Source organism: Phodopus roborovskii, unplaced genomic scaffold (genome assembly GCF_943737965.1).
Source record: "Phodopus roborovskii unplaced genomic scaffold, PHOROB, whole genome shotgun sequence".
NCBI lineage: Eukaryota > Metazoa > Chordata > Mammalia > Rodentia > Cricetidae > Phodopus > Phodopus roborovskii.
In genome coordinates, this window is record NW_026125489.1 from 9,578,000 (window position 1) to 9,704,890 (window position 126,891).

General features: G+C 44.9%; 3 protein-coding genes and 1 pseudogene across 3 annotated transcripts; 3 read left to right on the forward strand and 1 right to left on the reverse strand.

The window, feature by feature from the left end:
• Positions 1–18,036: 18,036 nt before the first annotated feature.
• Positions 18,037–78,963, forward strand: Frs2 (fibroblast growth factor receptor substrate 2). The gene is made up of 7 exons (XM_051176204.1): positions 18,037–18,097; positions 67,618–67,707; positions 70,504–70,595; positions 72,619–72,805; positions 74,838–74,993; positions 75,394–75,557; positions 76,943–78,963. The coding sequence occupies exons 3-7, from the start codon at positions 70,530–70,532 to the stop codon at positions 77,894–77,896; spliced, it is 1,527 nt and encodes a 508-aa protein (XP_051032161.1). The 5' UTR covers positions 18,037–18,097; positions 67,618–67,707; positions 70,504–70,529; the 3' UTR covers positions 77,897–78,963.
• A 10,730-nt stretch (positions 78,964–89,693) lies between these two features.
• Positions 89,694–91,128, forward strand: LOC127215733 (Y-box-binding protein 1-like; annotated as a pseudogene).
• Positions 91,129–100,840: 9,712 nt separating this feature from the next.
• On the forward strand, positions 100,841–102,768 carry Lrrc10 (leucine rich repeat containing 10). Its single transcript, XM_051176276.1, is given in 3 exon segments — positions 100,841–101,627; positions 101,629–101,789; positions 102,749–102,768. Coding segments are annotated over 3 exon segments (963 nt in total). The 5' UTR covers positions 100,841–100,845.
• Positions 102,769–104,936: 2,168 nt separating this feature from the next.
• On the reverse strand, positions 104,937–126,306 carry Cct2 (chaperonin containing TCP1 subunit 2). The gene is made up of 19 exons (XM_051176277.1): positions 126,175–126,306; positions 120,045–120,176; positions 119,570–119,875; positions 119,329–119,492; positions 119,132–119,261; positions 118,955–119,020; positions 117,148–117,259; positions 116,632–116,708; positions 116,412–116,524; positions 115,508–115,710; positions 112,905–113,005; positions 112,584–112,711; positions 111,627–111,730; positions 110,460–110,579; positions 109,810–109,938; positions 109,550–109,653; positions 109,207–109,306; positions 106,698–106,839; positions 104,937–105,212 (listed from the first exon to the last, which is right to left on the reverse strand). Exons 1-19 carry the CDS (start codon positions 126,304–126,306, stop codon positions 105,182–105,184), a joined length of 2,394 nt encoding a protein of 797 aa, XP_051032234.1. The 3' UTR covers positions 104,937–105,181.
• Between the last annotated feature and the right edge of the window lie 585 nt (positions 126,307–126,891).

Sequence of the window (126,891 nt, forward strand, 5' to 3'; positions counted from 1 at the left end):
CATCGCTCAGCAGATTCAGCAATGTCAGAGGCTTTGGTGGTTTTGACAGGAAAATAAATGAGGCGCTCTGGGGATTAGGAGAAGAGACGGGGTTTCAGTGCCCTTTCCCAAACTCATGTTGAAATATAATCTCCATTTTAGTGCTATCAGACCAGGAGGACTGTGCCCCTCAGTGGACTAATGAAGGCCTTGCAAAAGTGGGTCCCTTACAAAGGGCAAGGCCGATTCCCTCTTGTCTGCTCTTCCCTCTGCTTTGCTCATTTGCCATGCTTGAAGCTGTCCCTCAACTGTGAGCCAATATGTGGCTACGTGTTATGAATAAAGTCTGTGGCATTTTGTTACAATAGCCCAGATGGTCCGAGGTAGGGGACAAGGACCCGTCTGATATGGACGGAAGACGGCAGGGAGAGAAAAGTAAGGCACAGAGGCTATAGTCAGGCTGTCCTTCCGAGACGTTTTTCTAAAAGGAGAAAAGTAGAAAATGGATGAAGGAAGGGATGGAAACGTGAGGGCAATGGCATGGGTTTTGTTAAGGCAAGGGGTGTGGAAGTAGCCATAAAAAGGCCAGCAGAGATAGGAAAACGGATGACACCAGGAGAAAGAATTGTTTCCCTTCTAGAATGGAGCCCAGGGCCCTAACACATGCTAAGCAACTGCTTAGCTACTGAGCTGTCTGCACCTATCCCCAAGGCGAGAATTCTTAGGTCCCCGAGTAGACTAGAAGAATGAGATCCAGTACATGGTAGATGACTGGTTTTCATTAAGCATGTAATCTTGTATGGTGGGTTTTATTAATGTTAACTCGTTAGAAATGAAGTCGGAGGATTTGGTTGTGGGACCAGGAAGAAATTGTCAGAGCTGGGAGAAAGTATGACTGGTCTAGCAGAGTGAGAACATGAACGGATTAGGGAATGGCCATGACTGGAGATAGCACTAAGAGCCACTCGTGATGAGGGATCGTTGTCTGTGTGCGTGGGTATGTGTGTGGCTTCTTCCAGCAGCATTCAGCTGAAGAGGCGTAGGTGTGGAGCTGAAGGGAGGACTGGATTTAAGCTGGTAGCAAGTGTCCAGAAAGTAAGAGCGTTTACATTTGAGCATTTGTATATTTGACTTATTTACTGTGTATGTGTGGATGCACATGACACACACATGTATGGAGATGTGACGACAATTTGTAGGCGTTGATTCCATGCCTTTCCCTGTGTTGAATCCGGGGGATGAAACTCAGGTTGGTGGGCTGGGCAGTGAGTAAGTGCTTTAACATGCTGAACCATCTCTCCATCTTCCTGCCGGACTTCAGGAGCTAAGGGCTGGGCATGTAGCTCAGTTAGTAGAGCACATCCTTAACACTCAGGAAGCCCTAGAGTCCATCCCAGCTCCGCATTAAACTGGGTGTGCTGGTGCATGCCTGTAATCTCATCAGTTAGGAGAAGGGCAGACGGTCAGAAATTTAAGGTCATCCTTGGCTGCGCAGTGAGTCTGGGGCCTGCCTTGGCTACAGGAGACCAAAAACAAAATGAAAAAAAAGACCCAGAGTACTTGAGTTAAACACACGTGACTGAGTGCTGTGCATTCTTTGTGGAGTCTGGATTTTCCAACCCGTGGTCTACCCATCAACAGGATGTCTGAACGGCCTTTAGACTCACGTGTGTCTGCGTGTCGTTTGTTTTGGCTTAGTTTCTTCCCTTATTTCCTGCGTGCTGCCCGCCTTATCTAGCTGTTTTATGGCTGTACCCACATTCTGACTCCAGCTACTACTAATCCCAAAGCAGTTCTTAGGGTGGCACTTAAAAATTCCTAGTCCAGAAGAATGTCGGTGATGTTGCAGATCCAGTCGCCACTCCAAATTTGTTCAGTCATTACCTGCCGTGTGCTTGTCCTTCTAACTCAGGACTGCAGCCACATATGTCACAGCCTCCGAAGGAGACCAGTTTGTTTGTTTGTTTAAGTTTGCTTTCTTCAAGACAGGGTTTCTCTGTGTAACAGCCCTGACTGTCCTGGAACTCGGTCTGTAGACCAGGCTGGTGTCGAACTCACAGAGCTCCGCTTGTCTCTGCCTCCCAAGTGCTGGGAGAAAAGGCGTGCGCCACCACTGCCAGCTTGTGCTTTCATTTTTAAGCATTCAAATCTTTCACTGAGCTGGGTGTCAATTTCGATGTCATTTGAAATAAGGATCTTTTCCTCTCCAAACTTTTAATTACTTGTCCTCATACAGTGTATCAAACTGTTTGAATGCTAAATTTCACCACTACCACAACCTCTCAAATAGCCTTCAGATCTACCTTAGTCTTTATAACCCTTGTTAATGGCCTAGCTTAGGTCACTTCCTGCCAGCTCCCACCAGTCACCGCCACAGGCTTCTGACTCCGGGCGTTCAATCCCTTACACACAGCTCAGACAGAATGACCTTCACATAACATAAAACTGATCGTATTGCTTCTTCATACCACCTTTCAGTACTCATCCAATTTCCTACGGACGAAGGGCTGAATGACAAAGCTTATGTACATTCCATGCTGCGCCTCGCTTTCAGACACCTGCTCTACTTTGCCTCTGACCTACCTCCTTATATTTTGGATGACCAAGCCATCCGTCCTTCAGGTTTCACTAGGACAGCATGTCCTTTTAAGAGTATATTATGGAGACTGGAGAGACGACTCGGCACTTGAGAGTGCTGGCTGCTCTTCCAGAGGACCCAGGTTCAATTCCCAGCTCCCACATGGCAGCTGTCTGTAATTACAGTTCCAGGAGCTCTGAAACCTCACACCAATGTATATATATAAAAAAAAAAAACAAACAAACAAAAAAAACCAAAAACAAAAACACGAAGTATCTTGTGATGCTTTTCCTTGAGCCCAGAGAGTAGGAGCTAGGAGCTTCTCCTGTGCCTACTATACTGCCCCACCCACCACGGCTCTAATTATGCAGAACTGGGAGATCTAATTTACCTCTCTTCTAGATTGTAAACCACGTAAGAACCCAGCACAAACTGTTTTATCTGTTAGTGACACAGCCTAGCTTCGCCCAGGAGGGGAGCCTAACTTAATGAGTCGCCTACATTAAACTGACCTGTGGGCATGCCTGTAGGGGACAGCCTTCTCTGTTGGTTGATGTCTCGGGAGAGCGAAGCCAACTGTGGGTGGTCTCTAGGCAGCCAGTTCTGGGTTGTGTAATGGGCACAGCACGCATGAGTCATCAAACAGCACTCCTCCATGGTTTCTGCTGCATTTCTTGCTAGGAGTGAGCTGCCTGCCTGGTTAGAAGTAACGTTTCTCGGGATAGAAAGCAACCCTGCCTTCTGTTTCCTGCTTGAGTTTCCCATCCCACTCCCCTCAGCAGTAGACTGTCACCTAGGGTGGCTCAAGCCTGGTGACCTGAGTTTGGTCCCTGGGACCCGCATGGTGGAGAAGGGAGCTGACTTTGGCAAGTTGCACGCAATGACACCCACATAACTCCGCTGTACCTCATCGCTGCCACCCCACCACAGAGTAGAAATGTTGTAAAGTCAGCAACAATGAAAACCCTGTGAAACCGAATTTTATGCTCTACTCCTTAATCCCTAACACACAGTGCGTTTGTTTGTTGGTTTGTTTATCCTCCAGTGCTGGAGACTGATCAGGGTTGATCTCTCAAGTGCTAGACGAATGTTCTTCCCGGATCCACGCATAGTAAATTTGTGTAAATATTTTCATATTCTTTTCCACTGGCATATAATCTGTAGGTGTGTTTTGAATTCACCAAAAAAAAAAAAAAAAATGTATTAACCACAAGGAATACAGCAGACACTATGCAAGGCAGTAAGAACATAGGATGGATGGCAAGATCACCTAGATTTCTGTGACAGAGACAGATAGTAAATGCGACAGTAATATAAACACAGTTGTCGTGCGTGAGAGGGAGAATTGTGTTGGTTGTGATGACTGAGCTTGATCCAGATTCCCACACTAAAGGGGGAAATCAGTTCCCAAAGGTGGTCTCATGACCCTGCACACGTGCTGTGTGTACTCACACTAGCCCGCACGGGCACATCATGCACAACAATTTATACCTGAATAAAAATGTAAAAATAAAGAAATCTTACACGCACTCGAACCGGATCAGTTTCAGGTTCAGTTTTAGCCGATGCCACAGGGCTCATCTCTGGGCTCAACTTTTCCCCAGACACTCTTGTATCTTTAACACACTTACATTATCTTCACTGTATCTATTTGCTTTAAGTCCACCCATCTGGCCAGTCTTCTGACATCTTTCTGCTATCACATTTCCAGATCAGACAAGTCTGTGCATGCCTGGTCCTGTGAGTTTGCCTTTTTACTAGGAAAGGACGGAAAGCTCATTTTCTGGGCATGCTGTGTGTGTGTGTGTGTGTGTGTGTGTGTGTGTGTGTGTGTGTGTGTGTGTGTAGGCCAGATGTTAACACTGGGAATCTTCCTTAATCCCTTCTCTACAGACATATGTATGTATGTGTTTTAGACAAGGTCTTACACATCACAGACAGTCCTAGCTGAGGATGGCCTTGAACTTCTGACCACTTCTGCCGCCACCTCCTGACTGCTGATGTTGGAGATGTGGGTAATCGGTTGACGTGGCCCTGTGGATGAAATCCAGGGCATTCTACCAACTAAGCTATATCCTTTGCCACCCTAGTTTTTGAGACAGGGTCTCTCACTGAATCTGGAGCTCCTCAGCTGGCTAAAGGAACTGCCCTAGTCATCCGCTTGTCTTTGCTTCTCCAGCCTGGGATTTCAGGGTTACACGAGTTTATTTGCCTGAGTGCGGGTACTGGTGATTTACACTCCAGTCTTCCATGTTCATTGCATGCGCTTTCCTAGCCAAGCCACCTCCTCAGCTTTGTTTTGAAGTCATTTTTGACTTGCTTGTATTGGAGAGAGCTACAGTGTACAGGCTCATCTCTCCTACCAACTAATATGAAGTAAGAAAAAAAAAAAAAAACCAAACCAGTGTTCTATTGATTTTGATGGTTATAAGTAACTGAATATTTTTCAAATGTTTGTTAGGCATCACCGCCCCTCAAAGTTTTTTCTATGGGAATTTTAGTGCTTTTAAGCTTTTTTCCTTTATCATTTTTCCTCCTGCATAGGTTCTTACCAGTTAGTTTAAACTGACCTTCACTGGCAATCCACTGGCCTCCATCTCGTGAGTGCTAAGATGTATATACTACCATGAATGGTTTCAGTAGTTTTCCAAAAATAAAGAAGGGGCTGCAAATACGTCTCAGCAGCTAGCGGCACTGACCATGGTTCAATTCCCAGAACCCATATGGCAGCTCACAACCCTCTGACTCCAGTTTCATGGAATCCAATGCTCTCTTCTGGCCTATGTGGGCATCAGGCATGCACGGTGATCCCAGACACACATGCAGGCAAAACACCAATGCACATCAAGTAAGAAAAAGGCTACATCAACATTCGTGTTATAAAAAAAGACAATTTTATTGAGTTTTTTTGTAAATTTAAAGGAATTGTTTATTGCAAATATTTTCTAAGTTGATTTAAAATATTTTCATCTTTTTTTTCCTTATTGATATATGAGTACTCAAATCCAGAACTTAAAATTTAAGCATATGTTGTATGACTGGGCTGTACCTAAGGCTCTAGCTGTATGTTTTTATTTTTGAAATTAAATTTTATATGGTTAAATAAGTTGATATGTTTCTTTATAATTTGTATATGATTGTAGACTTTCTGCAGGTGGTTTCCTGTAAGTCCCAGTTCCTATCCACGGTCTAGATAGTCACTTTATACTTTATTTTTGTTAAACAGTTTTACTTTTACCTCCATCCATCTGGAACTTATTTTGCTTTACTTTTAGCCAATGTGCACATTAGGAATATGCCTTCCAAAATTGCCATATTATTCTTATGCCTTTCAAAATTGCTACAACTTTTTATTTCCCATTTAGATCTGTATTAGTTTTGATTTTTGTATATGTAGAAATATTAAAATTTTGGTAGTTGAATCTATTAATCATTAGTGATTTCTCCTTGCTTTTCAGCTTAGAAAGGCTTCACTATCTAGAGATTTAATATACACTTCTGCTTTTATTTTTTTTTCTTCCTCCTCTTCCTCCTCTTTGCATGCTCTTAGGATTTGCATCAAGATAGCCTTCAGTATACAGACTTACAAAGCTGGTCTAAAGCACTTCAGCTTCTTGGGGGTTTATAGATCGGGAAAACCATGGGCTTGGGTTTGGGATGGGTTTCTTTATACTACAACCCTCTTCCCCTCTTTCATAAAAAACAAAAAGGAACACACACACAAAAACAGTTCAATGTCCAGTTTCCTGACACATATGCACATATATGACAATTCATAAACTGTTGTCTTTAATGGACATTTGGTTTATAAATTTAGTCGTTGCTACCGAGAGAATGAAAACACAAACAAGCAAACTCCCAACCCTGCCCGGTTCTGAGGAGACCCTACTTGCTTCTCCTTACGCCTTGGGGTTCTGGTCCATGTCACTTTCTTTGAAGTCGGAGGGGCGCTCTGTGCAGGACGCTGCACGCCAGCCTCTCTCTATACTGAAGGTGTGAACTGCCACGACGATAAACTATTCGCAGCGTGGCAGAGGGAACGTTGGTTTTAATGCACTTGGCGGTTGCCCTGCAGATCCCTCTGTCTGTGAGAGCTTTGTTCGCCTGGAGAAAACAAGAGCGTTCTGAATCTTGACACACAAGGACCCTTTCACCAGAGCATCCTGTTCTGAGAGGAGACACAGTGCTCGCTCGCTCGGCAGACACTGCCGTTTGGAGCCAGCACACTGAGGCCTTTTCCCATGTCCTCTCCGTCTGTAAAGGGTCTGTTTGCCAGCCCCCAAAGTGACTTTTCTATAGATCGGGGGAGGTATAAATATTTTATGTGTTTATGGTCACACAGAATGGAGAGCAAACTGGGACTGTGAGAAAAAAAAAAAAAAAAAAAAAAGTGGCCGAGCCTTTCCAATATGGAAAGAGGATTTTTTTTTTTTTTTTTTTTTTTTGCAAATTTTACTTGGAAAAGAGGTTGCTTTAGTGAAGAGCAGAGCGTGTCATAGAAACAATGGGTGAAGCATTTATATGGAGAATGTGCTGGAAGCAATAGTGTTGCATGCAGTTGTTCTGAACCTCGGGGGCACTGTCTGTCATCCGTTTATAGAGCGGGCCTCCATCCCCGATCCCTGTATCTGTATCAGTTCGGTGCAGAAACCTGAATCAGCTGGGTGGTGGTGGCACACGCCTTTAACCCCAGCAAAGGAGGCAGAGGCAGGAGGATCTCGGTGAGTTCGAGTCTGGCCTGGTCTACAGAGTGAGTTCCAGGACAGCCAGGGCTGTTACACAGAGAAACCCTGTCTCGGGTGGTGAGGGAGAGACAACTAAATCAAACGATGATGTTTTAATCCTAGGAACACTGGGCTGCAGGAGAGGTCAAAGGGTGACTGATGAGGGGTCCTCACAGCTATCACAGCCCCTCACTTCATTACGGTGTATCCATCCTGACCGCCATCGCCATCGCTCCATTCTGCTGTCTCCAGGGTTTCGCTTTGGCTGTAGCACACACTCAGCTTTAAGAGCCTTCCTTCTCTTATAGTGCCGAGAACAGGCTCGCACCAGCACGTGGTAAGTTCTCCTTTTGGATACCATAGGAGTAAAGGAGACATTTTCCACTTAACATTTTGAATTCTCCCCCTCTCCCCGAAAAACCTGAGCCCACAGTTACATTGTAGGCAATATTTACATCTTTGAAACTAGATGAGATCGCCAACCGAGGAACTATCATGAAGAAGACAAAGGACGGGATTCTGGGTGTTTCTCATTTAAGAGATTGAGGGGAAATAGGAGGCCTTGGCACAGTCGTCCATAAGGACTCACATGGCTCTGAAATAATCACATGGAAGGTCAGATATGGTGAAACGCGCCTGTAATCCCAGGTCTTGGGAGGCTGAGGCAGGGGGATTCCTAGTTGTGCTTTGAAGTTTCCTACAGCCATGGTTTTTTGTTTTGTTTTTGTGTTTTTAATTGCTGGGAACCTTTGATGCCCCTGAGTTTCCTACACGTTTTACAAATGTTAAGTTCCATCCGAGAGTTGGTCTTAAGATCATGAATGATGGAGACCATCTCCCCAAATTAACGATTCCGTTACTCATTCCGAGTTTATCACGAGATGCGCTGCAGCCTTACGGCGCGTTTCTAAGCCTACAACTCATCCCCACAACTGGCATTTTTATTCGCTTGAGGAACTCAGAGTTCTGGGTCTTCTCTGTAACATCCTGTGCCTCGTGCACAAAAAGCATGCAATAAACATTTGCAGTGGTTTAGATTCACGGGTATCTCAAATTAGACATCTTTCAAGTTGGAGTAACTTTGGATTTCTACATACATAACATACATACCTATATATCTTTTTAAGTGCTTTGTGCTGACTGTAGGGGTAGTAACAATTCAGCCATTAATTTACTATAAGAGAAACATTTTAAATATGCGTAGCTAGGGCTTCTTGCTTAATTCTCTTTCTTCTCCAAGGGTCGTTGGCTTTTTCTTCAGAGAACATTTTCTTGCTGTCTCCAGAAAGGAAATGCTCGACTCCCTGCTCCCTAATATTATCTCCACATGCGCTCTATCTTTTAGGGGAGATGCTCGGCCTCTGTGAATTGCAGTTTGCACATGAGTTTCTCCTGTTTCAGGGGGCAACTCGAAGATTCTACACTTGGCGGCATTCTGCATCCTTGGTTGACATCTGTCCAGTCACCATTTAGAAAGCCCCTGCACGGCTGGGTACCTCACCCTCACACCCTCTGTGCAGATTAGAAAAGGATCCATTTGGATCACCATTTGGTAAATATCACAGTGTTTAAAATCACTCACAAATTAATGTTATAGTACAGTGGGCTAACCGTGGTTAGCATGTGTGCTTCAAACCTAGGGCTCCGAATGCAGTAGGTAAGCACCCTCCCTCTGAGCCATGCCCTTAGCATAACAGTTAACTTAATACTTCAAGATTCATAGCAGGGGAGAATTTCTAAATACAAAGAAGTGATAAATGTTTGAAATAACTATACCAATTACCTCAATCCTATTGTTAGATACAGTATACATACATTGAAATATCACACTATATTCCATAAACATGTATAAATATGTCAATGAAAACTTTAATAATAAATAGATATTATATTATTTATATTACAGATATATGTATAGCATATACATTAATTACGTGACAGGTTTGGTGCTTGTAATCCTGGCGTGCAGGACGTTGAGACAGGAGGATGGCCTATAAAACAAAACACTGACTCCTAAAACGAAGCAAAAGCATTTCACCAGAAGATAAGCATTTGTAAATAGTTGCATTCACAGTTGAAAACATGGATGTGCATGCTACATCACATAAAGCTAACATCAGTGCATCTGTGACTTATATGTGGTTCTTCCTTCAGCACTGAAGGAATTTGGGCCTTGCACAAGCTAGGTAAGTGCTCCATCTCTAGCGCTCAGAGCAAGCTTGCACTGAGACGCTCATGGCGCCCATTAAATAATTCCTTTTTGTTTCAAAAGGTGTGGTAGCACACACCTTTAATCCCAGCTCTCAGGAGGCAGAGGCAGGCTCTACCTGTGAGTTTGAGGCCAGCCTGGGCTACAGAGTGAGTTCCAGGACAGCCAGGACTACAGAAAGAAACCCTGCCTAAAATAATAATAATAATAATAACAACAACAACAATAGAAACAACAATAATGATGTATCCTTTTGGCTGGCTGGTGGTGGCCACACCTTTAATCCCAGCAATCGGGAGAGGCAGAGGCAGGTGGATCTGTGTGAGTTCCAGGACAGCCAGGACTGTTTCACAGAGAAACCCTGTATTGAGAATAAAAAAAAGTATCCCTCTGTTTATTAAAGTTTTATCAAAATTATATACAAGGAAGTCCAAACAGGCTCTACTTTTTATTTCTCTGTATTTGTGAAAATACCAAATTCTTTTAAAAAGTTACACATACTTATTTGTATGTGTAACGTGTGCATGCATATGTGTGTTTATGTGTGTGTTTAGATCACCATCTACCACTATGAGTCTTAGGGATCAAATTCAGGTTGTCAGGCTGGAGAGCAAGCGCCATCTCACCCATAAAAATAGCTAAACTCTTAAAACAACTTTTGGGAGGCCCAGTTCTTCCTGGGCTTTAAGCGCCTGTGTTGTAAGCGAGCACACACGTTGCCTGAATAGTGGGTTTTGCTCATAGGAATGAAAGCGATCAGATAGGGACCCAGAAAGCAGTGTAAGGAGCCAGAAGCCACGGTCACATCTGTGGAGAGGAAGGAGCTGGGGTACAGGCACCCTTTCACGTTCTACCTCACCCCTCATGTACAACCCCAACATAGTCACCTACTCCAAAAACGGCAATTGTAAAGGAAACACGACGGCTCACTGTTTCTTGTGCACTCTAAACTTAACACGAAAGGACGTGGATTATGCTTGGTAAATGCTAACACGGGAAGTCTTGAGGATGGCTCAAACCACTCTTCAAGTTGAGTGTGTCGACCTTACTTTCTCTTCCTCGCAACAGCGTGGGCTAGATGACGGCGCCTTGTAAACTTTTTCATGTGTGGGGTCTAGCAGCCGTCACCACTGAGCTTTCCTAGTTTACCTCTGGATGGATTCTTTCATAGTTGATGTGTTAAACTCTCACAGAAGCACAAGTAGCGCATCACCGGTTATCATTTCATAGGTAAAGAAACAGGCCATAGGCTAGCGAGCTGCCTCAGTGGTAAGGGTGCTTGCTGCCAGCCAAGCCTGAGGGGTCCGAGTTCAATCCCTGAGGTCGGTGTGGTAGGCAGAGGGACACTAACTCTCTCGAGTTGTCCTTTGGACTCCTCGTGTGCACTGTGGCACCAATGCATGCCTCCAACAAAGTCATAAGTAAGTAAATGCGATGTAAAGAGGTTTGTCTGGCAAAGCTGGTCTCACGGCTAGGACGCACTGGAGCTAAGCTGTCTCTCTCTCCGGCAGTCTCTGTGGCAGTCTACCTTCACGTTCTGCCTAGGAAGAGGGAGGGAATGGAACATGTGTGGCTGAAGATTTTGATTGGATTTTGTAGTTGGCATATACACGTCTGTCTAATTGGGAGGTGACTGAAGGCATCTGGGGCTGGCTGGTGTGTTGGTTGAAAATTACTATTATTATAAGGGTGATTATTATAGTATTTAGTAATTATGCAATGCTTTATACTTCAAAGACCTGTGCTTTATAATCCTTTACTAGCTATGTCTCCAAACATCTCTATGACACAGACATACATTCAGAGCAGAAGCTGAGGCTGAGTAAGATGGGCAGCCATTTCTAAAATAAAGTGAAAAGTGTTTGTTTATTGTGTGTGTGGGGGGGCGGGTGTCAGAGGATAACCTCCACACCATGTGGGTTCCAGTAATCAACCAGAGGTCGTCGGGCCAGCACGCTTTCCCACTCAGCTACCTTGCTGGCGCCTGGGCCACCACTTTGATTTAAAACAATAAAATAAAAAGAGATCGGAGGTGGAATGTGACCAGTTCCTTCTTCACATTCATTTAGATAACTCAGTCCTGGTGTCAAGACGGTCAACTAACCCCTTTCAAGTACAGTGTAAGTTCTGATACTTCTTCTTAGCATCCAGAAGTAAAGTACAAATTAGTGACAAAAAATAGAACGGTGTCAATCATGTATCGTGCTGGTTTGCACCCACTGTGAGAAGAAAGAAAAAAGAATTTTGTTCACTAGGCAGGGACTCAGTGATAACTTTCGATAAAAAAAATCTTCACACAAATATCATATGTGAATTTCAGAAAACTTGATGTCTGGCAGGATAAAGATGACGAATATGTCAGTATGTCATGGGGGGAGAGATAAGGCTCTTTTGAGTTTATTGCAGATTCCTGTAAAAGGCCTGGAGGTGACAGGCACATTCTTCCATAGATCTAGTGTCTTTCAGGCAGTCATGGCTAGGTCACATGGGAAAGGCTCATAAATGTTAGTTTAGTGGTTAGGACCCGTGTCTCTGGAGACAGATTGTCTGTGTTCCAATCCTGGCTGTCCCTTGCTATCTACCTTACCCAGCTGTGCCGCTGTTTCTCTGTTCGGGAACAAAGGGGACAGAAAAGATCAGATCTCTATCTCCTAAAGTTGCTTCTAAGTACCTGATACTGTCTTTTCTCCTTTAACTCGGTGGCGGTAGGTGACCTGGGCATGTAGCTGGGTTGTTCCAGTGTTTACCTAACGTGTAAAAAAAAATCCTTGGTTTCCATCTCCATTACCCCATAGTGTGGTGGCACAGGTCATCCCCGGCTACATAGTGAGTTCAAGGCCAGCCTGGGCTACTCATTTTGTTAACCACCACCACAACAAAACAAAACCCATTGGTGTTGACTATATAATTTGCTTTCCGTACTTGCCTTTTGGAGCTCTCATGATCTATTCTCCAAGATAATACTTTTAAACTCTTTCAAAGTACATTCGAATAAATAGTTATGAGTCTATACTTATTCACTTATTTATTTATTTAAATGTACTTTATGTACAATTGTGTGAAGGTGTCAGATCCCTGCAACCAGGATTACAGACAGTTGTGAGCTGCCTTGTGGATGCCGTGGGAATCGAACCTGGGTCCTCTGCAAGAAGAGCCAGTGCTCCTAACCACTGAACCATCTCTCCAGCCCTAAAGCTTTGAGTTTAGAAAGCTGGAGCCATGGTTCACCATCGCTGTGTGGCTCTTTGCTGAGCATGGTTGTGGATTTCTTTCTTATTCCAGCACTTGGGAGGCAGAGATGGGACAGCTTTATGAATTTGGGGCCAGCCTGGTCTACGCAGTCAGTTGCACTTCAGCCAGTCCAGCTACCTCAAAAACAAAACGAGGGGAAAGAGCTCCCTGGCTAGAAGCGCTGGCTGCTCTTCCAGAGGGCTGGGTTTGATGCCAGCACCCACACGGCGGCTCACAATCGTCTGCATCTCCAGTTTCAGGGGACCCTGATGCCTTCTGGCCTTTGTACTGCACACACAGGGGGTACAGACACGCATACACACAAAAACGAACAAAACAAAATTCACAAACAACAAAAGCGACCACTACTCCCACCAATAACAACAACCACAACCACATAGTGCTTCCCCGGGGCCCCCAAGTGTTCCTAGTACCAATGGTGGGTGGCTCCCAATCAAGAGACATTCAAGTCCCAGGGCATCTGAAACCTCCGACCTCCGCGGGAAGTTGCTCTCACGAGTATATACTCACATGCAGACACATGCCTGCACACATCATTAAAAATAAAGCAAATCTTGGGGCTGGAGAAATGGCTCAATGGTTAGGAGCAAAGGATGCACTTAGAGGGGATTTGGGTTCAATTCCCTGTAAGTACACGGTGGCTCACAACCATCTCTAAGTTCAGTCCTCTCTTCTGACTCCCGTGGGCACAGGCAAAACATTCACACACATAAAATAAATTTCAAAACAAATTCAAAAGGAGAAAAATCTTTAAAAAAAAAAACCTTTTGGGTTTGTTATTATCGTTATCATTATTATTGCACAAAACTTTGGGACAAACACGTTCTAGAGCCGATTTTCAAATCTTTCTACACACACTTAAATACGTGTATTGTGCACAGCACTCCTACCCAAAGCAGTGCCTTGTCTAATACCATGCCGGAGAAGGGAGGAGAGTCGAGGTAGACCAAGCGTGATCATCTTCACATTGGAAACACTGCAGTCCGGCAGAGTGACGCTGGCCTGTGATCCCAACACTTGGGAGGTGGAGGCAGGAGGGTCAGGAGGTAGACCCTAGCTGGGATGACTTAGTAGTTCCCGTCTGGAAATGAAACTAAAACATCTCAAAAGCTCTTGAGTTCGGGAAGATTTGACAGTATCGGGGAAGGCTGTGAAGAAAACAGCCACGGGGAAGTGTTGAGCATCAGACTTAAGCTGGGTGGTAAAGGGTCAGGCCTATGATAAAACAAACAGAGCATAAACAAAGAACCCCATTATCTCAAGGCCTGGCAAAGGGTGGACTCGAAGTGCACAGCTCCTTTGTTTAACAAACGGCTTTAATGGATCTGGGGGTAGTTGCTGTGCAGGGGCAGGGGCGTCTGTCGCCTTGCACAGCTCTATGAGGCATTGGGTCCAGACTGTGTGCTTGGCACCCCCTTGAGCAGCATCCACGCTGTACCCTTTGTGAGCAGCACCCCCTGGGATTGTGCAGCCCGGCTATGAAGTCAGTAAATCAGTAAAGACGGCCTGGAGTCTGGCCTGAGATAAAGATTAAGAACTAAATCCTCCTACATAATAAAATAACAGGAATTTTAAGTCTTCCTGGGGGTGGGGGGGTGGGGTGTGGGGGTGAAGGCAGGGGGGTGGAGGGATGCTTGGAATGGAAAGGAAAAAAAAATTTGGATTAAAAGTGCTTTTAGGATCAGGGTAGGCTAGCTTGGTAACACAGTGGAATCTGTGACCCCTGAAAGAAATTCTGTCATTTAGATTACACATTTGGCAAAACCCAGGGTCTTGGGCATGTTAAATATACTGTCACCGAGCTATACCCCAGCTCCTTGAGTTTAGTCAGGGGCTCACTATCAAGTTTGGCTGGCTTCAGACTTGTAACAGCTTCTACTTGTTACCCACTGGGATGACAAGCACATGAGTGAACCTCTGTGCCCAGTTCTCTGTGCACTTAAAAAAGAACACACACACACACACACACACACACACACACACGATCCTCTGTGGTGTTGGTGGTGCATCCCTTTAATCCCAGCACTTGGGAGGCAGAGGCAGGTGGATTTCTGTGAGTTGGAGGCCAGCCTGGACTATACTGATCACGTTCCAGGACAGCCAGGGGTACACAATAGAAAAACCATACCAAAAAAAAAAAAACCCTCAAAAACAATGATCCTCTGTCACCTTCTTTATCCTTTAGGAGAGGAGACACTGGCAAATGAATTTAAACAACCTTTTGTTTTTGGAGGGTGGGGCACTCTTATTTCTATATGAATCTTGGGAAGACCCAGCAAAAAGCTCAACTCCTAGGCTCATAGACTCGATGTGTGTCTAAATGCACGTGACCATAACTTGTTACAGCTTTTCTTTTATTACTGCTTTTTCTTCAAAGAGCTGAAGGCACTTTTATTTCCTCGTTTATTTTGACATTCTAGTGCAGGAAGGGCAGATTTACGATAACATTATTTATAGACGGAGAAATTGAAAATGGAGATGAAATTGCTTACTCCATGCTGCATAGCTGGGGTGGTAAAGCCACTGGAATCTGGTTCTCCAGGCCCCGGCCACAAGCTGGAAAGGGCAGGAGCTTTGGAATTAGCGGGATCTTTGAGCAGACCCGTTTCCAGCCTGGAAGGACACAGTGTGGCCTTAATTACCTCACCTCGCTCTCAGCTACTCCCATTTGTAAGAGTTAGACCATAAAGCCTCACGGCTCGGTGAAGATTAATTTAGAAAATGCAGGTAAAGCCTCAACACCAAGCGCTCCTCAAGTAAATGCCACCCCACCCCCACCCAACCCAGAATTATCTGGTTCAATTTCAGTACAAATCAAAAAGAATCGCCCATTAAAACTCATTTTCCTCTTTCTCCTCTCCTGTGGAGAGAAAAATGATGAATACAAATGTTCCAAAATGTCATTTAATTAACTGGAAGACTTTTTCCCCCCCCTGACTTGGAATGTAGCTCAGTGGCATTTGCTTCCAATGGACTGAGAGACAGACTTCAATCCTCAACGCTACAAAACAAAATCTAATACTCTTCCTCTCCCAACAAAATAACAATAACAACAACGGTCCTATGCAGTAGCGGAAGATTTATGACGAACACACACACACACACACACACACACACACACAGAGAGAGAGAGAGAGAGAGAGAGAGAGAGAGAGAGAGAGAGAGAGAGAGAGAGAATGAGAATGTGAAAGATGGGCTTCCAGAATGCTGCAGGTCTTTAACTCCAGAGCTTACCGGAATGCCCTGGTTAGGTGGGGGGGGGGGGGCACTGAAAACAAGGTCTTATCCTAGAATTACAGCCTTACAAGGTCTGGGGCGGGCCTTGCTCATTTGCATCTTTAACAAGTTCCCAGGTGGCGAGGAGCCTGCTGGACCGGGACACACCTTGAGAAGCACTATCCTGGGTGAGTGAGAGCTTGGGGCTAGGGACCAGCAGTTCGCTCACCAAGCCCTCCAGGCACTATCAATTTAAGACCTGCTGTCTTAAGAAGCCGTGAAAAGCTCCCGAGAATACAGATTCACTTTTAAATCCAGGTTATACCACTGTGATTGAGTCCTCTCACTAGGTCTGCAGGCACTGTGTGTGTGTCTGTCTTCTGTGTGTGTGTGTGTGTGTGTGTGTGTGTGTCCGTCTTTCTGTGTGTGTGTGTCTCTGTGTGTATCTGTCTTTTCTCTGTGTGTGTGGTGTGTGGGTGTCCGGGATTGGGGATGGGGGATGATGGTAATGGCTGGTGAGAACCTAAGTTTTGTCTGTGTGGGCTCTGGTTTTTTGCTTCATTGTACTAGGAGGCATGGAAGGCTGCTTGAACTTGGGAATTATGGAAGTATTTACAAACATTGCTCCAATTACATAAAACACGAGGCAGTTCTTTTAAATACAGCGTGAATGATGGGATTGTTTGTATCTTAAATTTGTAATAAGGGGTTTTCTTTTACCCTGTCTTTCTGAAGTATTTGTTTTAACAGATACTATGAATTCTAAGAGACCTCTCTCTCTCTGGCTCTTGCTACATTTACATTGTCCTTGCTGGCTTTGACTGGAACTCACTGTAAAGCCTAGGCTGTCGAGAATCTCTCCGGACTCTCCTGCCTCAGCCTTTAGGCTGCTGGTAATACAGGCACAAGGTACCTGGCCAGGCTTGAGCTCTTTCTTTTTCCTGTCTGTGGGATCAGCGTCAGATGGAAAACCTACCTCCACTATTTGATGTGTTTCTGATTTTGTGGCAGAGGAAGTCGTCGGCTCTCTTGTCTGACTCGGTTCTAATACCGCCTTTGGTCAGAGCTTCAAAGTCCCAGGACTTCTGTAGTGCGTGCTACTGGTTAGGTGTAAGAATTCTCTAGTGCCTGCTACTGGTTAGGTATAAGAATTGTGGACTTAGTCCTGGGTACTCGGGAATGTTTGCCATGTATTACATTTTTAACTTCCACAACCCAGAGATCACCACCACCACCACCACACACACACACACACACACACACACACACATACACACACGTTAAAAAAAGGTCAGCTAACTGGTCAAGGAGAAAAATAAAAACAGGATCCAGGAGCTGAAATTCCAGAGCCCCTCACCTCGGCCTTCATTGAAAATGCAAAGGATGACGATATCGGGGAGCAGAGTTTGGCTCCTGTCTTTGAACGCTCTGAGAAGCCTGGCTTGGGGCAGGCGAGGGAGTCGTACACACAGCACACGTTAGGCTAAAACCAGGTTTGGTACCTGGCCGGTTTCCTTCTCTGTAAGAGGTAGGGGCCAGCACCGATCGCCAGGAGTTGGAAGGCTACGAAAACTGTTACCGCAGCCGAAGCTGTGGTCCGCTTCGCCTTCCACGGGAGTCGGCTGCACTTCCCAGCGAGCCAGCCGGGGGTGATCGCAGCGGGCTGGGCTAGACTGGATGCTCCGAGCCGCCGTGGAAGTGGGCGGCTGGCTGGAGGGGGAGCAATGCTAACCGCAGCTGGGGCCAGGGTGCGAGCCACGTCCCGGGGCCGCGGGGCTGCGGGGAGCGCGGGGCTGCGGGGCCGCGGGGCTGCGGGGCCGCGGGGCTGCGGGGCTGCGGGTTAGCGGGGAGCGCGGGGCTGCGGGGAGCGCGGGGCTGCGGGCGCCGGGCGGGCTCACAGGCCCCGCCCCTCGGGGGAGCCTGGCCGCTCCCGGCCGGGAGCAGTTCCGGTGGCAAAGCGCTGCCCTCCCCCGCTCCCCCGGAAGTGCTTGGGTAGGGTCCGGGCCGCCCAGAGGCCTGGTAGACGCCGCCGGCGGGGCTCGGTGGGCTGCGAGCGGCGGGGTCGGCCCCGGAGAGAGTGCGCAGCCCGCGCCCGCCGCCGCCGCCGCCCCGCGCCCTCGCAGCGGCCTGGCGCCGACGGTGAGTAGGCGGGGCGGCCGGGCGGGCGGCGGGCGGCTGCGGCTTCAGCTGTCGGGGTCCGGGACGGGGTCGCCGGCCGCCGGGGAGCGCGCGGGCCGCGGGCCGGGAGCGGGCGGGGTGGGCGGGGCGCGCCGGGCCGATCGCTCGCTCGCTCGCTCTCGGCGCTCGGGGGCCGCGCGCGCGCGGGCGCTGCGAGGCTGCACGGCCCGGCCGCCCGCGCTGCACGTCGGTGCCCGGCTGGGGTCGCCGCCTGGGTCTGTGCCCCCCGGCCCCCTCCTGGGCTCGGCGGTCCCCCCGTGTCCCCCCCCGGGTGTAGCCTCAGCCCCAGGGTGGGGCGCTCCCTGCGTGGATGCTGGCGGGCGGTCTGGTGCAGGGGCTTTCACGCATCCAGAGCTGCGTCAGGGCCGCCGATTGTCCGCCCAGGGCCACCGAGAGCTGAAACTGTTTGAAGTCGCTCCTTAGAGCAAAACAAAACAAAACAAAACCAAAACAAGCGGAGGAGAGTCGTAAATTCAGATGAGTTTCTCCCGTGTTCTTGCTGACGTTAAAAAGCAAAAAAGATGCTATTCTCTAAATCAGCCTTCCCGAATTCCCGAGCCCAGCCGAAGTCACAGTTGTAAGAGTTCATCCGGGACGTAGCACAAGTTGACTGCAAAGGGCTGGAGGACGGTACCCTTTCCTACCCCAGATTTGTTTACTTTCATACCTGGAACTGTCATTTCTTGAGCTTTTAAAAAAAATGTCCTCAGTTTCTCCTCAGAGCTGCTTTGTATAGTTCAGCTGTTGGCTGCTGCAACGCCCCGGAGGTTCCCACAGCTGGACAGTGGTGTGTGTTTGTTGATTTAAACGTTTAGAGTGTGTAGCTCGAATGAACTGAGAATTTTCTAGACGAGAAAATCTTGTAGGTAGTGTTAGTAAATGGAGTTTAGATGATAGACCACCGGTGAAAGGTTTGCAGGAAATAACGGAGATATTTTCCACTTTCATTGAGTTTTAAGTTATAATTAGAAAGTTGGTTTGTTGCAAATGACATGTGTTACCACAGTGTCAAGTATACATAAGTCATTTTCGTCAAACCAGTGACTTTATCTGCTGTTCTCATATTACGCTTATATTAGGGTCTATACTTTTTCTTTTCTGTGTCTATTTCTTCCTTTTTTGTATTTGTGTCATTCTCTACCACCAGAAGGGAAGATGATATTGTGGATAAGTTTGAAGTGACAAGTTCCACAAACTGTCTTATGCAAAGGAAAAATCATTTCATTAAAGAAGATTTCACAGTAATGTTAGAGGTTAACATTGGATGTCTTAGATTTCTCTTCATTTTTATTGTACTATTATCATTACTAATTTTTTGAGACCGGGTGTCTCTGAGCCTGGAGCTTGGAGTTTTGGCTGGGCAGTCTGGCCATCAAGTCCCAGGGTTCCTTCTGTGTTTGCTCTGTGTCCCCCAATTTTGGCCCAAGGGTTACAGACACATGCTGCAGACCTGGTTTTTAATGTGGGCCCTGTGGATCCTAGTTTAGGTCCTCCTGCTTGCTCAGCAAGCACTTCACTTGTGATCCATGTCCCCAGATCCCCAAATCTATGTCAAGTTCAGTTATTGATACTGAACTTTAAGTTTGTGAGAAAAAGATGAGTAAAGCTTAGTTGCACAGTTTTTAGATTTGGATAGAAATGGTGGCCTCTTATGTACCTGTGTAGAAGTACTCAACAGAGCCTAAGATTGGATGTTGAAACAGTCTGGAAAATTATTCGAGTTAGATTTGGTTATGAATTTGTACTCTGGATATAATGTACTTTGAAGGGGAAATTATGGGAGTTATAAAAAGCAAAAAAAGGAAATTTGTAAAAATCAGATACTTTCAGGCATTGTAAATTTTAACTATTGCTTGAGTCAATTCAAGTGATATTGCACATTTTCTGTGTGTCAGATACTTGTAGGGAACCGTGTAGAGGCAAATAAAGGCGAAGCCATTCTAACTTGAGAGTCATGTTTTGACAGTTTTCCAAGGTGTGTTGGAATTATGAAGAATTGAATTGCACTGTCTAGGAATACCAAACCTCCTTGGAATTGGGACTTAATTTGGAGGGAGATGTTGAGTGCTTCATGAAAAATACTATGCCAGCACTCTAAGTCACAAAGATTAAGGCTGGTCTTTAGATATTTGAACCTAGTGTGGGGTGTATATTTGTACAAAAGTTTATAGTATGAGTAACTGTCTGGCTGGATGTGTGGCATGCTTTGGGAGGCGAAGGAACAGAGGGTAGGTGATGGTAAGCTGTTAGCCAGAGTGATCCTGTTCACAACAAATGAAGACCCTCTGAAAACAAAAGAGGTGTGTGTAAACACTTAACCACATGGGTGTGTTTATATCAAGTTAGGGGTAGTAAAAAGGAAAATGTTCATCATGGAAAAGTGTAGAGACTGGTAACATTCAAGGGTGGGACAGTGCTGTTATTTATTGGGCACTTAGTTCTTTTATGTTATCTCAACAAGGAGAAGCTTCTTTCTGTTGAGACCCTCAGGGTCTCACATCTGAGTCTCAGATATGTTCAGTAACTCCCCCTAGAGTTATGCGACTAGCATAAGTCTCTATTTGAAGCCAGATCTGCCTTGTGGGAAAGTTGGTACTTCCCAATAAACTTGGACTCTATTTATTTGGTTTAAATTTTGAGACAGGGTCTCCTGTGTCTGCCGTAGGTCACTTTGCAGTTAAGTGTGACGTTGAACTTGTGATCCGAAGTCTCCGCCTCCTCTGTGCTTGGGGTCACAGGTGTATTCCATTGCATCCTGCTCTTACTAGCAATCTGAAATTAGTTGGTGATTGGTAGTTAAACTCTTTTAAACAAAGACTCCGGAGGTAGGATTTGGTGGATGAAGAAGGCCTTCCAAATTAAGAGGACAACAGTTTTGGAGATGAGAAGGCCCATGAGCTAGGGAAAAGTTAGGGTACCAGACGACCTGGGTGCTTTATTTTTGAAAGAGAGATGAAGTCTGAATGTAGTTGGGAGTGGATTGTGGAGCATGTTTGCATGCAGTATTGAGAAGTCCAGTGTTTGGGAGAAAACAAGATGTGTACGTTGTGATAGCTCAGTGTGCAGACGGGTTTATTATGGCGAGCTATTAATATCGACTGTGCACCCTGAGAGAGTTGTCAGTGGGAAGAGGACAAGGGCTCAGCAGGGTCTAGCGACCATCAGTAGGGAGTGGGGGCTTGATAGAAGAGGGTTACAAGAGGCAGGCATAGAAGTTACGCTTTCCGTCTGCGTGGTGTTGATGGTGGTACCGTTTCTAGGCTGTGAGCAACGAGTTGTATAATTAGGTTCTATTGTTTTAAGATGGGGTAAAGCCTCACATTCATAGCCCTGCCTTGATCTCTAGAGAAGCTGTGATTACTTGTGTGATTCCCAGGCCTGGTATGCCAGGATTTGAACACACTTACCTGTGGGCACTGCTTAGAGGTGGGAATGGAGGTCTGCAGAGAGAGTCAGAGCTAGACATGTACTAGAGGGGGAACACAAGTAGATGGTTCAGGTAGATATGCTAGTTGGCTCTCTGTCAGGAGATGCAAGTGCCAAGGGAGTGTGTAGCCGCCCAAGCCTGTGTTTAAATGGCATCTGCTTAAAACAGAAAGAGAAAACGCTAACTAGACTATTTTACGCAGTGGGTAATCTGTGTAGTTTCTTTGAACTATAAATTCAGATGGAGTAGGAAAAAGTTCTGTTCATTGAAATTCCAGTTGAGTGTTGAGATGACTAAGCAGGGAAAGGGGCTTGCCTACAAGTCTGATGACACAAGTTCTATTCCTGGCACCTGCATGGTAGAAGGAAAGAACCAGCTTTGCAAGTTCTCTGATCTCCACCTGCAGGCCATGATGCCCTCTCCCCCCACGGCAGACACAGACACTAAATCTGATTCCACTGGACTGTGTTGTTGCTCACCTTTAATGTCAGTACTCAGGAGGCAGAGGCAGGCAGATCTTTGTGAATTCCAGGCCAGCCAGGGCTACATAGTAAGTTCCTGTCTCAAAAACAAAGTAATGGAAACCCTAAAACACAAAGATAAAAAAATCCACTTGAGGCAGGCTGGGGATGTAGTTTAATTGGTAGATTTTACTTAGTATGCCTGAGGCTCTGGACTGTGGGTTAGACCAGGTCTGTACCTTTTCAAAGGCATTACTTGTGCTTTTCATTACAATGACTTAACATTGTACTTTGTAAAAAGTGGTATGTGTATATATATATATATCCCCCCCCTGGTTCTTTTATAATACGCTTTTTATTTTTGTGGTATCGGATCAAACCTGCAACCGCAGGCATGTATCTCAGATAGATGTACCAACAAACTCCATTCCCAACTCAATAGAAGTACTTTTTATTAGTGTGAATAATTTCATCTAAATTCACTGATTACCATAGAGGGATGAAAGAATAAAATACTCATATCATAGATTATATGTGAAGATTGTTTTGAGTTATAAATCTGTGGAATTCATGTCCTTTGCTTTTTAGATAGTTAAAAAGGAAGATGTTGTATTTTAACCTGTAAAACATTGTAATGGCTTGCAGAACCGAGGCTTAGGGTTGTACTTCTTAAAGCCAAGTTTGTTTTTAGTCAGAGTTGCTGTGGAAGCATTACTGTTTTCTTAAGAATTAGTATCTTCTGTTTTCGATGCATCCCAGGCACTAGGGATGTCCAAAGGGTCCTGCAGCAGTGTGTTTGGAGGCAGGAGGCTGTGTGCATGCTTTTTCCAGGCTGCTTGGTTTAGTTTCAGTGAGCTTGGTATTAATGGGGCAAAGGTCAGGAGTTCCATTTAGCTTTAGTGTGAGTAATGGCCAAGGATACACCTCTCACTCCCATCAGCCATCTCGGAAATGCCTTGGTTGTCATTGGTCACAGTGCCTGGATGAAAGTGTGGCTCTGGCTCTCTGCTCCTGGGAAAGCTTAGCTTGATGGTTGGGGATTGTCTGGGATGTACAAATGTGACTTTAAATTCTTGACCTGTGACTCTGGGAGAGTTGATAATTGTTTTCAGCAAGTTCTATAACTGTTTCCCTGGGGGTGGGGGATGTGCTCACCAATGAGACGGGTGGTTCTCACATGGTCAAGTGTGTAATAATGTCATCCTAGGACACCGTTGTCACTGGCTGTGTGGAGTGAGACTGTAGTCTGCTTTTTATAAGGCTGAATATTTAAGAGATAATCTTTATCCCCTAAAATTATCATTTACCAATTTTGAAGGGAACACCTTAGTTCTTTGATGAAATAGTAGTGATTGTATAGCTTGTTTGTATAGCTTCTTTTTCTTTTCAAGTAGCCTCTCGTGTACGTAGTACAGGTTGGTCTTGAACCCTCTGTTAGCCAAGATTGCCTCGAAACTGGTGACACTTCTGCTTCACCTCTGAATGCGCCACCATCCCGGACACGAGTGTGTGTGTTTTGGGCAGAATGAGGGCTGGCAGTGCTATGCTGGTCTCGCTTAGGTGGTATTTGGGGTGTTGGAGAGAGAGGAGTGTTCATCTTACATGTTTATGCTCGTTCAAGTTAGGTTGAGGGTCCACCCTGCCCTGACTCTGAAGCCCGAAGAGCCACCGTGCGTACACACACAGGCAGTACTTACAGCACACTCCGAGGAGCAGTGCAGACTGTTGGCAGCTGCTCTTAGCTAACTGGGACGAACTTGGTGAACTGGTGGGTTGCGGTGCTGCTGTAAGTCTGTCAGCCAACATGATTGGTTAACTTGCCTTTGCCATAATGAAACGAAATAGCAGAAACCGACTTTCCTTCTCCCTGTGCAGGAAAGACGGAAGCTAGAGTGAGGAAAACCTTTCTGTTTACTATAGCAAGGAAGTCTTGTACAAATAAAATACTAGTATTCAAAACGGCCTCTCGGGAAAGGGAAGACTGAAGCGCTGTGCATGATGGGTGATGCACATGGAGCCACAGAAGTCTTCCTGAGGGTGCAGACAGTCCTTGACAGGGGTGCTTCTGGAAATGGCGTCAGTGTCTAGATGAGACACTTTCTGAGTCCTTGTTCACCTGGGGTGAGGGAGGGACGCAGGCTTTTAAGGGGGAAAACCTGTCCTAGGCTGCTGAATCAAGATGGAATATTAGGGCCAAGTGGTGGCGCACACCTTTAATCCCAGCACTCGGGAGGCAGAGGCAGGTGGACCTCTGTGAGTTCGAGGCCAGCCTGGTCTACAAGAGCTAGTTCCAGGACAGGCTCCAAAGCAATAGAGAAACCCTGTCTCAACCCCCCCCAAAACAAAACAAAATAAAAAACAAACAAACAAACAAAAAAAAAAACCCTTAACATTAGTTTCCTTAGAGTATTTCAGCTTGGATAATTTAAAAACTTTGGGCGATCTGTAGAAATCCTTGAATTTGTGTTGGGATACCTAAGACAAAATGTTGAGGTTAAGTTAGAGCAGCCCAAATGCCTTGGAGTTTTGCTGCCTTACATATTAAAGATGGTGTTGGTGTAGAATTTTCCTTTATGTAATTGTTTCTGGCAACCTGAAAAAAAATCATATGTAATTCATTTATTTTAATACTGCTGAGTTTTTTTTTGTTTTGTTTTGTTTTGTTTTTTTTCTACCAAGCATTCCCAATGGCAAATGAGTTGGATGAGAATCCTCAAACATCTAGGGAAACAGCCCAAATATTCCTTTTATAAGCTGAAAGTCTTTGATGTTTATAAAGTCTTATTTTGCTTTTAAAATTTGCACTGATTCTGTATTTTGTCTTCTATGTATATGAATAGGACCAGTGGTTCATCTTGAACACAGCCTGCCTTGTATTAGAGTTTAGTAAGAACTGCTCTCTTTCTCTCTCTCCCTTTCCCTCTCTCTCTCTTTCTTTCTCTCTCTCTCTCTCTCTCTCTCTCTCTCTCTCTCTCTCTCTCTCTCGCTCATTCGCTCTCCCCCTCCCCCTCTCTCTCCCCTCCCCCCTCTCTCCCTTTCTCTTTCTTTCTCTCGTGTGTGTGTGTGTGTGTGTGTGTGTGTGTGTGTGTGTGTGTGAGAGAGAGAGAGAGAGAGAGAGAGAGAGAGAGAGAGAGAGAGAATAGAAGTTGATTCTCCCTACTCCTCTGTAATCCTGTCCCTGCTGGCCAGAAACTTAGGGCAACCCTTCTGCCTCAGCCTCTCGGTGCTGAGTTTATGGGCATGAGCCGTCATGCCTGACTTTGATGATTTTATTATACTCTTGTGGCAGTTATGCCTATCTTCTGGTTTTGTAAATTAAGGCTCAGAGACAGAGCTGGTAAAAGGTAGCAGTGGAATGCAAACCCCAGCATGTGAGACTTTTTATTGGCTACGGTTGCTTTTGAAATTGCTGTTAATGTTTATATTACTTGTACTATTAAATGCACACATATCTATGATTGCTAGCTGAAGTAGATTACTGAAAAGGTAGTAATTCCAGTATAAGTATATATTATAATATCTATTTATTGTGAATGTAGATATAATGCATATATATATATATACTAGACATAATTGTATGTAATTGTTGAGAGCTTAAGGCTCATATGGAGAGAGTTCCTGCTATTTTGTATAGCTTCAGCTCTTCATAGAGCCTTTTATGTAGTAAAGAAAGTCTAAAAGCATCACGTGATGGAGGTTAGCAAGGTAGATATTTCAGGTGTCAGTACAGTTCTTTTCCTAGTTGTTAAACGGTAGTCAGGGATGGAGAGTTGGTTCAACTGCTAAGAGCACTTGTGGGGTTGGAGAGACGGCTCAGGGGTTAAGCTCACTCACTGACTGCTCTTCCAGAGGTCCTGAGTTCAATTCCCAGCAACCACATAGTGGCTCACAACCATCTGTAATGAGATCTGGTGTCCTCTTCTGGCCTGCAGGGATACATGTGGACAGAACACTGTATATGTTATAAATAAATCTTAGAAAACAAAACAAACAAACAAAAAGCCAGAGCTAAATTTATGGGCGGGCGGAAGGGGGGAGCACTTGTTTCTTCCAAAGGACTCAGGTTTGTTTTGTTCATTTTATTTATTTATTTTTTCTGAGACAAGGTTTCTCTGTGGGTAGTTCTGTCCTGGGAACTAGCTCTTGTAGACCAGGCTGGCCTGGAACTCACAAGCTCTGCCTGCGTCTGCCTCCCAAGTGCTGGGATTAACGTGCATGTGTGCATGCGCCCCCCCCCCCCAGTCGGGCAGGACTCAAGTTTGATCCTGGCACCTACATGGTGGCTGTCAAATGTCTTTTATCCAGGGCACTCTGTGCCCTCTCTGAACTCCATGGGCAGCAGGCATTGGTGTTACGTTGCTATTGGGGTGTAATGCTGGTTAGTATTTCCCTTTGGGTTAGTGAATTTTAGTTGAAGCTGGGCCATTATCCAGATTCATCCTTTTTCTTTTGAGATTTGTGTCTCTACTGCAGCCCTTTTGAGGAGCTGGGGTTATGGGCCTGTGCCACTTCTAGCTCTTAGGCTGACTCAGTGCTGGAAGGACCATGAGTCAATCTACTGACTGGTCCAGTAAGTGGTTCTTGGGAAGGGATCTTGATTTTAGGTATCGAGAGCCATGCTGTCCTTAAATGTAACATAATGAATTAAAACTGCTTTCTTTTTTACCTTTTCTTCGTTTCCTTGTCCTCCCTCCTCCTTCCCTTCCCTCTCCTTCCCCATTCTATCTTTATTTACTCAATTCATCATTCATTCATTCATTCATTCACTCATTCAGTTGAGGCAGGGTTTCTTTTGATAACCCTGGCAGGCCTGGAATTCACTGTGTAGACGAGGCTGGTTTAAAACTCAAAGATCCTCCTGCCTCTGCCTCCCAAATGCATCATCGTGCCTGGCTTCTTTTTAATTTTTAAAGCAGGGTATAGCTTTGTAACCTACATAGGCCTGGAATTCACTATGTAGCCCAAGCTGGCCTCAAACCCTGGTATTGCTTCTGTCTCCGCCTCCCAAGTGCTGATACCATAGGTGTGTACCACCACATGTGGGCTCAGACACGTGATTTAGTGCTGATACCATAGGTGTATACCCTATAGGTGTATACCACCAAGTGTGGCTAAGACACATGTGATTTAGTGCTGTGACATGACAGTCTAGAGTACTAGATCCTTTGACTGTAGTAGCCACTTATATATTGAAATTGAACATGTGTAAGAAAATCCTTTATTTAAATCTGTTTTCTGTCAGGGAAGGAGGAAGGAAACTGTTGCTTATCAGATTATGCAAGTGTAGGCGTTGGGTTCAAAACTTCAGTTAAACATGATCTGAAAATTAATACTTTCATTTAAATGGAAGCCCTTTATTAAAGCTTGAGTTAAACACATTGTATTCAGCCTAAGGACCGCCATTTTCCTTTAAGTTGTTTTGTGATTTTGGGCTGGAAGGATGGCTCAGTGGTTAAGAGCACGTCTTGCTCTCCTAGAGGATCTGAGTTTAGTGTTCAGCACCTGTGTCAGGCAGCTCACAACTGCCTGTGGCTCTGTGTGGCATATTCCCTCTTTCATTAGCTAAATAAAAGTTCGAAAGAGTTGACTAGTACACTTCGTAGTGTGTATTTAATTTCTCATTTTGAAGACTCATATGAAGTTTCACTGGGATTGTTGCTGGAAACTAGGGTCTCTGGAAAAAGTGACATTTAATCAGAAGCCTAAAAGATTGAGAACAGGGAGATTGGGGGTGGGAGTATGCCATGCCTGGAGAATAACACGTTTGACCATAGAGACATGTGTTATATGTGTGGTGGATCCCTACAGGGCCTGAGGTGTGCATGGCCACCAGACGTGTTGCCATGAACTTTGAATATTTTGTGGTGAGTGGTGGTTAATCTCTGTTGTCTGCTCTCTAGATTTATCTGTGGGGAATTACTTTGATTAGTAATCCCCTAGTGCCTGGCAAGGTTCCCCAGCCTAGGATCCTGGACAGAACAAGGAGGAGGAGGAGAAAGTGAGTTGAGCACTAGCGCCCCTCTCCCCAGACAGAGTAGCCTGCAGACCAAACTGGCCTTGACTCACAGAGCTCCGCCTGCCTCTGCCTCCCCAGTGCTGGGATTAGAGGGGGCACCACCCGCCCAGCTCTCCACTTCTTCACAGTGGTTATAGTGTAACCAGTTGTCCTCAAATTTAGTGATGACTTCTCCACCTCCTGTAATCTTGAGCTCTGATACAAAAATATACGCTTCCTCCTTTTTTTATTTAATTTATTATTTTACATGTCAATCCCAGTTCTCCCTCCCTCCCTCCCTCCCTCCCTCCCTCCCTCCCTCCCTCCCTCCCTCCCTCCACGCTTCCTCCTTTAAGTTGCTTTTGCCAGGATATTTTATCGTTGCAACAGGAAAAATAAGAGAGAAGAGTATCTTGTAAAACTAGGCAAAAACCCCGCAGATAAGCCTTTAGGAGTGAACGAGCCATTTTGGAGGCAGAGGGAATGTCATTCCATTCAGGTGAAGTTTATGAGAATATAAAATAACAATAGATGAAAATGAAGATTCAGCAAGTTTAGAAAAATATTACTATTCTGAATAAAATAACTATTTGGAAAGTTTCCTTTTCTTTAATTCTGGGGATAAAATCCACGGCCACCCACATTCGGGTGAAAGCTGTGCCACTAGGCCAGACACCCCAAGCCTGGAGATAATTTGCTTTTATTTTTTTTAAAATAGGGATTTCATGCTATTTATAATCCAACTTTTTTTTTAAAAAAAGACATATGTATATGTCTGCAAGTACATTTGCATACCAGAAGAGGGCACTGGATCCCACGGAATTCCGTTATAGACAGGTGTGAGCCACCATGTGGGTGCTGGGGATTGAACTCAGGAGCTCTGGAAGGACAGCCAGTGCCCCTAACCACTGAGACATCTCTCAGCCCATAACCCCAACTTCTTAAATTACCATCTTTAGCGAAACTGGGATCACATAACTATATATATATATATAGTTTGAAAAAATGGTAACAGCAAAGGGTTTCTGAATGTGCAGCAATCTAGAAATAACTCAGAATGGAACATATAAGGAATCTGAGGTGTTTGTCAGTGCTTGTCCTTGACATGACAGCTTCATGCAGCCCTCACTCTGAACATACAGCGTGCTCACTTTACGCTGTGTACACCACTGCCTGGAGAAACCAATGAGTGGTCCCCAAAACCCCTCGTCTGAGTCCAGCTGGGTGTGTTCCCAGCACAGGGCTTTAACCACCCCCACAGAAACACAGTGGGTTCATTACTGCAAACGGACTTTTCACATTTCCCTACCTTCATTCCTCGGGGTGTGTCAAATTAGGACATTTTGGGGTTGTATTGATCTAGAATGCTTAAACTTAAAAAGCTGGAGTTGTTGACGTAAGTGTCATTAAAAGAAAATTTTAAAGATGATTGACTGCTTGGTGGTCGTGCAAAGACCCGGGTTCAGTTCCCAGCACACAGATGGCAGCTAGCAACAACCATTGTAACTCCAATTCCAGAGGATCTGACCCCTCTTCTGGCCGCCAAGAGTAGCAGGCGCACACATGGTACACATACATCCATTTATGAAAATAAATCCTTTAAACATAGTTAAATGAGCTGGGTAGTGGTGACACACCACTGTGTCTCAACCCCCCCACCAAAAAAGAAAGTTAAATGAACTTGGTTTGGGAGTGTGACAGAATTTCCAACAAATTCTGAAATGGCCTAAATATATTTATTCCAGAAAAGCTGGAAAATAAAACAGTGACCCACACACAACAGCAAGAATACAGACACAAAACAGCGAGAATACAGACAGACACTCAACAGCGAGAATACAGACAGACACTCAACAGCTACTCGACAGCAACAGTGAAATGGACACAGCACTGCCGGCTCGCACCTGAAGTGGTGTTCTCAGCACTCGGGCCTGAACCTGCGAGGCGGTGGGGCCATAGGAATGAGTGAGGAGCAGTGAGGACACACCCACAGATGGAGGTTGCACCGAACCCTGGAGACTCGGTATACGTCTGGAAGGGGGTGGGCGTGTTCATTGTCAAGGAGCAAGGTAGCGAGCAAGGTAGTGAGCGTTGGTCGAGGGTCTCTCGGGTGCAGGGTCAGCTGCGGTCCTTTGGGAGCAGGACGGGGCCCTGGCCGTTGCTCTAAGGTATTCTAGGGCTCCTGACGTATACACTGACTCAGGACTCCAATTGCTCTCCATTTGGATGATTATAAAATCAAAGTATGGGCCAGCTCTGGAAGACACTGAAGAGGTTCTGCATTGGCAGTGTGAATTCAGCCAAAATGTAATTATTTATGTACGAATAAACAGGCACATTCATCTTGTTAGTATGCAGATTTGTTTTTGTTTAAATGGAAAGTATATATACCAAACAACTGTTTTGGAATGACTTATTATGAGTTATTGCTTAGGTATGTGTAACATACCATAGGTATGTGTAACATACCTAAGGTTTCATAAAAATTTCTTGGGCAAAAAGGGGTTATTGAATGGAATCAATTACAGAAGCCCCGACTTACAGTATCTGTTGAGCTTTGTTTGGTGCTTTAAAAAAACAGTATTTTTTTTTTTTTTTTTTTTTTTTTGCATATGGGGCTTGAACTTAGAGGTTTTGTGCGTGTTAGACAAGCTATATCCTTGTGCCTATACTAAGTATGTTTGTAAAGCAATTTATCATTTTTAATATTTGCTATTAGAGGAAATTTGACAGAAAATAACTTTGATCTAAAGGTTTCTTCATGGTTTTAATTGTTATTTAGGACAGATCCCCAGGTATGAGTTTAGATTTTTAGATCAAAGGATATCATTTCATTGCATTGTTTTCAAAAGGATGGTGGTAGTAACGGATCCTGGTCCTTGTTTAGAAATCCAGGGTTGCTTTTCCTCCTAACCCAGAAGATGAGAGAGAGGCCTGACTTCAGTGTTCTAATTATGGAGTACATTTCTTCATGTAAGATTTTCCATGAAGAAAAGTCAGTTGTAATGTCATAGTGACATGAACTTTTAAAATGTGATATTTCCTTTTAAGTAATTGAAAAAACCTGCTAATGTGTTCACCAGTGCTGATCTAGAGATTGAATTGCCAAATACATCTATTTACCACGATTAGCTCCAAAGTGATTGTAGTTTATGCATTGCCTTTCTTTGTCTTTGCTATTATCTCCTCAGTCCGGACCCTCGACCACCCTGCTACTCTTGCTCAGGAGCCGCTGCGTCCTCTGCTGGTACTAGCCAGCGCCTCATCCGTTTGTCCTTCCTTGTCATCTTCAGATGCCTGGGCCCGCTGACATGCCAACACATCACTGTTAGCTTCTCCTTGTAGTGAAGTATAGCCGTCTGTCTCGCAGAGCTCTGTCACCGCAGGAATTATATGAAATATGTTTGTATGTTTCTGTACAGAAGTACTAGAAAACAAGGAAGTTATATACTTTTTTACCCTTATGCATGTTTCAGGGGACAGCAGTACTCTTTTTTTAGTTTTTGCTCTGAAACAGAGACCCATGTAGTCCAGATTGGCCTTGAAATCACCGTATAGCTGAGAATGATCTTGAGTACTTGATTTAAAAACTGTGTTTCTGTATTTATTTGGGTGGTGGCCTGGAGGGGTGCAGCGTGCTGGTCAAGGGCAGCTTGTGAACGCTGGTTCTATTGTACTGTGGATGTCCTGTGGGAGCTCGGATTGTTAGGCTTGGCAGCGGGTACTGTGGCCTGCTGAGCGTCTTCGTGGGCTGACCTTGCTCGCACTTCTGATCTCCCCCCTCCGCCTCTCCAGGCTGGGGTTACAGGTGATGTACCAGCATGCATACATGGTACATAATAGATGTATATCGTGCACACTGTGTGTAGTGCCACCATGCACAAATATGCTGTTAATGCAGTGTTGTGGGTTAAACCCCGGCTTTGCACATGCTAGGCAAGCATACTGCCATCTAACTGAGCATCAGCTAACAACAAAGAGAACACAACTCTCAGAGAGAAATCATTGTTTTAAAAAATGGTGCTGGAGCTCAAATTCAGGGCCATGTGCATGCTAGGCAAGTACTCTATCATTGAGCTACATCTCTGGCTTTCAAACAGAATTTGAATTTAGTGTGTACTAACTAGTAATCATTGTGCTTAATTAAGTACATTGTTTTACTTAGCTTTCGCAGTAATACAGTTTTGAGTGTTACATATAAAGATCTCATATATGATAATATTACATATAAAATTGAAAAAAAGTTCATGGGAAATCATAAACAGATTTATTTTGAGATGAGGTTTTTCTGTATTGCTGACACCTCAAACTTCGCCTCAGCCCCTGGAGTAGTGAGTGTAGGCATATGCCATTGAGCCTAGCCATATCTAAACAATTAAGTGAAATCTATATCCTTTAGTAATTTTCCTCAGATAGGGTCAAGGGTTTTCTTTGTGGATGTGTCTTTTGAGCAGAGTTCTGGGTTGCCTTTTTAGAGTAATACAGTCTTAGTTAGGGGTTTATTGCTGTGATGAGACGCCATGATCATGGCAACTCCTATAAGGAAAACATTTAATTGAGGACTCACAGTTCCAGAGGTTCTGTCCATTTTTATCACAGCAGGGAGCATGGCAGTGTGCAGGCAGATGTGCTGGAGTCTTGTAGGCAACAGGAAGTCGACTGAAACACTTGGTGTCCTGAACATAGGAAGCCTCAAGTCCCACCCCCTCACAGTGACACACTTTTCCAACAAGGCCACACCCACCGCAACAGAGGCACACCTCCAGTACCGCCACTCCCTCTGAGAGTGTGGGGGCCAAATACATTCAAACTAACACAAGTACATACCTTCATTGGCCATGCCATCATCTCGTCAGGTCAGCACCTAGGTGCATAGCCAACGAGGGGAGCTGCTGCCAAGCCTGGTGACGTAGGGCAGGAGAGACCTACTTCTAGGGCTGCTTTCTGAACTGCACCTGTGTGCAGTGGGGCGTACACACACACATTCACACACGCTCACTCACACACACACACATACATGCACACATACATGCACACATACACACATTCACACGCGCGCATAATCGCGCACACTCACCTACACACATACATGCACACTCGCATACACCCGCACACACATACATGCACACACACCTACACACTCATACACACACATACATTCACACACGCTCACACACATACACGCACACATACACACATTCACACACGCTCACACACGCATGCACACTCACCTACACACATACATGCACACCCGCACACACATACATGCACACACGCACACACACATTCACACACCCGCACACACTCACCTACACACTCATACACACGCGCGCACACTCACACATGTACACACACATACATGCATGCACGCACACACACACGTACACACACATACATGCATGCACACGTACACACAGACTTTGAACTTTTCATGGAAACAACCTCCTCATGACCCATCAGTTTACCTAATTACAGTGACAAGTTGACAGGCATGGGTCTGGGAACAAGTAGCTCTCCTGTTTGGTGAGAGCAGCAGATGTGACACTAGGAGAGTGGTTTACGTAGATGACCTCACTCTGCAGGGAATCCCGAAGTAACTGCAGACTGCTGATTTCTGCTGAGAGATTTGAGATGTCAGGGACTCGGTAACCCAAAGTCAGGTAGCTAAGAATACATCAGACAATGGGACTTGCACTTAGGGCCGTAGGTTCAAATGTCTGTGTAAGCTTTTATAGACTATGGAGGTGCTGGAATGCCATCAAGTCCACCTGACTTCTCTGGTCATTAAGTAATCTTGAGTGTCTTTAGGCTGGCTGGGGTAGCTTCCTTATGCTTGTACTGTATCCCCCACCCTCTTTTATTTTATTCCTTAGTTCTTGTCTTGAACTTTGAATTTTTTTCCTTTAAAAAGTAAGGGTGAAAATATAATTATTTTAAAAAATTGGTTGGATATGTGCATATGGGGACAATAGTTTAAAGTCCTGTAATGTCGCTGGGTGTGGAGCTAATTGAAATAGAAGAAGAAACGTTACTATTCGTGTGGAAACTCCTTAGTTGTTTGGGATCTGATAGTTTGCTTTATCTGTGTTCATCTTTATTTCATAAGCATCAGTTAGTTTAGTACTCAAGAGGACTGTAGATATAGATGTGTATATCTCTGTTCTTAAATATGCTTGCATCCTCATGTGGTACACACCGACATTTTTTTCTGAATAAACTTAAGTATTTTTTTTTCAGTATTTAGATCAAAATATATAGCTTTAGTTTATATTTGACTTTTCTAGAACATTTAAGAAAGTAAATCACCCTACTTTTATTAATTTTGAGCTGAGACTCAAACATTTTTTTGTCAAGATAGTTCTGGCTGTCCTGGAACTTGCTTTGTAGACAAGGCTGGCCTTGAACTCACTGAGATCCACCTGCCTCTGCCTTCTAAGTGCTGGCATTAAAGGTGTCCGCCAGCACTGCCTGGCCAGGAGTTTTTTTTTTTTTTTTTTTTTTTTTTAAACAAAATAGCTGCTTTTCTGTTTAAGAGAAGTTTTATTTCAGATTAATTTTTATTTTTTTTTATTTCATATGTATGAGTATTTTGCCTGCATGGATATTGTGTACCCGTGAAGGTGCCTGGTACCTAGAAAGCAGAAGTGGTCATCAGCTGCCTCTCTGCAGTTGGAGATACAGATAGCTAGGATCTACTCTGTGCGTGCTGGGAATCAAACCCTGGTCCTCTGCTGGGACAGCAAGCGCTGGTAACCTGAGCCAATTCTCCAGCCCTCAGAACCTTTTTACAGACTCAGTGGTTTTATGTGTATGAGTGTTCGCTTGCCCGTATGTGTGCACATCGTGCTTGTGCCTGTGGGGGTCAGAAGGGACCATCAGATCTCCTGGATTGGAATTAAGGGTGATGGTGAACCACTGTGTGGGCGCTGGGAACACTCCTACATCCTCTGCAAGAGCAAAAGAGCTCTCTACATCACCAAGCCGTGCCTACGGCTTCTAGATTTGCAATTTGGAAAACTTTATTATATGTGTGATTAGTGGGGTACATGGGTGCCATGTGCATGTGTAAGGGCCATCAGCTGGAAGCAAGGATGCAGTGCCCGAGACTGGGTAGGGCACGTCATTCAAACCACCACAGTTTTGTGTAGTGGTGTGAATGGTGTAGGCATCAAATTTAGGTCCCCAGGCTTGTGCAGCTAGTTCCTCTACCTGCTGAACCATTTCTCTGCCCCCAGGCTTTTATTGTTCTTACAGAGAACTCTAACTACGACCAGAGGTTTCTGGTAATGAGGCAGCTAGTGATACTACCTTGAGTTTTAATCCCAGTAAAAACAAACTAATTTAGCTATTGCATTAAGTCAGGGGTCTCTAAAGGAACGGATAGAATTCTTGGAAAGGCTGAGAATTTGGTAGTTGCTCAGTCCATGAGGCTGGATGTCTGAGCAGTCCCAGTCTGGCACTGGAGTCCTGAAGAATTCCTGGAGAACTGTTGATCTTCAGTCTGTGTGGAACCCTGAAGAAGTTAGTTGGCATACTAATGCAGAAATGCCTTAGTACCAGGGTCAATGAACTGCCACAGAGAGTGCCACAAGCAGACTAGTGTCATTGTATTTGAGCTGCCACGAGAAGGTGTGGCCCTGACATGGGTGGGTCCTCAAGTAATCAGATGCAGGAGTTCCTCTCAGGCATGTCCAGAAGCTTGGGTTCTAGTTGACTCCAGGTGACAACCATGATTAACTAGCTGTCACAGATTCATCCCCTGTCAGCTTGACACAATCACTTTTCTTTGTGTTATACTTAATTTCCAAATAAAAACAATAACCAGGTCATAATTCACCTAACATGAAGTAACTGTCTTATATATAATCACAAAGCCGTGCATTTTAGGATAGGTGGCAATGTTAAGGTATGCTTAGTCTTTTAGTGTCTCATAAGACATATAGTAAGTACTGTAGTTGATGTTACATTCATTACATGATTAAAAAATAGAGGAAAGAAAACAAATATCTGCTTAACATATGTAAATGCACAAATGTTTTTAACAAAATAGGGAAGAAACACTCATGACAATTACATCCTCATTTCTGCACCCGGTCACATGACTTTAGCTGGTATTGAAATTGTGTCCCAGTTCCAGAGGGAAGAGTCGTTGCCATCAAAGCAGGGAAGCATGGCATCAGGCAGACATGGCAACTGGGACTGGAAGCTCAGGAAGCTCAGGCCTCTTCAACCTCAGCCACAAGCTCCAAGCAGAGGGTGCAAACTAGGAATGGCGTGAGGCCTTTGAAACCTCAAAGCTTGCCCACACCGACACTTCCTCAGGAGATAAACGTAAACTGTACAGAAAGAAGGGCCATCAGCTGGGAGCAAGGATGCGGTGCCCGAGACTGGGTAGGGCACGTCATTCAAACCACCACAGTCTGCTAAATGCACTCAGTCCACCGTCGGAAGTCCACGTGGTCTTTCTGCACTGCTTTAAGTTTAAAGTTCAACATCCAAGTTTCTTCAGGGACTTCAGGGCACTCTCTTAACCATAACCCTGTAAACTCCAAAAGCAAGTGACACACGTGTAGCATACGTGACACAGGATCTGCGTTACTGTTCCCAAAGGAATGAATAGAAGAAGCATAGTGAGTAAGGCCTGGACCAGAACCAGACAACACTCGAATTGCTGTGGCTCCATGTGTGCTTTGAAAGGCGCTCGCTGCTCCTCCAGCCCCGCTGCCTGCCTCCCTCTTAACCGTAGCTCCACGTCCTCAGCAGCTCTCCTGGCCGTGTGTCCCGTGGCTCTGACATCTCTAGTGTCCTGGGGTCCCCAGGCAGCCAAGCTCTGCTTCCACAGCTCGATGCACTGGCCTCGCAGGGGCTGCACACTTCCGGCTTCTGTGGCCCTTTAAAACCATGGAGAACAACCCCCACGACTCCTTGTCCAAGTGTCTTTTATAACTCTAACCCAGCACCACATTCGCAGCAGCTTTTATGGTGGTTTCCTTTTAGAAAATTAGTTTTATTTCATGCACATTCAGTTTTTTTTTTTTTTTTTTTTTTTGCCTACTTGTATGTCTGTGTGAAGGTGTCAGATCCCCTGAAATGGGAGGGCCAGGCAATTGCAAGCTGCCACGTGGATCCTAGGATTGAACCCCGGTCCTCTCTCCAGCCATCTCTCCAGCCCTTTATTGTTTCTTTGTTAGCAGCAGATAATTCCTCAGGCCTTTTCACAAGTTGAAAGCCTAGCTGAGTTGGGTCTTGCCCTGAGTTCACCTATCCTTTTATTCCAGTGCAGGTCATATCTTGTCTTAATATCCTTGTCTCTCTCAGCACAAGACTTGGCTGCAGCATAGTTTCCCAGTGTTCCTTTTTCTCTTTAAGCTACACATTTTGCATTTCTTTCTGGCTCATTTGGTCATTTCTGTGTGTGTGTGTGTGTGTGTGTGTGTGTGTGTGTGTGTGTGTGTGTGTGTATTTTGAAGAGTCAGTATTAGGCTGTCTTGAAACCTCAGCCAAAGAGTTAGTTTAGCGTTATGCAAGTTCTTAGGAGAAGGGCAGAAAGCAACCACATTCTTTGCCAGAGTATCACAAGAATGGCATCTAGACCATTCACTTACATTGTTGCCCTCAGAAACTTCTGGAGATGGTCCTCACAGTCTACAGCTCTCAGCATGGCTACCTTCTAAGCTCCTGTACTTGGATGGCCTATTAAGCTCCATTTGCAATGTACAACCACTCTCTAACCCAAACCTCCACGTTTCTCTAAACAACGGGCTCAGTCAGGTCTGTAGCAGAAGTGCCCCACACCGGTGCCGGCTTCTCTTCATTATTTTTCTATTGCTGTGATATAACACTAAGGCCAAGGAGACTTGCAAAGGACAGGGTTATTTGAGTTTTCAGGTCTGGAGGAATGAGTCCATTACCATCAAGGCAGGGAAGTGTGACAGCGTGCAGGCGTGGTGAGCAGAGCAGGGCTGAGGTGTGGCGGCGTGCTCGTATGGTGAGCAGAGCGGGAAGCTCAGGGCTGAGAACTCACTTTGAACCACAAACGAAGTGGAGAGAGTGAACTGGGAGTAGCATGTGGCCTTTGAACCCTCAAAGAAGAAACACACTTCTTCCAGAGAGGCCGTACCTTCTAACCCTCCCTGAAAGGTGGGCAGATGAGATCAAGTACGCAAAGCTCGTCTGTGGGGACATCTCATGCAAACCATTCATTGTGCTCGCTGTCGCTGTCGACAGCTGTCTGCTCTGGATAACATCATAGTTCAAGCTCTTCTTCAATCTTGAAAACTTGTTCTAGTTTAGGTGTCTTTCATGATTAAAAATCACTGTCTTTACAAATGAGCTTCAGTGTTTCTGTGTGTGCTCGCTCATTAATCCCTTACATGTGTTTATAATTAATATAATGGACTGTATCCTGATTGTACTCAGCATTTGAGGTTCCTTGAGCTGTAATTAGTAAATGAGAAGTTAACAGTTGGTGACATTCTGGAGGTGTGCTTTCTCTGTAACTGTCATGACCGATAAACACACAATCACCGGTGGCAACACCCCTGTTTTAGGATGCCTCTGTTTCATGAGTCTCTTTGGAGGGGCGACATGAAACTTGCAAATGCAGGTCCTGGTTTCTTTTTTATAAGCCAAGGTGATGGGGATATCTTTTGTTTTCTGAGATATATTCAAGACCTCTAAGACCATGGTTTAATGTAATTTTTTTTTTTTTTTTTTTGGACAGAAAAAAAAAAAACCCAGCCTACCTATGATAAAGAACCATTTACAATTAATTGGTAAGAGATTAACAGTAGTGAGGTAGAGAAGTATAATGATACACTCTAATAAAAGGCGTGATCATGGCTATTCTTGAACATTGTGTTGAACGAGGTTGGCCACGTCTTGTACTCCAGGTTAGGCGTGATTGGCCTCCCTCCCATTACCTTCACTCATGTCGTGGCCTATCTTAGAACTGCATACATGCCACACACTGCCTGGCTCTCCACAGTACCTCACTCAACTCAGCTCGCCCTTGTGGTGTGACATTATTGAGTGCCTGCATAATGAGAGTGAATGACTTCTGTGGGCACTTTGGTGCTATGTTAGACTGCTCTTGGACAGGGTGTTAGGGTACTGTGACAGTCTGCTGAGCAAGGTGACTACATTTACTAGTAGGAAGTTTGGAGCTTAATGAATGTTTTGGGAATACAGTTTTGTGGAGCATTTCTCTGCTTTTTCAGTGGTGAGAAAATAGCATTCATTATGTACCTAACTTTAGGATGCTTGTTTCTTAAAATGGGCAAATAATACGAATTAATCTGTTTAACCATAAGATAAGGTGCTGGATAAACACCAGGACCATTCTGCGTACTAGAGGCAAGTTTTGATCCATTCTATCAGTAAACATTTATCCCGTTAGCCTTGACTTATGCTTTCAAGTGTACAGGTGGTTTTAGTTACATCTAAATAAGAACACCCCTTGAAAAGACTTGTAGTAGAGCATAAACGTTCAATTAGACATGGAGCTATGCTTCTGCCAGTAACCCAACATTTTGAGGACAGATAACATCCCAGTTCCAATTTGAGACTGGGTACAAAAATATCCTAGGGCTGAGACTGGGCATAGTAAATTGTACCAACAAAACCTTTTATGTGCTTATAGTGAAAGAAATGTTCATTGTGTTTGTAAGGAAAGGATGACATAAACTCATTACACTCTAAGTATAGTAGATAGACCCTCATTTTATATGATTAATTTTTCACTACAGGATTCCAAGAATGCTTCTGTACCTGAATCCCCTTTCTTTCATCTTTGATTAGTTTGAGAAGTGCCTCAAGTTTTCCTTATTTTTATACTTTCTTTAATGCTTTTATACTAGCATAAAATTTCTCTTAGTACTTGAAGAAATTATAAGACAATTAAGTTGTCTTCAGATGTCTTTTATTTTCACTCCAACACTGTTTGAATTGGCTGGTATGACATGCTTATTTTGCGTAATTTTCTCTTACTTTTTAGTATTAACATGTCTGGGAATTATTTCAAAGTTTAGCTTACTGTCCCGGAAGTCTCGGAGGCTCTTCTCTCTGTCCTCGATGCTTTGTCCTGCGTCCCCAGAGGGCATTTGGTTTTGTTGTTCTAATTGGTTACTGTAACATTGAATTGGTTTGATCTCAGACCTCCATAAAATTATAATCAATTTTTAGTAGTGTCTCCAGTCTGTTACAGATTTTAAAATAGTGCTGCAAATAAAATTATGCTGATAAATCTGGGAAGAGCTGATACGTATGCTTTAGTGGAGAATATTAATAAATTAATACCATTAATAACACTTTTTAAAAGTAGAAGGCTGTAAATAACTGTCAATACTGTAATCATCTCTTAGATTAAAACTTGGTGTCAGCAACAGAAGTTGTGATCTAGTGCGTACAAATTTATAAGCAAAAGTTGCCATAGTCTCTTTTTGCAAAGTACATTTAGGGTATATTATTTGCTTATTGTAATAATTCCATACATAATAGCCTGTTGTGTATGTGTGGATTTCACAGAATTAAAAATAATAAAGTCCTCACTGATCTGTACCTTAGTGAAGGTTACTACTTATGATTGATTTTATGAGCAGTAAAAACTTGTAGATATCTGATTTTTCTTTTATTTATCGTTTTTTTGCTTTTTGAGATTGCAATTTCCCTCTTTGCTTTCCCCCTTCCAACCTCTTCCGTGTCGTGTCCCGTCCCGTCGCCCCCCCCCCCCCCCCCCCCCCGCGCTCTCTTTGAAGTTCGTGGTTTCTTCCAGTTGGTCCTGATTTGTTCTTACTCCCAATATAATCCCTCTGACACTGAAACTAGACCCTGCTGTAACACGTGGTCGGGGTGATGTATACTAGTACTCACAGTCATGCGTGCACACTACATGACTGCATAGATGTTGAGGTCAGGCTGTCAGTATGCTCTTCCTGTGGTTGTCATTGCTGGCACAGGAAGATCTGTGATGGAGCCCTCCCCAGTGCTTTTCAACTGTGTGATTCTGTAGTCACTCTACCATCAGCACACACACATACACACACAACACACACCCTTAACACACACACCCCTAACACACACACTCACACAACACACACTCACACAATACACCACACACACACACACACACACCCCAACACACACTCACACATCCAACACACACTCACACATCCAACACACACACACACACCCAACACACATACACACCCAACACACACCCACACACCCCACGTACACACACACCCAACACACACAGCACATACACACCCCTGCACCACCATGACTTTCTCACATGTGCTTGTGGAGGTTAAAGGTAGTAACTTGAAATGAAATAGGAGGAAGGTCTCTTAGATAGGGGAAGGTGGAGTTTGGCGAACACTGTGGTCCTCTACTGCGGTTCCTTTGTTTCCGTATCAGAGGCTGGCAGGCAGTGTTGTGACTCCATTTCAAACGCCTCCCCGTGTAAAAGCATAGCCATCTGGGGAAATGATTCAGATAGTTAAGTCCTTGCTGTGCAAGTATGAGGGGCTGAGTTCAGTTCCATACCATCCTGTAAAACCACGGATGTGGTGGTGTGTACCTGAAACCCTAGCACTGGGGACAGACAGGAGGATTCTTGGAGCTTTCTGGCTGCTTGCGGCCTTGGTGATTACAGGGCCATTGAGAAACCCTGTCTCAGAAAAGAGGAGATGGAGGGCTGGTGGGGTGGCTTAATAGATAAAAGCGGTTGCTAGGAAAGCTTGGTGATGAGTTTGATTCTTGGAACCCGTGGAGGAAAGAGGCAATGTACCCATGAAAAGTTGTTACCTGACTGCCACACGTGTGCTGTAGTGCATACATGTATGTGTATGGGGCATAGACTAACACGTGCATACAGCACACAATATACCATAAAGCTTCCATATATTAAACAAATGGAGCTAATTAATTCAGCAGTACCTCCTGGCGGACGTTGGGGGCGAACATGGCTGTTGCTCAGAGATGTCTCAGGTGGGAGAGTGAGGAGAGGGCACAGCATCTTCTGACGGGGCATCCTGTGTGCCAGAGGCGGGGGTCCCGCCCATAGCCGGGGGTCCCGCCCATAGCCGGGGCATCCTGTGTGCCAGAGGCCGGGGGTCCCGCCCATAGATGTAGATATTAGAGAAAGGAATATTTTATTTTTGGTGTAAGTGATAGTATTCTAATTTCTGAGAATATAATAAACTCTATATGGGATAACATTCATGGTTGATTTTTTTTTTTCATTTTGCTGTTGAATTTGAACATATTAATATTTTTCATATATATATGTGTGTGTGTGTATGTATGTATGTATTTCAATCCCTGGTTATAAAGCTACTAGCTTATAACTAAGTAATTGAGAAGAAACTCTGAGAAAGTTGTGGGTATAAATTCTTTGTAACTGACTTTTTGCTCTGCCCTAGGAGGCATTAACTTTTCTCAGGCCATCAAGTGTCCTGTTGCGTAGAGGGCACACTGACTGGGGTAGTGAGTGGCTCAGCTTACTGGAAATATTGTGGTACAGTCATAAAAGTTTCCTTGACTGGAAGCGAAACCATGGTGTGTTATAGCATAGTTAGTTCACAAGAAATGGTTTGTTTTGCCTCAGGCTGTCCTTGAGCTTGCAATATAGCTGACGATAGCTGGGTTTGGGTTTTTTGTTTTTTGTTTTTTTTTATAGGCTCTGTAGTACCCTGATGTTTTTGGTTGCTAGAAGAGGTTCATATTGATAATAAAGCAAGACAGAGTGTCAGCACAGTCCGTGCTTCTAAGTGGCCATAAAACCCCGGGCACTGTGGGCTGGCTCGGCCTGCGTAGCTTTGCTGCTGTGACTGGCCTGTTTGTGAGCCTGTCCCTGGAAAGGGACTACAGTGTACCTATAGCTCTTGCTTTCTCTCAATACGCGAATTAGGTTAACTAAAATACTGTTTCATCTTCTCTGGGAAGTTCCGTTTAGATTATTTCCCTTTTCCTTTTTGATTTTACATACACGTTGTCCCCATTTTTCATTCAGAGAAAATTCATAGAGCAAGTAGGTGAGCACAGACTTGATTATTAGTGCTTTTATATTGTATTTGGGCCTGAGTTTGGTCTCTACATTTGTTTTTCAGGCCCTCTATTATCTCTAAATGTGTTTGTAGTTTAGTTCTCAGTTGTTCTACTGTTTTGTGTTGCTCCTGTTACTTATGTCCTAGACTTGGCGCTCGACCAGGCACTTTTTTATTACTTCTGAGACAGGGTCTTGTTATGCCCCTGCCTGGCCTGGAACTCCTTGTGTAGACCGGGCTGGCTTTGAACCTGAGTGGTCATCCTCAGGACTCTTTAGTGCTGGAAATTACAGGCACACACCACTCCTGGTTCAAGCTACAGTATGGAACATTTTTCCTGGTTCTGGGAATAGAGTCACGGTCTCGCCAGGGTTAGAAGCTCCTGCCTGAGGCACACACTGGACCCTATGCACAGTTCTTGTCCTCCTTCGGCTCTTGTCGCATGCATTTCTAGTGTTCTGTGTTAGCACCCCTCATGTCTGTCTCATGCATTTCTAGTGTTCTGTGTTAGCACCCCTCATGTCTGTCTCATGCATTTCTAGTGTTCTGTGTTAGCACCCCTCATGTCCCCATGTTGTGGTGGGTACTCAGTGGCAGGTACAATAGAAACCATTTAAATGTTATTAATGGCCTTAAATTTGTAATAGCTGCATAGTTACTTTACAGCATGGTTGCACTGCTGGTGAGTGGAGCCTGGTGGATCACCGCCCTCGCTAGCTCTGCTGTCAAGGCAAGCAAGGTGTACAGCTTCTATTTGTATATGAAGAGGGCCTTCACAATGGAAAACAATTAATTAAATCCTGGTGTAGTTGGTGGTTTTAATCTTGTGATCTGAAGTGCTTTCTTTTTCTGGAATCAGGTTTTTAGTTTTGGCTGTAGAAGTATGCTAATTAGATTATATTTAGTTGGTAAATTTGTGCCCACAAAAATGTGACTTTTAAAAAGTTGCAAGTTGCTACGGTTTTTGTAGATAAGATTGCTTCCTGTTTTCTTTTTCATGTTTAGTAATTTGTATATTCTTCCCTGAGGAGACCCTTCAGGTGTACCATTTGACATTCACATTTAAATAAAATCTCAACTAAAAATGTCAAAGAATGTTTATTTGACCTAAGAGTTGCCCATAATTACTGGGGTAATTATTCTGTGCTAATTTTTTTTAATGCTTGGTTTTGAGATTAGTGTTTTGTTCTTCAGTGCATCAAGCTGCCTCTCCACATCCACAGGGAGCTGGTGCTTTCCAGGGCTCTGGTGGCCACCTGAAAGCATGGGCAGTGCGTGTGCAGGAAAGGGAAAGCGCAGTTGTGGACTGGGCAGAAGAGTGTAAAATAGTAACTGCTAACAAATACAAATGGAGAGCAGTTTCAGTAGGTCTCAGGTGCCGTGAGCACAGACTGGGTAACGTTCCATCGTGGCTGTGAGGGCTCAGCACACCGCTCAGCTCCGAATGCTCATAGTTTGGATTGTTGAGCCCAGTGTAAAGCCCAGTGGGGAGCATGCAGGGAGACCAGGGAGGCTCCGGGCTCAGCCACCTGTTTGAGACTGCTGTCCAAAACCGGGGAAACCAGTATAGACTGTTGCATGGTTCATCATCCACCTAGTGTGTTCTGACCATAACTGACCACAGGTGGCAAAAACCGTGGACAGTGAAGGCCTGGCTGGCAGGGACTCCGCGTGGCTCCTGGCTCCTGACACTGTGATCTCTGCATTTGCTCTTCATTGAGATTGTGTGCTCACACTGATCTGTGCTGTCAAGTAATAGACAGACACAGGAGAAGCATTCCTGACATACAGTACAGACCTGAACAGCACCTTTTTTCTGTGCATTTGTTTATTTCTATATAGTTTTGTGGGGAGAAGCTGAAAGCACCACCCCCTTCTTGCTGACGGCATGCAGGGGGCGTGGTGTTGAGGATGATGGTGCCTCTACTCATGTGCCAGCCAGAGTTTCTGGAAGGAGAAAAAACCAATTGAAGTGTACCTTACAGTTTAAAGGTTACTTGGGCAGAATTGAGTGCTGCTTATTGTTGCAACGGCTAAAATGAAGTTCTGGGTAAGCAGCCAGGAACGGTGCCCATCACACTGCACAAGGGTCCCTGTGAGGACGCCAGTGGCAACTACAGAGACAGACAGACGCCACAGCCTGTCCCAGTGACACTGCTGGCTTTGGACGACTAAATGCTGCTACCTCTGCCCCAGACTTGACCTTGCTATAACTGTGCCAGCATTAGTGTGAGAACAAGCTCCTCCTGCCCACTTCTGTTCACTTGGCCTCTCCTGGTCTGCAGTGGATGGACATGTGGGAAACTGTGGGAAACAGTTCTCAAAGTGGGAAGGTGTTTGATCTTTTCAAATGATCATATAGGAAAGTTTTAGCAGACAGAAAGAATGGTTCAAGCTTCGCTGCTTGAAGCCCTCACTGGGTGCCAGGTGCCAGGGTAAGTGTTTTATAAGCACTATCCAATGTTACTCTTACACAACAGCAACAGGAAGTAACCATTTTAGAGGAGAAGAGGATGGGTGAATGGTCCCAGATCGTACAGTTAGTCATGGCAGAGTTGGGACATACATCCGAAGCTGTGACCCAGAGCCTGTGTTCACACACAGTGTGCCATGCAGAGCCCATGTTCATACGCAGTGTGCGTGCAGAGCCCGTGTTCATGAGCAGTGTGCCATGCAGAGCCCGTGTTCATGAGCAGTGTGCCATGTAGAGCCCGTGTTCATGAGCAGTGTGCATGCAGAGCCCGTGTTCATACGCAGTGTGCCATGCAGAGCCCGTGTTCATGCAGAGTCCGTGTTCATACGCAGTGTGCATGCAGAGCCCGTGTTCACGAGCAGTGTGCATGCAGAGCCCGTGTTCATGAGCAGTGTGCTAAGCCACTCCTCCTTTCTCCCTGGCCCATTTAGCTCAAAGCCCTGGGAGTGTGGGCAGCTTTCCGGGAGGCGTCTGCACCCTAGTATCAGGTGTGCACCCTAGTGTCACGGACGCGCTTACAGTTGATAGTAAAGTCTGAGGAATGGAGAGATGGCTGAGCGTGTGAGTACCACAGTGCAGTTGTAGCTCCCAGTCAGCCCACTCATAACCGCCCGAAATGCCAGTTTCTGGGGGATACGGCTCCTCTGGCATCCATGGTACCAGTACTCATGTGCATACATCCACACACAGGCTCATGCACGCGCGACACACACATGCACACATGCACACGCACACTCAAACACACGCACATGCACACACACACACACATGCACGTCAGAAACGATAAAGTGGTAAAGTAGGGGCTGGAAAGATGGCTCAGCAGTTAAGACCATGCTGGCCTTGATTCCCAACATACACATGGCAGCTCACGACCACTTGAAACTCTAGTTCCAGGGAATGTGATACGCTCTTCTGTGGCGCATGCACAGCCTGGCAAGACACTCTGCACATAAAATAAAAAATAAATACATAAAAAAAACTACTAAACTCTATGCTGTCAATAAATTCTGTAAGTCTCTGGGCAGAGTCCACTAAGGTAATTAAAATCTTGTATGTGGCACATGGGCTTATGAATTTTAAAGTTGACAGTGTGCGGCTTTGACTTTAAGATGAAGTCTCACCTGGTGACCAGGCTGTCATGGAACCCCATGTGTAACCTGGGCTGGTCTTGACTTCCCAGCCCCCCCTCACCTCTAAAGTGCCAGGATTACAGGCATGCCCACCATGCCTGCCTTTCATTCTCTTTATATCTTCTTTTCTCTGTGTAGCTTTGGAGCCTGTCCTGGAACTCACTCTGTAGCCCAGGCTGGCCTCAAACTCACAGAGATCCACCTGCCCCTGCCTCCCGAGTGCCGGGATTAAAGGCGAGCGCCACCACTGTTCGGCTCACTTTACATTGTAACCAGTGTTTGAATAGTTACCGTTTTGTTTTGTTTGTTTTGTGGTACCTGTATCAAAGCAAGGTGCACAGTAGGAAACTTTGTGTGGAGCTTGTCTAGCCTGGTTTCTGCTTACTGTCTCATTTCGTGACAGTTTTTAAAGAATTTGGCCCAGTCTGTAATCTGATGTTTTCTCTCTGAAAATCTGGGATTGAAATTGAGTTACTGTACATGAAGGAGAGGGAGATATTCACCAAGACTGAGCTGGAGAAATGCTGACACTGAACAGCACACACAGACAGGTACTCACCAAATAAAGGGGCATAGGAATGCTGGCCTGCAAGTAGCATTTAAAATACTTCTTTGTTAATTCTATTGTTAGACTGGAAGACAATGAAATTCTTTGTCCTGGGTTAGGAAAGTCATTAGTTTTATTTATTTATATTTACTAGGTTTGGATCAGTGCTCTCCCTAGAGTAAACAGTAAGTCTTAAGTTTTCTACAGCTCCCTTCATTAATTATTGCCTTACTTAGTGCATGCCTGTCCTGTAGATTTTCCTATGCCACCCAACAGCGTGTTATAATACTGTGTGCCTTGTTATGGAATAGCTAGCCTAGTCTCCTAAAATTGAGTAGTTTGAGTGTCGTCTTCTGCGTAACTCTGTGGACTACCTTAAATGTGCTCTGGGTGTTTGAGAAGTGCTGACGTAAGGAAAATGTCCATGAAGTTAAAATACTTTTTTCTTTCAGATTAACATCCTGAGTATACTGTGCTTTTTGTCCTATTAACCATCTGCTCCTTTTTAGTGTATAAATTTTAATTTGAGAACTGTTAATTCTTTGTAAAATTTTTGTTTTGGATCCCATGTAAGCTGTACACAATGGATTTTTGTATATATGTTATTAGGATCACATCTTTGGGGTTTTTTTTTTTTAAGATTTATTATTTATTTATTATGTAGACAGTATTCTGCCTGCATGTATCCCCTGCAGGCCAAAAGAGGGCACCAGATCTTATTATAGATGGTTGTGAGCCACCATGTGGTTGCTGGGGATTGAACTCAGGACCTTAGGAAGAACAGTCAGTGCTCTTAACCTCTGAGCCATCTCCCCAGCCCACATCTTTGGGTTTTAAGATTATACCTTCTGTATTAAACCAGCAATCAAATCTTTAGTCCTTTTGTTAAACAACCAAGTTGAAAACAAGGTGTTGTGTAGACAGTGCCATTTCATCTCTTTAGAGAGATTAACTGCTGATAAATCCAGTGGCTCACCTGAGTTACATAGAACTGTTTCCTAAAGTATACACAGATCATTTCTAACTTCCTTAACATGCATGTTACCATACTCAGAATTCATGAATTCATTGTTTTTAAAATGGTTCATTTTGTCTTGTAAAGATTTATTTTAATGTGTATGATGGCCAGCAGAGGGTGTCCGATCCCGTGGGACTGGGGTTGCAGGTAATTGTGAGCCTCTGGAGTGGGGGTGGAGAATCAAGCCTGGTCCTCCCTGAGAGCAGCAAGTGCTCCTAACTACTGAGTCATCCCTCAAGTCCCTAACAGTTAATTTTAAATCCCTTAGTGGCATGATTTGTTCTGATTTGTAAATCAGACTCTCTCTCTCTCTCTCTCTCTCTCTCTCTCTCTCTCTCTCTCTGTGTGTGTGTGTGTGTGTGTGTGTGTGTGTGTGTGTGTGTGTGTGTTGGACTGAGTAATTCTGGAAAATTTCTTTTTTCATGCCACTCCCAAAATCTGTTCTGGTGTTTCCAATGATAACCACTCTATGGTCTGGTGTTTCCAATGATAACCACTCTATGGTCTGGTGTTTCCAATGATAACCACTCTATGGTCTGGTGTTTCCAATGGTAACCACTCTATGGTCTGGTGTTTCCAATGGCAACCACTCTATGGAGTTCATCCCTTTACTCTTCCTAACATTTTCCCCCATGTGTAACACTGTAACACTTAGATTACATTTTACGTGTACAGATGGTTTCCCTCATGTGTTTTGGTGTACACATGTATGCCTGGTGCACACTGAAGTCTGAATGTGTCAGATACCCTGGGACAGGAGTTATGGATGTCTGTGAGCCACCATGTGGTGCCTGTCCAAGAGCAGAAAGACGCCAGTGCTCTGAACTACAGTCGTCTCTTCCAGCCTCGCCTGGGTGTCACTTAAAGATAGAATATTGAGCAGATTATTGATGTATAATGAAGTAGGTATGTTTGGGAGAGCCATGGAATTTCTGTGGAGTGTCTTACAGCTGTAATTAACTTTAGGGAATTAAGGATAAGTAGAACTTCCGTGCAGCGTGCTCTTGGTGTGTGTGTGTCCAGTGATCTGTAGGTTGGGAGGGAAGTGTGGTGTTGTGGGGACGTGTGGAGCTTTTTTTAGTGTTAGGGCTTAATGCAAGATGATTACGTCCTGGAAATTGCTGTCCCTAGAAATGAGGCCCTGCGTGATTCTCCGTGTGTACTGGAAGAGCAGCATTGGCCACTGCTTGTTTTCCAGTGCCCAGTGCCCTGAGATCTTTTTCTTTGTTGTGATGTTTCCCTGGAGATCCTCAGCACAGCCAGCTCCCTGCTGTGTGCACTTCTAGTCTTTAAAATTGTGAGTGGAAACAAACAAACAAGCCCTCCAGGCATGGTGGTGCACACTTTTAATCCTGGCACCTGCAGGGCAGAGGCAGGTGGCTCTCTGAGTTTGAGGACACCCTAGTCATGACAAATTGCTGGCCAGTGAGACCCTGTCTCACCTAAGTAATTAAATTTAAAATACAACGAAAAGTTAATGGAGTAAGGTGACAGTCTAGGTGACAGTCTGTAGGACACATGTAAAAACTGAATGTTTTGGTACCCAGATAACTGAACTCCCTGGAGAGTATAAACGGTAAGCTTGCCGGGCAGTGGTGTCGTGCCCTGTAACTACAGCACTCGGGAGACAGGCAGGTGGATCTCTGTGAGTTTGAGAACAGCCTGGTCTACAAGAGCTAGCTAGTTCCAGGACAGCCTCCAAAGCCACAGAGAAACCCTGTCTAGAAAAACAAAAAAAAAAAAAAAAAACCAACAACAACAAAAAACAAACAGAAAAACAAGTAATCCTATTTGAGGCCATGCCTTCCTGCATAGTGAAAGTTTAAGCATTGCAGTTAAGTTTATGAAAAAAAACAAAGTCACAATTCTAGTGATGCTTGTTTATTTAGGTTTGTATACATCTAGTTGAAGATTTAGGAGAAAATTTGGCCAAGTTTCTATCTTGATATTCTGGATAGATCACAGTGGGAAACAGTCATATTTTCTGTTTAAAAATACATTAGTAGCTGTGTGGTGGTGCACTTCTTTATTTCCAGCACTCAGGAGGCAGAGACACAAGGATCTCGGTGAGTTTGAGGTCAGCCTGGTGTACAGAGCGAGTTCCAGGACAGCCAAGGCTACACAGAGAGACCGTCTCTTTGAAAACCAAAACAAGGAAAAAAACATTTTGCATAGTGACCTAGAATGCAGGCAGGAAGTCTGTAGAAAATAAAAGTTTTAAAGTAGGACATTTACTCATTTTATAAGTGTGCATGGGAAGACCACACAGTTACTGATTATAAAAATTGTGTACGTAACTTTCAAGAGACATGTACACTCACATGCCACATTCCCCTTCGTAAAGCCTGAAGCAAGGTGTAAAAACAAACCACACAGACCATTCCGATGGAATTGTTCTGATGACTCTCATCTGATTAAGACCCTGAGCTTACTCCTTTGTGGGGTAGGGGCCAGAGCGTTTAAAAACAAGACAGGACTTTACTGTTGGGAACGTAAGTGTTTTTTAAAGGTTTTTCAAGACTGATTTCTCTGTGTAGCAGTGGCTGTCCTGGAACTCCCTCTGTGGACCAGGCTGGCCTGGAACTCACAGATCTGCCTCTGCCTCCCACTATACCCATATCAAGTTCCAAGATAGCCTAGGTTTTTGTTCTAGGTCTGTGATTGGGAATATGTCTTTGTTGCCTTTGTTTATTGAGGAAAAGATGGTGTTTGCGATTTAAGCATGTTCATGGCAGCTCTTGTAAAGGACATGTTTACCAGGAGCTGTCTTTCAGCTTTCAGAGGGTTAGTCCATTGCCATCGTGGCGGGAAGCATGGAGGCAAGCAGGCAGGCATGGGACTGGAGAGGGAGTTCTGCATTGGTGGGCAGCAGGGAGATAGAATGGTACCAGTCCTGCTGTGAGCTTCTGAAACTTAGAGCCTGTCCCCATGACACACACTTCTCCAACAATGCCACTCTTATGTGGCTGTGGGGGCCATTTTTTTTTTTTTTTCTTTTAATGATTCATTTATTATAGTTTTCTGCCTGTACATATCCCCAGAGGCCAGAAGAGGGCACCAGATCTCACTACAGAGTGTTGCAAGCCACCATGTGGTTGCTAGGAATTGAACTCAGGACCTCTGGAAGAGCAGCCAGTGCTCTTAACCTCTGAGCCACCTCTCCAATGTCTACTTTCTTTGTAAAAGACAATGTCTTTATTGGGCCCTTAGGGCTTTGTGTCGGCATACCCTTCCATATCCCCTCCTCCCACTGCAGTAACGAAAGTTCTCAGTCTTTCCCGCATCTCCCACACCTGCATTAACCCCGGCTGCAGTAGAAGCCGCGGTGTCACAAAGTGCACCCTTTTTGTCTGGCCAGCTTTCCTTGCAAATGCTCACTGCAGGGGACCGGGTCCTGGTCCAGGCCTCTGGTGGTGGTACGCCGTCATCACTCCTCACGGATCCTTTCTTGGGTTTTATATCTTAGGTGTAATGACTACATAAACAATGAGTGGACAATTTATGATGCTCAAAACATTCAGTTTTACTGCTTCCTGTGTGGCTTCTGCGTTCCAGTTTACAGACCACAGTCAAGAGCTGTAAGGCCCAGAGGACTGACGCATTCTGGTCCTGTGGGACAGTACCCAGTATTTTGTTTTCAAACCGTGCATCGTAACTCTTACCCGCTGATGTTTTGTCAGGAGTTTGCTTAAGAGCTGTGTGAATAGTCCTTAACTGTTCGCGATGGTTTGTAGTGTGTGAGTCACGTTCTCAATACTGTACCTTTATTTCAGAGATGGCCATGAGGAAGTAGATGCCCAGATGTAAGGGTGAGGAAGTAAAGCCATGTCATGAAGTAGGATGCCGCAGAGCGTTCATCCGATTAGTAAGTCACCAAGTCTCCCTCTCATTAACGGCTGTTGTCACAATGTGGGCATTACCTGAAGTGTGTTCTCACTGTGTAGGTCCTAGCATGTGTGTGACTCTAGGAATCACACCCGGGAGGCGGGAGAGCAGCTTGTGTGTCAGCTCTCTCCTTCACCGTGTGGCTCCCAGGGATCGAAACAGGTCATCAGGCTTCTCAAGCCCTCCTGCCGGATGCCTGGTCTCAACCAGCTCTTGTTGTTTTTGTTTGTTCTAATTTCTTAAAGATGGGTTCCTGCCATGTAGGCCTGGCTCTCCTCTGACCTGCCATGTAGACGAGGCTGGTCTGTAACTCCTGGAGACCCTCCTTTGCTGAGATATACATCAGCACACCTGGCTGGCTGGCTTTGAGCTTTTAGAAGCAGGTTTTCATGTAACCCAGGCTGTGTTGGGTCCACTGTGGAGCTAAGACCGGCTGGAGTGCCTTCCTGGTCTTGCCTTTAATCAACTGCTGGGGTTATAGTGGTGTTCTACCAGGCCCAGGCCTAATTGCTATTTTTAAAAGTTCCTTAAGGATCCACCACCTTTCCAATGGATCTTGAGTGGATACTGTAACAATAGTTTTTTATGGTCTTTAGACTTTCTGAAGGAAGCCATCAAGTGAGCAGGTATTATAATCTTTTTCTTTTTGGCTTGTTAACCATATACCACGTACTTTAATTCAGTGGCTGGGTAGCTTTAAAACGTTACTTGATTACATTTTCTCTGGAGCGTTCTGAGAGAGGTAGTGGTGATCATTGTAGATTATTTCAAACTGCCAACTAAAAATGCTTTTGAACTGATTTTTTAGATCAATAACTAGTTCCTATTAAATTTTCCAGGATCCCGTGTTGAGGGGGGCATGTACTCTGACATAGTTTTCCCAGTGTTGAAGCTGCTGTGCAGTTAGTCCTGGTCTTAGAAACAACGGGGCCCACTCGCTGAGGAAGAGGTCACCAGGACTGTTAGTGACACCAGGAGGGCTGGACCGGACTTCCCTTCCGCCCCGTGTCCCTCCTGCTTCAGGCTGTTAAGAAGGTCGGGGGATGCACACACGGCACGGGTTCACACTTTCCAGGGTCCTGTTCAAGGCATTGAAAAGGGCTTGAGTAGAAATTCAGAATCTTTTCATCAACCACAGCTTAGGAAAATCAGAGAGTGCAGAAGATTAACCTCACTCACCTTAACCTGTCCTTATTTGCCATTTTCTTTTGGAAAATGAAACTTAAATCTTCTACATTAATATAAATATGCCATGCATAACAACAATGGCTTATAGTGCCTGCTGCTAGAAAATGTGTGTGTGTGTGAGAGAGAGAGAGAGAGAGAGAGAGAGAGAGAGAGAGAGAGAGAGAGAGAGAGAGAGAGAGAGAGATTTTTTGTTCTGGGTGGGGGTGTTGAGACAGGGTTTCTCTGTGTAGTCCCAGCTGTCCTAAAACTGAATTTGTAGACCAGGCTGACCTTGAACTCACAGAGATCCACCTGTCTCTGTCTCCAAAGTGCACCCATTCCCAGGGTTTGTGTGTGTGTGTGTTTAAATTTGTATTTATTTAATGATGCTGGGGATTGAATCCAAAGCCTCATATGTGGTAGACACGCTTGTATTACTGAGCTATGCCTACATTCTGTGTTTTTAGCTTGTGTGTATGCATGTTCGCTGGTGCATGTGCATGTCTCTGTATGTAGAGGCCAGAGAACAACCTCATCTCATTTCTGAGCACCAACCACTTTTCTCTTTGGAGACACGGTGTTTCACTTGCTTGAACTTGCCAAACAGGTGAGGCTGGCTGACCAGAGGGCCTTGGGGATCTTGTCCAACTCTCTCTCTAGTTCTAGGATTACAAATGCACATCATTACCCAGCTTTTTCTCACATAGGGTCTAGGGATCCACCTCACGTCCTCTGAGCCTCCTGTCCATCACCCGACATTTTTATATTCGGTGTAGAAAACCAGCATATTATTTGTACATGCACATACACAGTACCACTGTGTTATAGTGGCAACCTTAAAAAATGATTATCCATTTTGAAAACTAGTTGAAATGGTAAGTTTCACATAGTATACTTTGTATTTTTTGTTTAAATTTCTGTGAACCTACAAGAGGTCGAATGTCTGAACATATCAGCATTTACTTAAGTTCGGGAATATTGACTAAAATCTTCTTTAGTTCTGAACTCATCATCATTGACTAGTTCATTTAAAGGGCATTCTGCTTTCAATGTTTTTTGTGCATATTATTTTGTTTATAAGTTTCTAAAAAATATTTTAGTGTGTGTGTTTATGTGCTTGTGTGTCTGTATGCCCGTGTGTGTTTGTGCACTTGTATGTGTGTGTAGAGGCCAGAAGATGGCATCCAGTATTCTCCTACTCTCTGCCTAATCCATACTGATTGGTTTACTTTGAATATATGTCAGGGTTTGTGAATATGAGTGTAGTGACCATAGAAGCCTCAGATCTCTGGAGCTGATGTTAAAATGGCTGTGAACTGCTGATTAAGTTGCTGGGAACCAGACTTGGTTGGAAGAAGCTGAAGGTACTTGTTAGGAGGACAGGCTCTTAATATGAAATGGGGGTCTTTGAGGATTTTAGTTCTGGGATTAGGGAACCCATACATGGTGGAAAGAAATAGAGGAAGCACATTTGTGTTGCTATAATAACACACCACAGACTGGGCAGCTTATAAAGGACAGAAATTGATTTCCCACCACTATGGAAGCTGAGAATTCTAAGATCAGGATAGTGGCAGGTTCCTTGTCGGATCGCTGCTTCCCGCAGAGAGGAAGGATGCTGTGTATTGTGATGGGTGGTGGCAGGAAAAAAGGCCAATATGAAGACTTTTGTGAAAGCCTTAATCCCATTCACAGAGATGAGCTGCATGACCTAATCACCTCCTAGGACCAACCCACCCTCCTATCACTCTGGCCTTTGAGTCTCAGGGCCTGAATTTTGTCTGGGTGCAATTCAGACTGTAGCAGGAAAGGAAAGAATGCACATGTCTGCGAAAACAAAGCCAAGATTGAAGCTTTTTGAAAGTAGGGTTTTTTTTTTTTTTTTTTTTTTTTTTTTTTTTTATGTCAATAATGAAGCATTTATAAAGGATTTTAGGCCAGGGGTGGTGGCAGCATAGGCTTTAATCCTAGCACTCAGGAGGCAGAGGCAGGCAGGTGTCTGTGAGTTCAAGGCCAGCCTAGTCAACAAAGAGAGTTCTAGGACAGCTTCCAAAGCTACAAAGAAACTTTATCTGGGTGGGGTGGGGGTTGGTGAGAAGACGAATAATTTGAAGCTGATGCGACCGGTTTTCACAATTCCGTAGATGGCCAAACAGTACCGTACTCTTTAAACAGCACAGCTCGTGTCAGGAGGCGGTGGCGCACGCTTCTAATCCTGGCACTCGGGAGGCAGAGGCAGGGGGATCTCTGAGTTCGAGGCCAGCCTGGCCTATAGAGCGAGTTCCAGGACAGCTCGGGCTGTTACGCAGAGAAACCCTGTCTCGAAAAACAAAAGAAAACATAAAAAGGTACAGCTCAGAGAATTGAACAAGTAGCATAGTTCTTTTTTGAGTCTTTTATATGGCATAATAATTTGATACAAATGGTAGACAGATTGAGAAGATGATTGTGCAGTCCATCTTCTACTCACTTGGAGCAAAGTGCTTGCTTTCTGCAGGCTCTGTGGCTGAGGGTCAGAGACAGGCGATGCTTTGGGACTCAGACTGTTGTTGGTGTGTATCAAGGCTTCAGATTTAATTAAATCTAAAGCTAAGCTTTATTCTTGAAACTCGACAGTTTTAAATAAGAGTACAATTGTTTTATAACTTTTGTTTCACATTCCACTCATAGAGTCCCTTACGACTTAGCAGGGTTTTGCTATTTTAGTAACTTGCCTTTCGATTTCAAAAACAAAACCCCAAACTCAGAATAGGTTGAAACTCTCCAGATTGCTACCCCAGAACAGAAGTGCTGATGAGGATGAATCAGGAGCTGTACTGTGAACTCCTCTCCCCCAGGCTGAAGAACATGTACTTTCCTTGCCAAGGAGGACCAGCTGTCCGTGTTGGGAGCATAGGGTTGCTACGGTGACCATGGTTGTATAGAGAAGAATGCTGCTGAGAGGCAGGTTCTTGATGTGTGAGCTGAGGGAAAGAATGTGGTGAGGTCGTGCATCCTTCCTCCTAATCACATGCTCACAAAGTGCTGTGTGGGCAGCTTGTGGGGACCCAGGGCTGAGAGCCCACAGTGCTGTGTGTTTAACCATGTTTTCATGTGAGCCAGAAACTTAATAGTCCAGAAGGAAAGTGTGTGTGTGTGTGTGTGTGTGTGCGCGTGCGTGCGTGCGCGCACGCCTGTGTGTGTGCATGAGTGGCTACTTTGATGTTGAAAGAAATAAAAATGAATTTATTTTGTTTGGTGACAGTCATTATATCCAGTATTTTAAAAGTATTTGACATAAATGTTTACTTATTCCATCTCATCCTTTTTAGTCATGAATACAGTGTTGATAAGTCAAAAAAATACATCATTAAACTGGGAACTTGACACTTTATCATTCTTAAGAACAGCCCTCCACCCTCAGCCTACCAGTATGGCAGACAGCAGGCTCTCCCTGCACAGCCTGCCTTAGCTGCCCCCTCTCCCTCCCTAGCTCTGTTTGATGTTTGTTTACTTGGTTTTTCTTTTTTGAGACTGGATCCTACTTTGTAGTGTGGCCTTAAACTTAGGGCTCTCCAGCCTCAGCTTTCTGGGTGCTAAGATTACAAGTGTGTACCACTTTGCCTAGCTAAGGAGCATCTCACCTTCGTGTACGTGTGCGTTTGAGACACTCTTTCCCTGAACATGGAGCTTGCCTTTTTGGCTAGGCTGGCTGGCCAGCAACTCCTGGGAATCTTTGTTTGGTTTCCCATTGCTGTGGTTATAGGCACAGGCCCCCATTCCCAGCTTTTTAAGTTGGTACTGGGATCTGAACTCGGGTCTTCTCCTTGTGTAGCAAGCACTTTACCCACCAGCACTGTTCATCCTCTGCAGCATCTGCACATAGTAAGAAATGCAGTGACTTGAAGCGAGCTGGAGAGATGGCGTACAGTTAGAGCGTTGCATTCTCTTTGGGAGAACTGGAGTTCAGTTCCCAGAGCTTAGCCAGGTGATTTCCACCTGCACTGACTGCAGCCCCAAGGGATCCAGTGCTGCTTCTGGCCTCTACAGGCTCTGCTCACACGGCATTCCTAGTCACAGACACAAATTCACAAAGAAGTAGTCACTCAAGCACAGGGAGAAAGGCACCTCCTCAGGCTTCAGTTTGCAGGTACCGTTGTGGCCTGCCATGAGCACTGTTGCTCATACATGAGGTGAAGCATACAGGTAGACATGGTCTGGAACATGTATTGTTTCCATTTTCCCAACAGTTCTTTCCAAATTTCTATAGCTGGTATTTGTTGTTGGGTTTTTTTTGTTTTGTTTTGTTTTTTGAGACAGTGTCTAATGTATCCCAAGGTTACCTCCAACTTGGTGTGTACCATAGATGGCTTTGAACTTCTTATCCTTCTTATCCTCTACCTCCCAAGTGCTGAGATTACAGGCAAGTGCTGTAATGTTCTATTTATGTGGTGCCACAGATTAAATCTAAGGTTTCACACATGCTAGGCAAGTGCTCTATTAACTGAGCCCCATCCCCACCCCAATAATATATTTTAAATGAGGCATGCGAAGGTAACATTTAAGATATGAAGTAATCGGAATAGTTAAAGCTCTGTCAGCGTCATATATTTCTTTTCAAGGAGGTCTCATTATGCAGACCATGCTAGCTTCAACTAGAAATCCTCCTTCCTCAGCCTCCAAAGATTCCACAGCACCTGGCTCTTTATTTTCTTAATTAGATAATCTACTTGATTCAACAAGTTTTTGTTTGATTAGTTTTTTTAATTATATAATATGAAGGACAATTAAAGAATTAAGACAGTTTGACTTCCAAGCCTAGCTACTTGACATTTCACAGTAGATCTTGAGAATGTTTGATGTTACCCCACATAAGCAAAGCAGGACCAGCTTACATGTGTGCGCACTCTCCCCCACCCCTGAGAAAGAAGTCAAGTCTCCGTATATGAGCAGTTCTGTTTAGTATGCTCTGCTCCATAGCACTGGCCTGTCTGGTCCTGAACCATTGCTTTTGAGGTATGTCTTAGACATCTGTGAGTTCAAGGCCAGTCTGACCTATATAGTGAGTTCTAGACCAGCCACAGCTACACAGACCCTGTCTCTAAACAAACAAGCGAGCAAACAAACCTTTTTTTTTTTTTTTCAAAGAATTGTTGGGCATGATGATGCATATGCCTCCAACCCCAGCACTTCAGAGGCAGAAGGATCAGGAGATCGAGGCAGCCTGGACTCCATGCTAAGTTCCAACCTGGAACCACATAGTTGCTTCTGTGTCAGATAGGGCTTTGTGTGCGCTAGGCAAATGCTCAAGCCCCCTGTAGTGAGATGTAAAACTGTCTACCTTTATGTTTTACTCTTTTTCCCAAAAAAAGACTGTTTCAATTTTATAGTTTATAAAATTTGTTCTTTTATATATTTGAAGCATGTCTACTAAAAAGAAGTGGCATTCTCTAGTGAAAGGAGCCAGTGTCCTCTAGGGATGGCTGACTGTAGGCCTGGGACAAAGAAGAAAGAAACAGGAATCCCTACATGGATGGGACTCTGTCAGAGGATCACAGCAACCAAAATGGAGGAGGTTCCGGCGGCCGCAAATGAAATCATTTGAACAGCAGACGCCTGAAAAGTAGTATTAGATATAACTCAGAACGTGAAAGTAGTGCCCACGGGTCAATACTGGTATAAATGTGACTGAATAGAATAAAAACAGGAAGGACAACTCTCTTGTGCAGGATTCCAAATAATTGGTCAGTGCTGCAGATATAGTTCATTGGGGAGGGTGCCAGCCTGGCATGCCAAAAGTTTGACAGGGCTCTGCCCTCAGAGTGAATCCAAACTGCCTCCACACCACCTCGTTTATTGTGCATGTCACTCTGGGGATTGAACCCAGGATCTTATGTAAATAGATAACAGCTTTCTCCACCACCCCCCAGCCCCCCCCCCCCCCCCCGCACTACAGTTGAGCTCAGTCTCATGCTTGCTAGTGATTGTACTTAGGAACCACCTTCCAGCCCACATAACTCACCTCTTTAAATGTTGATATGATCTTGCTAAAATTGCTCAGGCTAGCCTGTAGCAGGCTTTCTTAGACTGCCAGCCCCCAAATCTTGACACAGAGGCCTAACACCTATGCCAGCCTGACCCTTTGCTCAGGCCTATTTCTAACCACCTCTTACAGCTTAAATTACCCATTTCTTTCCATCTGTGTGCTGTCACAAGGCTCATGGCTTTTACCTCTTCTGCATACCCTGCTTCCTCTCCGTCTCCTGTTTTCTCTGCTGGGAGTTCCCACCTCCCCTTCCTGCCTAGCTATTGGCCATTCAACTTGTTAAGCCAATTAGAAGGTGCCTTGACAAGAACACATACTCATAGTGGACAAAAAAATTATTCCACGATGATAGCCTTAAGCTTAGAATTCCTGAGTATCTGGGATTATAGGCCTGCGCCACCATGCTTGGCTTCTTTGCCTTGTAAGTACTGACCTTTCTAAATCAGTGTGGAAAGCAGCTTGGAGTGGAAGCTTCTGGGTGGAGGAAGGCAGGCACTGCTCCAGCCACACGTCCTGCTGGTACTGCCTCCACATTTTATCTCTGGTTCCCAACCTCATAATTCAGGTCTAATTATAAGAAAAGCATGAAACTCATTCCAGCAAAGAGCTGTGGCGATATATTGTTTATGATCTAATACAGCTGTCCTAAAGATCAGATTGCAAAGCTAGTCACAGCCATAGATAGAGGCCAGGTGTCATGAGTAGTTTTTCCGCCAGCCCCAAATAATACTAGTTTCTTATCTGATGGCTCGGTCTTAAATATTAACCCATTTCCATTCATCTAAATCTAAGTATTTCCTTGTGGTCTCATCGGAGAGAGGGTCCCAGCATTTTTCTCTCTCAGGTCTCTGCATCTTGACGACTCCTCCCTTCTCTTCCTCTCTCTTCCTAGCCTTCTTGTCCTGCCTATCTTCATTTCCTATTGGCCAACAGTGCTTTATTCATTAACCAATAAGAGAAACATATTTACAGACTGACATCTCCCATCAGCCAGGCACACACCTTTAAACCCAGCGACCACACTAGTTAGCCATAGAATTGTGGTGGTGGTGGTGCACACCTTTAGTTCCAGCACTAGAGAGGTGTATAAGACTGGAACTCGGGGTCTGTCTCAGTCTGCATTCTGTATTCAGTGTGTAGTCATGTTGAGGACAGGATCACCCCAGCCTTGGTAGAGGTGGGAGCTAGTGGCTCACCACTTTGCTTTTCTGGTCTCCAGCTTGAACACTAATATCTGTCTTTGGATTTTTATTATTTGTGCTACAGAATAAGTATTTAACCTAGTATTGCTGAGAATCAGAGGGGTCAGTGGAAAAAAGGGACATTAGGAGAAATGTTACAGTAAAGAATAAGTATACATTTCATTTTTTTATTTAATTAATTTGTTTATTTTTAGTGTTTCTCTACGTATCCTGGCTGTCCTGGCACTCACGCTGTAGACCAGGCTGGCCTCAAGCTCACTGAGATCCCCCTCCCTCTGCCTCCCAGGCCACTTCATTTGTTTAATAATTATTAAATTGTTTTTTAGATTTTGACACAGGATGTCACACAGTATCTAGGTAGGCTAGTCTGGAACTTACTATGTAGCCCATGCTGGCCTCAGCCTCTTGGGTGTTGGGGTTAAAGGCTTAAGCTGTCTATGTATTCCATTACAACAGCAAATGGTCCCTCTAATATAAGATGCTAATAGTAGAGGAAGGTGCAAATGTTGTCTGGGATTTCTCTGTACCATCTTCTCAGGGTTTTCCAGCATTAAACTAGGCCTTTTCACTCCAGAAAAATATGTACCGTGTACTTTTTGAAAACCATATTTTAAATAGTGTCACACTCTAGAGCAGCTCATGTTTTAATTTTATTTTAAATAGGTAAACATAGCAAAGGAGTACTTTGCCTGAGGGTATTGGTTGCCTGAGGGTATTGGATGAACGGTTCTTGCAGACAGGCCCCGTGTTTGCCTGCGTCTGTGACCCTCAGAAGACATACTCATAAATGTTAGAGTTGTGTTTTTAAAAAATCTTAACTCCTTTAGGACATTTCAAGTTGGGTTTTTGTCGGTGGGTTTTTTCTTTTTTTGGATCTTCAGATTCACCAAAATTCTTATGAAATACTGACAGTACTTGAGACTTTGTCAATTTGTCTGTTTTAATACTGAGCTCCTCTTTCTGTTTAGCTTAACTTGTAAAAAGAAAGGCGGCCCATTAATAATATTAAGTCCACTTTAGCCTAGTACAAAAGTAGCATTGCATTGTAATTCAGATGCAGCAGTTTGGGTTTTCATCTATAATAAATTTTTGCACAAATTTTTCCTTACTAGCAATAATCTTAATACAGCTTTGGTAATTTAAAGAGAGATACTGATTTCACGTAAGTTAACACTTATTTTTCAGAACAATTTTGTAGTAAACCCTTGAGGGATCTGATTGTTCTTTTGCTAAAGCAGACCTCAGGGAGGGAAATAGTGCTCACTACTCCCTACAGCATGTGTTTTGGGGAGAGGAAGAGTTCTGAATATTTTCCTTTACCACAAGATTTTTCTCAGTATTGACAAAATAAACACATGCATTTCTGGCATTTTAATTAAAGTGTGAGAACACATACGCTGCCAGTTCCAATCCGAAACAGTCTCAGCCTTATGCACAGGAGGAACTTAGAGCCCTTGTGATGCCTTTGCACTCCAGGTTAAAGAAGACGATGAACTCTGTAGTCGATTTATTTTCCCAAACCTTTAAGTGGATTAGGATAAAGAAAACTAGTATTAGAAGAAATGAATGTTGATAAACTACCATTGCAGTGGTATTTGATGTTCTAAAGTTGTACTTTTTCTCTCTGAAGTAACTGTTTTCAACACACTGAAGGCACAATGTTGGGATTCTATGAGACAGTGATACTCAGAGGCGATATTAGCTAATATTTAGCACCTTTAAAAATGTTTACTTCTAAAGATGCTTATTTTATGTGTCTGAACGTTTTGCCTGTGCTTTTGTGCACCATGGGTGAGCACTGCCCTCAGAAGAGGGACCATGATAGTTGTGAATTACCCAAGTGCATGCTGGGAACCAAATTTTGGGCCTTTACAAGACATGTGCTCTTAACCAGTGAGCTATCCCTAGCTCCAATATTTAGCACGTTATGTTAAAAATGTAAAGATCTTGGGTGCTGGAGAGACTGATCAGAGGTTAAGAGCACTGACTGCTCTTCCAGAGGTCCTGAGTTCAATTCCTAGCAACCACATGGTGGCTCACAGCCATCTGTAATGAGATCTGGTGCCCTCTTCTGGTGTACAGACAGAACACTGTAGACAGTAGTAAAATCTAACAATAACAAAAACATCACTTAAAAAAATTAAAAGAGCTGGGTGGTGGTGTCCCACACCTTTAATCCCAGCACTGGGGAGGCAAAGGCAGGTAGACCTCTGTAAATTCGAGGCCAGCTTGGTCTATGAGCAAGTTCCAGGACAGCCAGGGCTGTTACCCAGGAAAACCCTGCCTGGAAAAACAAAGAACAACAAACATTAAAAGGTCTGCAGGACCAGAGAGCCACATGGAGAGTGATGACAATCTTAGGCCTAGGTGAGGGGGATGAATTCCATCTTAAAACATCGGGACTCAGAGTGATGTAGCTGGAAGGAAGGGACAGCATGGCCCACAGCTATTCACTTTGACAACAGCATGATAAACAGTTCTTCTAAAAGAAATTCTGTAATGCTGTATCTTTTTCAAAACATTTTTTCCTTGTGAACTAAGTGTCAGGGTAAAAATAAGTAAACATGGAAGACTATGTAGGTGTATGTCTCAGCTAGGGTTTCTGCTGCTACAAAGAAAACATTTATTTGGGGTGGTTCAGCCCATTGTCGTCATGATGGGGAGCATGGTGGTGTGCAGGCAGCAGGGGCACTGGGCAGTGACCTGAGCATGGGAAACCTCAAAGCCCACCCCATAGTGACGCACTTACTCTAACAAAGCCACACCTCCCAGTAATGTACTCCCTTTGGGGGGCATTTTCTTTCAAACCACCAATGTGGGTTTTTTTGTTTTGTTTTTTTGTTTTTTTAACATTTTCATGTTGCAGGAATTCATGGATAAAATATATGAATATATGGATTTTTTTTTTTTGGATGGATTCTCCTATGTGTAGCCCAGGCTGGTCTCAAACTTGAACTGATCTTCCTGTCTTAGCATCTAGAGTACCAGGACTACAGGCATGTGCCACGTACCTGGCTGAATATTGCTGGGTTTTAGAAGTTTGTTTTATTCCATGGATGAGTGCTTTGCTTACGTGTGTGCGTGTGCATGTGTGTGCGTGTGTGTGTGTGTGTGTGTGTGTGTGTGTGCGCGCATGTGTGTGTGTGTGTGTGTGTGTGTGTGTGCGCATGTGTGTGCGTGTGTACCACTTGCATGCCTGGTGCTGAGGAGATCACAGGAGGACTTTTGATCTTCTAGAATCAGACTTACAAAGTGCTGTAGTGAGACGCTCTCTTGGTCACCCCCTTCCTCTCACCAAAGACACTACAGTAGTAAGAATAGGGAAACGGGAGAAAACATTTCAGGCCATGCTGATGAGAGAGAAGACTAGAACCCAGGTTCTCGTCAATCTGGGGCTCAGGAAGGAGAAAGCTGCTCTAATTAAAGAGTGTGCGTGCTCCAATAGTCATTTCTCCAAAGAAGACATACAAGTGAAGAAATGTGTCACTAATTACTGGGGAATGAATGCAGGTTTGAATTATGATGACACCAACTCCTATTTGTTAGGATGATCTCCCCCAGCAGTGGTGGCGCACACCTTTAATCCCAGCACTCTGGAGGCAAAGACAGCCAGATATCTGTGAGTTCAAGGCCAGCCTGGTCTACAAAGCAAGTAGAAAACAGCTAGAGCTGTTACCCAGAGAAGCCCTGTCTTGAAAAAATAACAAAAACAAACAAAAGCCTCAGAAAATTAAAAAATTGGTCACTACAAGTAAAAACGTAAATGAACCAGTGTTGTGGAACAGAGTATGGTAATTCTCCCAAAAATTAAGACTAGAAAACCCATATAATAGAGCGCTTACTCTGGGGTACGTATCCAAAAGTTCCATACATCTTGAGGAGGTGAGCAGCCCAAATGGCCCCTGAGGGAAGAGCTGAGAGATGAAACTTAGTAAATCCGTCTAGTGGGATACTTGGTTCCAAGGAAAGGAAAGTCAAGGTAGGCATGGTGGTGCATGTTTGTAAAGCCAGTACTTGGGAGGCAGAGGTGGGAAGGTTGTCCCAGATTTGAAAGGACACTGATCTGTTCAGCAGGTTCCAGGCCAGCCCAGTGAAAATGAGCAAATAAGGTTTTACAACGTATAGTGAGACATGGGTGGGTCTTCCAGACATGCTGCAAAGACCTGTATGTCAGTCTGTGATTCAGTTACATGAGAGACTACTCGCCAGCAGAGCTTAAGTGGAATGTAGTTTGCAGCGGCTGAGGTAATGGAAAGCGTTTAGTTTACAGAACAGGAAGAGTTGTAGTGATGGATAGTGCTAGGATTGATGACAGGTGTGGAGCGGATCTGGGGGCTCAACCTAGGCCCCTGGTGATGGCAGACACTGCCAACTGAGCTGCACCCCCAGACTCAATAACCTTTTCAGTATTTCTGATTGCGGCTGGAGCTTGCTGCTCTTTCAGATAACCCGGTATCGGGCAGCTCTCCACCTGCTGACTCCAGCTGCAAGGGGTTCAGCGCCCTCTTCTGGCCTTCGTAGGCATCTACAGTTCCTACATTCCAGCTTGAAGGAACTGTAGTGGACCAGTCTCTCTCTCTCTCTCTCTCTCTCTCTCTCTCTCTCTCTCTCTCTCTCTCTCTCTCTCTCTCTGTGTGTGTGTGTGTGTGTGTGTGTGTGTGTGTGTGTGTGTGCACATGCATCCTTCTTGATCTGAATTGTGTCTGTCTTTGGGGACATGATTTAGAAATTTTTCCCAGAAGCTTTCCTTAACACTTTCTACTCAGTTCAAACTTTTTACTGCACTGGCACACAGCCAGTGATTTTGTTGCGTGTCTTTCTGATCCGCTGTCCTCCTCCCTGTGGAATCTGTTATCACAGGAACTACTGCATTCACTGTAGAGATTGCCTTGCAGAGAGTGAGCATCCAGAGACTGTTTGGATGCTCCAGTATGTGAGGACAGAGGACTGCATTTTAATTAATCACTTTACTCTAAGTAACTTTTCTTAGGTTACGTGAAGCAGCTTTGTCTACAGTAAAGAAACTTAAGGTGGTTTAAGCAGTTGGGATGTGCAGTGTACTCTTGGTCATCCTGGTTTGATTTGTCTCTTACGGTGAAAACAGGAAGACTCTGATAACAAACACTTGAGTAAACATTGAGCGTCAGAAAGAGGACAGAGGAGCCAGGTGTGGAGACACAGCTTTTAATCCTAGCAGAAGCAGGGGGCTCTCTGTGAGTTTGAGGCCAGCCTGGTTCACGTAGTGAATTTTACGACAGCCAGAGCTACATAGTGAGACCCTGCCTTAATGAAAAAGAGGACAAAGTAAATCTTTTCCAAAAATTTTAAATGGGTCTTAATTATTTGTAAGTACTTTACAGGCTGGCACACTGATTCTGTAGTATGTTTAACTTCAAATGGACGTTATTATTATTATGTGTGGAAAACTGTTATTTCTCTTCAGCTTCTGTACTAGCTGTGAACTCTTTCAGACCGGAAGTGGGCAGATGCTGGCATGGAGGGAGAGCAGGAGGGAGGAGGGTTTCCCGAATACTCACAGCTTTTAGAAAGCAGGCGACCGTGGGAACACGTGCCACAGATGAAGAGTGGCCGTGGGAACACGTGCCACAGATGAAGAGTGACTTGTGTAGGGTTAGTGTAGTTTTAGACACCAGAGACAGAGCTTAAACTCTTCACTCATGACCTGTGTGTGTGTATGTGTGTGTGTGTGTGTGTTTGTAAAATAAGTATACAATGAGTTAGTAAATCATGAAATTTGTTTGAAAAAATTTTGATATACATACAATTATACCAAAAGCAACCCTGTGTACTTAGTTCTACATAAAGAATTAAATGTTGGCTAAATATGTGATACCACCAGACACATTATCAAACATCTTCATAGTAGATTGGTACTTTGGTTTTGCAATAATCAGTGCTGGGCATGTTGCTTGGCATAAATGCATAGTATGAACATGGCAGCGGTACGTTTAGAACCACCTCAGAGGTTGTTAGAGAATCTGTCCAAAGCCGAAATTCGCTGACCGGCCTTTATGGAACTGAAGTGAGCCTCCAGCTCGGTGCTTTTTAAAATCAGACCTTGTACTGCAGCACACGCCAAAGGTAGACTGGTTGGATGCTTTTGTAGAGGAATGAAGCTAGGAGAGCGCTGCCCTTGTTTCTGAGGTTAAGCCTCTATGTTTGCACAGGAATAGAAAGCAGTGTAAGAGCGTTTAGTATGCTCCCGCCCGAGCAAGGCTCCTGATTGTAAGAGCGTTTAGTATGCTCCCGCCCGAGCAAGGCTCCTGATTGTAAGAGCGTTTAGTATGCTCCCGCCTGAGCAAGGCTCCTGATTGTAAGAGCGTTTAGTATGCTCCCGCCTGAGCAAGGCTCCTGGTTGAAGCAGTGTTCGTTGGTGTTGGGAACAGATCGTGAACAGTGAACTCACGTGTTGCAGTACGGTAGAAACATCGCAGATATATTATCACCTGTTCTGATATTAAATTTATTTTTGATTGAACATTAAAAACCTTTTGAGCTAGAGAAATGGCTCATGCAGAAGACCTGGACAGCTCTCTAGAGCTCACGGCTGTCTGTAATTTCAGTTGCATGGCATCCCACAACCCCTTCTGGCCTCTGAGTGCACCAGGCATGTATGTTGCACAGACATACATGCAGGCAAAACTGATACATATAAAATAAAACTAAATTTTAAACCAAAAATAATCATCAAGGATGCAGGACCAGGGCACTGCAGGCTTAGACAGGACTTCCGGTCTGGGAAGGGGTCATATTTATAGCAGAGGGCATGTGCTTAGAGACGTCAGTTAGTCAGTAGAGAAGCCAGAGTGGCCATAAGAACTTCTGTGCATGCATTGGTTACTGTAAAAGTCTAGCTAAGGCACTAAGTAGTTTAGATCAATGTTTTAGATACTTGACTTTGTTTATACAGGTCAGCTTAACTAGTAGTGCTGCCAGAAGGCTTCGAATGAACACTTTTCCTTAAAGATAAAGTCTCAGGGCTGGGGGTGTTCTTCAGTGGTTAAGAATGTGCGCTCGCCATGTGTGAGGTCCTAGGTTCAACTGTCAGAAAGAGATTGATTTTTGTTTGTTTGTTTCTTCTAGGTTGTTAGCAACCGAAGACATTGCATTTTGAAATATGATTAATCTCCTGATGCAGCATCAGAGGCTAACAAGATTAATGGCCAGATCTAGGTAAGGTGAGATTTTCCTTAAATGCAAGGAATAATCAAGTTAACATTGTTTTATTGTTGGTCTTGATTTGCTGACTTCTCCCATTACCAGAGGGTAAATGTGAACGGCTTTTAATTAAACATGCGCTTTCCTATGTAGGATGTTCAGCCAGCTTGTGGGAGTCTAACCTCAGGCAAAAGCTGCCTGATGCTGTTGAGTACGCTCAGATGTCAGCGATGTCCCTGTGTGCAGAGTGCTGGAGAAAGGTGCTTGTGAGAGCGAGCTCACAGTCCTTCACGGTCCTTCACGGTCCTTTATTCTGTGCTCAGCGTGAGAGTGCTGTAACTGCTGAGCCTGACCCCAGGCCCACCGTCCTCTCCCATGGCTGTCATGGTCCGTGCGTGTGTCAGGATTTGTCTAAGCTGCTCCCTCAGAACTGTGCTTACGTATTCAGTCCTTTTGTGTGTCTTTGATTGGCTGTTGTCTGCAACCTCAGCTTGGACAGCTGAAGCTGAGGTCATTGTCACTAATAGCTGAAGCATTTGGGCTATGGGACCCTGCCTGTCATCTGCACGGTGACACTTGTTTTCTGCTCCTTTACACCAAGCCAGCCTCCCAGCTCTGTCAACCTCGTTTTAAAAATTCATCACTTTCTTCTTCGTACCTATTCTATTGCTGCTGCAACTCGAGGGCTTCATCATTCTCATTTTTAGATCTGTTGATTTGAGCTAACCTCCTGCAGATGAGTTCTAAGTGCACACCTGGCCATCTCCCTTTCCTAGTTAAAATGAATGCATTTAAGGAGCTCAGGGAAAGACTGCCATGTGACTTTAAGATTTTCAAAATGTTTCTATCAATTACTCTTCTTAAACTTAAATTATTAAACGAAGAAAATGTTTAACACTTGTCAGTAAAAACTTCAAACATTTGTAGACCACATGCTATGTTCAGTGTGCTAGTGTCCTAGAGAGTGAAGAAGACAGGGTGCCTGTCTTCAGATCACCGCAAGGTGGGCCAGGTGACCAGCACACAAAACCATGTTACTGTGGGACACTGCAGGTTAGCATTTTGTTAGGTTTATATACTAGTACAACTTTTCATTTAACTTTAATTGCCAGACATTCTTTTCCTTAGAGTAGTTCATTTAGTTTACAAATGGCCTAAGGTACCTACTTAGTGTTGGACACTAGGTGTGCAAGGGTGAGTAAGGCTCGCTTCTGCTGGGAAGGAGCCCGTAGTGGAGTGCAACCAGTATGTAAGTGGATAGACAGACAGCCACAATCTCTGCTGCTGAAGACAGAGCCCGCTAGGTGCTGTGCTGCTGGGCAGCGTGAGCATTCTAATTAACCTGAGCGGTTGGGGCCAGGAGAAGTTTCATCTTGGAAAAGGGAAGCCACAGAGAGCTGTTGTGGAAGGACTGATGTGCAGAACGTTGGTTATCTGTTCTAACTAGAAGTAGGGTAGTTCGAACAGCGGAGAGGGGAGTTTGGTTTTTAAACCTGAAAATGGTTAAGGAAAACAAAACACTGAATTTAAATGGTTTCAATCAGATCTGTATCTGTACTGTTGTGTGGCTCCTGTGCGTCTTTGCCTAGCCTGTGTAGCAAATAGCCTATGTATTCTGCTTGTCTGCTTTGTTTAGAATTAATGCTTTGACATACTTGGAATGCTCTTGAACACTTATTGTCACCTCTGTAACCTTTCATGTTGACTGACCTTCTATGGCAAAGGATTAAATAGATGAAGTGTATCAGGTTGGCCAATGTTGTGCTTCATTGTACTGGTTGAATTTTTTTTTTTTTTTTAAAGATTTATTTATTATGTATGCAGTGCTCTGCCTGCATGTATCACTTCAGGCCAGCAGAGGTCACCAAATCTCATTACAGAACGTTGTGAGCCACAATATGGGTGTTGGGAATTGAACTCAGGTCCTCTGGAAGAGCAGCCAGTGCTCTTAACCACTGAGCCTACTCTCCAGCTCCTCTATTGGTTGAATTTTGAGTTGACCTTCTCTCTTACTAATGTACTGTTTAAAATTTAATGTTGTAGCTGGGCCTTGGTGATGTATGACTTTAATCCCAGCACTCGGGAGGCAGAGACAGGTAGATCTCTGTGAGTTCAACGCCAGCCTGGTCTACAGATCAAGTTTTAGGACAGCCTCTAAAGCTACAAAGAAACCCTGCCTCAAAAAAAAAAAAAATTATATTTGATGTATGTTGTTTGCCAATAAACTCTTGTCTAATAAGATAGGGGGGGCTGCAACGAGTAATAAGTATCAGAATACTTGTTGGCTAAAGGTATAGCATCCTTTTAAAATTGTACACACACACACACTCACTGTCTGAAACAGGGTTTCGCTTTGCAGCCCCGTCTGGCCTGGAGCTAACTCACTGTATAAATCAGGCTGGCCTCAGATTCTCAGAGCTGCCTGTTCCTGCTAGGATTAAAGGAATGTGCCACATGCCCAGCTTTTACTTTTTAGAAATCTCTGATAAGCCATAGAAGATTAGTTTCTTGATTAGCTCGTGAATAACTGTAAGCTGATGTTTAGGTAGTAGTGCAGTTTTAGACTAAGCAGACCTTTGTAAACTAAACTGGGAATCTGAGGCTCTATGGCATGTACCTTATAGGATTTATTTACTGCCAAGCAGAATTGACCATCTAGTTGAATGAAATTTAGTTCTAAACATTATCATCATTGGGATTTATTTTCTGCATCAAAATTTCATGCTTGTGTGGGGTGTTTTCTAGTCTTTTCCGGTCTTGCAACTTTTGTGTCCTGATATAGTAACTTGCTTCAAATTATTTTCTGTGCAGTGTTCACATGGTCTTCTGAAGAAGCCATGGGTAGCTGCTGTAGCTGTCCAGATAAAGACACTGTCCCAGATAACCATCGGAACAAGTTTAAGGTCAGTAAAACCAACAGAACTTTGTTTTTCTTCTTCTGCCTACTTGGATGTACTTGAACACATAGTTTATTTTGCCTTTTTACTACACAGAACCTCTTATTTCTTCCCTTTTCCAGAGTCCACCTTTTCTTCTTTGAGTAAATGATGACACTTTCTTACTAACAATGTGGATTGTTAGTCCATTTTTTTTCTTACTATAACATACCTCCAGCTAAATAGTTAAAAAGAAAAAAAGAGGTTTATTTAGCTCGTAATTTTGAATAGAAAAGCTCAATTGGCATAGCACTGGCCCTGCCCAAGGACCCCTTTGCTGCACTGACTAGTGGTATAGTGTGGCAGTGGTCTGCACAACCAGAGCTCTGAGAAACTGGACTGGCCAGAGTCTCACAGGTCCTGTGTTGGTCTTGTTTGAGGCTACATCCACAGACCATCCATATGCCCGCCCACTCCTTAAACGTCAGCACAGTGATGACCAAGTCTCCCACAGACGAAGGGCTACGAGGACACGCCATAATAGGAATCCTCCTTTGGTTTTCATTTGGTCCTTTGTGTCCAGTTAATCATAAGTGTGGTAATCGTTTCTTTAAAATGTCATTTTACGGTTGTCTTGTAGTCTTACACTTGTCAACTTTCTGTTACTGTTCTGTCATCTTACATCACTATATGTCCCACTGCTATGGGACAGTGGTACAGTAATAGCCCATCAGGGCTTAATATGTTATAGAGCAGAATTTTGTATGTGATGATCAGGGTGTAGAAAAAGACACAGCTGGGATCTTCTTCATAGACATCTCCACAGTGACTAAAGACCCTTTCTTTTTAAGGGTTTGAGACAGACAGACAGACAGTGTTGCTACAGATGGGGTCTGTGCCTTTAACATTTAAGATTCAAACTTTAGTACCATCATTTAGACATCGTCATGCATGCTTTGTTTGGTGACCCTCCCTCCCCCAGGATTTCTGTGTCTAGGCTGACCTGGTATTTGCTTTGTAGACCAGGCTGACCTTGAACTCAGACACCTCCTGCTTCTGCCTCCTGAGTGCTGGGATTAAAGGCTTCTGCCACCATGTTCAGCCATGGTTTTTCTTGATAAGATGGTCTCCCCTCCGTATCCAAGGCTGTCTTGTAGACCTAGCTGGGATTGCAGCCTTGTGCTACCAATCTCTGGCTTGATTTCTTACTGGCACTATACTTGCATTTACCCTGTCCCCCACCCTGTGGTTGCCATCCAATTGGTCCTCTTCCGTCTTTCAGTAACCTGTGCTGATAAAATAGACTGGGTGCTCCCAGAGCTATTTAGTGTCACTTACAGTGTGAGTTCAGCTGTGTTACCTAACAGCTTTGTGCTCTTGGGCAGTTTGTGTGGTTATTACTAATCCTTCCTTCCGCTGCTGTAATGGAGACTTGTAGTCTAGGGTTGCTGTGAAGATTAAATGGGGAAGTACTTGCAGATCACCTGTGTGTGCCCAGGGGTTCCTTCCTTTGGTCTTAGTCTTTGGCCGTTCTGTGTTTGCAGCACTTGCAGAGGAACCTAGGGCCTCGTGCATCGTAGTCAGATGCTCTGCCACTGAGCCACTCGCACAGCCCATCTCGGGTCTTTCTGGAGCTGGGTAGTGCAGTCCTTTCATTACTGGACTTTGGGCCTGTCCTAATCTGGTCTCTTTAAAGGTACTTTCATCATTGTGTATTCATATTGGGTTTATATCTTGTGAGCCACCAGATTCCCCTCTTGCTGGGTTTCCTCTCTAGAGTTTATCATACTCAAGTCTAGTTAAAATCCCTCCTTGTTTTCCTCATGACCTTAGGCCGTCGTTCTCTCGGATAGTCTATTGTGTTCATTTGTCAGCTAATCTAACATAGTTGGACTTGGTGTTTGTATCTTACATCTCCAGTGGGAATGCAAACTCTATGTGTGAATAAATATTTTATTGCTACACACAGTGGTAGGTGGATGAACTTATCAGCAGTGCATTTGTTTCTGAAAATTGGTGAAATGTGCAGATTATTATCGTTTCTTCTTAGGTCATTAATGTGGATGATGATGGGAATGAGCTAGGCTCTGGCATCATGGAGCTTACAGATACGGAACTCATTCTGTACACCCGAAAGCGTGACTCAGTGAAATGGCACTACCTCTGCCTACGGCGATATGGCTATGACTCCAATCTCTTTTCTTTTGAAAGCGGTCGAAGGTGTCAGACTGGACAAGGTAGGTAAATCCTTTGTTTTCTCCAGATTTCATGTCTGGGAGACAGGTGGGGAATGGTGAACACTCTTGTACACCTAGCACTTGGGAGGCAGAAGCAGGAGGGTTGTTATAGCAAATTCCAGGCCGGCCAGTGTTAAAAAGGGAGACCCTATGCCAGTAAATTAAATAACCCCCCAAGCCCCCAAACAGGATGGTTAAAAAGATAAGGGGGTGAAGCGATGGCTCATGGGTTAAGAGCACTGACTGCTCTTCCAGAAGTCCTGAGTTCAATTCCCAGCACCCACGTGGTGGCTTGCACACATCTTTAATGAGATCTGGTGCTCTTTTCTGGGCAGAACACTATTGTAACAAAAAGTATTGGGGTTCAGGTCTCAAGCTGAAGATCAGAGAAGCCAAGCAAAACCAGTAGATCTTCCCTCTACCATGCTGAAATGATGATCCTGTCTCCCCAAGCCCCCGACTCCTGAAGACCCTGCTCCTGTCTTAGCCTCTCTGGTGCTGGGATCACTCTTGGGTAGGCCAGGGTGGCCTTGAACTGGGAGAGATTCAGCTGCCTGTCTCTTGAGTCCTGGGATGAAAGAAAGGTGTGTGTGTGTGCCTCCACCGCTTGACCTCTGTAGCTTGCTGGCTTTACTTTCTGAGTCCTCAAGGCAAGCTTTAATAAATCTAAGTAATGTATCACCACACACTGTATACATAATAAATCTTAAAAAGAAAGATAAATTATGGTTGGGCAGTGATGGCACGCATCTTTAATCCCAGCACTCAGAAGGCAGAGAGTTTGAGGCCAGCCTGGTCTATAGAGGGAGTTTCAGAATAGCCAGAGTTGTTACACAATGAAACACTTTCTCGGGAAAAAAAAAAAAGAAACAGATTAATTATGAATTCATTTATCAAGCATGCACTAAGTACTTTTCTTAAGGTGTAAATACAATGGCTAAGCATCATTTTTGGATCTTCTTTGGGAAAGAATGTAAACATTGAATTCAGAACTTTTTTTTTTAATTAATTTATTAGTAATAACATTACTAATGTTTTCCATTGGGACTTTGTATGATATGATAATACCTGTCTTACGGAATTGTGACAGTAAGTAGGTCATGATCATAAGCCCCATAGCCAGGCCTGTTGAGAAGTAGGTAGAGTATTGTTTGTTGCTGATGACTGAGCTCCCCTGCTGTTAAAGCTTCCAGAGCTCATGTATAGATCTCCTTTGCTGTCCTCTGAAGCACTGTCCATTAGACAAACAAGTTATCTGTGAACTTTATGGATTTATGCCTTGAAATGAGGCATCTGTACCTTGTTTGTCACAAGGTATTGCTTGCTGTTGGCGCATTAGGGTGCTGTCTCAGTCACTGTCCTATTGCTGTGAAGAGACCCCATGGCCGAGGCAGACCTTACTAAGGAAGATGTTTAATCGGATGCTGGCCTACAGTTCCTTAAGGCAGGGAGCTTGTTTATACATAAGATGGGCTTCATTGGCAGTGTCATGATGTATATAGTAACATTGACCACATCACTCCTCCTGTCCAGTCTTGCTCATCCACTGTGCTAACCCTTTTTCTTCCTGGTTACTGTCATCTACTTTCATAGCTTTGGGAGGGGACTTGGGAGAGTCCCACGGGTGCCGTTGGAGTCCTTTACAGGAACACGGCGAGTTTGTTCACAGGAGCATAGGCACCTTACCTTGGCTTCACTGTTGATAAAATACCTTTCCTTTCCACGTTAACCAGGTATAAATCCTAAGCCCCCGTGGAGCCAGTTCCCCTAGCCCACGACACAGTATGTTGGTGGGTCTAATAAGTTCAGTTGTTATGCACATAGTCACAGCTGCTGTGAATTCAAGAGTACAACTTGTCATGTGTGGAAGTCGGCATTGCATTCCACTCCCTTCCTTTGGGTCTGACGTTTTCCTGCCCTCTCTTCTGTACTGTCCTGATAATGGCAGGGTGTCCAGCAGTCACTGCTGACCAAACTCCTATGGCTTTTTTTAAGGCACGGTTGCCATGTTTCCCTTGGTTTATATTTGTAGGAATCTTTGCTTTTAAGTGTGCCCGTGCAGAGGAACTGTTTAACATGTTGCAAGAGATCATGCAAAATAACAGCATAAGTGTCGTAGAGGAGCCGGTTGTGGAAAGGGACACCCACACAGAGCCGGAGGCCCCGAGGACACCACGGACACCCACAAGTAAGGAGCCGTTCCCTCTGACTTTGCCTGTCAGACATTTGTACGATACAGGTTATGGGTATGTCATCTCGTAACAGTTAGAAATGGTGATCAACATCAAAACCTGTTAGCTGTAGTTACAGACATTTCAAGCATGAAAACAACTATGTCTCATTACCAGGAGTATGTGTAGCTCAGGGTCGGAATGCTTGTGCGGGAGGGGCGGGCGGGCGGGCGCTTTAGCACTGACAGAACAGTCAGCCGCTAAGGTAAGACTGGATGGGCTGCCGTTGTACTCCAGTTTGAACGTGTCCTGACTGGAATGTCTCACCAGCTCTAGGTGTGGATAGAGTCTCACTCATTTTTTATTCTATGCCCCTCCTCCCATACCGTCTTTCTCCTCAACTCAACGAAAACTCAGCTCCGGGATTTGCTGCTCAGAACTTACCTAATGGATATCCCCGCTACCCCTCATTTGGAGACGCCTCATCCCACCCCTCCAGCCGGCACCCTTCTGTGGGAAGTGCCCGCTTGCCCTCGGTCGGTGAAGAGTCTACACATCCTTTGCTTGTGGCTGAAGAACAAGTAAGCAGCTGCCATGGTGTGCTAGCAAACGGTTCTGTTCTGTAAAGCAGCACTGAGTCCCTTCTGCAGTGGCAGTGGAAGGGCGTGCGTTTCTAGCACGTGCTGAAACATGCAGATGCCAGGGGAACGTCTCTTTTTTTTAGTGGTCTCACTTCGGAGCCCTGGTTGTCTTGGAACTCACTATGTAGACCAGGCTGGCCGTGGACTTAGAGAGATCTAAGTGCTGGGACTGAAGACATTTGAGTATTTTGTGTGTTCATAGAAAGATGCATCTGTTGCTGAAGAAAGACAAACTCAGCCCATCCCCATAGTTGAAGAGTTTATGCTGCTTTTTATGTTTTACTTTGTTACCAGTGAGCTACAGATGTGAACCAAGTATTTGTTTAAACATCATTATCAGATAAGTCTATCTTTTGTAAGTTATATGATCATTTACCATTAAGGGATTTTTAGTATTTTTAAAGTAAATTTCTTTATGTTCTTTATATAGTACACATTTTTATATTACTTAGTATAATTAGATTTCCTCAGTTTTGCATTTAATTTTGAATCCTAAAATTTTTAGGTCTAGTCCTCAGGTTACTTGTAGACTGTTTCTAAACTGCCACTGTTTAAAGTTTATTATGTACAGTTTTCTGCCTGCATGTATCCCCGCAGGCCAGAAGAGGGCACCAGATCTCACTACAGATGCTGGTGAAGCCATTTCTCTAGCCCGTTACTTATTTATGAACCATGTTTTATTATCTTATCAAGGGCTTCTAAACCAGCTTCAAAATAATAACCCTTCCCTTAGCTAGCCTGTGATAGCCTCATACTTGACCAACTTTCTGCCTCTGCCTCCAGAATACTGGGGTTATAGGCATGTGTCACCATGGTCAGCTGATTCCCTGGTGAATACAATAATTGTTCTTTTTATAAATTAAGAGATTTTTTTTGCATTCTTTCCTCCAATATTTTTATTAGGTGAAAAGTTTTAAGGTAACAGTGTAGCTATAGAGGAAGTAATAAAAATCAATGTATGTAAAGCAGGGTTGGTGACATAGACCTGAAATCCCAGTATTTGGGAAGTAGAGGCAGTTGAGTCTAGTATGATGCTAACCTGGGCTACACAGTGAAACTGTTTCAACAAATTTATGCACGTGAATGGGTGTTTTGCCTATGTGTACTCTGCACCCCACGTGTGCAATACCTGTAGGGTCCTGAAGGGGACAGTGTGGTTACAGACAGTTGTGAGTTACCATGTGGGTGCTAGGAATTGAACTCAGGTCCTCTGGAAGAGCAGCCGGTGTTCTTAACCACTGAGCCATCTCCCCGGCTCCCTGACTAGTCAGGCTATGTTTGCTTTGTGTTTCACACTGGATTGATTTGCTTCATTTTCTTTTTAGGTACATACTTATGTTAACACTACAGGCGTGCAAGAAGAGCGAAAAAACCGTGCGAGTGTCCATGTCCCCTCCCCAGAGGCTAGAGTGTGTAATACTGAAAGCAACACACCGAAAGAAGAGCCAAGTAATACTGAGGACAGGGACCCTCAGGTTCTTCTTAAACCGGAAGGGGTCAAGTTTGTGTTAGGACCAACTCCTGTTCAGAAGCAGTTAATGGAGAAGGAGAGGCTAGAGCAACTTGGAAGAGACCAAGCTAGCGGAAGTGGTGCAAATGGCACGGAATGGGACACTGGCTACGACAGTGACGAGCGGAGAGACGCACCGTCCGTGAACAAACTGGTGTATGAAAATATAAACGGGCTATCTATCCCTAGTGCCTCAGGGGTCAGGAGAGGTCGTCTGACATCTACCAGTACCTCAGATACTCAGAACATCAACAACTCAGCTCAGAGGAGAACCGCATTGTTAAACTATGAGAATTTACCATCTTTGCCCCCTGTCTGGGAAGCCCGCAAGCTAAGTAGGGACGACGATGACAGTCTAGGACCAAAGACCCCATCTCTAAACGGCTACCATAACAATCTAGATCCCATGCATAACTATGTTAATACAGAGAATGTAACTGTGCCAGCGAGTGCTCACAAAATAGACTACTCAAGGCGTCGGGATTGCACCCCGACCGTCTTTAACTTCGACATCAGGCGCCCCAGCTTAGAGCACAAGCAACTCAATTATATACAGGTGGATCTGGAAGGTGGCAGCGACTCGGACAGCCCTCAGACTCCAAAAACCCCTTCCACCCCCCTCGCACAGACCCCTACCAGGCGCACAGAGCTGTACGCTGTGATAGACATCGAGAGAACCGCTGCCATGTCCAGCTTGCAGAAGGCGCTCCCACGCGACGACGGGACCGCGAGGAAGACGAGGCACAACAGTACGGACCTGCCCATGTGAGCCGGGACGGCTCTGTGCCCTTCACACCTTCCTGAAGTTTCTGCAAATGAAGATCAGTGCTCCCTCTCGTTCCTACACTAACCCTTTTCGAGACTGGCACGTCTTTTTCCGATTGTCTCCTGTGCATCTTTAAAGGGAATTAATGTGGAGCAGGCACTCCCTAGAGAACACTAACTTGGTTGTGCTCGCCTTTGTGTTGTGCAGCAGCATTCCCTTTTTTCAGTGCCTATTTAAAGCGAGAGTTGAAGGGGGTGACATGCCCGTCGCTTTTGATCCCATATCCAGGACATGTGCATAGCGTCCGCGTCTAAGTTGTGTTGGCATCTAACCCTTCCCTAAAGTCTCTTGATAACGTGCATTGCTAACATAACTCTAGGCTTTGAAGGTTGGACTCGTGCATTCAGTGCTCATGGCGTATGGTTTCCAGCATGGAACACGAGGAATCTTATTTCAGTAATTAAAGGCTTTTTGACTTGGGCCAAAAAAAAGAAAATCAAAAGAAACCCCACCTCCTCTGGCAGCGGTCAGCCCCTCTGCCCTCAGTGTTTCTAGGATGTGGATTGGAAGGCAGACAGGACCAAGTTCTGTTTACTCATCTCATGGTGTCATTAGAAGGGCATGTCCAGGTTCCTGACTCAGCATGACCATGGGTTAGGAATCAGTCTCAGGTCACTAACCCAAAAACATTTCAAGAATCTGCACCATGATCTCTTGGTGTTTCTTTTCAATAGATTATTCACAGCACATTGTTTTCTGGAGACATTTGTGCCATTAAATTCCCATTTAGCTTCAATTTTTGTGTTTCTTTTCCCCTTTGGTGTTTGGGTTGTCTTTGTTTTTGTATTGTGTTTCTTAATTTACAGTACAATGTTTCGGTTTGTATATCGTTTTTGGAATGGGATTCTATGTTTATTGTTACTTAGTTTGCAGTTTTGTCAAGTTATGGTCTTGAAGGTCTTTTTGGAACTGACTGTTATTTTCTAACAGGGTTGCCCTTGTCCAGTATTTATTTATCTGCTGTTTACTTTTCAAGTTGATGAAAAACATTGTTTCGATTTTAAATTTCATTTGTGTCCAGAGGTGAACTCTTTAGTAGCCGAGAAGTAAAGGCAGGTGCTCCTGAGGGCAAGAGCTTCCCAAAGGCACTGTCCCCTGTGGGCCTGTCCCCAGCACTTTAGCAGGGACTGCCTTGCTAGTCCCCCTCGCTCCGCCCACTCTGCTACCCTTGTGGGTGGACCCAGGCTCTTCTTACCCCTGATTTGGGTGAGCTGTTAATACTGTTCCCAGCACTGCAGGTACAGGGACATCTTGAAGCAATGCAATTATGCCATCATAATTGGGACCTGAAATGAACGAAAACTTAAACCGGCGAGAGTCCGGATGTCAAACTCTCAGAAATCAAAAATCAAAAAACAAAACAAAACAAACCACGCTCCAAATTCCCCAAGCACGTAGAATAAAGTAGAATAAAGAGGGTGTGGAAGGGCAGGCGGCCTCACAGAACGTTCACTTCTCTCTCTAAAGCTGAGGAGTCCCACGTTATGATCTGGGTATACCAGGCGTGACGAAGGTTGATTTAACAAGAAAACGTTTCAGTCACAGAACATTCAGAACTCATCTCGGAACAGGGAATAGATGAGAGGAACACTTGAGCGGGGCCACAATGAAGATAAATACTCCAGTTGTTGCCATCATTTTTAGCGCCGTCGGTTTAGAGCAGATTTTTTCTCTTGTTTTCCTCTGTAAACTCGGTGCTTATTAAAATGTCTGTCCTCTAGAAGTGCAGTGGGCTAGGCGTGCGGGCTCCGTGTTTAAGGTCCTGTTGGGTTCAGCCCTCCTGCACAGACTGCAGATCGTGCCAAATTTCAGTGTGGGGGGGGTAAGAACACGGACGGCAGCGATGCACACGGTGTCCTCTGTACGGGAGCCAGGCAGAACCTAGCGCTCCGGTGAGATGGCTGAGCCGCTGTTCCTTCTGGAGACTGGATGTTTCCTTTCCTTTCCTTTGCACTCCACTTTCCCTCCAGATTGGAATTAGATTTTATATATATATATATATATATATATATATATATATATATATATATAATACATATATATATATACATCACGTGTGTGTGTATATATATGTGTGTGTGACTAATATAATCACTACAGTCTATGCTTTAAATAGTAAATAGTTTAACAATGAAAACGGGACCAATTTGTCCGCTAAACATTTGATTTTAGGTACTATGAGTATTAAGAGGTAAAGAGGTGGTAATTTCTAGATGTCTTCTGGAAATTGCCTTTGTTTCTATTTAATCAGTCATTTAGAATACCACTCTCCTTTACAGTAGTCTCATACTGGGCATTAAACTCTGTTCTGGAAGGATGTACCTGTTACTATTTGGTGAATTTTGGAGTGAGTTTTTTTTTTTTAATTGGCACACATTTGTGGCCATATGGCCCAGATTTTCTGAGACAAACCTATCTTTAGACCATGTGTCCCTACTTTTTGGATTTGGAAGTATAATCTTGCTACCTTATTTCCCCCCAAATAAAATCCTTTTGTATCCATATAGATCATGGCATTTTTTTTCCAGACCAGGGTTGAAAGGTATGACTAGTGTTCTTCTGAATGTTTTACTTCTCAGTTTCATCTTCCTTTGAAAAACGATAATACGGTGCCTTCCCTCCCTCCAAGAAGATTGGCAAATAGTTCCTTTTCTTTACTGCTGCTGTGGGGTGAGACATGCACTTTACTCTCCGAGACTCAGCAAAAAGCTTCCACTTCTCAGTGTACCCAGAACAGACCACATTTGGGACTGGAGAAACTTTGCCAAGCAGTCTTTGTCACTATACTTATTAATGTTGACCTCCCCCATGACGTTCTAAGTCAAACTGATGTTTATTCCTTCCCACCCCAGCTCTGGCACAGCGTATAAAAATGTACCTCAATAATGTTCTATTAAAAATGGGACAGGGGCCTTATGTTTTCATAATTTTCCAACAGTGTGCCACCCTGTATTTGCCTCAAGGTAAAGGTCTTAACCTAAAGAGTACTTCCCAGTAACCCCTGTGTGGTTCTCTGTCCATAATGCCCGAGTGTTTTGTGCAATGTGTAGTGTGTATATATAAATACATATATATATATTCTTGAAATAGACATAACATCAGAGACATCATTCAGAAGCAATGTATTGGCATCTCATTCATATTTCTGATGTGAAGTGTATGGTACTATTTACTTTTTCCTTAATGTTTGCCAAATTTGAATCAAGGCGTTGGTACGAAGTTACAGAATGTATAGGAAACATTTTGGCTTGAAAAGTTAGCGAGTCCAAGCATTCAGACCCATCGTAATGTCCTCTGCCCCGGCCGGCACACCCTGCCTTCTTGCTGCCTGCTCCTCATCCCTGCTCCCTCCGTTTTCAGGGTGTAACAGCGCTCTCTTACAGCACCCTGTAGGTGAGATTCTCTTGCAGTTGGACAAGACACCATGGAAACAGCTGGTAATCAATAGTACAGAAGTCACCAGGTGCCACGATTGCATTAGTAAATGCAAAATAGATGTTTTATACAGGACAAACTTTGTGTTATGTTTCTATTTTCATTACATTGTATAAAAATGTAAGATTATTGTATGTCCTAATTTGCATTATAAATGTTTTTTTCCTACATAAAGGCATAAATATAGCAACTTTGTATAAAGGTAGCTTATTAGAGTTTAATTTTTCTTTTATAAAAGTTGTCTACAGTGGGGCTACCATTGCCAAATTGTATATGAGACATGAATTTTACCCCATGGTTAATTTCTAAACATTCCATATTTCTCTAATGAACGACGTGATACTGTACTATGCATAAATTGTGTTTTAATGCTGTTTCATATCAGCGTTTAAATTTTGCGTTTGCATCTTTAGTATTGGCAAAACTTAACCACTGTTAATGGGAAGAAAGCCTTGTTGTATATGTAACAGCATCGTTTGTTCTCTGTCCCTTCTTACCCTTTGTTCTTTATTCTACCCATCAGTGCCAACTTCATACATTTTGTAGCATGGCAATAAAGTTAACTTTTCCACTGAGGCGGGGTGTGGCTTCTTGGCAGTGGGTGAGGTCAGCACCCGGGCTGCCCTGGTTTTCCCCTTCTGCCTCCCTCTAAGCCACCTTGTCAAGCATCAGAAGTTGTATGTGATGTGAACATGCTTTTAAGGACCAGTGTGGATGTGCTTTAAAACTTTTTAATGTAACAAGTAATAACTAATTTTTTACTATTTGGAAAAAGAGTTCTTGAAGTACAATCAGACCTTTATTAACTGGAGTGTATATAAAGAATAAGGCGATAATGGAGTTTTGTTAAACAAGGGCTAAGCAACACTTTTTAAAAATTCTTATTTATTGTGGAACATTGATACTTTACTACCCTAAAATTATAGTGTGTAAACGATGGTGGAATATTAGACAATGTAGCATCTTGCAATGCCTTACTGTTATCACTCTGGCATAAATATCCATGAGGTACTCAAGCTGACACTGGGAACTGAGTTGACCATACACTGACCTTAAGTATTCATGAAAACTGCTTTGTTGAATAAAGTCTTGAGTTCTTACCGTCACTCCTCCCTTACTGCCAAAAGTAGATTGCAATAAAACCCAAATAAAAGCTTGGTTGGATACCTGTTGAAAGTTTTACTGTATTTATAACCCACATATTACTTGACACCTTATGAGAAAGGTTGCATTTTTTTAAAGAAGTTTTTTTTTTTTTTTTTTTTTTTTAATCATTCCAAAGTTGGGGAGTGGGGTTACAAATGTCAGTGCAGAGACCTTGTAGCCCAGAATAGGAAGTTGATTACCAACAGATAGTCGCTAGACATCTGACTGGCTGGTAAAAAACAAACTCTGGTCCTCTGCAAGATCGGTGTGTGCTCTTAATTACCAAGCCAAAGCGGACCTATGTATGCGCTTATTTGGCAGACTTTCTCACTATCTAATGTGTGTGGTGGAGAATCGTTTCTGTTTATCTTTCTCAGTTCTGGGACCCCAGACCTGCTTTTAGCCACTGAATGAGATTGCTAAACCTTGTCTAGTACAGCAGAATCATTTAAGCAATGTAGGAGTAGACAAATTCACAAATAATTGGGTGTTTACACATGCCAACATTAGAGAACACGCAAATTGGTTATGCTACAAATGGGGTGTTGATGCTCAGAACTTTAAAACTCTGAATATTTATGTAATTTTCCTTTGAAGATTTCCAAGGGTAGAATTGTTAACGTGTTCTTATTTGCAGGTGGCCTTAAATTAGGCCCTGTGCTAGTCACTGAAATAGCAGTCTTTGTCCTCAAAGCAATCTGTAGTTAGAACATCACTAATGATAGAAGGTGGTGTCTTTCCTCCCAAAGAACCAAGCCCTAAGACATATCACAGTTACACCAACCTCTTTGGTAACTCTAGAATGACAGTAGCCAATAAAAAGGTGTGTGTGTAGGACTGGCTCACACAGGCACAGACAGCTAAGTGTTCCTCAATGTGAGAACAAGAAACACTGGGACTCGATAATTCTTAGCTGAGGGGTTTGTCCTATACACTATCGAATATCCAGCAGCACCCCTGCGTCCCCGCCCCCACTCCCCCACAAAAGCACCAGTATCACTTTCTCAGTCCTGACAACCACCACTGTTTACTTGGGAGGCTGACCAGGAGGAAGAGGTTGGGCATTTTGCTCCGGCCTGTACAGCACTCATGACCTTGTCTATCAAAACCAGCCAAACAAAGGAAAGTATTCAAATGTTTCTAACTGCATTAGAGGAATAAAGTTGTCACTAGTTAATGACATGAGGCTGTAGAGCCGGCTCTCCAGCTCTCCGTGAAGAACACTTGCAGAGGATCCCTTAAGTGTGCTCCCTATCACATCAGAGGGCTCAAAGATGTAACTCCAAAACAAAGCTCTCAACTACACAGCAAGATCACATTTACCAGAAACAGCAGCCTTCCCACTATTCTCTACCGCCACCTGGTGACCACAGGGTGGTAGGAACCCTCTGAACTCACCAAACCTAACTTACAAAATATAGTAAAAACAAATTCTTGCATTGTTTTTACTTTTAAAATCATGGAATCAGCCTTTAATCCCAGGATCATTGTGAGCTTGAGGCCGGGCTAGTCAACTGAGTGAGTACTAGGAAAGCCAGGGCTCTTGCTGCCTCAGAAAATGGGGACAGAGGTGCCCTGGAGTCAAGGAAACCAAACGCCACTCCAGCAGGAGCTGTTTTGATGGATGGCTTAAAAAGATTGTAGTTTGCAGAGCAAGAATGTAGGAAAAAAATAATTCTTGCAGGCGGAATAGAAAATCATAAAGAATGGACATGGGACATGGGAGGGGAGAACAGAAGTTATGAGAACAAGAAAGTTCCTATGCTGATGGGGCTAGTGGTTGTATGCTAGGCTGATCTTGTTAAACAGGGCTAGTGACAGCCAAGAGAAAGCCAGAGTATGAAAAAAGTTTCTCACAGGTCTTGGCCCACAACGAGGTAATAGGCCCCCAACCCTGGAACAAAAGATTCCAGATGAGCAGCCCCGTCTGGGTCACTCCTGGCCAACGGACAGTCTGGGGACTTTCCAAGTCATTCTATGGTTTTTCCCTTGAATAAGAACAGGTCAGACCTGGGTGACCTCTCAAATATGAGATCATACTTTGTAATCAATCACCTTGTGCCCCATGCATGTATGCTGATTGTAGTCTTTCTCTATAAAAAGGAGCCTGAACCATTTGAGGGGTGTGCAGATTTCCCCAAGATTGCTGTCACCCAAGTGCACTTGTTCAATAAACACCTCTTGTTGCATTTCCTGGTTTTGGTGTTTGTGTCTCGGGGCTCTCCCACTGGCCCATCAGGACCCCGGAATTAGGGTCTAACATTTGGCGAGCCAGCCAGGAGGTTGGGGAGCCCCCTGACCCATTACCAAGACCAGAAGGAGTAAGTCCGGCTGGCACATTTAGATTCATGTTTCATGTTGGTCTATTCATCTGTACCTGTGCAGGCTTTGTAGAGACTCAAGAGGCAGGCTGACAGCCAGGAGACCTCTGAGTCCAGCCCTGGAGGCGATGCTCAAGGGCGGTCTGGGTGGGTGAGAGTGATCAGGCAGCTCTTGTCCCCGGGAGAAGAGGATTTCAACCCCCGTGCCCATCTGATATTGACAGTTTGTAGCTGCGAGTCCTCTGGCCTGATTGTCAGTCTTTGTGTGGTTGCTACTGTCAATTTATTTCCTGTTCTTTGTTCTTTGTTATTCTTTGTTTTACACCATCAGTCCGCTATGGGACAGCAACTAATGACTCCTTTGACCCTCACTTTAGCTCACAGGAAGGATGTCAGGGAGTGAGCCACTCACCAATTTGTCACTGTCAATAAGCCAGAGTAGCAGACACTTTGCAGTTCCGAATGGCCTTGGGACGGTACTTTTAACCTGTCTGTAATTCCACAGGTCCAGGACAGAGTTTTTGACACGGGACCTCATGGGCACCGCGCCTACATCGTCACCTGGGAGGATCTAGCCCCAAAACCATCTCCCTGGGGCAGGCCCTTCCTTGCCCAGCATCCCCTGCCCCTTCAGTCACCCCCTCGACCGCCCCACCTCCTCACACCCTTCCTGCTGGGCATCGCCCAGGGGTCAGAGTCCAGCGGGCAGCTCTCCCTCCCTGTAGCTCTCCATGAGCCTGGCTGCCTGAGCTGTGCCTACAGCCTGGCCAGACCTCCATGACTCCCCAAGAGCCCACTGCTCTCTCTAATTCCTCTTCCACAGATTAACCCTTCCTTTTCCCAAGAACCCAGGCCCTGACTGGGCTCATTGAGTCCATTCTGATGACCCATCAGCCGACACGGGAAGACTGCCAACAGCTCCTCCAGACTCTCCTTACTATGGAGGATAACAAAAAGTTATCCTAGGAGCACCCGGCATCCTAATGAGATTAAGGCTGCTTTCCCCCTGAATACACCTGATTGGGACCACACTACACCTGCCAGGAGGGAACAACTCTGTCTTTACTGCCAGGTTCTCCTTGCGGGTCTCAGGGGCGCCAGGAGACGCTCAACCAACTTGGCCAAGGTAGGAGCAGTTACCCAGGGAGGGGAAGAAGCTCCCGCAGCATACCTAGAGAGATTGACGAAGATAGGCTTAAAAAAAAAAGACAGAAAACGGACTAAGGAACTGGGCAGAATCTTGGCCACCCTAGTGCAGCCCAGACTAGAGACAGGGAGGCAGGGAAGGGCCCTGCGAGACAGAAGGGGCCCCATGCAGTAGAGACTATAGTCCTCCAACCTCCCGACCTCGGGGTCTCAAATGCACGCATGGCCCACTACCAGACTCTGCTCTTGGCTCCAGAAAGAATACAATTTGGGCCAGTAACCTCCTTGAACCCCGCCACCCTCCTGCCGGACCCAGGTCATGAGGAGAAGGCCCCTCATGATTGCCAGCAAGTGCTGGCTGAAGGCCATGGAACACGCCCGGATATGACTGATCAATCTCTGCCGGACACGACCTGGTTCACAGCCTGGAGCAGTTTCCTACAAGAAGGTGAGCGAAAAGCTGGGGCTGCAGTGTTGGAAGCCTGCTGCCGCCTGGCACATCGGCACAGAGAGCTGAACTCATAGCACAGGCATGTGATAGCCAGCATGCTTTCGCTACGGCGCATGTGCCTGGGGAATTTAAGAAGCCCTATTCCTGCCTAAGAGACTGAGTAGTATGCATCAAGGAGGAGACGATCCCATTGCCAAGCGGAACCGCCTTGCAATGAGACTGCTAAGGAAGCTGCATTTGGACCTCAGATCCTGCCTTTGCAGACTGAGGAATCTGAACCGCCCACCAAACAGCCTCAGTTCCAAGTACTCAGCCGGAGACCTAGCCGACCTGAGCAAAATAGGTACAAAATATGACTAAAAACCCAGGAATGGGGATTCCAAGGAAAACTAGTCCTCCCCCCAGAGGGAGGCTTAAGACTTTGGTGACTGACTTGCACAAATTGACGCATTTGGGTAAGAAAAACTGGCCACCTTGTTGGCCAGAAGAACTTTTTCCATATACCCCATATAGACTCCCCTCCACAACAAGTTGTCAGCAATTGTGTCCCCTGGGCCAAGGTCAACGCAGGGAGACAAACTACCAGAGGGTGTCAGAGCCAGAGGCCATCGACCTGGCCCATGTTGGGAAGTTGGCTTTACAGAGACCACGCCTGGCATGTATGCTAACAGATATTTGCTAGTTTTTATAGACACATTTTCATGTGGGTTGAAGCTTCCCCTGCAAGAGAGAAACGGCTCAAATAGTAGTCAAGTAGATACTAAAAAAAGTTTCCAGGTTCGGCCTGCCTAAGGTAATAGGGCTGGACAATGGGCCCTCTCTTGTCTCCCAGGTAAGTCAGCTGGTGGCCAAATTACTGGGGCTTGATTGGAAATTACATTGTGCCCATAGACCCCAGAGTTCAGGACAGATAGAGAGAATGAACAGAACAATCAAAGAGACCCTGACAAAATTAGCGCTGGAGACTGGCACTAGGGGACTGGGTTCAACTCCTTCCAATGGCTCTCTATAGAGCAAGGACACCCCAGGGCCCCATGGACCAACACCATTCGAAATCCTATATGGGGGGCCACCTCCAGCCATTACATTTTTTGATTCAGGTATCTGCTTATGCCAATACCACAACCCCACAACTGCAAGCAGTTCAGGAGCAGATTTGGAGGTCTTGGCTGCTGTCTATTGAGAAAAAATACCATCGGCCAAGTCTCACCCCCTCTAGATCAGGGATGGGGGTCTACGTGCTAAGACACCAACCCAAGACATTGGAGCTCCGCTGAAAGGGGCCTTACACCGTGTTCCTGACCATCCCAACCGCCCTAAAAGTTGACGGGATTGCTGCCTGGCTACACGCCTCACATATTAAGCCAGCCCTACCTTAGGAGCAGAATCATGGCAGCTTCAATGCACCCAAAACCCACACAAGATTCTCAAACAAACCATTTTAATGACTTTCATGCTCTTAAGCAGTAACATCCCTAAGCTTCTGTGCAGCTCCTAACCCCCATGCTCCTTATGTGACTACCTGGCAGGTTAGGAATCCTGAGACAGGAGGAATTATAAACCAGACCTCCTCAGGGATGTCCTAAGAGATTTAACAGGGAACAAGAAGAAATCCCCTTGAATTAGTTTACCACAGGACCCGGCAATCCCCCTCTTAGGTATATACCCAAATGATCCATAGCCATGCAACAAAGACATGTGCTCAACTATGTTCATAGCAGCACTATTAGTAATAGCAAGAACCTGGAAGCAACCTAGATGCCTCTCAATTGAAGAATGGATAAAGAAGACTTGGCACATCTAACAATGGAATACTACTCTGCAGGAAAAAATAATGCTATCTTGAAATTCGCAGGCAAGTGGATGGCATTTGAAGAAACCATCCTGAATGAGGTAACCCCGTCACAAAAAGAGGAGCATGGTATGTATTCACTCACATATATTTAATGACAAAACCATATTTTCTGGATACGTATCTACAAATCCAGCCCTACAGAAAAGTATTGAAAGGAAAACACCAACCCAAGGAAGGTAACTACACCCACAAACATGTAGGCAACAGATAATCTAACTACACCAGAAACCAAGGGGCAGGACAAATATTTTCACAATGCCACTGCCAACAACAAATCTAAAACAAACAAGCATCTACAACCAATGGTCCTTACTCACCCTCAACATTAATGGCCTTAACCCACCTATAAAAAGGCACAGGCTAACAGAATGGATACGAAGACAGAATCCATCCTTCTGCTGCATACAAGAAACACATCTAAGCTTCAAAGATAGACATTACTTCAGGGTAAAGGGTTGGGAAAAGATCTTCCAATCAAATGGAACCAAGAAGCAAGCAGGTGTGGCTATCCTAATATCTAACAAGTTAGACTTCAAACCAAAATTAATCAAAAGAGATGAAGACCGTCATTTCGTATTCATAGCAGGAGAAATCCATCAACACAACACAAAGTCTCAGTTCTAAACATCTATGCCCCAAATACAAAGGCACCCACATTCCTAAAAGGAACACTACTAAAACTCAAAGCTCACATAAAACCTCACACACTTAGTGGGAGACTTCAACACACCACACTCAACACTAGACAGGACCACAAATCAGAAACTCAACAAAGAAACAAAAGGACTAACAGAAGTTATGTCTCAACTGGGGTTAACAGACACCTATAGAACATTCCATCCAAACACAAAAGAATATACCTTCTTCTCTGCTCCACATGGAACCTTCTCTAAAATCGACCACATACTAGGAGACATAACAAACCTCAACAGATACAAAAAAAAAAAAAAAAAAATTGGAATAGTCTCCTGTATCTTATCAGACCACCATGCTTTAAAATTGGAATTCAACAACAACACAAATCGCAGAAAACCTGCAAATTCATGGAAACTGAACAATGTGCAATTGCACCACTCCTGGGTCAAAGAAGAAATAAAGAAAGAAATTAAAGACTTTCTAATATTCAACGAGAATGAGGACACAACATACCCGAACTTATGGGACACCTTGAAAGCAGTGCTACGAGGGAAGTTCATTGCACTAAGTGCCCATATGAAGAAAACAGAGGATAGTCACATAAGAGAATTAACAGCCCAACTGAAAACCTTAGAACAAGAAGCAAACTCACCCCGGAGGACCTCGTAGACGCCAGGAAATAATCAACTTGAGGGCTGAAATCAACAAAATAGAAACCAGGAAAACAATACAAAAAAATCAATGCAGAGTTCGATCGGTAGCAGGAGCGGAGAGCGGACCCCAGAGAGCCCTGAGAGCCCCACCGCCGCCGCCGGCCTAGTCACCATCACACCCCGGGAGGAGCCCCAGCCTTCGCCGCCGGCCCCAGTCACCACCACCGCAACCATGAGCAGCGAGGCAGAGACCCAGCAGCGGCCCCCACCGCCGCCCTCAGCGCCGCCGACACCAAGCCGGGCTCCACCAGCAGCGGCGCGGGTAGTGGCGGCCCGGGTGGCCTCACATCGGCGGCGCCCGCCGGCGGGGACATCGCAACGAAGGTTTTGGGAACAGTAAAATGGTTTAATGTAAGGAACGGATACGGTTTCATCAACAGGAATGACACCAAGGAAGACGTATTTGTACACCAGACTGCCATAAAGAAGAATAACCCCAGGAAGTACCTTCGCAGTGTAGGAGATGGAGAGACTGTGGAGTTTGATGTTGTTGAAGGAGAAAAGGGTGCGGAGGCAGCAAATGTTACAGGCCCTGGTGGAGTTCCAGTTCAAGGCAGTAATTACGCAGCAGACCGTAACCATTATAGACGCTATCCACGTCGTAGGACATCCACGCAGTTACCAGCAAAATTGCCAGAATAGTGAGAGTGGGGAAAAGAAGGAGGAATCAGAAAGCTCCAGAAGGTCAAGCCCAACAACGCCGGCCCTATCGCAGGGGAAGGTTCCCACCTCACTACTGGCGGAGACCCTGTGGGCGTCGACCACGGTATTCCAACCCTCCTGTGCAAGGAGAAGTGATGGAGGGTGCTGACAACCAGGGCGCAGGAGAGCAAGGTAGACCAGTAAGACAGAATATGTATCGGGGTTACAGACCACGATTCCGCAGGGGCCCTCCTCGCCAAAGACAGCCTAGAGAGGATGCCAATGGAGAGGACTAGGAAAATCGAGGAGATGAGACCCAGGGTCAGCAGCCACCCCAACGTCGGTATCGTGGCAACTTCAATTACCGACGCAGACGCCCAGAGAACCCTAAACCACAAGACGGCAAAGAGACAAACGCAGCCGATCCACCAGCTGAGAATTCGTCCGCTCCTGAGGCTGAGCAGGGCGGGGCTGAGTAAATGCCGGCTTACCATCTCTACCATCATCCGGTTTGGTCATCCAACGAGAAGAAATGAATATGAAATTCCAGCAATAAGAAATGAACAAAGATTGGAGCTGAAGACCTTAAGTGCTTGCTTTTTGCCCGTTGACCAGATACACTAGAACTACCTGCATTATCTATGCAGCATGGGGTTTTTATTATTTTTACCTAAAGATGTCTCTTTTTGGTAATGACAAAGTGTTTTTAAAAAAAAAAGTCTGGTTTTTCTCAATACACCTTTAATGGTTTTTAAATTGTTTCATATCTGGTCAAGTTGAGATTTTTAAGAACTTCATTTTTAATTTGTAATAAAAAGTTTACAACTTGATTTTTTCAAGAAAAAAGTCAAAAAAAAAATCAATGCAACAGAGTTGGTTTTTTGAGAAAGTCAACAAGATAGACAAACCTTTATCCAAACTAACGAAAAAGCAGAGAGAGAACATGCAAATTAACAAAATCAGAAACGAAAAGGGGAACATAACAACGGACACAGAGGAAATCCAGACAATTTTCAGGTCATACTTTGAAAACCTGTATTCCACAAAAATTGAAAATTCAAAGGAAATGGACAAATTTCTGGATAACTATCACTTACCAAACTAAATCAAGAACAGACAAACAACTTAAATAGACCTATAACCCGCAATGAAATAGAAGCAGTCATTGAAAGCCTTCCAACCAAAATAAGCCCAGGACCAGATGGCTTGAGTACAGAATTCTAACAGAAATTCAAGGAAGAGCTAATACCAATACTCCTCAAACTGTTCCACACAATAGAAACAGAAGGGTCATTGCCAAACTCTTTTTACGAGGCCACAATAACCTTGGTACCCAAGCCTCACAAAGACACAACTAAGAAAGAAAACTACAGACCGATACCCCTGATGAACATCGATGCAAAAATACTCAATAAAATACTGACAAACCGAATTCAAGAATACATCAGAGAAATCATCCACCATGACCAAGTAGGCTTCATCCCTGGATTGCAGGGATGGTTTAACATACGAAAATCTATCAACGTGATCCACCATATAAACAAACTGAAAAAGAAAAACCATATGATCATCTCCCTAGATTCTGAAAAAGCCTTGGACAAAATTCAACACCCTTTCATGATAAAAGGGTCTTGGAGAGATCAGGGATAGCAGGAACATACCTAAACATAAGAAGAGCAATATACAGCAAACCAACTGCCAATATCAAACTGAATGGAGAGAAACTTAAGGTGATTCCTCTAAAATCAGGAATAAGACAAGGCTGCCCTCTCTCTCCATATCTCTTTAATATCATACTTGAAGTTCTAGCTAAAGCTATAAGACAACAAAAGGAGATCAAGGGCATCCAAATTGGATGAAGTCAAACTGTCTCTATTTGCACATGATATGATAGTTTACATAAGCTATCCAATAAACTCTACCAGGGAACACCTAAAGCTGATAAACACCTTCAGCAAACTAGCAGGATACAAGATAAACTCAAAACAATCAGTAGCTCTACTTTATCCAGGCGACAAAGGGGCTGAGAAAGAAATCAGAGAAACATCACCCTTTCCAATAGCCACAAACAACATAAAGTATCTTGGGGTAACGCTTACCAAACAAGTGAAAGACCTATATAATAAGAACTTTGTGGCTCTAAAGAAAGAAATTAAAGAAGATACCAGAAAATGGAAAGATCTCCTACGCTCTTGAATAGGTAGGATAAACATAGTAAAAATGACAATCTTGGCAAAAGCAACCTACAGATTCAATGCAATCCCCATTAAAATCCCAGCACAATTCTTCACCGACCTTGAAAGGATAACATCAACTTTATATGGAAAAACAAAAGACCCAGGATAGCCAAAACAACTCTATTCAATAAAAGAACTTCAGGAGGCATCACCATTCCTGACTTTAAGCTCTACTACAGAGCTATAGTTCTGAAAACAGCCTGGTATTGGCACAAAAATAGACAGACCAATGGAATCGAATTAAAAATCCTGATATTAGCCCACACACCTATGAACACCTGATTTTCGACAAAACAGCTAAAATTATACAATGGGGCGAGGACAGCATCTTCAACAAATGGTGCTGGCACAATTGGATGAGGGTGTGTAGAAGACTGCAGATAGACCCATGTCTGTCGCCATGCACAAAACTCAAGTCCAAATGGATCAAAGACTCAACATCAGTCCAGCCACATTGAACCTTTAGAAGAGAAAGTAGGAGGTACCCTTGAACAAATTGGTATAGGAGACCGTTTCCTGAACATAACTCCAGGGGCACAGACACTGAGAGCAACAATCAATAAATGGGACCTCTTCAAACTTAGAAGCTTCTGTAAGGCAAAGGACACAGCGGAAAAGACCAAACGGCAGCCCACATCCTGGGAAAAGATTTCACCAGTCCTATATCTCACAAAGGGCTGATCTCCAAAATATACAAAGAACTCAAGAAACTAGTCAACAAAACACCAAACAACCCTATTAAAAAATGGGGTACTGAAGAGAGAATTCTCAATAGAGGAAATCAAAAAGGAAGAAAGATACTGAAGAAAATGCTCAACATCCTTAGCTATCAGGGAAATGCAAAGCAAAACAACTTTGAGATACCATCTTACTCCTGCCAGAATGGCTAAAATTAGAAACACCAATGACAGCTTATGCTGGAGAGGATGTGGAGAAAGGGAACACTTCTCCACTGCTGGTGGGAGTGCAAACTCATACAGCCATTTTGGAGATCAGTATGGTGGTTCCTCAGGAAAATGGGACTTGGTTTACTACAGGACCCAGCAATCCCACTCTTAGGCATATACCCAAATGATCCATAGCCATGCAACAAAAACATCTGCTCAACTATGTTCATAGCAGCATTATTTGTAATAGCAAGAACCTAGATGCCCCTCAATTGAAGAATGGTTAATGAAGATGTGGCACATCTACACAATGGAATACTACTCTGCAGAAAAAAATAATGGAATCTTGAAATTCGCAGGCAAGTGGATGGCACTTCAAGAAATCATCCTGAATGAGGTAACCCCATCACAAAAAGAGGAACATGGTATGTACTCGCTCATATATGGATTTTAGACCTAGAGCAAAGGATGACCAGCCTATAGGATAGATACAAGGTGTATTGTAAGAGATTCACATTAAAGTCCCTCACAGAAGGGGAAGGGACAAGTCTCCCAGAGCACAGGGGAAGTGGGGAGGGGGCAGTGAATGGAGAGAGAAGTAGGAGAAAGAGAGGGGGAGGAGAGGAAACCTGTGCGACTAGGAAGATTGAGTCAGGGAAGGAATAGAAGTTAGCAGAGAGAGAGAGAGAGAGAGAGAGAGAGAGAGAGAGAGAGAACATAAAAGAGGGAGCCAATATTGGTTTGAAGAGAAAACTGAACCCAAAGAAAGGTCTACAGACCTACAAGACTGCCGCCAACTAACAATTTGAGCATCCATGGAAAAGCTACCATAAATGCCTTTCTCGGTTAGTGAGATCAACAACTAACTTATCCATGGAGCCGTCATCTAATACCTGTTGGAAACAGGAGCAAACACCCATACATAAACACTGAGTTGAACTAGAACCCAGATGCAGATGGAGAGGACAAGACCAGGCTGCAGAAACACATAGATACAGCTGACCTGAACAAGGAGGAGCTAACGGGCCCCCAGACGGATAGCTGGGAAGCCAGCATGGGACTGACTCAGGTCCCCCTGAATATGGGTCTCAGCCAGAAGGTCGGAGCAGCCTAAGGGACCTCAGACAGTGGAGCCAGGATGTATCCCTGGTGCACAAAAGGACCTTGCGAATACATCCCCCATGGAGGGATAACTGCCTTAATCTAGAGACAGGAGAGAAGCCCTAGTCCCTACTTCACATGACTTGTCAGATTTACATGACCCCACCTGGATAGCATTGCCCTACATGTGGAATGGGGGGAGGGGAGGGGAGGGGGGTCAGGGTGCACGGGAGGGGGGAGAGTAAATCCCCTCGCCTCACTACCGTAAGTCTCCACAGTCCTGCGGCCCATGCTTACCTTTGGGCCCTGTACCCACCGATACCAGTCCCTCAAGCAACGAGAGGGACCTTAAGCTTCAAGATTAAAACCTTACAAAAAGAAATGGGGGATGAAAGATTGTAGTTTGCAGAGCAAGGATGTGGGGAAAAAATAATTCTTGCAGGCGGAATAGAAAATCATAAAGAATGGACATGGACATGGGAGGGGAGAACAGAAGTTACGAGAACAAGAAAGTTCCTATGCTGATGGGGCTAGTGGTTGTATGCTAGGCTGATCTTGTTAAACAGGGCTAGTGACAGCCAAGAGAAGGCCAGAGTATGAAAAAAGTTTCTCACAGGTCTTGGCCCACAACGAGGTAATAGGCCCCCAACCCTGGAACAAAAGATTCCAGATGAGCAGCCCCGTCTGGGTCACTCCTGGCCAACGGACAGTCTGGGGACTTTCCAAGGCATTCTATGGTTTTTCCCTTGAATAAGAACAGGTCAGACCTGGGTGACCTCTCAAATATGAGATCATACTTTGTAATCAATCTCCTTGTGCCCCATGCATGTATGCTGATTGTAGTCTTTCTCTATAAAAAGGAGCCTGAACCATTTGAGGGATGTGCAGCTTTCCCCAAGATTGCTGTCACCCGAGTGCACTTGTTCAATAAACACCTCTTGCTTGTTGCAGCTCCTGGTTTTGATGTTTGTCCCATAGGGCTCTCCTACTGGCCCATCAGGACCCCAGAATTAGGGTCCAACAGCTCATTGAGCTCTTTATTTGTGATCTTTAAACTGATATACATTTATCCCGAGTGAGTTGTGCTTCTAATAGCTATTACAGTTATGGCACTAATGTGATTGGATTCTTTTAGTCTTAACATCATGAACCTCCCTTTCAAGACCTCTTAACACTGCACGACTGTTTAGAAAACCACTCATGCCCCGGCTCTGGGGAACAGCATACGTTCCATCTTAATTAAGCCTGCTTTAGTAAACCGGTCACAGTAGGTCCCCTAGATAAGGAAGACAAATCATGGTGCAGGATCAGAAGCCAAGGGAGGAGGAGGAGAGGGGCACCCCAGGCCAGCCCTGGAGGCACTGTGGATCTCTCTGGCTGTCAGCACACAACTCATATTACTCACTTTGTGACTCAAATCGTGGGACTGGAAAATATCCACTCCCTGTGACTGAATCTGAAAACTCAGCTCCAGCCATCCTTTTCGGCTAGGGTGGAGCAATGAATACCAACCTTCCCTCCCGCCCAGACTCAGCTGACAGGAATAAGCAAGGGGCCTGATGAAGCGAAAACAAAGTCTGTTCTGCAGAAGAGACAGCCCAGGGCCTGGGCAGCAGCCAGTGCCACCGGGTGACAACACACAAATAAGCAGTCAGACTATGCACAGAGCAAGGGACTTAACGCCGAGCCAGCCACCTTCACTCGGGGGCTGGTGTAAAGGTGCTGAACAGAAGTCCTGTGTACTGGAGCACAGACTACAGGCAAGGCGCTCCACCTTCCCACCCTGATAGATTCCCTGCCAGGACGGGGCCCCCAGTGAGATGGGGGTCCTGTTGTTTGTCCCCAGGACCCTGTAGCATTAGTGCTGGGTAAGTATGAGATACCATTGCAAAGGCACAGGTTCTTCTTACCGGGAGTGGTGTGAAACACTCATCTGTGTAGGGATTTTATAAGCACTGGGCACTGTGCTTAGCACTTGGGTGCTCAGGAAATAACAGCCGGCGGCCATCTTCCTATTGCTATCTTTTCTCGGGACCGTGGGGACGAGCTGCCTCATGACCATTTGTGGTCACCACTGAGTAAGCTAAATATAGAGCAAAGGGGAGCACTTGTGGAGAGATGACGTGTTATAATAACACAAACATCGAGGAGAGGGCATGATAAGAGCTCTTGGCCTTTCTAAGTCTAGCAGCGCCACAGCCACCAGCTTTGGCCATAACCCTGTGAGTAGGAAATGAGTGGTGACAGGTTCCCCAAGCCACCCCGTAGAATCACTGCGAGGGCGCTCCTGACCTGCGCCTGTTACACTGACGGTGGTGGAGGAGGCTCACAGGTGATCTGGGAGGCCACCCCACAAGCCCACAGCTCTTTCTAAACAGGCAAGCTGCTGGGCTGGGTTCTTTGTTTTCTGGATTCATTTTAATTATGATTATTATCATTATTATTTTAAATAGGCTCACACCCTGCAGACCAAGCTGGCTGGAAACTCATTATGTAGTCTGGGTTGCCTTTAAGTTTACAGCAATTCTGCCTCAACCTCCTAAAGACAGGTGTGAACCATCATGCCCAACCAAGCTTTAGTTTTAATATATGCTCTTAAAAACCAAAATCAGGCTGGGCGGTGGTGGCTCTCCCCTTCAATCCCAGCACTCAGGAGGAGGCAGAGGCAGGCTGATCTCTGAGTTCAGGATCAGCCTGGTCTTACAAGAGCTAATTCCAGGACAGGCTCCAAAGCTACAGAGAAACCCTGTCTTGAATCCCCCCCCACTTCTCACCCCCCCACCCCGCAAAAAAAAAGGAAAAATCACACAGCACTTAAGGGTGTAAATGGGGGAATTTAGCATCTCTATATCATCCTAAACCTCCAGGGAGATTTCTTACAATCACGATCACTCAAGAGCAACATTTACTCACACACAAGGACGGATGCATGAGTTTTCACAGCTGGAAGTCCCAGGAATTGTTCTCAATCTTGCTTGTTTCCTACCCAGCTTCCTCCTAAGCACCTTTCCAAATCAATTCATATAGATTTGTTTGTTTTTAGTAGTTACCTAAATATAATGAGGTCATATAACAAGATCTCGATGGCGTGGTTAATCACTGGGTTGTTGAGTGAGTCATAGGGTTATGGGAAGGGGACCGTTCTGTTCCCAGAATTTAAGTGCAGCTTTACCATGTGGCTTCCACATACTTGCTGGCTTCTGGTCACCCCAGGTGACAACGTGAGGCCAGTGGATGGGGAAGAGAGTATGGAGGAAGGTGAGGAGCCTGCTTCCTGTTTTACAACCAAAAGCAGTGGCAGGGAGACATTAAACACTTCTGCCTCATTTCTCTAGTACACAGGGTTTTTAATAGTGTGTGTGTGCGCGCGCGAGAGCGCGCGCACACGCTCACATGAGTTCACACATACACAAGGGTGTGTAGGTTCCCACAGAGGCCAAGAGTGTGCTGGATCCCCCAGGGCTGGACTTAAAGGCAGTTGGAACCCTGGACACGAGGGCTGGCACGGAACTAACTGGCATGCCCCCCTCAAAAGGGCAGCGGGTGCTCTTAACCTTTGAGACAGCTCTCCAAGCCCTAGTGGTCAGAACTCAAAAGCGCTCTATACTGGCTGGTGTGTGTCAACTTGACCCAAGCTAGAGTCATCAGGGAGGAAGGAGCCTCAGCTGAGGAACCGCCTCCGTGAGGTCCAGCTGTAAGGCATTTTCTCAATTAATTACCTAAATGGAGGTAGGCTGAGCAAGCCACGTGAAGCAAGCCAGTGAGCAGCCGTCTCCACGGCCCCTGCATGAGCTCCTGCCTCCAGGGTCCTGCCCTGATTTTCTTCAATAATGAACAGCAAGGTTTCTAAGTCAAATAAGCCCCTTTCTCCCCAAATTGTACATTTTGCATTGTTACTTGAGCAGCTTGCTCCTTTCCATTATAGATCTTTAATTGCGTTAACACTAATAACCACAAGACAGGGTCTATACTAGGCTGTTCTGACATTTCCTCTGCCAATGGAATTAATCAAAAACTCAATTTAGCTGTAGGCAGACTTTTCAGGCAAGGGCAATAGGCAGCCATACTCTTCATCAATTCAATGCCATACCAAAATACCGCAAGAATGATTTCTAGGCAACATAATAGAATTCTTCTCCTCCAAAACCTCTTAAGCCAAGTTACTGGTCACCCACAGTTCATCAAATCACTCGGCAGCACTGTCCTCTGCCTCCCTTCTAGTGTGACCCATCAAGTAGCACTTAATGTGTTCAATTACCTTTCTATCCATATCACTCCATACTCCAAACAAAACCGGGGTCAGACACATCACCCCGCCCCTGGTACCAATTTCTGTCTTAGGGTTTCTGCTGCTGTGAAGAGACCCCACGGCCATGGCAACTCTTATAAAGAAAAACGTTTAATTGGGTAGCTTACCGTTCAGAGGGTTAGTGGATCAGCATCAGGACAGGACGTGTCGGCGTGCAGACAGACACGGTGCTGGACAAGGAGCGGAGAGTCCTACACCTCGACCCACAGACAGCAGGAGCAACTAAGCTAGGCCCAGGTCCACAGAGACAGACTTCTTCCAACAAGCCCACACCTCCTCACAGTACCACCCCCTGCTGTGGATGTTTGGTACTCCTGGCTTTTTGGCTCTTTTGCCATCCAACTCCCACACGGAGGCTTAGTCTTAGTTATGAAAGCTCAAGCTTTAGCTTGGTTTGTTTCTCGCCAACTTTTCTTAACTTGAATTATCCCTCGCTGGGCTTTTATCTTTCTTCTGTAATCTCACTTTCCTCCTTACCCCATGGCTGGCTGGGCGGCTGGTCCCTGTGGTCCTCCTCGTCCTCGTTTCTCTATGTATCCTCTCTGCCTTCCAGCCCCGCCCATCCTCACTCCTGCCTCACTTTATTAGGACCATCAGGTGTTTTAGACAGGCAAAGAATCACAGCTTCACAGAGTTAAACAAATGCCGCACAAACACAAGTAATACACCTGAAAATAACGTTCTACCACAATTCCCTGTGAGTTTACAGGGGCCAATTACGTTCAAAGTAACACACCCAACATATGGTGACACATGCCTTTAATCCCAGCACTCAGCAGGCAGAGGCAGGCTGAGCTCTGAGTTCGAGGCCAGCCTGGTCCACAGAATGAGATCCAGGAACTACCTTAAACAGACATTACTGCAGAGGAGGTGCATTTGACAGGCATTTAGAAGCACCTGGCACATTGAACCTAAGGTTGCACTCTTATTAATCTGTGCTTTAGAAGGCTAGTCTGGTCTCCCTTTCCTTGTTCTCTGTTTCGGCTGGAGACAGACCCCAGGGCCTTGCTTTTGCTAGGCAAGCATTCTCCCATTGAGTGGGTTCTTGTTTGTTTTTTCGAGACAGGGTTTCTCTGTGTTGCCCTGGCTGTCCTGGAACTCACTCCCGTCGATGAGGCTGGCCTCAAACTCACAGAGATTCCCCCTGGCCTCTGCTTGTGGACTGCTGGAATTAAAGGCGGGTGCCATCATGGCTGGTTCCGAGGTACCTTTTTAAAGTACTGGAAGTCATTGCTTCCGATTACGTCCTGATCCAGGTTTGCTGGAGCTGGGGGGGGGGGGGACCTCCAAAGGATGAAGACCTTTGACTCAGCACTTTCAAGGATGTGTCCTGGAAGACTTAGCAGTGTGTTGTTGCTTTTTCCATGCTCGGGACTGAAACAGGACCTTGTTTGGGTTAGGTAAGCTCTCTGCTACTGAGCTATCAATCTCCCAGCCCTGGGGCCCTCACATCTGTATTTACACGGGTGTTTGCAGTGACCTATTACTCCAATATAAAGAACTGTTTAAATCACTGTACACGAATAAGGAGTACTATGCAAGTATTTAAAATAATTGTATATTTTATACCCGCAAGTATAAAATACTTCCACGATGTGATTATTTTTAATTCATGTGTAATTTAAAAAATTATCACTTGTAGCAAAAAGGAGAGAGGACTATGCATTCCAGTATTTACAGTTGTATCTGCAGAGTGGAAATACCGGTGTTTCTCGTTTTCTACTTTTCTACCTTTATCTCAGTATTTTCATTAGGGAAGAGTAGACAAAGGCGACCAGGGCGTAAGAGGTTAAAGCAAGTATGTGAGTTGAACAAGGCCTCCCAGACCCTGCCTGTCACCGGACACTCAAGTCGCTATCAAGAGCACTTTCCACTGTCAAAGTGACTGGCTTATGTCACAGAATCCCGGGTTATAAAGGGGAGGCACAAAGGACCCAGAGCAGTTAGCCGAGCCGGCTCCACTCCTTGGCAGGGTCGGTGGGCAGAGGGTGGCCGGGCGCCAGTGGGCTTCACATGGGGAACACCATCCGCGCCCTCGTGGCCTTAGTCCCCGCCGATCGCTGCCAGAGTTACGTGGTGGGAGACCTCAGGGAGATGCCGCTGGACCGGATGGTGGATCTGAGTGGGAGGCAGCTGCGCCGCTGCCCGCTGCGGGTGTGCGCCTTCACCGAGCTGGTAAAGCTCTACCTCAGCGACAACCACCTGCACAGTCTGCCTCCGGACCTGGCACGGCTGCAGAACCTGCAGATCCTGGCCTTGGATTTCAACAACTTCAAAGCTCTCCCCCAGGTGGTGTGTTCCTTGAAGCGGCTCTGCATCCTCTACCTGGGCAATAACAAACTCTGTGACCTCCCGGCTGAGCTCAGCCTGCTCCAGAACCTCCGTACCCTGTGGCTTGAGGCCAATTGCCTCACCCAGCTGCCCGATGTGGTGTGTGAGCTGAGCCTCCTTAAGACCCTGCATGCGGGCTCCAACGCCCTGCGGCTGCTGCCCGGCCAGCTCCGGTGCCTGCGCGAGCTCAGGACCATCTGGCTCTCAGGCAACCAGCTGGCCGACTTCCCCCCAGTGCTGCTTCGCATGCCCCTCCTGGAGGTGATCGACGTGGATCGGAACAGTATCCGCCACTTCCCCAGCCTGGCCCACCTGACTAACCTGAAGCTGGTTATCTATGACCACAATCCTTGCAGAAATGCCCCCAAGGTGGGCAAAGGTGTGCGCCGTGTTGGGAGATGGGCAGATGAGACCCCAGAGCCTGAGCCCAGAAAAGCTAGGCGATACGCACTGGCCCAGGAAGACTCGAGAGCCACCTGCGCCCCTCCCACTTCCCAGCTCCTCAGTAGCTTCGGTTGTAGCCAGTCAACGAGGGCCCCACAGGTCTGAAGACACCTCATTAGCGTGGACCGGAGTGCGGGCTCATCCCAGGGCCGATGCAGAGCCAGGGGAGGGGAGGGGCCCGGGTAAAGGACTATTGAAAAGAAAAGCTCTTCCTAGCGCAAGGTGTGAGCGCCTGTCACTCCTGAAGCAGCTTCTTCAAATAAGCTATTTGAAACACTGGCGAGTGGAGGGTCTTTGGCTCCCTCCATTATGCAGAAAGGGCAGGACCTGAGGCCGGTGAGTGCTTCAAATATGGCATTTGTTAAAATAAAAATTATCAGATGCTCAGGTGGTCTGTCTCTTACCCCCCCCCAATCTCTTTCTTTACCATGAACAGTATCATTGTACGGTTCCTAATTTGGACCCTGGAAAGGGGCCTCTACTGAGTCAATCTTGATTTGAAGCTGCTATTACAGAGCCCTCACTTCCCAGCACCCACTGGAAAGACCACAGAGAGCCTAGGGCCTCTCCCACCTTCACGGGGATGGTGGTTCCTCTGAGGTCTGACCTCGGGTCTCAAGTTTACTATCATCTGGAAAGCCAAGCCTTTCTTCCCAATGCAGCCCTGTGATTCCAGGCTGGTCTCCACAGCAAAAGAGCAAGCCATGCTTCCAGACTTCCAGAGTCATCTATTGAAAGTCAGTTCAGGGACAACAGCACTTGCAGTCCGAATGGGGGTCTGCCCTATGTGTAGACATGCTGGCCTTTTAGCACAGCTTGTCTGGGCTTTTTTCATAGGGTCTTTTGTAGTCAGTCTACAAACCTCTGTACTGGGGCATTATTTAGATATATAAATTGAGATTTTAATACAATATATAAACTCCAAATTGCGGTCAGCATATGATCTAATAATCACCTTTCCAAAAGACAAGGACACAAGATGTTATCCCAATCAGACAAACCACACTGAGCTTTTAGAGATTGGGGAGGATCTGACCTTCACAAGCACAGTTCTGAAATGACAGAACTCTTCCAGAAATACCGCTGGCCAAGTCAGAGGTCCCAGAGACTCTCATAACCCTGTCACCACCTTCCCATGCAGAGCAGGGCAGCCTAGCCTAGCCGTCAGACCACCAGGTGTCTTTAACCACGAAGTATGTCCACACCCACAGGGACAGCTATATTCTATTAATGAGACCACACTTCTACTAGATGCCTAGAAGGCAGGCTTCCTATAATAGTCCACCCTTATTCGGGGGTGATTGAAGCCACACTCAGCTGACAGTAAACACAATTTGCAAACAAGAATTTGTCTACCAAGCATCCGTTATAGCACTTTAGAGATTGCTTTGTGAGCAGTCTTCCCTCCAGATGAATGGGCCTACCTATCTATCTTCCCCAGCATGATCTGCAGCCTTGAGTTGAAGCTAACTAACCTCAGAGTTCTCACTGAGTATACTAACCGCTCTGCAGCCAACTTTAAATCACCAGCATTTGGACTGTAGCCAAATGGTTTCGGTCTAAATCAGGGAGCCTGCAACAGCCTCCCCCCCCCCCCCCTTTCTCAAGCATGGCTGATTTTGCTGCTTGAGAATGTTTTCACTGTAGGTTTCCCATCACTTGGATGTGGCACTTACGTCTGGCGCTTCTGGCGGTCTGGAAGGTGTGGAGATCACCTGTCAGCAAATAAGGAAGAATGGCTAAAGCACCGAACAGTAACTATTTCACCCCTGGGTTTTAAGCCTGGAAACCCCAAGGACTGGACTGGGGAAACTCTTGCAGACCATCCCAAAGAGGGGATGAAGCTAGACAAGCTATCGACTCCTTACTCTTCCAGAACTCCACATGTAGAATTTTAGTTTTCACAAATGAGTGGTATCCAACCTGGGCTGGCTAGTTTTCTGTCAATTTGACAGAAGCTAGAGACAGAAGCTAGAGAAGCTAGAGGGGATATAGAAAATGCCGTATCAAACTGGCCTGTGGGCCATATTCTTGACTTACCGTTTATGTGGAAGGACCCAGTTCACTGGGAAAAGTGCCACCCTGGGCTGGTGGGTCTAGGTGTTATAAAAGAAACCATAAGAAAGCCAGTGCATGTGTGTGCATGTACATACACACATCCATCCATTCATACATCCATAATATTTTACATTCACAGTGGGGAATTAAGGAGTACTTAAAAATCTGACCCTAGGTCAGATTCAGTGACAGTAAACCAGCAATCCCAGGAATTGTCAGGAGTTAACTGGGTTCATCCCAAGCACCCACATAGTGGCTAACAACCACTCCTAACTCTAGTTCCAGGGAATCTCACGCCCTCCCCGACCTCCTCAGGCATGCATGTGGCACATACACACATGTAAGCAAGGCACTCGTGCACACAAACCTGTGTATTTGTATGCACGTGTCAACACATATCCACACATGGAGACTACAAGATGGCATCTCCACTCTGTAAGAGTCTCTGGCTCAATCCGAAGCCCACTTATGGCACAAGTTGGCTGTGACTAGCTAAGTCCAGGGCTCCTGCACATTCTGCTTCTCTAGTGCTGGACTTACGTGTGTATCACATGCTGAGGACCCCAGCTCAGGTCCCCATGCGTGTGTGACAAACATTTTTCCGATTGTGCCACTTCCTAGGCCTCTGGTATCAACTTTGAAAGCCCCCTCCTCCTACCACTATGAGGGCATTCTGAAATTAAAGATACCAGGGGAACGCCTACACTTTTGAGCCTTCTTAAATTCTGTGCATGCTGCAATACCCTAATTTCCAGATCTAAGTCATATTTAAATTAAACCCAGTACATATCTATGCTCATTTCCTTTCCTCATCAAAACAAAACCCCTAACAAAATAATCATATTGAAGTTTAAGTACACCCCTTACCTTAAGAGAATGTTATCCCAGTAGGGTACCAGAAAGAAGTGGACAGTTAAGTATTACTTTTTCAAACTTGAACAGAAATTGGAATTTTTATCTAATGTAAATAAGAAAGGGTACGTATATAAAATTATATCATTATTGTACCAGATGGCACTTCTATCTAAGTTAACATGCAGTAAAAGCTACTTATGACGGAATACCCATATGGCTCATGAACAAAGCTAAAAGACTAATGTGTCCATGTTTAAATCTGACTGGGACATTACCAAGGTAATTATTTAATAAAAGAATAAGGTCAATAATCGATTAGGCTGAAACAACTCCACACCGAAATACAATCAGTTCCATTAAGTACATTTTGAAACAGCAGGATATATACAAATCAGTCAGTAAGACATTAAGGGCTACTTTAAGTAACTGGATTTTTATTTTAATACACAGTCTGAGAAATGAACTTGTAAATCAACTGAATTGTATGGGAAATGAAATAGCAAATAAATTAGACCCACGTTTAAAACAGAAGGTCAGCTAAATGTTCAAACTTAAGGCTATCATGGACACATAGATTCCACAGTCTTCTTTAAAACGCTGAAGTCTGTCAAATGTAACTTCACTATGAACTGGTCCAGAGAGCAACAGCAAATGGGGATGCTCAACAGGGGTGGTGATCAGGGACACGTTTCCTGTAAGGAGAAATCATACAATCAAGAAAAAGAAGTAAAAAATCAAAAGCATGCTTCTAACTAGTTTTTCACTGCCTACAAATAGAGCTATAACCTGTCTTAACCAAAATGTCTGTTGCTCCACTTCCACAGGGACTTAACTGCCAATTTAATAAACATACAGTCTCCAAAAAGATTGCCCTACGGTTTGCTTTCTTTTATATTTTTTTTTCCTGAAGCCCAGCTCAGATCTTGCAGTATATCCTAAGACTAGACTTGAAGTTGCAATCCTCCTGCCTCAGTCTCCCTAAGGAATATACTACCACATGGCTTAATTCATGTTTTTCAGTAATCTAAGTATTAAAAAAGTTCACCAAATTAGCCAGACTGCATCAAACAAAGCCACTGAACGACCTACTGCCAAGTTGGAGTCTGGGTAGACTGTGCCTTCATATGCCAACAATCATGCCGTGTATCTCTAATTGTCTGGCGACCAGACAGTGAATCTTTTGCAAAGAGATAGCGGGAACATCAGTGAACACTTTAACTTCATATATCAGCTTGTAAAAAATTTTTAAACAAAGTATATATGTATGTAAACGTAAACACACACACACACACACTTTAGATTTATATAGTGGGGAAATAAAATGAGTACTTCAAAAATCCCTGGTATGTCAGATTCAGAGACAGTAAACCAGCAAACGCAGGAATTCTCAGAAGTTTCAAAATTACAGAACTTTAAATATCTAACACTCTTCCGTTTAGCTATTTGGACATCACAGATACACATGACACCTCAAAACCCTCTGTCTCTTCTGAACTTAATTACAGAATGCATTTGATCTCTGCCACTGCACTGACACTTCCATGTCAAGACTAATGTTGCTGAAGTCCAGGTTTTAAAGTGAATAGCTACCTTCCTTGACCTACTTAGCAGATCATTCTGGCCTTCGCGTCTTCTTCCTATTACTTCACCTGGCATCTTGGATGCCACTCACTTGGCATTCCTCTTCTCCCACCCAAAAGCAACAGAGCCAGCTCAGCATCAACTGAGACTTCTAACTCTTACAGCAGACTTTCATAGCACAGCAACAGGAAACAGAATGAAGCACCTGTGGTGTGAATGCATTCTAAGAGAATTTACGTTTCTAGAGTAGGAACCTATAAAGGGTCCTTGCACAATGGGTACTTGAGAATGCCTGTGTGAACCATGTGTGGGGACGACCACCTGTAATCTCAGCTCAGGAAGAGGATTCTGAATCTGAAGCCAGTCCAGCTTACACAGCAGGACCAATGTCTAAAAACAGAACCACCCACATGTGTCTACGTGGAAGTGTACCCGGGAAGGACAGCTGTAAGATCTCACCCTGGTAAAGAGACAGCCGGCAGCCGCAGCTCCAGCCTTCCTAAGCCTGGCTCTTTCCCACTCGGGCTGCCCATGCCTTCCCTTACTTTAGATCATTTGCACAATCTCCCTGGAGTTGAGCTCTGGCGTGTGCGTACCTTGGTGCTGCTTTGATGATGTTGTCCACACGGAGAATCACCTCTGCTGCTTCAGCTGCACTCAAGAGGACCTGTCGCTTCACTTGGAAACTCTCGGTTATACCCAGTATTGCCATGTCTCCAATGGTACCTTCCTTCATATCTGAACAAGCAGCAAAGTGCCATTTAACAATAAGGTATTAAAGCATCTCTAAAAACTTGTAATAAAACTAACCCTGTTACTACATCTAACTACCTGATATAGTTAGCAGATAAAGTCTATAAAAGCACTCAAAGAAAATCTTTTTTTTCCCTTTGTCTATTTTTAAAATTTAATGTAGAAGCAATCTTATTTTAGCTACCAATACCAGTTCCCTCTCCTTCCCATCCTTCCATGTCCCCCACTGATCCTACCCTCAAATCCACTCCCCAGGGAGGGTGAAGCCCTTCATGGGGGATCATCAAAGTCTGTTATATCATTTGGGGGAGGGCGCCCAGTATAGCTAGGCTGAGAGAGTAGCCCTCCATGGGGAATGGGCTCGCAAAGTCTGTTTGTGCACTACAGATAAATACTGGTTCCACTGTCATAGGTCCTATAGACTCCCCAGGCCTAAACGAGAAACACATTCAGAAGGCTTGGTTCAGTCCAATGCTGGTTCCCAGAAAATCTTTTACAACTTTTAAAACTGCAGGGATTAGATCAATGACTCAGTGCTTAGGCTGTTCTTGGAAACAGCCTCAGTGCAGTTCCCATCATCCACGTGGGGCAGCTCACAACTGCTTCTGGTCTCTTAGGATGCATTTACACACGAATGCACAAACACCTTAAAAGTGGGCTAACGATACATTTCAGTGGATGAATGCTTGCACCCTGAAAACCTAAGGATCTGAGTTTGAGCCCTCAACAAGCTCGCACACCCCTCCCACACACACACACACAAGCTAGGCACAGCTGCCAAGTGCATCTAAAACCTTCACTGGGATGAAAGGAATTGGGGGGTATGAAGGGGGAGATAAGCATTGCTGTCTCCACCAAGAGCTCCCTGACCCCATTCAATCTAGCAAAAATGGCAAACTTCCAGTTCAGTAAGACCCTGACTCAGGGCAGTAAGGTGGAAAGCAATAGGGGTGTAGGCAGCCTACATCTTCCTCTAGTGTGCACACAGGGACTGATATACTCCTGTGTGTTACACACACACACACACACACACACACACACACACACACACACACACACACACACACACACACACACACACACACACGCCCACTTCGGGGAGGGGGAGGCAACACTAATGATCTCTATTATCAGAGGGCAGCAATATCAAACAGAAACTTTTAGAGGGGCAAGCTAGAAAATGATTTCATAGGTAAAGTTTCTAGCCTCTCTAAGCATTATGACCATGAGTTCGATCCTTTGGACTGACATACAACTCGTACAAACTGTCCTCTGACCTCCAAATGCTAGCTCTGTGGAATGCACACAGATGTACACACACACCCCCAACCTTTAATCCCCGGTGGAATTGAGCTCAAGGCTGGCATGGTCTACGTAATAAGCTCCAAGCCAGGGAAAGCAACATGGTGAAGCCTTGACTCAATAAAAAGGGGAAGGAGAGATGGCTCGGAGGTTGAGAAAGATCACTAACTGCTCTTCCAAAGGAGCCTGGTTTGATCGCCAGCACCTGTGTGGAGGCTCACAGCTGTCTCTAAATCTACTTGAAGGCTTCTGCAGGCACCAGGCCCACGTGTGGTATCTTGTTAAGTACTTTATGTATTAGAGGTTTATATTCAAAACTGACGTTTGCCATGAAGTTAGAAACTAACATTGTGTTTTAAGAGTTTACTCTTAAAAATAAGCCCTACTCACATATCCCAAACAGCTTTGTAACTCTTAAAGCAACGCTATGAACACAAAATTAAAACTAATATCCCCCATACACAGTAAGTATAAAAGCAATTAGCACTGCCATCTTTTATAGTTAGCATTAAGATGCTTTTTAAAAGTACAAAAAAACAAAAACCAAACCCTTATTGAACAAAGAGGGAACGGACTACTGTTGCTTTACTAAAAGGACACCGTGTCCAACTGCCATCTAAACGTTTGTGTGTATGGATTAGCGCTGCCTGAAGCCTTACTCAGAAAAGCTTCAGTCTGCAGCGGGCGGCAGTGAGCACAGAAATTACGATGCTGAGTGCTCAGCCCTCAACAGAGCAAGCAGATCACGCCCTCCGGTCTGAGACCTAAGACTGCAACAGTCCATCAGAGAGCAGAGTGGCTCAGAAGGTCCCACCCCCCAGCCCACAGGTCTAATGGCTGCTAGAGAAGGATAAATCACATTCCCCAGGGCACAGCCTCCAATCAGTACCTTCGCGCAAGTAAATAACCCTCCACCCATCGAAGCAGGAGAGTTCAGTGGAAGAGGACAAGGGGATCATGACCAACTGCGTAACACATGGGTTTGTGTGTGTAAACTTAAGTGAGAATTACTCTCAACACCGACGACACAAAAGCCCACTTATCTCTCACCCAGTCCAGCGGTTGTGCGGCCTTCACTGTGAGCAGCTCGGAGCTGTGCCACCAGATCTGCACTGTCATAGCCCGCATTGTCAGCTATGATGGTTGGCAACTACAATATGGAAATGAAAGTAAGCACCAAGGACTAGTAATTGTCTGTAGGCACACACCATGCCTGCCTATTTCTTAATGACTGTTCATGACTGAGTATGCAATGTAGAATCAAACGATAAAACATTGTGAACCATTTCAGTTCTGTAAAAGGTAAGGAAACAACATCTTTTTGTCTAGGACAGAAAAATGTACTCAGTTGAAAATCATCAACTTCTATGGGTTCAGATCTCCCTCTAGTTACCATTCTCAGTGCTTTGGCGAAAGACTCCATTGCTACAGCTTCCTTTCCTGGGGTTTTACTGGCAAGTTTTGCCACAGCATGAGCCATCAGCATCTCAGAACAACCTACAAATTAAAACCCAAAAACTATTATTATATGCTCTGTTGTCTCCAAAACAATAAAATGACTTCCCTTGAGGTTTGTCATTTTAAAGTCAAAGGCTAACATGATTAGTTTCTACAAGTCACGAAAAAGAGTATTTAACACTTCCCAATGCTTACCTCCTCCATAAACTGTCCTAGGATCTTTCACAGTCTGGGCAAGAACACAAAGGGCATCATGCAAAGACCTTTCAGCTTCATCCAAAATTTGCTGAGTGGCACCACGAAGTACAATGGTACATGCCTCTCCTAACATTAAATATAATATTCATGTCAGTTTCCATGTAGTCACATACCACAGCCATTTGCATTTCATTATCTATGTATGCATGACTATTGGGTTTTGGTAGCTGGTGTCTTCTACCATGCAATACTTTCTCTGCAAAACTCTATGTTCATAAGTACTCTCAAGTTACCAAGAAACATCTATGCTAAATGTACACATTTCAAAAAGGCACAGCAAATATAAACTTAAGACTTCAAGATACTGAAAAAAAAAACATAAAATGGGCCCTCTCAAAATTTACTTTATATTTGCCCTTATACATCCACTCCACATATTAATCTTTGGGTGTGTGTGTGGTAACGCATGCATGGTAGTGAGGGGAAATCGGTGTGTCCCAGAGAAGGAACTTAGGTAATCAATCTTGGCACCAAGCACCTTCACCATCTCACCTACAGAATGTATTTTAGCACTATGATAACCTTTCTTTTGCTCCAAGAGGCCAACAAGGACCTAAGTATTTAAGCCAAAATTTATAGTCACTCACCAAGGGCAACTCCAGAAAAGTGGATGAGTTTGTCTTCTCCGATCATGACTTCTTCGATAAGTTTGCAGCTTCCAAGCTTCACCAGCTCTGGGTGATCAAAAGTGGAGGCAATCTCACCACCTACAAACATAAAACACACTACAGGGTTAAAACCTGCTCTCAGCTGGGCATGGTGGCACATCCCTATACCAGCACTAGGAAGGCAGAGGCAGATGGATCTCTCTGAGTTTGAGGCTATTTTTGGATTGATTTACTTATTTAAACAATTTTACCTTTCAGAAAATTAACTTAGAAAACACAAGGTCCATACTTCACTCGCGCTGAGAGGCGCAGTATTTACTAAATATTCAGCAAAGCAGACTAGTTAAGACTCAAGACTCCTCTTTTTAAGCTCTAATTTGTTTAGACTATGCCTAGAAAGCTAGTCTTTATATTTGTGTGAAAGAACTAGGTGTCTTAAAACACAACATCAAAAAGAAGTGTACAGCCACGGCAAACCTAGGATTTATGTAATTTGGTATACACTTCAAACATGAATAAACTAAAACCTAAATGTACAACTTTTAAAGAACAAAAATGACAGAAGTAGAAAATTCTGTATTGGAGTCCATGCAATGGACCAGTAAGAATGAAAGCCAACCAAAAATATTGAGTAAGATATCTTTGTGTATAAGGCATACATATCTAATAAAAATAAATTTCATATTTAGACTTGGGTGTCCAAGTTATCTCACTACTATCAAATATCTCATTCCACACCCCCAAAATTTAAAATCTGAGAAACTTGAGTACCAAGTATTTCTAAGAGAAAACAATAACAACAACAACTACTACTACTACTACTGCTACTGGGACCAGTAAGATAGTTCAGCAGGTAAAGGCATTTGTCACCAAGCCACATGACCTGAGTTTGAGACCAAGACTTACAAGGTAAGAGAGAATCAACTCTCTGAAGCTGTCCTGTTATCTCCACATGAAAACCATGGCTCATATGCACCAATCACACGAAATCAATTAGTCAATATAATTCTTCAAACAATGTAACTACTTATATACCCTTATTTTAAGGGGTTTCTTCTTACTCTCAACAATGCATTGCACAGCAATGCTAAACATATGACAAGAATGGTAATTATACTTGCTAGAAACTAATGGCTTTTTTCATACCTGTGACAAGAGCTAGGCGTTCCACACCTGCAAAATCTGCATGTTCAATAGCCATGACACCAGCAGCACCAAACAGCTGTTCAGGATAATTATAAATTAACTGTCTGCAAACAAAACACATAGGAACTTTATGCTCAAAATGGCCACTTTTCATGATGAATTACATTGAAATACAAAACCTGCAAGCATATCATTATGCCGGAAACAAAAGTACCGGCCAGATGTATGTATGCTCAATCCTTCGGTCTCAAATGAGAGATCCCATCCCCACAAGTTGTTCTCTTAACCTCCACAGCAAAGGCAGAGAGGAAATTAAAAATAAAACAACCCAAAACAAGTAATCTACAGCAATGAAATGCTACCAAATCTTTGATAAAGCTACTTTTGCCTCAGAGTCTCTCCTAAAGACGAGTTTCTCAGGTTCCAGCTAGCCATTCTGTCAGACATTCCAAAGAGAAACAATCCCTCATATTTAAGTCATTCCCTATCCTGAGTACCCACAAGAAATGACATTGCTCTACACTGTCCCACAGCTACATGTCTGGTGAATCCACACAGCATGTTCTTCTGCCTGGTAGTCCCTTAGCGACCCTCCCACCCTGCCTCCCTCCACATGAGAAGATGGGTGTTACCTCACTGTGAGTGTTCAAGACTAACATAGATGCATTTTAAGTGACAACACCCAACTAATTAGCCTCACTTCATCTACCACATCAAGCACTCTATCCTTTTATCACATGAACACTGAGTACAGTACAATAAAGGCAAAGCTTGCCTTTAATCTAACTCACAGTCCACTGAGTATGCGTGTGTCTTAAGCTCACTGCTCGAGCTGCAACAACTGGCAACTGTAAGTGAATCATGTATAACAGTTTCTAACTGTTTGACAGGAAATACAATTTTCATGAGTAACTTCAGAGTTTGCTGAAAACACAGTCGGCACAGGCAAACACAGACCTGTTAATAAAGCAATTTATCCCATGCTTGAGGATACGCTCAACCTTCTCCTTCATCTTTTCCTTTTCTGCATGTTCTATTTCAGCAACCTTTGCCGTGGAATCCACTCTTACCCGAGAGCCAAATATCTAAGATGAAAGCAAAGGCAGAGTTAAGTCTTACTCCTCTTTAAAGTTCTATTAACAGAGCACTTCAGCACTTTTATGAACATACATATCAAAGTGTATGTGGGTATATTATTTTCAGAGTCTAAGCTGTTTAATGTACCTGACTCCTGATTAATAGTAACCAGCAACAGAATATCAAGAAATAGTCATATACCTTTATTTTGTCTGTATCCATTCCAGTATTTGCAATAAGAATTTTAGCATTTTCAATTCTCTTTGGTTGATTTACTCCAATCTTTTTATCCAACAGAAAACCTACAACAAACACAGAGATGCTAATAAATTCTTTGAGGATGCATTAGTAAATCTGCAAAGTTATCTGCGTTACCAAATTATTAATTCAAATAATTCACTTTAAAGCCTAATGTACCATGTTCCCAGAATCTAAAAACTATTCCATTATAGCAGTGATCACAAATATCAACTCATTATTTAAATATATTTGAGGACCGGGTGGTGGTGATACACAACTTAAATCCCAGCACTCAGGAGACAAAAGCAGGTGGAGCTCTGTGAGTTTGACGCCAGCCTGATCTACAAAGTGAGTTCCAGTACTGATAGGGCTGTTACAGAGAAACCCTGTCACAAAAAATTGACAAAGAGAACATAAGGGGTTGGAGAGATGGCTCAATGGATGAGGGTGCCTGCTGCCTGCTAGCTCTTGCAGAGGACCTGGATTTAATTCCCAGCACCCACATGGTGGCTCACAACCATTCATATGCCATCCAATGCCCTCTCCTAATCTCCAGACAACCAGACATGCACAAGCCACAGATATTAATGTAGGCAAATCACCCACACATTAATAATGAAGTAAATGAATAACATTTTAAAAGAGAATACACACAAGGCAATATTACAGCATTAGCAGAGAAATAAAACATCACCCAGAAGCTTTTGTTTCATATACATACAACAGACCAGAGTCTATTGATTGTAATGTAAAAAATTTAAATTCATTTTTACTAGCTTAAAAACCAACAAGATAAAAGAAGCAGTAAAGATCTGAAATCAAAGGATAGTGGTATGAATTCAGCCTAGCCTGCCTGGCATAGTGTGTGTGTGCCTTTAATTCCAGAACTAGGGAGAGCAACACAATACAGACCTTGCCCTAAAAAACAAAGAGAACTCCACCTCATAGTAAAACAGAAACATCACTGACAACACAGCTGGCAAACCGGGCCCCAGTCATGCTCTTGTCCTTACGCTTATGGAAAGGCGTCAACCAGACACTCCCGTGCAGGGCCGTATAACTGGAGGCAGACTACCAATTACCAGCCTCGCTCTGCGGACTGGGCACGTCACAGGACCTAACACTGACATCTTCAGACTTCTTTCAGACACCTAAGAAATGTTTAGCCCATTGAGCCCATGTTGTGCTCCCTTCTCTCCTCAGCTTGGTCTTGTCTTCAGCAGACCATCATGATGAGAACTAAAGGATTAAAGTCCCAATTACCATCCTTGGCACAGAGCCCATAGACAAGAATGGGGCTTGAACTAACTGCCTCTGTTACAAGGACCTCCCCTACCTGGCGGCCCATAGACAAACGTTACAGAGCCCTTGTACATACATCTATGTAACCAAGATATTTTCATCATTGCATAAGCCAAGTGGCACAGGACACACTGGAAAACCAGGATTCCAAGTCACTTTTAAGAAAATGCCTACACAGGCCAATGTTCATTTGCAAGGAAACACAATGTGAAGACACAGAAAATCTATGCCCTACAAACTACAGTTTTAAGAAAACAGCAATCCCAAGACTTAGTCCTCAAAAATCACATCCCTATATAGTAACCATATACAACTTGTCAGTTAAAAGAACTGAAAATATCTGTTCTTAAAACAGCAGAATGAGCTGGAGAGACAGTTCAGACGTGAAGAGTGCTCGATGCTGCAGAGTGTGGCTCCCAGTCTGAGCAGTTCCAGTCACATACAAACATGCACATGATTAGCCAATGAGGGAGCTCAGTTAGGAGTGCTCACCTAGCACTCACAAAGCCCTAGGCTATGAACCCCAACCCCGTCCTGCATAAACCAGGCAGGTGTGTGGTGTGCATCTGTGACCTCAGAACAGTTTAAGGTCATCCTTGGTTACACACATAGCAAGTTCAAGGCCACACCACTAGCTACAAAAGACTCTCTTTAAAAACAAGTAACCAAGCTGAGTGGTGGCGGTGCATGCCTTTTACACCAGCACTCGGGAGGCAGGGATAGGAAGATCTCCAAGTTACAGGCTAGCCGGGTCTACACTTGCTGCAGACCTGTGTTTGGTTCTCAGCTCCCAAAGGGAGGCTCAAGCAATCTTGACTGCAGTTCTGAGGATTCTGGTACCTTCTTCTGACCTCATGGGCACCAGTCATGCATTGTGATGCATATAAGGCTTATTATAAGTCTAAAAATTCTTAATTTAAAAAATGACAAATGCCACACCACAGTCAATAAAACAATCAAACAAAACCCCTTTATCCTCAACCTGCTAATTAAATGATTTGACTTATCCAGACTCATGTATTGGAAAATACATGTAATCCTAAAAAAAAAAAAAAAAAAAAAAAAAAAAGCAGCATAATGGCATTGATTTCATGTGTGAGATCTAGAAAAGATGCTGCTGCTGAAATAGTGTGGAACGTATGAAGCACAGGTCAACACTACAAACTGATTAAAATGACAACAGTAACGATCACTGGAAGCGGGAATGAGTATCTGAGACTCAAGGGCTGATCAGATCTTTCCCGTATCTGAGACACACATACCTTCATCTAAATAGGAGTCTGCCAGACTCCCACCAAGCTTCTTGATGACATGGATGGCCTCCAGATTACCAGAGCCCTTCAGTCTGAGAACAGCTTCCACAGCTAATTCAGTGAAGTGGTCCTTGTGATGAGTAAGGAGTTTTGAGGATAATGTCGTCCCCGCAATATTCATTAAATCTTGCCGGAATTTGACTTCATCAGAACTAAAACCAATCAAACAAAAAGAAAACCCAACCGTTATTAAAATTATTCAAACATATTAAGCCTACTTTATTTTTTATTTTTCAAAATTTACCCAAGTACTTGACTGTAACCAGGCCTCTAATGTCACCAAACTCAAGAAACATGTAAACAAGGGATACTGTCTTTGGAATTTTGGAATCAAACTGCCAAACCAGGTGAGGCATAAGCAAGCAGACTATCAAATGTTGCCAAGAATGCAGGGAAATAACCATTCGTGACACACGGCACAAACAGAAATCATTTCTGGAGATTTGGTCAACTAAAATGTTAGACTCAGCAATTCCACTTCTAGAAATATCCCATGGGTAACAAATTTCCCACATTATTACAGAGCTACAAAAATGCAATTCTCCAAGGGCAGACAGTTTAAGGAAACTTCATCAATACCCAGACACACAGGGGTTGTCCTCCCAGGTTAAAAAGAGACTAATAAACCAGGCATGGAAAAAGGCCTGTAGCCCCAGCACTCGGGAGGCAGAGGCAGGCGGGTCACTGTCTGGAGCACAGGAGGATGGCGTGCAGGGTCAATTTCAATGCTGTCTGAGGTTAGGAAGACTATCTCTAGAGGTAACTCGGCAGGTAGGGAAGGCAGAGACCAAGCTCCTGCAGGCCTCTCATCATCCTCTGCACTGACTTTCCCAGCACCATCTGGGTTACCAACCCATGGTCCACAGCGGAGCTCAACAGCGCCTCTCTCGCGGCCTTGGTGGCTTCTCTCCAACCTGCGATGATGGTCTGTGGATGTATCTTTTTTGCAATTAAAGATTCTGCTTCCTGTCAATAAAAAAAAGCACACAAATAAAAATGATAAAGGACTGGATTACTTCTACTGCTCAAAATCATTCACAACAACAAGGTGGGAAGTGTTGAGCGGTTCTTACCCGGAGTAGCTCTGCTGCCAGAACAGTAACAGAGGTAGTGCCATCACCAACCTCGTCATCTTGAACCCGTGACATATCTAGGAAGAAACAAAATTACTTCTCCACATTCCTAAATACTTTTAAAACATCCACTTTGAAAAATCTAAACCCCGCTTATAGCAAGCAGGTCTGATACCTGACAAAGTTTGAGAGACCTTTCCGTTCTAAATACCATAGCTCGAACATGCTCTCCCAAATTCATGGACACTCAATCCCACATCTTTTTCTGCCTCACCCATGTTATGACACAGCAAACAGGACCTTACCGACCTGCACTCTCTAGGCCTTCAGGGTTCAGGCAAACAGACTGTGTCATTTAAAAACTACCTAGTGCGTGGTTGCAGCAGCTCCAAGTGGATACTAATCACACTTCTGAAATTCATTTCAACAACAGTAAATGATGGCTACAATTTAAAATTTCAATAGTTGAGACAAGCCATAAAGAAATGTTATTGTAAAACAGATGAGCAGACTCACCAACTAAAACTTTAGCTGCTGGGTTGTCAACACCAATGTTTTTTAGAATGGTGGCACCATCATTGGTCACCATCAGGGAGGCATCTCGTCCACTGCTTAGAAGAATTTTGTCCTGAAGAGAAATTGATGTGTGTTAAATTAAGGAGTAAGAGCCTTTGAAGAACACCCAGAGTCAGTAACTGCAGCTGTGCACTGTGATCTCCAACACTCTGGGTGGCTACCTGGCCACCAGACATTTTTAATGTATGTATCGTATCCTACAACCGAACCTCAATGTTTGCCTAAAAACTTAGAGGTACGGGTAACACAAACTAGTTCTGCTACAGCACCATGGCAGACAACAACGGAAACAAATGTCCATGAACAAAGTCAAAAGCAAACCCCAGAACACTATATAGTGGCTAAAGGAAAATCATGTATTTTTAAAGACCATCATCAATAATGGGATCCTCCTTATGATAGTTAAAAGATCAACTTAAAAAAATTGGCAAAAATCGACAAGAGGGAGTTCAACAAACACAGGATGTTGAAGACAGGCTCAAAGAAAGCAATGGGAGGAGGCGCTGAGGGAGGCGTCAGGTGACCCTGACCCAAGGAGGGCTTGGGCATAAAGTATCTGTGTGTGTGTGAGAGAGAGAGGGGGGGGGGAGGGAGGGAGGAGACAGCTTGGATTTAGTCTTGAAATAAGATTGAAGTCTTGACACTGAAAATGCGGGGTTTGTTCAGTGTTTGGTATCTAAGGACATCTGGACAGTTAATGAGTTTAGGGGAGTCATGGGGCAGTAGGTATTGGGCAATCACTTGGGCAGAGGAAAAGTAGGTGAGCGAGAAGAGACACATTGTGTGGAACAGGTGATCACGGTATCAATAATGGAGGGGTCAGAGTGATGCGGCCACCTGACAGGAAGGAGCTGCCATCTCTAACAAGTGTGAGCAGAAAGAGCTAGAGGACACTCTGGTGTATGAGAAGGATGGGGAAGAGGTCTGGGGAGTTTCTGAGGGAGTGTAGAGGATCCAAGGCAGACAGGAGAATATTAAGGAAAGAGGTGAGTATGGGAGTCGAGGTAAGGAATGTGAACAATGAGTTTTGATAAAGAGAAATTCGGAGAAAAGACCTGAGACAACGGACGGGACAGTAGAGCCCTTTCTAAGTTAGGAGTTGAGGAAGTGGTGGGAATAAATGGTAGGAGGCGATCAAGAGACTGAAAGAGCAGAGCCCAGAGCTGGTTAGATTTAGTCATGGGCACAGGAGACCAGAGGGCATCCGTGGACAGTGCCACAGAATTCTAGAGGTGGAAGCAACAGGGGCAGAGGCCATTCTTAGCAAGTGTCTATGTACTCTGCAAGGGTGGGAAGGTTTGTGTATATTTGAGAGGCAGAGGGCCGGAGCAGAAGAGAGACCATTGTAAGAGATAGTTTGTGGGGGGGGGGAGGGCTGTAAGGCTATAAAAACAATGTATGCATGTCAGAAGTTTAAAATAGGGACACCAAAAAAAAAAAAAAAAAGTCATTTTAGAGTTCTGTGTATAAATGTTAACACCTGCTGCCAGTGGACAGCAATGTGCCGTTGGGGATGGCGATACAGGTGGAGAACTTTTTCCATTTTTGATTTTTAATAATTTAATGTCTTAGACCGCAAAGCAACAACAAAATTGTTACTAACTACATCAGCCTAAAGGCTTTACTCAGTTTTCAAAACGTTTGTTTTTGGCCAGGCCGCTGCAACGCAAGACCACATCTCAGGAAAACAAAACTAGAAGAAACAAGCCTGCGAACAAACTTGGAAAATTTCCCCAGGTTTCCTTACCATGCCCTTGGGTCCCAAAGTGCTCTTCACCAAGTCTCCAATGGCGATGGCACCGATAAAGGATGACTTGAAAGAGAAGAAAGGAAAAAAAAAAAAAATTCAGAAAAGGCGGTCAAAGACTTAGCGTCGTGAAGTACAACCGTTGCCAATCCCAAGAGGCGGAAGGAACGGGCTTACCAGGCGAGCTGTCTCGGCTCTCTCTTCATCAGCTCCGGCCTTGAAGATATTCACGGGGGCCAGGGAGAGGGACGCCTGAAAAGGGAGCCGGGGACACTCGGTTTGCACGCCATCCAGGGCGCCCGTCACGCTGCAGGGTTTAGACGGCGGGGGGGCGGCCCGGGGGTAAAGCGATCGGGAGGCGTGCAGGGCCGCACTACCGCGGCGGGCAGCGGCCGCCCACCCTCCGTCTTCCCGGGCCCCGCCCCGGCCCCGCGGAGGGCGGGGCTGCCAGGAGTCCTAGAAGCTTCTCCGCGCGGCCCGGGGCGAGCGCGGGGGTCGCCGGGCCCCCCTGACCGCCGAGGGCGGGCTTTGGTCGGCGCTGCGGGCCGGGGGGGGGGGCGCGTGCTCCCCTCGCGGCCTCCCCCGCCCGGAGCGCGGATGCGGCGCAGGCCTCACGCCCGGCCATGTGCGGCCGGCCAGGCGGGCCAGGCGGCGCAGGGGCCGGCCGCACGGCAGCCGCGGCCCGGGCGGGGCGGGGGCCGGGGCCGGGGCCGGAAAGCCGGGCTCACCATGGTTCCCGCGGACTGAGCGCAGCCGACGACTAACTCCGGGCAAGCCGCGCCGAGGAGACGGCAGGCGAGAGGGAGGCGGACGTGACGACAGCCCGGCCGCGGGGCGGGGCCGGAAGCGGGCCGCGGGGCGGGACCGGAAGTCGCCGCGGTGTGGGAGGGGCTGGGGCGGGGCGGGGCCGGCTCGGTGGATCTCCGGGACAAAGAGAGGCGGAGGCGGAGGCGGAGCGGCTGCTGGCGTGCGTTTTCACCGTCACACCTGCAGTCTCGAGGGACGCACCCTAACCGTTTCCCACAATTACTCCCCCTGGGAGCAAGCGCGCAATTCTTCATTTCCCCCCTTTCTGGGGGTGGGTATTTACCTGCGTGCACACTTGCTTCTCTTCCTGGGGCACAAAGCGTGTGCCCCAGAATTCCCCTAGCTGGCCTTTTGGGTTTTGCTTGTTTTGGAGAGTGGTCCAGGAACCAACCTGCTCCTTGATGAGAAGCACAGCCTTGGAAAGAACACCTCTGTCTGATCAGCCAGGGCAGCCAGAGTGGAGGCTACCCTGGGCGACAGAGCTTTCCCCGGCTTTGTGATGAGCCTGCCGATAGCGCTTTCTGTTCCCAGTGTCCAGATGGCTCACGGCTGCTTTTCTAATCAGCAGGCTAGGTGTTTGCTATCAGTTGCCACATTTGAGGCAGGAGTGGCTCCAGCAGCCTGGGGTGGCAAGCTGCGGGGTGTCCATAGTTCTCTCTCTCTGTCTCTGTCTCTGTCTCTCGCTCTCTCTCTCTCTCTCACACACACACACATTTTAAAGTTCTACCAAACATTGGATTTTCCATCCTAGTTGTTTATAATCGTGGGCTGCTGTAGCACACTGCTCAAAGGGATGCTGTCTGGAGCTGAGTTCCTGCTTTTGTTTCAAGTTTGAAAACGTACCTACTTTTGTGGCGTTGGGGATTGAACTCCGGGCTTGTGTTGATGGATTATACAGCGGAGCACAGTTGGTGTTCGAAGAACCCACCCATCTCCCAAACTTCCACGGTGGCTGTATACTGTCTTGGCTTCCACAGCACATATAAACACGGCAGTTGTTTTAACACTTGCAGTTAAACCCAAGGCCTTTGCAGCACCGGCCCTGCCTCTAATGGTCTGAGGTGTGTCATTCACATGCCTTGCTTTGTGAAATACAGAAGCAGAGGCACCTCTATCATTGGGTTGACCTGAGGAATAAAGTAATTCACAACCACATCGAACAGGTCCAGTTTACACACACACACACACACACACACACAAGTATGGCATGGTTAGACTGGACCTCTGTTGTAGGAAACACTTGAGATTCCTGGCAAAAATGATGTTCCATTTGGGCCTAGATTCTATGGTTATTTTTAATAGTAATAGCTGACACCATGTTGAGAGCTTTTTTATACCACATCATTTGAACACGCCCAGGCTCCTCAGTAGACACTAGTAACATTCTGTTTTCAGATGAAGATGGGAGGGTTAACACCTTGTGCTGGAGGCTCTGGGACCAAGTTTCAGCATCATGGCTACCCTCCATGTGGTCATATTTTTGTGCTGACTGGAGTGGAGGGGAGTGGGCAGGCAGGCAGGAGGGCTCCCCAGACTTGCTGTTCCGTCTCAAGTCTAGGACAAATGGCTGAGGTGCCTATTTCACGTGTCAAGCAAACCTGGCTGCCAGCATCCCTCAGTCCTTACCTGTAACAGCGTATGGCTGGCATACCCCAATGTTACCCTGAACTTCTCCAGCTCAGGGCTCACCAAGCTCTGAGCCTGAGGTCAGACGTTTAGTAACCACTCCTGGAAGTGAGCCATTTCCATGTCCCCAGTTGCCCCTTCTGGAACACCTGCCTGGAGACATGCCCGTGACCTGTCCCACACGACCTGTACCGCACAGTCTCCTTAGTAACCCTGGATGTCTCTGGGCATTCTCCTACAGCGAGCAGTCTGGGATGCCAATGCGATACTGGCACAAACTCCAAGAGAGGCTACCCTGGATGTCTCAGGAAACAGCTGCTGCTGGAAATGTGAATCTGTGGGAGTCAGAAAAGAGTCGTGGGCCAAAGAGGGGGAAGTGCTTTCTTTGCGGGAAGGACCTTTTTTGGATTGGAGAGATGGCTCAGGGTTTGGGAGCACCAGCTCAGCACCTACATGGCAGCTCCCAAATGTTGGTAACTCCAGTCCCAGGGGATCCAACATCCTCTTCTTCAGGCGCCAGGCGTGAACATGGTATAACACATATATACAGGTGAAACACTCATACACATAAAGTATTTTAAAAATATTTTTAAATATTTAAGGTGAGACTGCATGTTCAGAGAAAACTGGAGTGTAAACTTCAAGATGGCATACTTCATAGAATTTGTGTGAGTCTTAAAGGGTACAATCTAAGTAAGATTTTGATTACACATTTGGATGGTACTAAATGCTTATTCATGATCAACAGTAAAATAATGTCTACGGGGCAGGGGATGGCCTGGCTTCAGTTGTGTGACCACCAGGGGGCATTCCTGGCCTGGGAGTTCACCACACCATGAGCCATTATGATTCATAGATGTCAGACAGGTGTGAGAAGGTAGAATTACCATCTCCTTGCTTGCTGATCTGGAAGCCTCCAGCTAAGTGTTTAGAGAGAAACCACCTTCAGAGCTCAGAAGCAGAAGCTGGTCTGGCCACTTGCAGGAGGGCACATGCTGTTCAAACCAGATGTGCCACCAATTCCCAGGACGGGTTTTTATCTATTTATTTTTATTCTTAAGACAGAATTTATTGGTAGACCCCCCCATCCTAATCTTGGCCATATTAAGGTCAGAGGGGACTGAATATTTCCCCCTTTTATTGAAAATGAATGTTTACCATATAATATACCCTGATGATCCTCTCGCTCTCTCCATGACTCCCCCTCCTATCCAGATCCATTCCCTTTCTGTCTCATCAGAAGACAAACAGGCTTTTAAGGGTTAATAATATAATAAGATAAAGCAAAAACTAACACATCGGAATAGAACAAAACAAACGAACAGTCCGAGAAAAAAAGGCACAAGAAACAGATGTCGACTGAGACACAGTTGTTAGCACACTCAGAAATCCCACAAAAATACTTAACTGCAAGCCACGCCCAAAGAACCTGTAGGGTAAAAAATGGAAAAATATCCCAGTGAGCCTTGGAGTCAAATTCAATGCCTATTTGTTCTCTCAAGTTCTATTCTTTTCTCTGGTTCCTCTCTAACCACTAATCTCCTTAACATATTATGCATATGTCAATATGCATAATAGTAATATATTATGTATATAACTATATATATTAATCTGTACCTTCTTTTAGTCTAAATCAGGATTTTATGCCTAAGTGTTTGGGGTCAGATGTTTGTGGAGTGTACCCTGGCCTTTGCTGCTGCATGTCAATAACTCTTCTGGTATGATGACCAAAAATGTCAACACCACCCAGTGTCTCCTGGGTACAAGATCACATGTGGTGGAGAACCAGTAGCCTAGACAAAGGACTTGGAGCAGAATAGCATTTCTGCACAAAATCAGTTTTAGAAATGTCTTATTTGTTTTCAGGCCTCAAGATGCACTTGCCTTTTTCATCTTTGGTAAGCAATTGTCCCAAATTAGAAGCTCATGGAAGATGGTTCTATGGAACCATCTAATTGAACCCACTTGAGGCACCAGGCAGATTTGGGCCCACTTTCTAAAGCAGTTCCGAAACAAAGAAGACCAAACAAATATTTAACCTCTGGCCTGAGTCAACTGAGTCTTTGTAGGGAATCTCCTTCGCTTTGTATTTGCCACAGCCAGGGTCATGCTGACTGTACATTTGGGGATGCTGGAGGGAGGCTTAGAACATGATTCAAGAACAAAACTCAAGCTGGGTCATAGTTCTGAAGCTTCACCAGTAGATTGGGGTCTTCTGGAATTTTTTAAGATTTGCAGTCAAAGAATCCTGGCATTGTTCAATTGGTTCTTTCCACTCCGTGGCTTTATCAATGGGAAAGCTGTCCTAAAAATTGGGTTCACAGAATTGAGAAAAAGAGTGTGGGAAGACTTGAGGAACCTGCCTGGGATAGTTCAGTTAAAAAACAAAAACGAAACGAAAACAAGTTCCAGCGTATGTCCATCAGCGGCACAGGCATCAGTGTTTGCTGCTGACCATTGAGTTAGATGGTTGCGATGAGGGGCCGGCAGGTGGACTTAGGTTCTGATTTGCTCCTGCTTTGGGGTTTGTTTTCGGTTTTACACTTGCATTACTCCTAATCAGCTGATATAGGACCAGCTCTGGGGAGAGCAGATGTCCTAAGGCAGCCTTCCAACCTTGAACTCAGTGTTCTGAACTCTTTAGAGAGAGCAAATGCAATTAAGTTTTATTCTGGTTCTGCATTTTGCTGGGGGGGGGGCGGGGAATTGATGCACGAAATGAGTTAGATGGGAAATTCATAGCTGTGGTGATGTACCCTGGGATGCTGTGTGTGTGTGTGTGTGTGTGTGTGTGTGTGTGTGTGTAGGAATGGTGAGAAATGCCAGAGAGAAGGAAGATGGTGGAAGTTGAGAAGTATCAGGAAAGAAAAAAAAAAAAAAGTTCAAAAGGAGAGACAAAACAGTCAAGTCGGAGTTAGTACTGTGACTCTTAGATGACCTTCCTAAATGAAAAAGATTATCGTCGCAGAGATGAAAGGGACTCTGAAGCAGATAATCAGAGCGAGAAGAGGACTTGGTGGCAGATCCTGGGAGCACCATCCACAGTCATGCACATTGGACAATCTGAGGTTCCCAACCTTCCCTTTGACTCTTGTGGTGGCTAATAATAGCTGTGACACCTTCCAGAGAGCAGCCATACTGTAGATGGGAACCCTGATGGCTGGAATGACATGGGTCTGTTTAATTTCCTGCCTGCCCGCCTGCCCTGCCTGCCTGCCTTTTTCAAAGTTTTGTTGTTTGCTTGTTTTGGTTGGATTTTGGAAGTAAGCTCTTGCTATGTAACCCTGGCTGACCCTAGACCTCATGTCCACCTAGTTGACCTTGAACTTTCAATTCCCCTGCCTCAGCCTCTTGAGTGCTGGGGTTACTGGTATGTGCCACCATACCTGGCTTTGTTCAAGCTTTTGAAGCTGCTCAGAGGCAATTCATAGATTTCTCTTTGTAGTGATGGTAAATTTTTTACTTCTCCATTCTATGGAGACATCTATATTTTCTATCACTTGGCTAAACAAGGCCAAAAGTGAATGCCCAGAGTAAAAGAATGAATGGACTGAGTAGATGGGACAATGAAGAAGGGAAGAGAGGGCCAGGCAGCTCTAAATGCGTGCACAGGAGAGGAGAAGTTGGTGAGCTTTAACTGCATTGAAACTGAACTCCGGAGTCAGGGCACAGCTGTCTGTAAGAGCCAGGAGAAAACACACAAGGGTAAGGCCTCACTGTTCACCTTGACGTGCAGATTATACTAGCACAGGGCTAGAATAAGCCTGCTCATGGATAGGGCAGACCCTGAAGACTGAGCTGAGGAGACATATGACTTTTGTCTAAAAGGTGGAATTTTCTAGAGCTCAGGAGAAAATGATGCAGGCAGGTAAAAAACCAGCCACAAGAGAATAAATCCTTTTATTTTTTCAGCCCTGGCCATGCAGGATGAAGACTTGTTTTAGAATGGGAAATCTCCTCATTTTGGCTCATTGAGCAAGTCGTTGAAGAGAAAATGGGCAGCCACCTCAGGATTTGAAGATGCATCGGGGAGCTTGAACAATTCTCAGGAATGAAGGTGGAGAAGAGGTGAGCAGGAATAGATAGATGAGCACCTTCCCATCTCCATAAAACCACTCTTCCGTATGTAGTCGACAGCTTTGGCTCTAAGAATGAAATTGGTTACACTTGGAAGACCGCTATAGATATTTGGGCCGTAGATAGAGCCCACGAGAAGCAGACAGAGAGGCTCATACTGAAGCACTCAAGAGAGGTGCGTGAAGACAATGATGGCTGGGGAAAGGCTGGGACTCTGATCTTTTAGAAACTCACAATGGGGCTTGGCCCATAGTCTGTCTGTCTGTGATGGTTTGGGGACTACAGCCCTTTCTTGGGAGTTAATGGTGTGGGCCATCCATGTACAGCATTTCTTTTAATGGCGTATCGCTTTAGTCCTTTAGGAAAAGCCATTAAGGTAGGACTCGTTGCTTTTTGCCCCTTAAGAGGCCTGTTGAGATCTGAGGCCTTGTGTGACTGTGGTCACTGTGGCAGGGCCCATCAGGACTCTGAAGTACGGGAAGCAATAAGAGGCTCCTGCCAGCTTCTAGAGTGACAAGGACAGGACCATGGCAAGAACTCCAAGACAAAAAGCTCTGCTGTTCTCTGAGACTGACAATTGTTTGGGCTGAAGGGGCCTGGCACAAACCTCTAGCAGATTTAGGGCCCTCCAGGGCCACCTCGAGGCGGTGCGGGCTCCCGAGCAAGCTACACCTGGGTGTGTGAGCTCAGGGAAATGAGTTGCCCGGCACCTCTATTTCCCTCGCAAGGCGTGTGGACTCAACTGTGGACTCCAGATGCAGCTGCACGGGCCACCGAGACAGTCGACCGATGGTCACTGCTAGAGCCTCTCGCTTCTGAAGCCACATGCCAAGCTTCACCATATGACGGGGAAAGGATGGCGCTCCGAAAGGCAAAGGAAGCTGTTCATACAACTCTAATGCCCTGCTTCACATAAATCAACCCAACAGGCACAGTAACTGGTCCCACGCTGTGACACATTTGGGATTTTTTTTTTTTTCTTAAGACTGTGTGTGAGTTCAGCAGATCCAAACCACGCCGTCCTTTGGTGATGTAGCAGTTGGGCTATGTGGATTTCACTGCAAGGCTGGAAGTGCGGTGTGTGTGTGTGTGTGTGTGTGTGTAGATCCCTGCACCCGTCTTTACCAGCGTCGCATGGTTTGAACACCGTGACCAGGATGGGCGGGGAGGGAGTAAGCAACAGAGTTGGAAAGAGAAAATGTTATACCTGGAAAGAGGGGCCGATTAGAATCACTGGAGGAGCTAGCCTAGGAAAAAGGACAGAGGGATGATGTAAGCGGATGACAAGGAGGAAGAGAGACAGACAAAGAGCAGACAACAGAAACAGTATCTGAAGGGAAAGGGAACTTCCTGATGCTGAGGAAGTTTCACAGTTAGGGAAGGATGGTGATAACAGTTACAGAAAGCAGGAGCGAGGTGGCCAAGAA

What these genes read in the sequence shown, in the direction of transcription:
- Frs2 (XM_051176204.1), top strand. Translation starts at nt 70,530, where the DNA reads ATGGGTAGCTGCTGTAGCTGTCCAGATAAAGACACTGTCCCAGATAAC. An exon ending in ACCATCGGAACAAGTTTAAG is followed by an intron (nt 70,596 to 72,618) that starts GTCAGTAAAACC and finishes GTTTCTTCTTAG; the next exon opens with GTCATTAATGTGGATGATGA. An exon ending in AAGGTGTCAGACTGGACAAG is followed by an intron (nt 72,806 to 74,837) that starts GTAGGTAAATCC and finishes TTATATTTGTAG; the next exon opens with GAATCTTTGCTTTTAAGTGT.
- Cct2 (XM_051176277.1), bottom strand. Translation starts at nt 126,306, where the DNA reads ATGGTGAAGCTTGGCATGTGGCTTCAGAAGCGAGAGGCTCTAGCAGTG. An exon ending in GCCTTGCGAGGGAAATAGAG is followed by an intron (nt 120,177 to 126,174) that starts GTGCCGGGCAAC and finishes GTTCTTTCCAAG; the next exon opens with GCTGTGCTTCTCATCAAGGA. An exon ending in ATAAATTGCTTTATTAACAG is followed by an intron (nt 111,731 to 112,583) that starts GTCTGTGTTTGC and finishes TTTTGTTTGCAG; the next exon opens with ACAGTTAATTTATAATTATC.